This window comes from Lontra canadensis, unplaced genomic scaffold (assembly GCF_010015895.1).
Source record: "Lontra canadensis isolate GAN:19392208 unplaced genomic scaffold, GSC_riverotter_1.0 scaffold8, whole genome shotgun sequence".
NCBI lineage: Eukaryota > Metazoa > Chordata > Mammalia > Carnivora > Mustelidae > Lontra > Lontra canadensis.
The window spans coordinates 27,692,301-27,835,492 of record NW_022631002.1 but is presented as its reverse complement, the minus strand read 5'-3'; the positions used below and the strand labels follow the sequence as shown (position 1 = coordinate 27,835,492).

At 46.5% G+C, this 143,192-nt stretch overlaps 3 protein-coding genes across 3 annotated transcripts; all 3 read left to right on the top strand.

The window, feature by feature from the left end:
- The first annotated feature begins 31,800 nt into the window (after positions 1-31,800).
- MMP2 (matrix metallopeptidase 2) lies at positions 31,801-56,587 on the top strand. Its single transcript, XM_032854451.1, has 13 exons — positions 31,801-32,250; positions 34,772-34,998; positions 35,945-36,093; positions 37,151-37,279; positions 37,517-37,690; positions 40,395-40,568; positions 41,467-41,640; positions 43,330-43,485; positions 44,884-45,019; positions 48,537-48,673; positions 49,724-49,883; positions 54,099-54,208; positions 55,685-56,587. The coding sequence occupies exons 1-13, from the start codon at positions 32,095-32,097 to the stop codon at positions 55,786-55,788; spliced, it is 1,986 nt and encodes a 661-aa protein (XP_032710342.1). The 5' UTR covers positions 31,801-32,094; the 3' UTR covers positions 55,789-56,587.
- A 1,980-nt stretch (positions 56,588-58,567) lies between these two features.
- LPCAT2 (lysophosphatidylcholine acyltransferase 2) lies at positions 58,568-124,552 on the top strand. The gene is made up of 14 exons (XM_032854448.1): positions 58,568-58,788; positions 69,463-69,602; positions 72,386-72,603; positions 74,180-74,292; positions 76,480-76,540; positions 77,584-77,642; positions 78,903-78,937; positions 83,455-83,509; positions 92,916-92,998; positions 95,391-95,516; positions 97,340-97,493; positions 116,447-116,545; positions 120,825-120,960; positions 124,220-124,552. The coding sequence occupies exons 1-14, from the start codon at positions 58,618-58,620 to the stop codon at positions 124,402-124,404; spliced, it is 1,635 nt and encodes a 544-aa protein (XP_032710339.1). The 5' UTR covers positions 58,568-58,617; the 3' UTR covers positions 124,405-124,552.
- Positions 107,455-109,249, top strand: CAPNS2 (calpain small subunit 2). Its single transcript, XM_032854449.1, has one exon. The coding sequence runs from the start codon at positions 108,236-108,238 to the stop codon at positions 109,067-109,069; it is 834 nt and encodes a 277-aa protein (XP_032710340.1). The 5' UTR covers positions 107,455-108,235; the 3' UTR covers positions 109,070-109,249.
- Positions 124,553-143,192: the final 18,640 nt, after the last annotated feature.

Below are 143,192 nucleotides of genomic sequence, written 5' to 3'. Positions count from 1 at the left end.
GCTTCGCCAGCTCCCGAAAGACCGCTGCTCACCATTGGAACTCGCTAGTATGGACGAGCCAGTCATTCCCAGGACTGACAGTCTCCACCAGCTCATTACCTGGAACCGGGGACCCAATCCCTTGCAGAAGGTATAAATCATCATGGAAGCAATGAAATGCTCACCTCCATAGCCAAATGCCAACATGGAAGCCTTTGTGCATGGATATCTTAACTCTTTCAGCAGGGGAAAAAATATCTTTAGTCTTATTTTCTCCCAAGCCCAGGGGTTACTCAGGAAGCCAGCTTCCATGACTTGTACACAGAGGCTAATTTGTACAGCTGTTGCCTAAGAGTGGGGAACAAGGCAGGGTGGGGAGGACAATGGCAGGCAAAGCACATTGCTGGAGACAGTCCGCCATTGAACTCGACCTTAATATTCTAGTCCATGAGCCAGCACTTGCACTAGAGCCTGGTTTAAAAAAAAAAAAAAAAGACAGGAAAAACCCACACACATTCTTTCAATTTCTAAAGGGAAATTTGACTCGCGTTGCAGAACAAAGGATGAAGAAATAGAAGTAAAAGAAAATCAAAGAAAAAGTGATTTGGATTCAAGGGGATCAGATGTTTCATTTACTGCAGGTTGGAGACCTTCAATCAGTCAAATGAAAGGAACATTTGTATTAAAATACCTACGAGGCAGAGAGAAAAGCCTTGATCGGGCGCGGGAGAGTAAAGTTACAGCAATCTTGCTGAGAGATATGAACCCACCTTTGAGGCTATCTGTTCCCAATATTGGAGGTTTTCGGTATTACGAACCTGAGATGAAAGGTAGTTGTTTTAACGTCTGGGTCTGGAAGCCAGACGCTGAAATTAGCAGCATTCTCGAAGTGCATGCTGGAGGGCCAGGGAACCCAGAAGGGGGTGAAAATGTAGTTGCTTGATGAAGATGAAAAAATGTTAATGTAACACTGAGGGTTTGTCACCTCTGCAAGCAGGTGGCGGACAGGAAGTATGAAAACACCTTCTACCAGATGAGAAAGGGGAGGGAAGGAACACTAGACTGGGAGTCAGGGGACCTGGGATATAGCCACTAAGATGGTAGCTCCATGATGATGGGACTTGGCGGATCTGGTTCACAGTGTCAAGCATATAGGGGGTGTCCCATGGATAGACATCAAATGAATGTACGAACAATTAAGTGAATGTGACCTTTGGGGCATAAGTCTTGCAAATGAGAGAGGGTTTGACTAGCTGTGGGTTTTCCCAGTGGGATGGGTACCATCTGGTTGGGATTGGGTGATAGACATGAATGTGACATTGAATCATATTGACAAACAGATAAGGGGATCTCTATTGAACTGTCCTCCGAGATTTCTGAGTTCCTGTAGGAGAAAGTCTCAGTCCAAAGGTACTATGATTTTAACACCGCTCTTCTGTTTCTAAACCCCTTTTCATCATTATAAGAGGGAGGCCTCAGGCAGGGCATCCAGCTAAGGTTAATAACACGATTTCTTTCCTTTGTATTTATTTTTATAGTTACTTATTTATGGCGAGCAATAATAGTTTTCCTTTTACAGGACTGATTTTTTTTTAAAGTTTCTTAGTCAGACAAAATTATAGTTCAATAATAAAAATAAATTGTTCAAGAGGGCTGTAGATAAGGTAAACATCTTTTTTTTTCCATTTTATTTTATTTTATTTTATTTCTTTTCAGTGTTCCAAAATTCATTGTCGATGCACCACACCCAGGGCTCCATGAAATACGTGCCCTCCTTAACACCCACCACCAGGCTCACCCATCCCCCCACCCCCACTCCTCTCCAAAACCCTCAGTTTGTTTCTCAGAGTCCATCGTGATGGGGACACTCGAATGCCTTGGGTTTGGGAAAAACTGTCTCAGCTGACCTCCAAGGTCCCTTCTTGACAACATCAACCATGGGACAAGTGGTTGTCCCATGGTTGGGGACACCTCTGGTTTGTGAAAACAGAACCAGCTGTCTCCAGCAGAGGCACATGTAACATAAACTTTAGGAGGATAGGTCCATGCATTCAGTAAATATTTATATGGGAGCCTGGTTGACTCAGTCGGTTAAGCGACTGCCTTCAACTCTGGTCATGATTCCAGGGTCCTGGGACCTTCTCCCTCTCCCTGCTTGTTCTCTCTCTCCCTCTCTCTCTCCCTGCCAAATAAATAAATAAAACCTTTAAAAATATATTTATCAAGGGCATTCTATGTACCTAGGACAGCATTCTATGCTGTCCTAGGTACTGGAGATACAGCAGGGGGAGAAAATAAACCAAAGAATCCTTGTCTTTGTGAAATATCTATTCTAGAGTTTTGAGACAGGATGGGGTCAAGCACATGAAGCACACCAGGGTGCAAAATTTAAGAAGGCAGCCACTATCAAGGTCATGCACACCCAGACTGAGCTTGAGCACGGTGTTCAACTTGACATAGTTGATCATTATGAGGGCTGTGGACTCTGCCCCTGGAGGTTCTGCTGTTTGATCTTGGGTGGGCCCCCAAATCAGTATTTTGCCGTGGTTTTCCAGATCATTCCATGAGTGGTTCATGAGAACCACTGAGTTATAGCTCATTTTTATAGTCTGGCATTTTTTCAAAGGCATCTACCTCCTAAAGTCAATCAATATTTATCAAACAATTTAACCAAGAATTGAAAAAGTCAGTGAGTTGCCACTCACCACGATGACAAAAATAGCTCCTTTCCTTTATGTGTTTATCAGGTGTCAGAGCTGTTCTGAGCTCATTACACTTGTTGCCTTACAGAGTCTGGCAATCCCCTACGGGATAAGTATGATTCCCATCATGGCCCCATTTTGCAGATGATGAAACAGAGGCAGAGAGAGTTTAAAGAACTTGCCCAAGGTCACCAGAAGAGCCACGCTCCTAACCACGGTGCCCTACCACCTCTGTGGAATGACCTTGGTGTCTGAGCCCTTGGGCACAGGGGTAACAGTGAAAGTGAGTGAAGGAGGGGGTCATTTGTACCTTAAAGCTAGCACAGAGAAGTAGTCTTTACTTCTACCAAAATATGTCCTCTCTCTTCCTCCCAACATCAGGCACATTCCAGCTTCATTTTGCTTAAAGTCACATGTGAAAGCCATGACTATGTAATAATGTTTCTCTCTGAGGGAAAAAAATAACAATGCACGCCCAAGAATCTCTAACAACGGTCCTCCCACCCTAGTGCTGGGGTCATTTTGGGGAATGGTAGGGTGTGCGGTAAACTGAGATTTAGATCTGATTTAGCAAAAGAAACAAGAAATTCAAACTTAGCATGAAGGCCCTCAATTTCTATGTGGGCTCTCACTTGCATATACCTGTGAGGGGCAGATATATGCTTTGTAAAATGTGCAAGGCAAAGCTGGAGGGAAAAAAAGGTTCCTCAGGGTCTGGCCTAAGATCTTTGTGTGATCTAGGACAAGTGCTTGGGTTTCTCTGGGCCTTAAATCTAAAGCCTAAGAACATAAAAAGCATCATTTATTCTTGCTTCAACTTTCAGTGACCATTTCTACATATTAATTCTAGTCAATACATTGCTATTTCCAAAACCCAGATCTGACAGCATCCTCTGCTGTTTTAAACCTGCAATGGCCTCAGGCCAAAATGGAGCAGGGTGTCCTGGGTCCTTGGCACTCTGGCCCTGCCTACCTTTCATTCCTCACCATCCCTAAAACAGATGCTCCCCAACACCTTTTTCTCCTGCTGCCCCCCCAACCGTCCCCCAACATTCCTAGCACTGCCCTACGCTGGGGCGGGGCGGGGGTGTGGGCTGCCACAGGCTCTTCTAGCTTCCTTGTGTGATCTACCTGTATCCTTTAGCTATGGACCCATGGCCAGGCTCAAGCTTTCCCCCCTGGGGAGGGCTTCTCCTGCTGTCTTGCAGCTTGGGGCCCAGCAAACGGGGGAGTCAGAGCTAACAGATAACCCCATGAGGTAGGCGGGGGTGTCTTGAAAGTCAGAGAAAAGCCTTTCTGAAAAGTCACTTTTGCAAAAGCCTCCAACTGGAGGACTCTTTCGCCAAACATGGAACCCACCCGCAGAAAGAACGAGAAAGCAATTTCACATGTTGGAAAAAGGCCCAGGGCAGAAGAAATGAAAAGCCCAGTTGGCAGGAGGTGTGACAGAGGTTGAGCAGAAAACCCAGAGCGAATGGGAGGCTGAACGTTTCTGGGCCGCATATGGGCCCCAGCCCTCAGCAGGCTGACACTCGCTTCTAAAGGGCTCAGACAGCCCCCCCACACACACAAACACACACAGGGCCTCCTTCTTGGCCAACAGGCAGGGAGAGGGGCACACGCACAAGGCCGGCTCTGGGCTCTAGGCTGCGGGAGACAGGCTGATCCTTTCAAGGCAGAGCAAGGTCCTGGCTGTGTCTCCATCAGTCACCAGGGAGGAGACCAACACCCCCACCAGGAGCATCCCCCCTTTTCTGCCTTGAATATCCAGACCTTCTCCCTGGAAAGCAGAGTCTCAGACACCAAAATGTCACCCAGCAGGGACGGGACGAGAACACCATGCCCAGCGCAGCCTGGCACTCTCCTGCTCAGCCCCAGCTGGCTTCAGCCAGATCCGGATTGTCCCTGACATATCAGACACTGGCACTTTCACGGGAAATCTTTGGTTGGTTATGAAGATAATGCTTGGTTTTTCGAAAACACTGTACGGCACAAAATAAAGAAGGCCTCCCGTGTCTGAGCTCTGATGCACGGGCTCAGATTAGTCTCATTGAATTCAGACCAAATAAATATGGCCCTTAAGTCTGCATCACTCTCTCTCTTTGGCTGAGAATTAAAACTCTGTCATTGAATTAGATTTTTCTTAAGATCAAAATGTTTGGCTTCGTGGGAGATGGGCCTTCAGTAAGCAATATATTACTGTCTACTGAATGTGTTATCCGTAGACCTATTGCCTACTGTGTACTGATAACAGGCCTATCGGTAGTATATTAACTATCAGGCAATCAGTAGTATATAGGCAATAGTAATCAATAGTAGTAATTATCAATATATTATCATGATCGCTTTTCTGGGCTTTCTCGGCGCATCTGTATTTTTATCTGAGAGCAGTCTCCGTAGCATTACTTTCTGTTTTAATTTTAAGCACAAGAAACTTTCTGCACCCTCACAGGTTGGACTCCGTGCCACAATTTTACAGTTTGGGGAACTGAGGCCCAGAGGGGAGATAGGCTTCTGGGGCTCACGGAACGGGTTAGACGCCCCCGCTCCCGGGCTCCTCTTCTATCCATCCTGGCTTCGCATCCCGGGCTCCTCTTCTATCCATCCTGGCTTCGCACCCCTCGGCGTATTTGTCTAGCCCGCACACCCACACCCACTGTGTTTGTGTTTTCCCTGGTCCTGAAAGGGAAGCCCACCAGGTTGCCAGATGTCCCAGGCTCCAGGGAGCGCGCGGAAGTGGTCTGCCCTCAATGAGAAGCAGGCCCCGGCCGGGGTGTAATCTGGCCTTCTCATCAGGCCCAACTTTCCGCCCACAGCAGATAAGAAGCCGGCGTGGTGGGGACTGACGCACGGTCACGCACCCAGGGCCCCCTCTGCGTTCTTTCATCTGGGGTCTGTGGCGGGCCTGCCCTCCCCCTCTTAGGCACCAGCGAAGCCCCGGGACCCCTCAGCCCATGTGCGAGGGAGAGGCATCTTTACCTTTGCTGGGTCCTGTCCTTTCCCCCTTCCTTCCCTTTCTTGGGGCCCTCCTGTTTCTGGGGGATCTGTTGAACCAAAGCACCCGAAACCAGAATTTTCTGCTTTATAGTGGGCTCCTGCATCTCCCTAGGGAGCCTGCGGAAGCTGCACGAAGCCAAACTCAGGTTCTAAGTGGGGATCGCAGGCTGCTCGGCTGAGAGGGACTTTCTCGTTCATGTCAGAGGGTACCTCTTCAGGGAGCCCTTGCTCCAGTTTCTGGAAAGTGGCCTTGATGCCTGAGGGACTCTGGCTCACTGAGCCCAGCGAGGAGCCTGGCGCAGGGCCTGATCTCACAACCCTGAGCCGAAATCAAGAGTCGGATGCTTGGTTGCTTAACCGGACTGAGCCACCCAGGCGCACCCATTATGTCTTTGAACCTTCCTGGTTACATCACAAAAGTCTCTGTTTGAAGGTAGTGTGTCTTCAACACCCAACACAGGCTGAGTATTTTTGTTGTTTCCTTCGTGTTTTAGCAAAGAGAGAGTACGCTTCCGCCTCCAGTCTGTACCAGGCAGTCACACGAAGGTAGAATTTAAGAAACTGACTTTTGATTGAAGGGATTTGCATGGTTCCTAACTACAAGTCTATTTATAGCAGTGACATGGACTTTGCTCTGTAGATAAATAGACATAATTCTGAAAAGCACGTCCATTGAAAGGGGGAAAAAATCACTAAGTAGATAAGTTTTGATGACGTTCAGATATGGTCAAATTTATAAAGGGAGCCACAAGGGAAGGAAGTTCTGGAATCACCGAGATAATCCACATTGTGGGGAGGGGCGGGGCTTGGCTATCAGCGTGATTAAGATTGCTGTTTTTGGTGTCAGTTCAAGAGATGCCACGAATCCTGAGAAGCCGGACAGGTTCCAAGCCCAGACGCCCTCCCCCATCCCTCCATCACCAGGGCTCAGGCTGAAGAAGAAACCGGAAGATACTCAGGCTGGCGCCAGGACACTAAGACTCAGCCCAGTGGGTTCAGCGATCCTATAAACAGGTGGGACAAGCTGGATGGCCTTTCCCATTCTGAGGATCAGACAATCCTTGCTTCCTGGGTCCCTCATTTTTCTCTGCTGGGTTCAAAGCCAGGTTCGCCAATGAGACGTGATCTTTCTGTAACGCAGCCCTGGGCTTCCACCGAGAAACTCCACGGCAGAAAGATGTTCGATGCAGAGGATCTCTGGGGTCAGGCAGATTCACCTTTCTGAGCCTCGGTTCCTCATCACAAAATGCTGTTCCTGATGACACCAATGTCACAGGGATTATAGAATCACTAAGATTAGAGAGAGAGAGAGTCTCACCAAGTGTGGGAACAATACACTGAGATTAGGTGAGTGGTGCGTGGACAAAGCATTAAGTAATTAATATTCACACGAGTTTCTCCGTCGCACCAAGGGGAAGTCTCGGTGTGGTACTAACATGGCTTAACCACACTCCTCTGATGCTTGCCAAGTTAACCCTCCCCCGAGGCGGAGAGCAAGGCCCTGGGGGAGGTCCAGCTGGGATCCTAGGAGCTTGCCTGGAGGGATGTGAAGACTATGCTTTCAGGTGAGCCCTGGGAACAGAGCAGAAGCCACGGGGACAGCGCCAGTTTGAGCTGGACCCTGAAGAAAGAATATTCTTCAGACCAGTCAGGCTTGGAAGAGTGTACAGGCATGAGGAAGGACAACCCCTGCAGAATGGGGGGGGGGAGTCTCAGCCTAGTTTGTGACATGCAGCCCTCCAGTGAGGCTGAGGAACCCCCTTTAGAGGGTTTATCTTTTTAAAAATGTGACAGGAAAAAAATCTGTATTGTTCCCATGGATTTTAAAAAATTGTGATAAAATATACATAATGTAAAATGTACCATTCTAGCCATTTTTAAGCATAGGGTTAGTGGCACTAGGTACACAATGTGGTAAACCACGACCACCATCCATCTCCAGGACTTTTTTCATCTTCCCAAGCTGAAACTCTGTTCCCATTAGACAACACCTCCCTCGCCCCTTCTCCCCCAGCCCCAGCACCACCCTGCTGTCTGCCTCCATGAATTTGACTCTTGGTACCTCATCAGAGTGGAATCACACAGTACGTGCCTTTTTTTTTTTACATATGTTTCTTTCTAAGATTTTTGTATTTATTTTTTTGAGAAACAGACAGAGCAAGCAGGAGGAGCAGCAGACAGAGAGAGAGAAGGAAGCAGGCTCCCCACTGAGCAGGAAGCCAATGCGGAACTCCATCCCAGGACCCTGAGATCATGACCCAAGCTAAAGGCAAAGGCTTAACCCACTGAGCCACCCGGGCACCCAGTATTTGTTCTTTTGTGCCTGGCTTATGTCATTCAACATCATATTCTCACGTTTTATTACAGAGTAACAGCTTCACAAGAATACAAAAAAAAAAAAAAAGGACTACAAAGAAAATAAATTCAATGGAATGACCGTTGTGTGAATAATCTTAAAAGATACAGTAATTCCTGTGCGTTTATCAACTTTTACATAACGTGATATAGAAGTGGGTCTCATAGTTATTTCAGGATAGTAATGAGTCTCTTTCAAGATATCCTATAAGAACTATCACGTGGCATGAAATATCTGTGATATCGACGAGTGACAAAGACATACGAGTCGGAAGTGATAGTGCTGATACACTTGTGGTTTGTTATCCGAAGGAACTTTCCTTTGAGACTGAAGGAAATGCTAACTTTCAGACAGAAATTCACACCCCCCAAAATGTGTGTGTGCAGGTGTGTGTGTGTGCATAAATTTCTCCCATGTAACCTCATCCACTTCCTGAATTCTCATGGGCCTTCCAGGGGTTTTCTGCTCCATGAAAGCCAAGTTAATGAGCCCCACCCAACAATGGGCATTTTTTGTTCTCCACTGGCTATTTATTTTTTAAAGATTTATTTGTTCACTTTAAAGATTTTATTTATTTATGTATTTGACAGACAGAGATCACAAGTAGGCAGAGGCCGGCAGAGAGAGAGAGGGGGAAGCAGGCTCCCCGTTGAGCAGAGAGCCCAATGTGGGGCTCGATCCCAGGACCCTGGGATCATGACCCGAGTAGAAGGCAGAGGCCCAACCCACTGAGCCACCCAGGTGCCCCTATTTGTTCATTTTAGAGAGAACGTCCAGGAGCAGAGGGAGAGGGAGAAGCAGACTCCATCCACACTGAGCGGGGCGCCCCATGCAGGGCTCGATCCCAGGACGCTGACGGAGGGCATGACCTGAGCAGAAATCAACAGTTCAAATCTCAACCCACTGAGCTCCTCTCCGAAAGCTTATTTCAGTCTTGGCTCTAAGGTGGGGCCAAGCCAGAGTCACCCCACTTCCACCTGATCCCAGAAACTGGCATGGACAGTGGGCTGGTCTCTGAACCCCAAACAACCTTTCTTAAGCCCCCACCCGCCCTCCGGGTGGCCTAAGAAAGGAAGTGATTCAGATCCAGGACAAGCCCGTCATCCTTGCTCTGAAAACCCTTCCTCTTAAGCCTCGTGGCTCATTTCTATTCTTCCCCCCGAGATGCACTCTGCACTCGGATGAAGCTGGGGGTGGCTGAAACGGAGGAGACCCTCCCCCGAGTGTAGACGGCGGTGTTCCCACCAACAGAGGAGGTGCACTGCCTGTTTCATAGCGTCGTTTCATTTTTCTCATCTGCAAACAGGCTTTGGATGGCCAACCTTTAATTAAGATGCCGTTTTCTTGTCAAAAGCAATGTGTTCTAATAAATACCATCTGAGCTGGGGCGGGGGTACCACAGAAATTATAGCTGTAGCTGAAAAACCATGAAGGCCTTCTGGAAGGGAATAGTTTCCATGTGCTTCGGAGAGGAGGACACGCCCCATGGACCATGTTCCCCGGCTTCAGAGCCAAGCCACGGGGCTGGGGTCCTGCCTTCTCCGGTGGAGAGAGGGCAGAGAGGCAGGGCTTTGCCTAAATGATTCCCTACTCCAGGGCTTTGACTTTAGAATCAAGAAGGTACAGGGCATGCGATGACTATGGACGAGACCCCTGGGCTTTGGAGGAGGGAGTTTCTAGAAAAGAAAATGTTTCTGCAGCCTGACATATCTCAGCATCCGTGTGGCCGCCCCTCACCCCTAGCACCTAGAGCTACCAGATAAAATCCAAGATGTCCAGTGACATCTGAATTTCAGGTGAATAATGAATAGGTTTCTTTCTTTCTTTTTTTTTTTTTTAAGATTTTATTAATTTGACAGAGACACAGTGAGAGAGGAAACACAAGCAGGGGGAGTGGGAGAGGGAAAAGCAGGCTTCCCGCAGAGCAGAGAGACCAATGTGGGACTCAAACCCAGGACCCTGGGATCATGACCTGAGCCAAAGGCAGATGTTCAACCACTGAGCCACCCAGGCACCCCAGTGAATAGGTTTCTTTAGTGTAAGTGTGTCCTTTGCAATGTGCTAAAAATATACAAAAACATGATCATTGTTTTCCTGAAATTCAGAGTTAATGGAGTGTCCTGTATTTGCTAAATCAGGCAGCTCTACCCCCCTCTAACAGGATTCGGGAGCCTCTCCTTATAAAGAAACGCTGGGCCAGCCTGGGACATATTGAGGTCAGCTTAGAGAGATCTTCACAGTCAGCACAGTGGTTAAGAATGTGAACCTGGGAGTCTTAAAGGCTCAAAGTGGCTCCCAATCCAGGGCAGTCGCTGTCTAGGGGGTTGACCTTGAGAAGGTTCCTTGGCCCCCAGATCCTCACGTTTGTCCTCTGCAACATGGGGAGACTGAAATTCAGGGCTGATATTCGCCAATATCCAGTGCGACCGCCTTGTACTGGTTGTTTAAAAATGAGACACTTCCCAGGCCACTGGTTAAGCAGCCTCCCATCCCTACCTCCTCCGAACTCCACCCCTTCTCCTAGTCAGTGAGCATCTGGCACAGACAGAGCATCCGAGGCTCGGCCAGCCGTCTCTTCTGATGGACAGGTGTCATGATTTAGGGACCGTTATGCAGGATGATTATCACTCCTGTGAGGAAAACCCCTCTTAGAAGTGTAAGGGTTAAATGAAATGATGTGGGAAAACTATGTGTTTCAGGACCTGGCCCATCTCTCTCTCTCTCTCTCTCTCTCTCACACACACACACACACACACACATGTGGTGGAAGAATGAATCCATATTCTACTTAAAAGGAAGAGCCTTGGGGCGCCTGGGTGGCTCATTGGGTTAAAGCCTCTGCCTTTGGCTCAAGTCATGATCCCAGCATCCTGGGATCGAGCCCCGCATCGGACTCTCTGCTCAGCGGGGAGCCTGCTTCCTCCTCTCTCTCTCTCTCTCTGCCTGCCTCTCTGCCTACTTGCGATCTCTGTCAAATAAATAAATAAAATCTTAAAAAAAAAAAAGGAAGAGCTTGTTTTTCTTGTTTCCTTTGCACATAACAAAGCTTTCTCTCTCTGTGTATATGTATGTACATAGACACACATATATACATATATAGACACATATATGTGATGTGTGTGCTAGAATCGCAAATCACATCAATTTTAACAAATCGTAAAGATCATTCTAGTTCTAGTTCCATTCCTTCCCTTTAACACAGTAGAAAACTGAGATCTGGCTTCATTTACTGACTTACCTAAGCATGGCCGACTCCATACATTGGAGGAGAATAGTTTTAAGGAATCGTCGGAAAGATGTTTTGCTCAAAAACGTCCCTTTCATCCAATCGCCACAAAACTTGAAATTCCACCATTAGTATTTTATGCATCTTTTAAAATCAAACAGGTGTATCAAGGTGTTTCTCAAAGCTCCCTCTGTTCAAGCCTGCAATGACCCAGGGTTATCCTGAGACACTTGAGTGCTCGGCAGATGGGGAGAGGGGGTGGTAGGAAGGAGATTCTAAAGAAGCTGAAAGACACATGTGGCCAACTTGAAAACTTTGTGACAGGCTGGCTATGCACGAAATTGTCCCACTGTGACAGTTGTCTGTTTCGGCCGTTGCATGATACAGAAGACAAAATGCATAAATACTAACTGATCATTTCATTCAAAAGAACTGCGACTAGAAAGCTGGACCCCTTGATGCTGTCTTAGGCTAAACAGAGCTAAAAGCCTCTCTTATTTTGTTGGCCAAAGATTTTTTGACTGGGTGGACGGGAATGTTTTTCACAGATCTATAAAGCATCGATGGTAAAACAAAGCCTCGAAATGTCCAGGGGCAAAAGTGTAGCCAGGACCGTATCTGTTCCTATACACAAACTGGTTCTCCCACTTGGGTGAGAGCTCTAACTGTTGGAGATCAATGTCCCTTGCATTTGGATGTGTCCTTCTCTGTCAGTGAAAGTCAGCCCACCTGTGAGTTATTTGGGGGACAGTTGTCGAGACCTAACCAGTTGCTGGGATCAACTGGTTGATATTTTCCCTACAACAAAGGAAACACAACCCCTTCCAATAACTTGGTTGGTTTGGAAGATCGGCATCTAAGGAAAGGAAGGAAACTTCTAGAAAACTGGGGGGATTAAAATTCTGGCGATTTCTTCTAATACGAATATTTGTGACTTATTAATTACCAATGGGTGATCACTAAATGCAGAGAGGTTTTCCCATCAGAGTCTAATTAGTTTCATTGTCTTCTCTCTGAGTTCTATTGTATTGCGCTCTACCCATCGGCTGCCTGTTTTAATTAATTTTGCACTGCATTCAAAGCTTTTGCTTTTGTGCCTCTCCATTTGATTTAAATTCCTTTTTGCAGATAAATAAATAAATAAATATCAAAGCTAATGAGACTCTGAAGATTCGAGATGTAAATATCATATGCAAATGCCTTTTTGGGTCCCAGCTCGGCGGAAGACCAAAAATAACACTTGGAAGTTTGATTAAGAAATCTCAGGCTCCCCTTTCCAGACCTCCCTCCAGACAGTCTTTCTGCTGGCAAATTCGGTTATTTGACCAAAAAAACGTGCCCCACACGAGCAAAACCCCAGAAGCGAGTTCCTTTCAAGAAGAGCTCAAACGGGCCTCAGATTGTGCTGAGCTACGGAAGAGCCGTCTCCAACGGACTGATTCGGGTCTGTCCTGAGAGGTTTCCGTGTCTGTCTGTGTGTGTGTGTGTTTGTGTGTGTAGGCACATGTTCACATGCTCACACATCTTTCACAGACATGCGGACTCACGAACACCCAAGACCACAGACATGTGCATACACAAGTTCATGCAGACACACAGATTCCATATATACACTCACACATACCTACACCAAATGCACACACGCACACACACACACACACACTCATGCAACTTCACACACATGCACAAAATCACACACACCAACACACAAACGCACACACATTCGCGACACACATTTTCACACTCACACGCACACAACCTCGCACTCCTATCCATGCACACACACACGTGCATCATCCCCTCACACACGCACCCTCATTCACCTACAAATTCACACACGTGCACGCGCACACGTGCCCACGTTCTACCACACAGTGGGACACGTGTATCATGCCTTGGCTGGTCCAGCTTTCCTGTTTCAAACCTCTGTCTCCAGCGTCCTCCCAAGAGACACCTCTGTCAGATAGACCAGGACCCCCTCAACCCCCCCACCTCCCCGCCTCCCCACTTCCCCACCCCCTTATCCCCCCCCCACCCCGTGAGGTGCAGGGCGGGCTACACAGTTATTAAACTGTATCCAAAGCGCTCTGACATTGTGCAATCTGCTTTTACCCAGGCTATTTGTATCCTTTCCCTAGAAAGTCTGATTCATTTCCCAGAAAGGTTCATCTGCTATTAATCTTTCAGGATATAGTTAGTGTTGTGATATTTTCAGATATTGTTTTCGGGTGGCAGGGGGAGGGGAGGGCGGATTTCACATGGCTGTCCCCTGGCAGATTCCAAGCTTACACAGCGCCTGTAAGCAGCTCAGAACTGTGTGACAACATTTCCATGCAAGGGACTTACAATCATGTTTCATTAATTCGACGTGAATGAAGCCTCATTTCTGGCCTTGAGGAGCTTAAGACTTATGTGAAATTAATAACAGAACAGATGTCTTCACAATTTGGTTCCTCTGGAAAAAAAAAAAAAAAAGAACCTGATTACTTTGAAAACTTCAATGCTTTAAAATGCAGACCCAGGGAGTTTTTACTCTGGGGTAAAGAGTGATGCCTTGATATCGTCCACATTGCAGAACTAAGTGGAATTTAAATGTCAGATTTATATTAAATCGTCATATTCCCCATTATGACATATAATAAACAACAGCTTATTACTTTCATTAATAAGATGTGTTGGACATTTAAACTAAAGCTTCCAAGATAGAGCTGGCACCTCGTAAGCAGGAGACACTGGGGAGGTGTGGGAAATATGCAAGCAGCCTGGTTTTTAGCTTGGTTTCTGATAATTTAATCACTGATTCCTCCCAGGAAAACAAAATGCATCTGTGCTCACACAAAACTCACCACTTTATAAAGGACTTGAGTCATCTCCTGCAGACATGTGTGCCGAGGGCCAAACGCTCTCCACTTCACAGGACATTTTAAGTCTTGCCTCTTTATTTTATTTTTCCCTCTTGCCTGAAATCCTTTCCCTTCATCTAGGCTTCTGTAGCACTAGGTGCCTCTCCAGCTGAATTTTAACACTCCTCCGGGTTCCAGTGTGTCTACACAGCAGTGGAGGCTGGGTTTTTAATTCCCGAAGTCCAAAGAGGGCAAGAGCGATGGAGAGCTCCCTCCATGGGGATGGGTTGTTCTGGAAGTGGGAGAGAGCTGAGACAGCTCCCCACCCCCACTCCCCACCCCACCAAGGCATCAGGCAATTCCCTTTCCTCTGGCAACACAAGTTAATGAGGGTTTCAGAGGGTGGGAACTGTCAAATGGCAAAGCCCAGAGTTAACTACTAGCTCCCAGAATCTGTTCCCTACAACCACTGTGATTGATGGTTCTCTCTTCCAATCCAACCATGGGGGCTGGACTTGGAACCTTCCCCACTTTCCCCATGAGAAAGCAAGAACATGGAGCCAAGTAATCTGAAAGCCCCTCACTTTAACAGGCTCCGTGTCCTCTAGTTGTTGCCTTCCCTGTCCTTTGTTCTCTTATTTCTCTCCTTTCCCTCCCTTCTTCCTCACCAGGACCGGGCTGAGGGTCCCAAGGTCCAGTCATCTCTGCTGACTGACCCACAGACGGTGGTCTGGAGAAGCTCCAAGGGGAAGTGACCAGTCCCAGCACTTCCTAAGGGAGTGTGGCCTTGGGCAAGACACACAGTAGTTGGAGCCCGTGTCCCCCTCGTTTGAAAGGGGACAGAAGCACCCCATCCAGGGCTCTTGTGATGATGCTAAGACCCTGGAAAGTGCTTGGCAGGAGGTTCTCCACCAGTTGGAGGGGTGATAAGCTCTTCAGAAATGTGCAGATTTGAAAAGATGATACAACGCACCTGCCATCTATTCCCGGACATCCCTGAGTGGGGCTCTGAAGCAACGGGACACAGTCAAACTCTTTGATATCTCTGTATCACAGGACCGGTCACCACTTCCTTCTCCCCATGGGGCACCACGCTGGCAGGTCGGGAATGGCTTCTGGCAGAGCTGGGCATCCGCGGTGGATGTCTTGTGACCCAGTTTCCTACAGCTGGCCCCGCTCACTTTAGAGAGGCTTGCAGGAGCCGTGAACCTTTGGGATTTCTGAGCTGAGAGATGCCTGATGATTGTGGCACGAGTCACTCGGCTCTAAGTGTGGAAACCCAAGTCAGATAGGGTTCAGCAAATAATAGTGGTAACAATCTGTTTACTAGTTTATGCAACGGAAGAGTACAGGGGTGGATCAAGGTACTCTGACAAGGTCCCTAGGACTCAGTTTCTCCTAATGCTCTCCTTCACTTTCACTTTGTGTTGGCCCCAACCTCAGGCAGATGCTTCCCTCATGGTGACAAAATGGCTGCGAACAGTGCCAGCTACATGTTTCTGAGGTTGGGCCCCATGAAAAACAGCAGATACTTCTGCCCCGAAATCTAAACAACAGCCATTGGGCATCTCCATGGCTCTGATGGAGTCACTTGTCCATCATGAAGCCAATCAATGCCCAAGGTCACATGTTCACCTGGACCTGGGGATGGATTCCTCTTGGCCCAACCTGCCCAAACTTGAGAGTAGGGAATTCTAAATGGAGGCCAGGGCTGGGGACAAAACCACAGATGCCTGTTACCATGGTGACCTCTTTTTTCATGCTGAAGTGATGACAGGCCTCCCATTTCAGCAGAAAGGGTATCAAAACTAAGGGAGGAGACACCTGGCCAATCAGCCATCAAGGCGCTGGCAAAGCCAAGACTCTGACCCAGATGTCTCAGTTCAGGACTCCCTTGGCCACACCAGGGCTCCAATCCCAGGCTGCTCGACAGAGCCTGCTCCAAAGCCTTGTAGGAGATTGTTTTTAAAGTTCCCCCATATTTCCTTCCAATCCATTTATGCATTATAGAATGTATACAAACATGGATTCATCTGGAATTTATTTGGATATAAGTTGTGAGGTAGGGGTCTAATTTTATATATATATTTTTTTTTTCGAGATGACTGCTTAGTTATTCCAAAGACATTTATTCAGTAAGTCATATCCCTCTTCCCACTTCTCTGAAATTCCCAAACCTTGGAATATTTCAGCATTCTACATTTAACTCATTGTCTGGAGGCTACGCAATTATTCCACAAGGCCAAGATCACTCCCGGGCTCATGGGAGCCATCTTGCACACAAGGTAGGCGATACAGGTGTAATAATTCTGATAAGGAACCAGGGCTGTGAGCAGACACCCACCGGAGAACTACACCGACCCATGCCATCAATAAAAGTACGGTGGGAATACTTCTCACCGTGAACCTCTGCTTATGTGCAGGTTTCAGCCACGAAGTGGAAAAATTTGAACATCAAAACAAGACATAAAAGTACACATCTCTGTAAACAAAAACTTGTAGCGCAAGTTTCTCCTGTAAGCTTCAGTTCCCAGGACACATGGATTCACCCCCAGCTAGGACAGCTTCTGGAACATGCTGTTAAGTTTGTTACTCTGTAGACATAACCAGACAATTACCTTCTCACCAGCAGAAGTGTTAACTTCTGGAAATTTCCTTGAGCTCGAGGTGATCCTGGGACCTCCCTCCCACAGGGGAAGGCCTAGGCACCCTTTAATCTTCTTAGAGCAAAATCCACTGGGTAAAATTATAATTTGATATGGCTGCATTCAACCAATAGAAACTCATAAACCGTCTTAACATCATAATGCATTGTGAAAAAGAATCACTAAGTACCAGGAAACATATGAGAACTCCAGGCTTTCATTCATCTCATCTCTAGCTTTATGCGAGGGCAGCATATTAAAGTGATTTCAGCTTCAGAGCAGAGCTCCCCAAAGAGTGCTCCAGTCTTAATTAAAATGTCAATGAAATACAAAAGTGCATAAGGGACATTCTCAGAAATCATTCCCTTTTAACTTCCGGCTGGCTGGCCACTCCTTCCTTCAAGCCTGCTAGCTTGACCACTCAGTACAGGTACTCAACCCACCCTTGTACTCTGCCATGGGGGAGCCGTGGTCCAGGCGTTCCCATCCCCCGGGGAGACCAGAGGGAGGTGGCCCGTAGATTCTGCTTGAGGCTTCCCTGGATCTTGAGCTGTCCTGAGTTGAAAGCATGGAGTAGCCTTACTTGGGTGCAGAGCCCAGAGCTGCAGAATAAGGGTGGGCTGGAAAGGTGGGGGGAAATAAGAGAAAGCATCAGCCTCAGACCAGCGGGGTTCAGCGTCAGTGAACTGAGGGAAACAAGAGGGACGTGGGGATTTTTTTGAACTCAGGAATTGAAAATGCAGATACCTATGGTGACATAAGGGAGGCTGTAGAGAAGGGGTAGGGGAGGAGGGAGTGGTAGAGATGGCCACAAACTAGAAATCACTGTCCTCTCAAAAGGGGTCCCTCCTCAGCTTCCAGACAGTTTACGTGTGGGAGTGCTAACCTGATATCACTATACTTTGAGTTTTTTTAAGGAAAAATCCAGAAGTCTACATTTTGCGAACGTGAAATCTCATGATTTTGTATTGGCTGCTTATTAAATATTTAAATAATATTTATATTTGTTAATATTATTCAGAATTTAAAATCTTTGCATGGATCAATGTATGATCAAAAGAAAAAATGTGTGGATGAGTTTCTGTCCTGGGAGGGAACTATAACATCCCAGGGATGTCCCTTCCTTAATCTCTATACCCACCCATCCATCCATGCACCCGTCCTCCAGTGAACAGTCACCAATGCCTCCAAGTGCAAGTGTATACGATAAAACAGAAATGAGTCTAACCACAAACTGAGTCTTCTCTCCAGTCCCATTCTGATCCCATCTTGGCTTGAGAAAGGGAGGTAGCCAGATATAGTATTTAAATAATATAGTGTGTGTTTTAAGCACACACCAGGAATTAAAAGGCAAACTTTTTTGACATACCTGTCTTGACTTCAAAGTCGCCTATGACCTTGGATTCATGCCTTCCCTTCTTTCTCACAGCACAAGCTGAAGAATCTTTTATAAGACTTTTCCATTGTCAGAGCGACGGTTCCTGGTCTGGTTCACGACCTCACTTCAGGCTCCAAGCTGATGGTCACTTTTCTGTTGACATCCCCTCTGGCAAGCTGGCCTTCAGAGGCTTACAAGTCTGAATCATGACTTCCATGTCCCCAGGGGTCCTTGTACCTGGTGGGGGAGGGATGGGGAGGGGTGGGGCTCTTAATAGCAGGAGTAAGACAAGCCCTTCTCTGTAGGTGGTGGCCTTCCTTTTGGTTGAGGTGAGGGCTTTGGGAAGAGGCCTGTCCTAATTATCCCCCACCTGATGTCACTGATACCTTTCGAGGGCAGGGACCTCCACTTGTCGCTTCTACAACCCCAGTGCCCAGCACAGAGACTGCACAGAGCAGGTGTGTCATTGGCAGGGGAACTGGCCCACTGGAGGCGGGGGGATACCATTTTGCTGAAGGGGAATTAAAGATCAGAGAAGACAAGGGACTTGCCTGAAGCCTGTTCCTCTCTTGTCCCTCACACCTCTGTCAAAGGAACCCAGTTCATGCTAAATACTTAACTGTCACTCGACTGCCCCTTCGGGAAAAGTGTCCCTGTTTAGCACGATCTCTACTTGGAAAGACGGTTGTACCGACGGGGTGGGGGGGGTGGGATTCCAGTCATTCCTGAAGTCCCACCTTTAAGGAAGCATTTAACTTCCCTTGAGGCACAAGGAGGGAGCCCAACCAGACTTGACCTTGGGCGGGCTAGTAATGCATCAGCTCAAATATGTCTGGGCTTGCAAAACTGCAACACCGCTTCTGGGCTATTCTATAGGAAGAGCTCAGAAAGCTGCTGCTAGATCATGGATGCCTGCTTTCTCTGTGCCTGGTTTGCTGAGTCCGAAGTTCATGTTCTCCTTATCTGCTTGTCTTTTCCTGTGTAGCAGGGACTGGGGGCCCACATAGTCTCCTGTGCGTATTCAGGGGGCTGGAGCCTTTCAGGCTGTTTTCTGATCACCCAGCCTGGGATCTTTATTCAAGTGTTTTTCCAAATGTGTGGGTCTGCCTCTTCTTAGCAGATAACTTGGCCGTAATTGAACATGTATGTTCTTTCCACTGTGTCAAACACTCTCCTTTTATGGGGCCAGCCGTGCTTTTGGAAAGGCAGGGATGGGGACAGAGGCTTGGGTTCGCTCTCCTTCATATGTTCCTGTTGCTGAGAACTAACGTATATTTTCTTCATCTTATCTGTCTTTCCAGCTTTTGATTGATAGGAGTGGGTATGTTTCTTCTATAAGAACGAACCACATTTATTCAACAGATTACACATTAATTTCACTGCTAGGACATCGTATGAACAGATAATCTCCCCCCCCACAAAAAGTTCTGGATTTCTTAAGAAGTGAATTTAATTATAAGTAGTTACATGTGCTGGAGAATTATAATTATGAGAAGTCATGTTCTGTAAGTCTGAAATGACAGATTGTGTTTCAACGACTTATTGGGGAGGAATTAAAGGACCCATTTATTAGTTGTAAATGTATGATTATTACAGCTTTGCTTGAACACGCACGCGCGTGCACACACACACACACACACACACACCGCTCACAGCATATTCTAGCTGGATTTAGCACACCTAATCCTTTCGACAAGAATCATATTTTGCACCAAAAGCTGCCACTCCGTTAATTTGTTTGTGAGACAGAAGCAGACAAGTAATCTTTGTCTTCTGATCCCTGAACGGCAATAATTTCAAGTCCTCTGTGGGCATGTTTTTTGGTGTCCCTCCCTCCCTCCTTGCAAAGTGATTATAAAGTTGACATGGGTCAGAGAACAGAAATGCTGTTGTTATGGAGGAAACGAAGAGAGTTTTGTGGGTATTGGTGGGGAGGGTGGGGTGGGGTATTGGTGGGGGAGGAGGCGGGTGGCGGAGGCTGCAAAGGGCCTGGGATGGAGCTGTACTTATTCCCAACCACAAAATATTTACTGAGCATCTACTACATTCCAGGCAGAGTACCAGGCACATTTGAGGGGTTATCTCAATTAAGCCTCTCAGAACAACCCCCCAAGGTAGATATCTGGTGAATTTACTTTACAGATGGGGGAAAACTGAGGTTCAGAGAGATCATCGAGCAACTAGCCCAAGGTAACTGAGTTTAGGGAGCAGGTATTAGAAGGGCCAAATCCTACATGGTCGGCACAGCTCCCCATTCCTGGCCCCGGGTGAGACACACAGGCTCACTGGGGAGGGAAGGAGAGCTGTGGGCAGTGGCATGAGCTGAGAGGTCTGTGTGTATAGTGCTCTCGGAGACAGGAAGAGAAGGAGGGATTTGTGGTGCTAGGTCAGGACGGGGAGAGTGGTGGGGGCGCTGGGGAGATCCAAGATAATCAGGCAGGACTCTGGAGACCATGACATCCAGCCAACCCCTGAAAGATGAGAAGGCTTCTCTGGGCAGAGGAGAAGCATTCCCTGCAGAAGGAACAGCCCATGCAGTAGACAAATTCTTCTTCTTCTTTTTTTTTAAGATTTTATTTATTTATTTGAAAGAGAGAGAGAGCACAAGCAGAAGGAGAAGCAGGCTCCCCGCTGAGCAAGGAGCCCAATGCGGGACTCGATCCCAGGACCCTGGGATCATGACCTGAGCCAAAGGCAGACACTCCACCGACTGAGCCACCCAGGCGTCCTGAAATAGACAAATTCTGAAGTGTGCAAAGAAAGGGCTTGTGTTTGCAAACGTGTGAGGAGGGCTTATGGTACAAGGAAAAGCAGGGGAGGAGGAAGGGCAGGCAGAGACAGGACGTAAGCCTGGAAGAGTCACAAAGCAGGGTCTCTAGCACCAAGCTAAGGGGCTTAGACCTTCTCCTATAGACGGTGGGAAACCATCGGTGGTTCACGAACACGAGCTGGTCTTGGGGAAAGACATAGGCAACTCTTTCGCCTACAGGCGGGTAACATAGGCCTGGGAAGGCTGTAGAAGCCAGAGAAAGGCCACGCCATCCAAAGGGGCAGCCACTACTTGGCTCCGATCCACTGTGCACAGAGAACCCGGAGCTCCCAGCTTGTTACCAGAAGCTAGAGACGCGGTAGCTGGATTGCAGAAATAGTCCCTCCTTTTTCTGGGTTCGTGCCCCGCACAGTGTGACTTGGTCCCTCTTCCCACCGCGTGTCGGAAACTTCCTCCCCAACCCTGGAGCTGCTCACCGACATCTCCTCGGCCATAACAGAGCCTGGCTTTCGGGCGTCCTTGCACACCTCCACTGTCTCCCTCAGGAGCCTGTCCCCACGCTGAGCACCAGCCCAGACCCCGCCAGCCCGCCAGCCCACGGGCTAATGACAAATAACAAAGGTTTCTTGTTTCACGCCCGGAGCTGTGGAGTCTTCTGTTCTGTGGAGAGAGCTAACTGATACAACAACTAATTCGTGTTTTAAGAAACAACTGTGGAGACATCCTTCCCCTCCCTTGCTCTCCCCACCACCCTGCCACCCACACACACACAGAGGGACCAGAGACTCAGTAAACGTTTCTGGCTCACCAAACACCCGAAAGGGTTCTGTTCTAAGTTGCTGGGGTCTGGGAAAGGCGAGGAAGCCCAAGAACAGGTCACACCCGGCCACCCTCTCTGTCCTTGCTGCAGGAGGCATGGCCCATCCCCGGGGCCACTGTGGCCTCAGCCCTCAGTGCCCCCAACTCATGCACAACCATAGGCCCCAATCCCACCATGTCTCCCTCAGCCCCAGCCCCCAGGGCCATATCTGGGGCTGTGACACCCATGGGCTCTGAGCCCCAAGCATTTGAATCTGAAATCTCTCCCTTCTGGGTACCACCTGGTTTGAACACTCTGTGGACTGAACAAGCCCTCGGGCGGGCCGCAGTCCACCCTCCAGCCTCCAGTGGGCCTACGAAGTTCTTACTCCAGGGCCTGCATCCCTGGGTGAGAGGTCAGTGAGGCCCAGGGGCTCAGGGCAGGCTCTCAAGCCAGATCCTACAGCTAGATCTTCCTCTGTCCCCAGGGTCTTGCTGTTGCGTGAATTGGAAATACTCTCTCTGGGCAGAGGTCCCTCCAGCAGCCGCGGACAGACATAGCAGGTCAGGGCTGGTCTTAGCTGGAGGTAAGCCCCACTCAACCCCCAGCCAGGGCCTATGGTTTAAGGCACCACATGACATACATCAGAACTTGAATCAGCCCAAGGTTCTTTCCCCCTCCTCAGCCTTCAAGACCCCACTCCAGTGACGCCTCCTCAGGGAAGTCCTCCCTGATGCCCTTCCTTGACTGAGATTGCTCCTTCTGAAACTCTTAAAGCCCTAGGAGCCCCCTTCTTCAGCTTCTGCCTTGTCCTGGGGGTCCCTCGTCACCTCCCAGTCACCCCCAGCACCACATGACCAAGGAGGGCTGCCCAGCTGCCACCCACATGGGTGTCCACAGGCTCTAGGGCAGGAGTGGGGTGGGGGGAGTGGTACCTCTGAAGGAAATGGGGGATGCATGGAGGGGTCCTCTGGGAATCTGAATCAAGGGGAACCTAAAGGCGTCGAAGGAGGCTGGCCTCCCTCTCTCCCACTCTGCTTTGCTGTGGGTGGCGTGCCTCGCGAAGGTTCCCCAGGGAGACGGGCATCGCCTACAAGGTGCACGGTGGACACCCCCCCACCCCATCCCTTTCCTAGGTCTCCCTCGTAGCTGCTCATCTGCATTCCCACCATAAATCCCCCTCAGAGTCTGGCCCAGAGGCACGTACTCCAACGGACCTCCACCAGGTGAAGGAAGGGGCTTGTCAACCCCTTCCTGCTGGTCACCGAGCGGGGAGGCAAGGACTAGCGAGTTTGATGAGCTAGAACAGCACCTGGAGAAAGTTCCAGACTTGGAGACTGACTTGGGCATCCCAGTTGGGGCTCCAGGAGCCTGGATGGGTCTGTGGGTCTCTGGGCTGTGGCAGGGAGGACAGGGGACTGAAGTCAAGCTAAGGGGAGGGAGGGAGCTGAAGCCCTGGGAGCAGAGGGGAGCTAGGTGGCATCTGTGGCCAACCTGGGGGAGGGGGAGGTCGGGGTGGTACTTACAGCAGAGGGATTTTCTGGATTCTTAGAAAAACAATAGCCAGGGCTTGTTGCTGGGGCGGAAGGATTGGGGTCACCAGCTGGCTGTTAGGTACCGTGATTGGTTCCTGATGCTTTGGAATTCAAGGACGAGAGGCCCTCGGGAACTCTTGCTGACTCTCAGCCTCCCTAGCCTTCTCCCCAGCCCCACCCTGGGCCCCACAGTATGTAGGATGTTCTGATTGTCCATTCCCCTCTCCTTCTCACTTTGCTCTTCTTGCCCTGGGGCGTGTGGTGGGGATGAAGTCTTAGAGGTGTTTCTCTGAGCCATGTAGAGACCACACAGGCACAGGAAATAGACAAATCGTCTCAAAGCCATGGGCTTCTTGTCCTTTGCCTGGGCACCTGCTGAAGGCAATTGCTTACTAGGCATAGAGTGGGGTACAGGCCTGGGCTTGGGTGAGGAAGGGGGACATTCTGGGTGGGGGCTGGTGGAATAAGGCCATCTCTGAAGGTAAGGGGCCAACAACCCCCAGTCCTAGGATCTCAGAAAGGTGTGACAGAGGCATCCCCGTATCCCCATTGTCCTCAGGGCACAATCCAACTCCTTAGCTCAGCCAAACAGCATCATCTGGCCCCACGACCCCTCCCCCAACTTCATCTTCCTTTATTGCCACAATGAACCCTTCTGGCCATTGGGGTGCAAGCAACGGAAATATACCCTAACTAACTTAAGGGCAATGGGGGTCATTGGGTTGACACCAAGCAAGAGCCTCACGACCGAAGCAGGGGTCAAGATGGGGATACGAGTCCATGATGCCCCACAGCCAGCATGCTTGGGCTGCCAGAATTCTCTATGTGTTTCTGTCACTCAAGATTTCATGGGCATCTCATTGGCTGAGCCTAGATCACAGCCCAGCTGTAGGGTAGCCAGAGGAAGGATCTGGCCCAAGAAGGCTTCAAGGACTCTCTTAGCTGCTGAAGAGCGAAGGCAAGTGCCCCAGTTTACCGTCCCAGCAACAGTCCTCAGTGGGAAGGACAGAACTCCCCCAGAGGAAGAGGGGACACGTGTTTGGTGATCAAACCCACAAATGTCTGTTGTGTCTTTCATTCGCTTTGTAGCAGCCACAGTGCCCTGCTTTTTGTTCCTCAAATACAAGAAGCTTGCTCCTACCACAGGGCCTTTGCACTTGGCATGCTCTCTACCTAGAACACTCTTCCATCTGTTCTGTACATGTCTGATTCTGTTTCTTTCTTTCTTTCCTGGAACTCAGATCTAAAGTCTGTTCCCCTCAAAGTCTCCCACCCCACCACCCCTTCTCAAGATTTCCCCATCAGATCATCTCGAGACCATCGTCCAAATGTCTTCCGACCAGCCCAAATCACTTTATCTATGGCCATGTCTGCTTTGTGTTGCCTGTCTCCTTCCACTAGAATGCAGGCACCATGAAAGCAGTGACTGTAGTTAGTCATTAAGCCTTTACCATGTACATAAGCAAATAGGAACAAGGAGACCCAGACAAGGGATGGGCAGCCTGGCCAAGGAGGCCCAGAGAGGAGTTCGTGATGGCATTCAGGGTGCAGAAGCCAAACTTCGCCCATGCTGGGACACTGGGTATAGGCTGGCTAGGAGGATGGGCTCCACAGCAGATTGCCTGGGTAGGTGCTCACTGATTGTGCCTCAGTTTCCTCATCTTGGAAATGAGAATCCCAGACGTGAACTGGGTGACTATTTTATTGCTGAACAAGGCGGGAGAGGCTACAAATACATCCACAGAAGTCCCTTTAAAGGCATGCTTCTCAAACTTCACCTTTCCCAGAATTATAATAACCTGGAATGTCGTCAAAAGGTCCTCAGGAAGCATCCCTCCTACCCCAAAATTCTGATTCAGTAGCTCTCAAGTGGAATCCTGGAACATTTCCAGGAACAGCCTCCCGTGATTTTCAAGTTGAAACCAAGAGGCTGTAATTGCGCCTTAGTGACACTAGATGGAGCGACGAGCCCAGAGAAATGGTCCGACGAAGCCGCGCAGAGCTCCGGGCTGCTTCCCCAAGAGTGGCCACCAGATGGCGCAGGCTGCCTACAGAAGGAGCCGCACTGTGTGCCACGGGGAGAAAAGGCTACCCCTACCTTATAGAATGAGAGGCAGGAGGGGGACACACACACACCCTTCCCTGCTAAGGTGGGTTTTAGCCGCAGGGAGGAGCCCTGAGACCAGGAGAGTCGGAGTTTATTTCAGGGTGATGGATTTCACCCCTGTCCCGATCAGATCAGTGTCCCATAGGCCAATAATCTCAGCAGTTCTTCCCAGGGCAAAGGCTTTGCATTCAGTAGGCGCTCAACAAAGACCTGATCACTTGAACAGATGCGCACACATACACACAGGCCTGCTTGGTGAGCCCTGTGATAAACAATTAGGTAGTGATCATTTCATTATTAAGTGCCTACTGCGTGCATGCCAGGCACTGTGCTAAGTGTTTAATACACACTAACAGATCCTCCCCCATAGCCCTGAGAGGCGGTTCTTATGATTACTGGACACAGAAGGGGAATGAGGCTCCACGGGGTTAATCACAGTCAGAAAGCCGTAGGCAACCCTCAAGCGTCGTTGCAGAGAAGGGCTCTGATCCAAGGAGGGTTTCCTAGGGGTGAGTTCGGAGCAGGCTCCAAAGTAGGAGAGAGTCATAGACTAGCAAAGGGAGGGCATTGAGAGAACACCCCTGAGCAAAGGGAAAACCATTGGGCCGAGAGTGGTGGAGAGGCAGGTGTTTGGCTGCAGAGGTGCTGGAAAGGGGTGGAAGCCAGTGGGGTGGGGAGCTGGCGGATAGAGGACCCAGGGCCTATGGAGGTAGCAGTTGCTGCAGGGGAAAGAGTCAATAGACTCAGGTTCCAGTGCTACACGTACATGCTGTGTGTCCTTGGTCAAGTTTCCTAACTTCTCTGGGCTCCCTTTCCCTCCTATTCACAGCCCAGTCACAGGTTCATGGGGAGGACTGAGTGTAGCAACCTATGAGAAGGTACCTGCCACAGTTCCCCGTTCAAACTGAGCCCCCCGGGGTTGCCGCTTTTCTTTCCCTTATCATGTGACCTAAGCAAATCTTTCTCTGTGCCCCAGTTTCCCCCATCTCTCCAGGGTGGCTGGGTAGAGTCGTGGTTGGGTGCAAGGGCTCTGGTGTCAGAGAGCCCCAGGGGTCTCCTGGTGGTGATGTTGTGTGTATGACCTCAGAGGCATCCAGCCGGGGGCATGGGGATGGAGGCTATATGCTCCAGTACCAACCAGTCGTGAATGCTGTTCCAGGGGGAGGACATGGCCTTGGGAGGGCAAAGATGGGGTAATGAACTTCTGCTAAGCCAGTTCCCAAAGTGTTGACCGCTGGCTCCCAGCATATCAGCAGCTGGCGGCACAGGTCCTCTGGTCCAAGGGGGATGCAAGCAGCACATCAGCCTACCCACTGCAGAGGACATATTACAGGAGTCCTCTCTGCAGCCACCCTGACACCAGGACCCCCGGCCTTCTTGAATGCCTCCAAGCACGGGGAGCTCACTACCTCCTGGTATTCTGTGCTTCTCTTTGCCTGCTCAAGCAATGGCAGGAATGGGGCCCCTTCCTTGCTGATGCCCTGGTGAGGTGTAAATAAAGAATCAGGCGGACAGGCTGGCACCATCAAGTCCATAATCCTCACAGTCTCATCCACTGAGGACGTGTACCCCCCCCCCCCAGCCCCCGGTAGGATCCTGCCTGCGTTAGCAGCCTGGTGGCAGACCCTTCCCAGGTACCACATGCATCACCCAGGACGATTTAAGGTACAAATAACAGAAATGCTACTCAAACTGGACTAAGTCTAAAAGGACTCATCAAATGGAAAAATCCAAGGCAAGATTGGTTTCAGGTAAAGCTAGATCTGGGGGTCTCAACGAGTGTCCCCAAGTCTGTGTCTCCTGCTTCCCTCTCCACTCTCAGGCAGCCACTACCCCCTCAGATAGAAACCGCCAAGTGGCTCCCGCGCCTCGAGGGGACTCGAAGCTCCTCAGGCCGGGCCTGCACCACAGGGGAGGGAGGAGCCGTATCCCGAGCCAAGCTCAGCACGCTGTGAACTAAAGAAGAGAGTGGAGTGCTGAGCAGGCACAAAGAATACCACGTTCCATCCTGACCATCCCAGCTAGAGACCACACATCTGGACAAAGACAAAGGCCGAGGCTAGAGCTAATGGCACGGGGGAGAGCCAGGGGGGTGGGCAGGGAGGGAGCCTCAGAGGAGGCAATGACTCAGGGACTCAGAGACCTCAAAGTTGGTGTGGTAGGGAGAGAACGAAGGGACAACGGGCAAGGTGGGGGCAGCAAGGAAGGAAGCCAACGGCCCACTTGTCTGTCCCTGCCCAGACAGGATCTTTAAGCTGTCTGAAGGCCTTTGTGTCCACCTGACTAGTCCACAAAAGGTCAAACACGTCTTGCCTGTCTTCTGCCTCTGCCTGTTAAGGAGGCCACTGTCTTAGCCTACCTCGTGGACACTTAAGGTCTCATTCCATTTTTTTCCTACTGTTGGGAAGTTCTACCTGACGTCTACCCTAACTTTCTCCTGCTGTTGGTCACAAATGAACAACTCTGCCCTCAGACTCCCTAAAGTCTAAAGTGGTCTGTCCTCACCTCACTCCACATGGCAGGAAAAGAAAACATAGGACGCAGTCCTGGCCTTTCTAAGACAAGAGAAGCCACAGAGGTTTGAGTTATCCAAAATGACTTCGAGACAACCCAGTTCAGAGTCCTCATGTGCTCCTTCTGGCCTCTCCTTTTATTCCAGGGACACCCCATCACTGTCTCCCATGGTTACCGAACCTTTTTTCCCATGTCGCCACATCTAGGGGAAAATCATGAATTAATTCAGCCATTTATTTGACACACATAGTACCTTCTTTGTGAAAAACCCTATTCCAGTGCAGGAGTCAAGAGACAAATGAGAAACTGAAGTAACAACTTTGCTTCAAGGTTACTGTAACTTCCAGGAAGGAAATAACATGGGTGGGGGGGTAGTATCCTTCTGGGGGATGGTCAGTCCAGGAAGGCTTCATAGAGGAGGCAGCATTTGAGCTGAGACCTGATAGAAAAGAAGCGTGCAGGCCAAGAGGGATGGGTGTGTCAGTTGGGTAGTCCAGGAAGTACATTCTAAGATGGAGTTGGGAGTTCTGTTTGCCCCTGCAGAAGGCGCTCCAACTGCCCACCCCTACGTGCCACCCCCTCCCAGAATGCATGGCCCAGCTCTGTGCCCTTGGCTTTGGGCTGCGGGAGCCCAGCTAAGGGCTGGAGGGAAGAGAACAAGATCAGGGAATTCGTTCCTGGGTCCCTCCTCTCCCCAACACGAGAGGTTTTGGGGCACCTGTTCTGTGCAGTTCTCTCTCCTGTTGGTCTCCTGTGACCCCCTGTCCTGTGACCCCTCTGGGCCTGCAGTGGTCACAGGCCTGGAGCTTCTGGCCCAGGTTGCTGTACCTCGGGCTGGCTTCCCCAGCACCCCGCCCACAGGCTTTGGATTTAATCCCTTCATCAATAAGCTTTCCTAGAATTATCCTCCTTCAGGAGGGCCATCTGCCCCCATCCCGGGTCCCTAACTCCAGGGGAGAGGCCATGGCAGGTCAGGGAGGGTTCCCCAGGCCGTGGCAAGGAAGTGGGTTTTTTTTCCTAAGAGTGGGTTTCAGTCGGCAAAGGGTTTTAAACAGAGCGTAGCCAAACCTTCCGAGCCTGGCAACCACAGGCCTGGGTGTGTTGACCCGAAGGCTTACTGATAACATAAACAGCAAGTGAACGCTCTTTTGATGGTGTATGTATGTATGATATGCTATACTCTTACAACAAAAGAAGCTAGAGACAAGAAAATGCTATTAAGAAAATCATAAAGGAGGGGCACCTGGGTGGCTCAGTGGGTTAAAGCCTCTGCCTTCGGCTCCGGTCATGATCCCACGGTCTTGGGATAGAGCCCCGCATCGGGCTCTCTGCTCAGTAGGGAGCCTGCTTCCTCCCCTCTCTCTCTGCCTGCCTCTCTGCCTACTTGTGATCTCTGCCTGTCAAATAAATAAATAAAATCTTAAAAAAAAAAAAAGAAAGAAAATCATAAAGGAGAGAAAATACATTTATAGTCTTGAATTGTATTTATGGAAAAAAAAGTCTGCATACAAGTGGACCCACACAGTTCAAGCAAGGGTCATGCTATTCATGGGCCAACCGGATTTCCCAAGGAGGACACACTGACTAGAGATCCTGGGGGTTAGGGTTTGATCGTATCCTGTCGGTGGGGGGGGGGGGTCACAGTTCTCCCCACTATACAACCCCTTTACGCTAACCTGTATTAGGATTGCCTAAAAAGATGCTGTGGTCCCAAACATAGCTCCAAATCTTGGCGGCTCTCATGCAAAAGTTTGTCTGGTTGCTTTCGTTTTGTGGTTCCACTGCACCAGCATGGGGCTACCAGGATTAGCACGGTGAAAGGGGCAGACAGGGAGCTCATGTGGTCACCAACAAGTTCATTACCACCAGACCCAGCCTGTGCTCTCCAGGCGCCTTAGGCCAGAGTCGCTGCGGGGCACGGCCACTCCTCCCTCAGTTCTGCAGCTGATGGCATCTCTAAATGGGCACCAGGCACCTAAGCTGAACACCTTGGAATGCCAAAGCCACAGAGGGGTCAAAGTCACATTCACGGCACCTGGGTGGCTCAGTCGGTTAAGCGACTTTTAGATCAGGCCACGATCCCAGGGTCCTGGGATTGAGCCCTGCATCGGGCTCCCTGCTCCGTGGGGAGCCTGCTTCTCCCTCTGCCCCTCCCCATTCTCTATCTTACTCAAATTAATTTTTTTTTTAAGAGTCACAGTCAAAGCTACTCTCCGCAGAGGAGCCCCAAAGCTATGTTGTTTAGGCCCCCGTGTCATACAAAGCCTTCTGAGAAACGATCAAACCCTGAATGGGGCCTGCAATGTAAATGAGCACAGCTGAGCATGCGGAGCCCCACTCGAGGCAACAGAGAATGGTGGGGACTGTGGCAAACCAGAGGCCACGCCTCATCTAAACCGGGCAGCTGTGATTGAGCTCCGGCTACTGGCTGCCATACGAAAGTTGGCACCCAGGACTGCCAGATCTTGGGGCATTTTTAAAAGAAAGCCAGAAAGTCAGATTTCTACATGGAGTTGCCCAAGTTTCAAAATGCTGTTCAGGCTGGATTCAGCCCACAGGCCACGAGCTTGCAAGCCGGCTTTAGTGAGACAAGTTTTTCCATCTCCCCAGCTCTCTGCTCTACAGCCTGGCTCTCTGACTATCCACAGGACATGGACCTGTGTCAAATAGGGGCAGAGCCAGAAAAAATCCCCTCCCCTGCTGACCTCAGACCTCCCTCAAATAGCCAGGGCTTCTCCCCGTGGGTCAGGCGGATGGGTCCGACTCCCCTCCCCCAACCCCCGTGGGGCTAAGTCCCTCCCCAAGGCCTCCTTTCAAAATGAGAACTGGCAGGCCCGCAGCACAGGGCCTCCAGGCAAGCCTGTGCATGTCCAAAGCCCACTGAGACCTTCGGAGGCTTTTCTGGTTCTCAAGAGAAAGTCCAGACTCATCACCATGACCCCAGAAGGCTCTCACTGGCAGATGGTTCCTGACCCTTGCAGCCTGTGACTTTGTCCCTCAAACGGGTCCCTGATGACCCCAGTGCCATTTCTTCACCCTGCCCCCCAACCCCAACCCCAACCATACCCATTTCGGATAGAGGGAACTTCTTGCTGTCTGTCTTCCCTCTGGACCTCTGCAGGACTGTGTCTGAAACATCCCTCCCACCTCAACCCCACCCAACACTCCTGTGTTTCTGTAGGTAGTAGTTCAGAAGCCACGTGTCCCTTCTTCCAGGACGCTTCTCCGACCATGTGTACCAGTTTAGGGGCAGAGGACAGATGTTCCCACAGCCTGCTGGAGTTTCCCCTTAGCACTTAATTCTCTTCCCTGAGAGAGGGAGGGGACAGGGACGGTAACTGCTGTGTTTCCAAGTGTCTCCCAGCATCATGCCCGAGGCCAAGCAAATGCTTCAGTATTTGCAGTAGGAAGAAAGGAAGGAAGGAAAGAGGGAAGGAAAGGGGGGAGAGAAGAGGGGAGGGACGGAGAGGGAGAGACTTTCCCTGTTTCCATCTCTCTCTTTCCTTTACTGTCCATCTCTCACCCTGCTCTCTGTCCTCATCTCTGAAATTCTGAAATCTCCCTTGACAATGCAGCGGATCATCTGTTTCTGAGTGGGCCTCCCCATCTTGGACCAGCAGGCCATCTTGCCCTCGCCACCCCCACCCCGTCCCCTCCGGGAACGCTGCTCTAAGGCCTCAGGACGTGGAGCATCTAGGGGGGTCGCTCCAGATGTTTCCCCGCAGGAGGTCCTGAGGCTGGACCGCAGGGGTGCCGAGGTCGCGCACGGGACGGGGCACGCCGAGGCCCGGAGCGGCGGGGCTGGCGGCGGGCGGTGGGGCTCAGAGGCGGGGAGAGGAGAGAGGGGAGGGAGGGCGGGGCGGCGCGGGGCGGGCCTGAGCGCGCCCCCCTCCCTGCGCAGCCCGCGCCCTCCCAGCCCAGCAGGCCACATCTGGCGGCTGCCCCCTCCTTGTTTCCGCTGCATCCAGACTTCCTCCGGCGGTGGCTGGAGGCTGCGCATCTGGGGCTTGAAACATACAAAGGGGCTGCCAGGACCGGCGGGAACGGGCTGCGGCGGCGGCGCGGGCTGGGGGCGCGGGGGCCGGACCATGCGCCGCTGAGCCGGGCCAACCCCAGGCCACCGAGTCGAGCGGCCCCTCGGAGCGCAGCGCCGCGCGGCGGAGCAGGCGCCAGCCAGGCGGCGACGCGGCCACACGCACCGAGCCAGCGACCCCCCGGGCGACGCTCGGGGCCCGGGAGCGCAATGACCGAGGCGCGAGGGGCCCGGGGCGCGCTCGCCGGCCCGCTGCGGGTGCTCTGCGTGCTGGGCTGCCTGTGGGGCCGCGCCGCCGCCGCGCCGTCGCCCATCATCAAGTTCCCTGGCGATGTCGCCCCCAAAACGGACAAAGAGCTGGCCGTGGTGAGTCGCAGCGCCCGCAGGCGGGAGTCAAGTTCGGAGAAACTTCGGAGGACTGGGGTCTCCCGAGCGGCCGTCCCCGCGGTGGGCACGCGGCGTGGGGAGGAGCTTCGGGAAATGGCTTGGGGAGGGGGGGGCCTTTCTTCGGGCTGGCTGAGGGAGGGATCTCTGGCAAACTGTAGGGAGCCTTAGTAACTGGAGAAGGCCTTTGATAGACAACTTGGCAACTTCGGAGACCGGCAGGGTGGGCTTCTCGCCGGTGGTGGTAGGCAGGGGACGCTTTGGCAAACAGCTGGAAGGGAGCTCCTCGGTAAATAACGGCGGCATTGTCTAGTATCTGGGGGATCTGGCACGGGAGCCGCTCCGTAAACAACTTTTGGACACATCTGGGAGGTTGGCTAACAGGCCCTTGGCAAGCGTCTTCCTAGGCCTTTGGCCAAAGGCCTGAAAGGGGTCTCTTTTGAAAACGGAGGATCCTTTGAACCCCTGTGAGATTTTGGGAAGAGGGTCCTTTGGCACACAATTTGGGTTAACTTTGGCACGCGTGTGGCTGGCAACTCAGGGCAGAGCAGAGCTTGGCCAACGTCAAGGGACCTTTGGCATACAACTGGAGAGAGGCCCTGCAGCGGACCTTTTGGCAAGTTTGGGAGGCAGGAGGGAAGCAGAGAGCGCATCTTTTTCACCTGGCTCAATGGACCAGTTGGCCAGGAGGGTCAAGGGTTGCACCTCGGAAAGTTTCCTCGAACTTCTGCAGCGGGGTTGGAGAAACAGAGGACTGAACTTGGCCACTGGCCGGCCAGGCGCCCGGAGGGGCGGGTGCTCGAGGGCCCTGGCGCGTGGGGCGGGGGCGGATGGAGCCCCGAGCTCTGGTCGGAGCGCTGCCAGCCCGCCCTCCCTCCTGGCAGGGCTCCGAGCTGTGGCTCAGAGGTTGTTTTGCCGCAAGCTGGGCCGGCTGGAGGAGCTCCCCGGTGCCCTGCCACAGACCGCAGCGTTACACAAGGGGGCTGGGGGCATCAGAGGTGCACTTCCTCTCACCCTGTGAGCGCCTCGGGGCCAGGGACCCCTCCAGATGTGCCTTCCAGCCTGCAAGACGTCTGCTTCCTTATTCCTTCAGCCACCAGAGAAATCTATTCTCCTGCATCCTTGTCCCCAACCAGCCCAGGACAGGACTTTCATACCCTCTGGTCACCCAAGGAACCCCTTCTTGAGATGTGACACCATCACTCCTCTTCCCTGCATACAGGGCTCTGTCCCTGCTGGGCAAATGGGTGGGGAGACCTTACATTTATAGGGGGCTCCTTATTTCAGGGGCCTGAAGCCGGCCTGCACAATGAGATGGCTGTTGGTAGAGGGTGAGCTCCGGAGCCTTGAAAAATCTTGGTGGGTCCCCACACCTCCTACAGCACGGGGAAGTTGGTGTAGCCTGGAGGCCATGCAGGAGGAGGCTTGAGGAGCCTTTTCTGGACTTACATTGCCTGGCTTCACGTCGGGGAGTCACGAGCAACTGGCCTCCTTGGGGAATGGACTTCACTTCTCATTCTCAGCTGCTTCTGCAAACAGCATGATGGTGGGGTCTCAGGGTTAAGGGGAAGGTCATCTGGGACACCTTGAAGCGTACCCGGGTCATGGTAATCACTCAGCAAGAGATATATTTGTCATCATTCTCATTGTCACTATTATTATGGTCTCTATTCCCCTTTCCTAACTACCCCCCCCCCAAAAAAGACTTTATTAGGGGCCCTGTAATAAAGTCTCTGGGTTCTTTTCATTATTCCGACATGGCACACATCACACATCCCATTTTCCACTGACTGTGGTCCATCTGCCTCCCCACACCGGGGTCTGAACCCTGGAGACTAGAAACTTCTGCCATGTTCACCAGTTTCTCCCCAGTACTGGCACAGGGCTTGACACACGGTAGGAGTCAAAAACATTTGTTGAACAGATAAATGAGCTCGTTCTTCCCTGAAACTCCCTAGAGGCCTGCTTGCTTTAGATCTCAGTGAGCACAGAGGATGGGATGATTTTCTTTTTAGAAAGGACCTCTCCGGGATTTGAACCCGGGTCTGTCTGCTCCTGGAGTCCAGACACATAAGCCTTGAATCTCTTTATAAGGAAAGTGAGGGAATCAGTCCCGCCGTCATCAGCAGTGGGGTGAATTAAAAGAGTGGGCAGAGTTAAAGAAGAGAGGCAGAGAGTTAGGAGTTCCGAGCATGGGCTCCGGAACCGGATGGCTTGGGTCCGAATCCCCTTCTGCCATATGTGAGCTGTGGGTTCTTAGGCAAGTTTCTTAACCTCTCTGTGCTTTAATGTCTTTCTCTGTATGAGGGAGGTAGTACGAGTAACGCATTATGGAGTTGCTATATGGGGCATACAGTAAGCGCCCACTCCGTGCCATGTGTTACAGCTTTCCTGTCACTCAGCTGGTGGGTGACAGAGCGGGTTTGGGATCCCGGGAGGTTACCCAGGACCGTTGGGTCCCAGACTGCTTGGGTCAGTAGGGTGCCGTGTTCATTTCTTCTAGCAATATCTGAACACCTTCTACGGCTGCCCCAAGGAGAGTTGCAACCTGTTTGTGCTGAAGGACACACTAAAGAAGATGCAGAAGTTCTTCGGGCTGCCGCAGACGGGGGAGCTCGACCAGAGCACCATCGAGACCATGCGGAAGCCACGCTGTGGCAACCCCGACGTGGCCAACTACAACTTCTTCCCCCGCAAGCCCAAGTGGGACAAGAACCAGATCACATACAGGTGCCAAGGCTGGGCGGCTGGAAACAGGGCCCCGGGGCTGCGGGACACTGGGTCTCTTTGTGCCTTGACTTCTCCCTTCTTGGGGTCCCGGGGAGTAGCCGGTGAGGGCCTGGCCCCTTAAGTTCTGTCAATAAATTTCTTAGGAAGTAGAGTCAGACCAGAGCTTGAATCTCAAGCTCTTACTGGCTTTGGGGCAGCGGGCTCCTTAGGTTCTGGTGCGTTGAGCCTTGACTTTCCAGTCAACAGAATGGGGCTAAAACATAACCTTCTTTGTAGGTTCTCTGGGAACTAAGCTTGGTCCCATATATAACGGGATATCAAGACAGACATCAGCGTCCAGCATACAGTGAGAGCATAAGGAATGCTAGTCACTCTTGTTCTTAGACAGGCTCGCTAGGGCAGGGTGGAGGGAGTTGATGACTGGCTGCTGATTGAATTTTATATTCTATCATTGAGTTGTTACCATGGGTCGTTGGTTGGGCTGAGAGCTCTGTTCTGTATGGCTCATGCTGGATTCCAAGGGTAAACTCTCTGTCTCATAGCCTCCCTGCCCACCAGCCAGAGGTGAGAAAGGAGACTCTTGAGCTGGGGGCATGGGGATGCGGGCTGGTCTAGGGCTCCACGAAAGCTTAAGGCATTCTGGGTGGGCAGTTCTCCCAATGAGTTCTGCTCCACACGCACACATACACCTGCCCACGTGTACACACTCATGCACTCAGACGTGCACACAGCAACCTGCGCACTCCTCACGTGCTCAGGTACACACTCAGGAACGGCACGCGGGCATGCACACTCACACCCCTTCCTGCACGGTCACACAGCGGCACACACAAGTTTGGGCACGTACGTGCACACTTACGTGCATGTGCACACTCCCATTCCCCCGTGCACACTCCCATTCCCCCGTGCACACAGACACACTCGCATGCATTTCTACCCCCTGCAGGATCATTGGCTACACACCGGACCTGGACCCTGAGACGGTGGATGACGCCTTTGCCCGTGCCTTCCAAGTCTGGAGCGACGTAACTCCGCTACGGTTTTCTCGTATCCACGATGGGGAGGCGGACATCATGATCAACTTCGGCCGCTGGGGTAGGCAGAAGAGGGGTGCAGAGACAGAGGGGCAGTCTGGCCATCAGGGGGGCCCGGGATACTGAGCAGAGCTTAGACAGGAGGGTAGAAGGCGTAGACACTGGGCGGCCACACTGATATGGGGTCAGGTGACGTGACAGTGGGATCCTGAAGGCCGGTGGTCTGTCTGCCCCGCCCAGCATGGTGGCCACTAGGGCATAGGGCCATTCACATTTAAATTAATTAGAATTAAACTGAACTGGAAACTCCATTTCTCCATCACACTAGCCACGTTTTGGCTTCTCGGTGGCTACATGAGATCAGTGGCTCTTGCACTGAACGGCACAATGAATACCCCATCATCACAGAAAGTTCTCTTGGCTAATGCTGGCAGACATGGAGGCATTCTAGATGTGAGAGTGAGTAAGGAAGAGTGGAGCAGTGTAGACTTGGGAGGAAGTGGGCTAGATCCAGGGACCAAGGACGCCGTGTGGGTTGGTCCTGTGAACGCTGGCGGCAGTGTGGACCTGAAGGTGGGTGGTGTGGACATAGTGAGTGGTAGCGTGATGTGGGTAAATGACACGGGCACAGGCAACAGTGTTGATAGGCGGGTAGGCGGCGTGCTTCTGGGTGGCAACGCAGAGCTGAAGGTTAACATTGTGGATTTTGGCGATGGGATGACTTGAGGGTCAGCGACAGGGCTGGACTGGCAGTGTGGGTGTGGGGTAGATGATACAGACAACGGTACAGATGAGGGACAGTAGAGAGTTGCGAGGACATGGGTGGGCGTATTAGTCTGTGGGTAGGTATGATGTCGCCGGCCGTCATATGGACAGTGAAGGTCAGCGGTAGAGATAACGGGGAGCCAATATAGACTTGAGGGGACAGCGCAGACCATCAGATGATAACAGTCAAGTCAGGAACTCTCTGCTGAGATGCTCTGTTCCCAGGATTGAATAACCACACCGGACAGGGAAGGGGATGGACGTCAGGGCAGCTAAGGGCCCACGGACGGGAGTGTGGCCGGGTTTCGGGGCCCAGCTGGGGCAGTTGGAAGCCGACACCCTGTGTGTTGCAGAACATGGAGACGGATACCCTTTCGATGGCAAGGACGGGCTCCTGGCTCATGCCTTTGCTCCCGGTCCCGGCGTTGGGGGAGACTCCCACTTTGACGATGATGAGCTGTGGACCCTGGGAGAAGGGCAAGGTAAGAGAGTGAATATTCGGGTCACGCCTGGGTCTCCTCTCTGGTCCCCCTCATGCCTCGCTGTCCCTTGGCCACAAGGACTGTGGCTTCCCTGGCCACCTCGGGCCCCTCCATCTGCTCTGATCGGACCAGAGAGCCAGCCAGTGGGAGGGAGGTCCCATAACCCGGCTGAGTCAGAATCCCGGTCTCCAAAGAAGCGCCCGGAGGGGCTGACCGCCCACCCTGTGCTGCCCACAGTGGTCCGAGTGAAGTATGGGAACGCCGATGGCGAGTACTGCAAGTTCCCCTTCCTGTTCAACGGCCGGGAGTACACCAGCTGCACAGACACGGGCCGCTCCGACGGCTTCCTCTGGTGCTCCACCACTTACAATTTCGAAAAGGATGGCAAGTACGGCTTCTGCCCCCACGAAGGTGAGCGACCGCCTGGCCCCAGGCTTTCCTCCTCAGCCTCCACCTCCCTGGGTCGCCCCCACTCCATGACCACTCCTCCACAGGCCTGATGCTGCCCATCAGCCAGCATCCCCCCACTGCCTCATTCGCGCAGGCCACCCCCCCAACTGAGCCACAGCTGCGTCCTTTTTGTCCACGCATTTACGTGATACTGTCATTAAACCAGTTGGTTCGTTGGTTTGTTTTGCTGTTAGCAATAATAGTTGTGAAATCACAGGTTTGATGTGCTAATTATGTTTTTTCTAGTATGTGTGAGAAATGAACTTGGAACTACTCAAAGCCCGGTGGTTCTCTCTAGAATCACTCTCTACCCCCAGACCAGGATTTGGCAGGGGTGGGGGGCGTGCCTCAAAGACATGAGGAGAGGCTGGGGGATGGATTGAAAGCCCAGCAGCGGGAGTGGGAGGCAAGACGCAGACACTGAGGCTGGTATCCAACCCAGCTTGGGGACTCTGGCCCTGAGAATGTCAGTGATTGTTCCTGGTCCTGATGCTAACTCTTCCAGTGTGTGTGTGCATGTGTGTGTGTGTGACACACACACACACATCTGGATGTGGGGGCAGTTTCATATCTGTCCGAGTCTTTGTCTTTGCTTGTGTCTCCATCTCTGTGTCTTGGCAAAGGAAGTAGGCCTGACTCAGTATTCTCGTACGTGTTTTTGCCAATGCTTGGGACACGACATCTTCAGATATTTTGAAACCATATAGAGGGAGAAGTTTTTTAAGGGGGTAAGGTACTGACCTACACACTCAATCCTTTTTTAATATGTTCTTCACAGTGAGACACACTCCTTAACCAGAAATCCTAAAAAGACAGCGTGCACATCTTCGTACGTGGTCACGTCATTAGATTGGATGATTCTAGAGGTCAAAAGCCCAGAAAACTGGGGGGGGACACGGGAAAAAAAAACAAAAATTAACTTTGTGGATACGTGTTTCTTCTCCATCCCGTAAAGACTCTTTGATCTAGCTATGCCTCTGTCTTTTCAGCTGTAATTTGACGAGTTTGTGACTCTCTCTGACCCCGCTGCAACTGAACGCTGAGCACCAGCCATCTTAACAGAAGGGAGGGAACAAAGAGCTAGTTAATCATGTTCCTGTTTACACTTTTAATACCAAATCTCGCACAATACTTTGTATTAAGTAAGAGTTCAAGCCATTGACCATTCATGAGTCAGAAACTTTTAAACAAAAGTAGTTTATGTATGTGGCTTTTCCCAGGAGGGATTCAAGCAGCCTTAACCATGCCATGTGTCAGTCCCTGTGATTAGAACAGAATGCCTTGATCGTGGAAGTGGAAACAGCTGTAATTCATAAGTCTGGTTTTTCCCTGCACTGGGCATTAGCCATTTACTTGGTCTTTAGCCAGATGCAAATACGTAGAACACGCACGGGTTTGGGTCTTGGGATAGATGTTCTGGTTACTCAGGCCCTCCTGACTGCTGAGTCAGTGGCTGTTTTTCTTTATCCTTGTTGGGGGCTGGATCTGAAAGGAGATGGGGGGCTTCCTGGGGGGTAGACCTGCAGCTGTCGGGAGGCCAAAGGCAGAGGCTGGCCTCTGTGGAGGTTAACACTTTGCCTTTCCTTCTCTGAGGCCACCAAGGCATCTCTGGCTTCAGTCTGGGCTCTCCCCGGTGTCTCATTGTTTCCAGCCTTGCGGGGGAAGGTCTCCTGGTTGGGGAGAGGGGAGTAGTGAGGATATGGGGCCCTGATCCTGTGATCCCTGGCCCCCATTTTGGTCATGGTGGAGTTAACGGGGGGCTGATGAGGTCACTTCTGGCGCCTTTGCACACAGACTGTCCTTGTTACGCACTTGTGGTTTTGCTCATTGGCAATTCCGGAGACACATCATTTTGTAGCTTTGGGGTGGATGAAGGCACGGGGGAGTGGGGGGAAAACCCACGCAGATGAGCCCAGACTCTGAACCCCACTCTCCCCCCAATTCTCCAGTCCTAGCCTCTGTCCTGGGGAGATTGGAGAGGGAATTCAGAGGGCGTGTTAAAAGGTTTCTGAAGACACCACCTCCCTTCCGTTCCCTCTGTCCTCCTCTGCTCCTCCTCTCTGTCTAGCAGGGACCACAGCAGGCCATCCAGGAAAGCCCCTGGAGTTGAAAGGTGAAGCTTCCTGTGTGTGTGTTTGTGTGTGTGTGTGTGCGTGCAAGCGTGCACGCGTGCCCACGTGTGCTAAAGACTGTGAGCAAGAGAGAGAGGAGGACCAGGAGGCTTCTCAGAACTGTTTTCCTATCTCTCCAATGGAAAGACTCTTATGGTCCTGCCAACCACAATCTGCATGGCGTGGGCACGGCCACGCAGCTTGGATCGTGACCTTGAGGTGTGGGCCGGGCTCTGCAGATCCTGTGCTATGTGCCAGGTTTTAACCGTTTCATTGTTGGGAGGAGGGGGTTTGGGTGCGTTCAGGCAGGCATCCTTAAGGTCTCTGGGAAGGGATGGAGCTGGCCAGGGAGGCAGGATGCTCTCCAGGAGCCCGGAGAAGCACCAAGTCCCCCACCACTGGAGACGGTTTTGAATATTCTCACGATGCTATAACCTCGCAGGTGTGACCTGGCCGCCAGCGCCATCCCCATGCAGGCACCCAGCTGATCCCCAGCCAGGCAGGCGGGTGGCCTCTCACATTTGCACTCTTCCCCTCTCTCCCCGCCTCCCCAGCCCTGTTCACCATGGGTGGCAACGCTGATGGACAGCCCTGCAAGTTCCCGTTCCGCTTCCAGGGTACATCTTACGACAGCTGCACCACAGAGGGCCGCACAGACGGCTACCGCTGGTGCGGCACCACTGAGGACTATGACCGTGACAAGAAGTATGGCTTCTGCCCCGAGACCGGTGGGTGTCGCTGCCTCTCCCTGCCCCTCGGGGCCGGCAGCCTAACCTGTGAGAGAAAACCTACCAGAGCCCCTTCCCCACCCCGACCTCCTTTCCCCAGAACTGGGGTGCCAGCCAGAGTGCTTAGCGGCTGGGACAGCGTGGGCACCCACATCAGGACAGACAGTGCATGGGCACCAGTAGCCCGTTGAGCTGAGTTGGGGATGCCTAACATCTGGCCAGCTCAGAACCCTGTCTGAATGGTCCACATTCCCTCAGCTTCCCGGGTAATCCTCTCTCTCTCTCTTTCTCTCTCTTTCCCCGTCTCATCTTCAAGTTTTTCTTCCCTGCCTTTCTTTGCTCTCATCCGCATCTCTAGCCTTCAGTTGCTGTTTTACAGTAAGGACTCCCTGCTTTCTTTCTTCCTCCCTCTTTTCCTTGCTTCTTTCTGCTTCTCCCAGCAGATCTTTACCGAACACCTGCTTTCTGCAGGAGACCCAGGTAGGTCCTCCCCAGGACCCTGCGTGAGGGCGCTCACGGTCTAAGGAAGTATGGTGGGCACCGTTAGCTCTGCCCAGCCCCTTCTGCCTCGGGTCCCTCTGGCCCCATCCATGGGAGGCTGAATACAGCTCTGGAATCTGCCTGTGTGGGTTGAGTCTTAGCCCTCACACTTCTGGCAATAACTGCTCAGGCAAGTTTCTTTACTTCTCCGAGCTCCATTTTCCCATCCATGAAACGGGGGGTAATGAATGGTCCCTACTGCCCAGGGTTGTCGAGACATGTATAAAGTGCTTGCTTCAGGGCCCGGGGCTGAGCGAGTACCCCGGACGTGTGGCTCATTAAAGTCCGCATTGTGTCATTCCCTGGTGGTGGCCTCAGATGCCTTACTGCCCCCTGACCCATGTCCCTCCCTCCACAGCCATGTCCACCGTTGGCGGGAACTCAGAAGGCGCCCCCTGTGTCTTCCCCTTCACCTTCTTGGGCAACAAGCATGAGAGCTGTACCAGTGCGGGCCGCAGTGACGGCAAAATGTGGTGTGCGACTACGGCCAACTATGACGATGACCGCAAATGGGGCTTCTGCCCCGACCAAGGTACAAGGCTCTGACCACTGGGCAGAAACACCAGACACCGCCCCGCCCCTGCACCAGAAACCTTCCAGAGCACCCCCACCACTTATGGCATAGACTCCAACCCCCCAGACCCCCGTTTGTGTTGGTTGAGACACGGTGGTGGCGGAGGTCCTGCCCAACCACGGAGATGCTGTCTTTCCCCTCCAGTCTTGACCACCCTTCCAGTGGGTTCTTACTACCCCAAACGTTCAGCACTGGGCACAGGGTACCCTATACCAGAGAATGATTCCTCTATGGGGCATCCCACCTTCAAGGGGCTGGGTGGGCAGGAGAAGGGAAGAAAACGGAATTAATCTCATTCTCCAATGCCACTGTCCACACAGCACAAGAGAGCCCCCGAGCCTTCCTTGCCCCCTCGACACCATCCTTGGCCAAGTTGTGAATGGGGGTTCTCTGACAGTGCTGAGTGCTAAGGACAGAGCCACCTGAGACAGCTCTCAGCCCTCCAGGGCACACAGGCTGGGGCAGGAGAGTGACCAGGAGGTAGGCCATGACCTTACCATGTGGTCAGCGCAGTGAGCAGGCTGCCTGGGGGTCCGATCTGATGGCCCCGATGGCCAGGTGAGAGGGTTGGTCCGTGGCCGGTCAGAATTCGATCAGCCTCTTTTTCTGTGACTTTTCTTCTTTTTTACTCACAGTGAGGTGGAGTTTGGATCATGCTAACTGAAAGAGGCTGGACAAAGGAGTTTTTTTTAACCCCTGTCAAACAGCATGCTGGGGCCTGACTCTGCCCCAGTTTCTCCTTAGAGGCCGGAGTCTCCCTCTGCTGGTAAATGGCGTGAGACTCTGGAGCTGGTGTGGCACCTTGGGGCGTACGTTAGGTTCCCAGGGCTGTCATAGCCCAATGCCACAACCTGGGTTTCTTAAAACGATAGGAATTTATTCTCGTGCATTTTAGAGGCTGCAAGTCCAAAGTCAAGGCATTGGTAGGGCCAAGTTCTCCCTGAGGGCTACATTGTTCCCGTCTCTGCCTCTCTTGTTACGTGGCCTCCTATGTATCTTCTCTTCGTAGAACAACACAGTCACATTGGATTAAGGGCCCACTGTACCCCAGGATGACCTCATTTTCACTGAATTTATCTGCAAAGAAGCTATTTCCAAATAAGTTCCCATTCCGCGGTGCTCGGGGTTAGGCACCCCACTTATCTTTTTGGGGAGACTCAATGCATCCCACAGCAGGATATGAAATGGGGTTTGCTCTCTGTGGCCGAGCCTGGGCAGCCACTCCAAGGGAGAGTGGTTTTTACTGCTTCCTGGGGGAGATATGGCAGACCCACTCTCTTACCTCCTTGGAGACCGGGCATGCAAGGTTTGCCCCTACTCTTTGTAAAGAAACACATAGAGCCAGAGAACGGGATTTTTAACAAACGGGACTTGAAGTAGAGGATTTGCAGCCGCTTCCTGCTCTCCTTTATAGCTCCCAGGAAGCCCACCCTGGAAGGGGACAAAGGGACTTTGGCTAGCCCTACTTGAAGGCAATGGGCATAGTCTCTTGGTCCCGGAACTCTTAGGAGAAAGAAGAATGGATATGAGCCAACCGCAGAGCTCTCAGCCCCGCTAAGGTCCCCACTGCTGGGGCCAGAGCCTCGCTGCTCTCTCAGCTCTCTCCCTGTCTCTCTGCCCCCACCCCTTCCCTCCTGCGGCCCTCAGGGTACAGCTTGTTCCTGGTGGCAGCCCATGAGTTTGGCCACGCAATGGGGCTGGAGCACTCGGAGGACCCTGGAGCCCTGATGGCGCCTATTTACACATTCACCAAGAACTTCCGCCTGTCCCATGACGACGTCAAGGGCATTCAAGAGCTCTACGGTAACCCTCAGCTTGGGGGCCTCCAGATGGGGGTCTGGGGCAGCCTGCAGCCTGGGATGGAGGCCCAGGGTTCTCCAGGACTGCAGGAGACAAAGGCAGGTGGCAGGAGCGTTGATCTGGTCTGGGGGTAGCAGACAACCCCCCCCAAGGGTTAGCCCCTTTCCTTTGGATGGTCCTTTTCCTTTTCAAATAACACCAGCATTCACGCCCCTCTTGGATTCCCAGAGCCACTGCGCGAGGTCGGCAGGGGAGAAACTGGTCCCCCATTTTCTAGATGTGTAAACTGAGGCCCAAGTTAAACGACCCTTCTGGCTCAGGGTCACCAGGTTTAGAATCCAGGTTTAACGAGCTAAACACAGGGCAGAATTGCCCAGTGTATAGAAAGACCCTGATGTTACGGGGAATGAAAGTGTCTGGTTTTCATGCCAATTTTTTTCTTCTCTTTTAAGATTTTATTTATGTGTGAGAGAGAGACAGAGATAGCAAGAGAGAGCATGAGCCAGGAGGAAAGGGGGAAGAAGGCTCTCCACTGAGCAGGAAGCCTGAAGAGGGATTTGATCCCAGGACCCTGAGATCATGACCTGAGCTGAAGGCAGATGCTTAACCGACTGAGCCACTCAGGAGCCCCTGATTGCTTTTTTACTTTAATGTGCAGTAGGCACAGTCCCACCAGAGCTTGAAACCAGTGCCAAATTTATTAACACTTACAATGAGGTTAGAGTGGGCCCATTAAAAAAAAAAAAAAAGAAGGTAGCTATAAAATGGTCCTGGACCAAGTCACAGCAGCGGGAGTGGTGCTGGATGACAGGGCTAGGGGCACATGGATTTGGGAATGAACACCAGATCCAGGGATAGACGCTGGGTTCGCATGCGTCCACCACTCACCAGCAGCAAGAGAGGGAGCAGGTCTTTACCTCCCTAGACTTGGTTTCCTCATCTCTAAACAGTGGCCATTGGCCATGAGGGGCAAAGGGATGAATCCTGGAGAAAGTTCCACACACCCAGTGCTGGACACAGAGATGGCTGCAGATGTCCCTGACTGTCCTGCAGGCTTGAGAACCTGAGCTTTGGGTTTGAATGGTTGGGCGAGTCACTCAACCTCTGTGGGCCTCAGTTTTCCCATCTGTAAAACAGAAGTAATAATGATAGTAATAATGGTGGTGGGGACTGGTCAGGGTGACATCAGCCAACAGCCTCTGTCAAGACTCAGGTTTCTCTTTACTTCCTCCCCGCACCACGTCCAGGCGTCCTCTCTGTGTCTTCCCCACGCTCACTCCAAGGCCAGAATACTATTTTTTCTGACCTTTCGCCAGCAGGGGTAGGTGGTCTTGGGAGCTCAGCCTGGTGGGGATAGTCGCTGGACCTGGGAGGGTCTGAGGTCACATCCTCCTTCTCCAGGGGCCTCCCCTGACACCGGCACAGGCACCGGCCCCACTCCAACTCTGGGACCCGTCACTCCTGAGATCTGCAAGCAGGACATCGTCTTCGATGGCATCTCTCAGATCCGTGGGGAGATCTTCTTCTTTAAGGACCGGTGAGTGTGGGAGCTTGCTCCTTGTTTTTGCCCTCTGCCCATTCCCTGTGATTCTTGCCTCGCCAACCCTCGGTCAGGGAGCCTACTGGGGACTTCATAGAATGGCCTGTAGAGGCACTTTGTTCCGGGTATCAGACAGCCCCCAGATGTCAGTGGCTTATGGCAACAGACATCTCTTTAGCTCTCTCCTAGTCTCTGGGTCTGCTCTCTTTGCTTTGGTTGTCTGGGTTCAAGTCTGCGGTTTGGGTTCGAGGATGTTCAGCACGTCCCTCATTCTCCCGGGGTTAGCAGCTGCTCGATGCAGATGACAAGCACAAGAGGACGAATCAAACCACATGAGCACATTTAAAGCCTCCACTCACATCATGTCTGAGAATTTTCCATTGACTGAAGCAGATCGCACGGCCAGCCCCAACCCCTGCTGTCAAGGGTGGTGCCGTGAGGTCACATGGCAAACGCACATGGATGTAGAATTTTGAAATAGGGGTGGAGGGAAGAATTGGGAACAACAATCCAGGCTCCCAAAGGCTTTCTCCTGGAATGGCCTTGACCCCAGACAGCCAGATCGTTCCTTGGAGGGGGAGCAAGTAACCACAGGGGAGATGTGGTCGCCTTTGTGCTAGAGATAAAGGCCCCAGCTCAATCAGCCAAGAGCTGAGACTCACCCAGCCACCCTAGCCCTCCCAGAGAATGGCAGACATAATGTGGGACTGCATTAAGGTGTCTGTCTGCCCATCATCCATCTGTACATAAATACATGCATACATACACCCATCGTTCATCTATTTGCCCATCATCTATCCATCCATCATCTTTTTATCTATTACCCATTGGTCTGTCATCATCCATCCATCGTCCATCCACCCATCCATTCATCCATCCATCCTTCCATCCATCCAGTGTGGTAATTGACAGAATGGGCTCTGGACCCAGATTGCCTAGCTGGGTTGGAATCCAGGATCTGCGGCTTACTGGTTGCGTGAATATAGGCAAGTTAATTATGAGTCTTCTGTGTACCTCTATTTCTTCATCTATAAAGCGGGACTAGTATTCTTACCTATTTCATGGGGCTGTTTTTGGGATTCGAGGCTGTAAGATTAGATGCTTAGAATAATGCCTGACACGGGGTAAGTGTATGCGATCACACTAGCTAGGATTGTCAGCAACGAGCCATTTGGGACCTACGGTGGCAGCTACTTTGCTTTAAGAACTGGGGTGGAGGTGGTGTGCTGGGAGCGGAGGGTACGCTTAATGCCTAGAGAAGCGTTCTCAAAGAGAGGTCCGAGGGCCTCCTACGCCAGAGCTCCCTAGGGAGTGAATGTTAGGAGTGTGGGTTGCTGCACCTGCCCGCACGCCCTCTGGCTGAAATCTCTGGGAGTGGGCTCCTGGCATCTCCATTTTTGCAAATTTCCCATGAGTCTTAGGCACATTGAAGTGTGAGTAGCAGCGGTCAAGTATGGGAAACAAAGGCAGGGAGAGCTGACAGCAGTCCACAGCTGAGAGAAAGGATGGAATTGCAGAAGGATTTGGAAAATGCTTGCCTGGACAACCTCGAGTCAGGAAAGGCTCTGAGTAGGAAGCAGCACTTCAGAGGGCCTTTAAACTAGAAGCGGATCCGGAGGGAGTGATGAACTGACAGGTTGGGAGGGTGTTTGGGTCGGGGACCCTGCAGGACCAGAGCCACAGAGATGTGAGAATTCCTGGCTTGAGGGAGGGAGAGAGAGAGCCTGATGAGGCTAGAAGGTGTTCTGCGAACTTTCGTGAAGGACCTCCTCCTCTGGTCCAGGCCCTGGGCTAGGTGCTGGGGGACAAGGGCCCTGCTTTTTCCAGTCTTCTGGCCCACAGGGAGATGGCCAGGATGCAGAGAGAGAGGGGAGACTCAAAATGCAGTGAGAAGTCAGGTACCATCGGGCCCCCCTCCCCAATAGAGTCCTTAACCTGGAGCTCTTCCCACTTGGGAGGCCCTGACCATGTTCAGAGCTGAGACATGCAGACCTGGGAAAGGGCGCAGAGCACAGGCCTGGGTTTGGAGCCATCTGTGGCTTGACACAGCGTCATTTCAAAAGGAAGTTGATGCATGTTTGATGGGTTCATTGAATTAGCCAGTAAATACTTAAGCACCGCCCATGTGCAGAACGGGTGGTGGTAGGCACTGAGCTGGGGGCGGGGCCAGGGGAGGGAAGAGAAGGGTAATAGGCAAGAAAATTAAACTCAAATCTTGGAGTCAGGCCTGGGTTTGAATCCTGGCAATACCATAATCTCTCTGAGTTTCATTTGTCGGATAAAGATGGTGATACCTTCTTACAGTATCGGGGTGCCAGGAAGAGGGAACCCCAACTCAAACCAACTTACACAGCAGAGAGAAACTGCTCTCACGTGGTATGAAGTCCAGAGGTAGGGCTGCCTCGTGGGATGGAAAACGTTTCAGTGATTCAGTGATGCCTTTGTCCACTGCTATCCTCTGCATTGATTTTTCCTGAAGGCTGGGTCCCTCGTGGTCACGCAGTGACTGCCAGAGGCCGGGGTGGGGGTGCGTGGAGGGGGCCGCAGGCTTCCTTGGCCACATCCAGCAGGAAAGAGTGAGAGGTTCCCCAGCTGTGAATTCCAAGTCTGTTCAATCTCGTGGGCCCACATGAATCATGCCGTCACGGCTGAATCAATGCCAGTTACCAAGAAATGCTGATAGGCTTAGACCAGCGGTTCTCAAACAACGGCATGTGTTAGGATCATCTGGAAGGCGTGTTAAGACAGATTGCTGGGCCCCAAGCCTAGAGAGTCTGGTGCATAGGTCCCGAGTGGGACCCAACAAAGTTGTGTTCCCCAGTTCCCGGATGATGCCCATGCTGCTGGTCTGGGGATCATACTTGGAGACCAGCGGCTTAAGCTCATCAGAATGGGGATGGGGTCTGAAGGTGGGCAAGCTTGGATCATAAACACAGGAGTAGGGTGAGGAAGGATGCTAGGGAAATAAACGTATCACAGATGCTGGTAGACCACCAAGAGTGCATAGTATCTTGTCGTACTGTGAAGATTGCATTTTACAAGACACACAAAGTGCTTGGCACTTAGTAGGCCCTCCATAAATAATAATAGTTCTCACCCTTGCCAAAGTGCACATGTCCATTCCATTGCAATTCAGGAAATATTTGGAGTACCATCTGCCCCTGCCTCAGTGGACTTCTGGTTCAGTAAGAGACATTTTAACAAACAATCAAACTACTATTCCAAGGCACTCAGTGTTAAAAGCCTCAGAGGAGGAAGACTATGGTAGAGACAGAGGTAGTTAGGGAAGGCTTCCTGGAGGAGGGAGCAAGACAGGGAGCTTCTCAGCCCTGGCATCTTGCAGAAGGGGCTCTGTCCATTCTCCAGTCCCTTTCCAATGTGCCTTTGACCTCGCCTCCCCCTCTGGAGATACCACCACTGGGAAGTTTTTGAGCGGGTTTGGGGAGGCGTATGTGGGAACAGCTGCAGAGTGATGGAAGGTGTGGTTTCCTTTGTCCCCTGCCCCCTACCCCAGGTTCATCTGGCGGACGGTGATGCCACAGAACAAGCCCATGGGGCCCTTGCTGGTAGCCACTTTCTGGCCTGAGCTCCCAGAGAAGATCGATGCGGTGTACGAGGCCCCACAGGAGGAGAAAGCTGTGTTCTTTGCAGGTGTGTGGGAAGGGCTCTGCCTCGCCCTCAGCTCCCCAGGGCTCTGCACCAGGGTTCCTGTGCACCTGTGCGCGCTCCCTTTCCTTTCTGGATCTGTTCTCTCAGTCATTAGCTCCGGAAGCATGGGCTTCAGGTAGAAGGGCTCAGACACCCAGCATCAAACAGCACTAGCCCACGGAGTGAATGTTCCATTACATTTTCATTTTCAGTCCTTCCGACTCCTCTTCTAGAAGCAAAATCACTGCTCAGTGAGGTGTCTCTAACACTTTTCCAGTACTAGAGCCTTCGGCAGACAGCAATTTTAGCTGGAACTTTTTAAAAGGTCGTGTCATTTTTAACATTTAAAGTGAATTTATTTCCAAAAAATAAATGTCTTTCTATGGATTATAAGATAAATTCCTCGAAAGCAAAGAAGGAAGTAAATAATAGTACGGGAAATCTCTGTAAGTGGTAAAAACAACCGAGGTAGGGTCCCATGGCCGACATTTAGGAAACCTTGCTCGCCCTGGTTTCATCGGAACCTACCGTGTGACGGGGGACCAGGCACTGACTTCATGGAGCTCACAAGCTAGCAGGGGAGATGGAAAAGCAGGTTTTTAAAAAGAAATGCAGTAAGGCTGTGGCTGGGGAGGGAGGACCCACAGGAGCCTGCCCAGGTCTGAGACGTGGGCCCAAAGGCTCGGCAGTGTGATGGGTTATGTGTTCCCCCAGCCAGCTCCCTACCTCCTCCATCCCAGAGGGGTCCTGGGCTGTGGTGCCAGTTAGGAGAAGGTCTCATGGCAGGTGTGACATTTAGGGTACGTGGCTTGGTGCGTGAGCGAGGGCTGGAGGCACCCCACCGCCCCCACTCACCTCCTCGGCCAGATAAGCAGTTTGTAAAACCGTATACAGGAGACCGGATTCTGGGCACTGAACCGGAAGTGAGCAGGACCCCGTGTCCCCATTGAGAATGGCCACAGCGGGGCCCCCGGCAGTCAGACGACGGAAGGAACAGGCCAGGCTGAGGGATTCCAGCACGAGGAACCAACACAAACTTTGCTTCCGCCCCAGGGAATGAATACTGGATCTACTCAGCCAGCACCCTGGAGCGAGGGTACCCCAAGCCGCTGACCAGCCTGGGGCTGCCCCCTGATGTTCAGCGTGTGGACGCGGCCTTTAACTGGAGCAAGAACAAGAAGACCTACATCTTCGCCGGAGACAAGTTCTGGAGGTGAGGGGTGGGCGGGGAGGGCGCGGAGGCGGGGGGGGGGGGGGGGGGGGGCAGTAGAAAGGAGGTCAGTGGGGCCAGCGTGTGGACGTGGAGAAGATGCTCTATGGTTTCAGGCTTCCTGCCTTAGGGTAGGCGGTTTGGGGCCTCAGATACCCCCTCTCTGACCTCTAACTTGATAGAGCTGCAGGCCCTCTGAGAGGTCCCCGAAGGATGAACAGCACACTGCTGGTACAGGGCTGGTCGGAACCTCCTTTCCTTTTCCAAAGGCTTTTGATAGGGCCCATGTCTGCCTGGTCTGGAGCTTTCCATTTGGGGGTGACTTGCTGCAGAAGGGGTTAATAAAAATAACGCTAACAGCTGCTACTTCTGACTCTATATGCCAGACGCTATGTCAAGGGCTTTATGAGATCAGTATTGTTACTATTATTCCCATTTTGCAGGTGAGCCAACTGGAGTTCAGAGAAGTTAGGTGTCTAGCTTAAAGTCACCCAGCCACATCGTGGCGGGCTGGGATTTGAACCTTGGAATTCTGGCTCCCAGAGCACATGCTATTTATTCTTTACTGTTCAGTACTGTGCCTAAGATAGCAGGGTCCTCTGAAATAGCGGTGGTGAAGGCAGGGGGAGGGCAGAGGACGAAATATGATGAAGACAGAGATGGGTGCCCCAGCTGCCTGCAGGAACATCTAAGTTGGGCTCCCCTGGGAAGCAGCAGGTGTGTCTGGTGTGTCTGCCACGGGCGCAGTGTCTGTGGGCACAGACTGGCAGGGGGCCAGTTCAGAAGCAGGTAGCTCCCTGCTCTAGGTCATCAATTCCAAGAGGCCACGGTCAGGGCTACGGGTCAGGGAGCCCGATATCCAAGAAGGGTCAGTGAAAGGCCGCCCAGACTTCCGGGGTTTCATTATAATTTCTTCATATTTCCCAGACAAGGGAACGGTGGCCCAAAGAAATTAAATAACGTGGTCTATGTTACTTAAATGCAAGTGTGTTGACCACAGAGCCAGGACGATGACCACATCTCCTGTGCCCTAACCCCACGCTCCTCCCCGGTACCCTCAGGGTCATTCAGTTAGCGGGAAGGGGTGGGGGGAGCAGGGGTTGGTTCCTCCATCCCTCCTGTGGCTGCCTCTGGTGGGCTCTTTGTCTGCCATTCCTGGAACAGTCCAGCTACCCTCCCAGGCCTCTCTCTTCTCCCCCTTCCCTGCGCCCCTCCACCCCCGCCCCCAGCTGCCCTGCATTCAGAAGCTGTTTGCCGGTGTCAGGGAGGAATTCCAGACATATTGCTAAGACACTTAGCAACTCAAGCTGATGGATATCTCAAGCCTCAAGAAAGAACACAGTCAGCCAGGAAACCTCGGAGCGGGCTTTCCGCCCACAGGCTCCGGAACAATCCTCAGCACAAGCACATACTACAAATGGCCTTTCTGCATGGTAGGCGCCCTGAATCCCCTCTCCAAATCTTAGAATGAGGACAGTAGGACACACAGAAACGTGAATCTCAGAATTCGATCATAAAGACAGGTGTCTACGGCTCATGGTGTTGGAAGGACTTCTCTAATCTCCCTCCAGTGCCTCCTGGGGGATTGGTAAACACACAGGACAGATGTGGTCATGTGTGAACGCAAGGGTGTGCGCGTACGCGGGCACCCGGACTGTGCTGGTGCTTTGCTGGGTTTCGGGGAGAGTTACCTGCTTCCCGGTCCCTTTCTGCAACAAGCCCACCTTCCCAAGTTGGGGTCCACGAGGCCCTGCTCTAGGTCAGTGACACTTACTTAAAAGCAGCCGAGCTGAAGGCCTTACTAGATGTTCTGGACTGGGTTTCCAGAAGAGACAGATGTGTCTCCCAGAAGAGGTGGTTGATGAACTTGACACTGTTACTGGAGCTGAGTCTGCAGAGGGCCCAGAGGAGAAGGACAGAGAGCCTCCGATGACAGAAGACAAGCATCTGCCTCCAGCCTGGCATCTCCCTTATGTCAGGGAGTACTCTGCTTCTGCTTCTGGAAGCTTCCACTAAACCCACCAATATACACTCAGCATCCCCTATGTCCCAGGCACTTAGCTGGGTGCTGGAAGGCAGTGGTCAAGACATAGTCACACCTTAACTTGTGGAGCTTAAGCGAGAATGCGGGAAATAGGCATATGTGCATTTCACCTTTATTTCTTATTTAAGGTAGATATTATTCTTAGTCCCATTTTCCAGGTTTAGAAACTGAGGCTGAAGTGTCTCAAGGATACACACCTGTGGAAAAGTTGGAATGCAGGTGTCTGTGTTCTTAACATCTGCTCTACGCTGCCAATTCCTACAGCTGCAGGGAAATACAGGGTGTCACAGAGAAAGAAACTTTTTTTTTTTAAAGATTTTATTTATTTATTTGAAAGAGAGAGCATGAGAGGGGGGAGAAGGAGAAGGAGAAGTAGGCTCCCTGTTGAGCAAGGAGCCCAATGCGGGGCTCAATCCCAGGACCCTGAGGTCATGACCTGAGCCAAAGGCAGACCCTTAACCGACTGAGCCATCCAGGCACCCCGAAAGAAACCCTTTAAAAGACAGCCAGCAGGAAACACTGTAGGAGCCTGGGGACAGAGCTAAACGAAGAGCTCCAGGCCCCTGCAAAGGCAGCACCTTCTGATGCCATGATGCCGTGTTCTTCCCCAAGAAGCAGAACTTGGAACCAAATCAGTTCACTTCTCTAAGCCTTCGTTTCCGCATCTCTAAAATGGGATTGCTTCCTGCCCTGCCTGCCCTCTGTGGGCAGACTGGACACTAGCAGAAGACACATAGCTCCGAGCGGGGGCGTCAGGGAAGGTGATGTTGGTGGAGTGCTGGGACTCTGAGCTACACACTTGAGTTTGGGACGCCCGGTCACGAGGAAGCATGTTAGGTTTTGCAAGCAGCCTTATGATGCAGCTGGGATCGAGGAATGCTTTTCTGGCCGTTCTCAGGGTGACGAGGAGAGGGGGAAGCAAAGCTCCCCTGTAGAAGGGAACTTACAGGGGACGTTGTTGTTGGTGTCTTGGGTCGGGGTGATCAGGCTGGCCGTGGGGACGGGGACCCACTCTGAGGCACGGCCGAGGAAAGCCTGGCTGTCACCCGAGTGGCATTCAAACACAGGTCTGTCTAGACAATGAGCTCCGCAAGGCCGGGCCTTTATCTTGACTAATGCAGTAACCACAGGCAGACAGAGGGGGAGTTCATTAAGTATTTAGGGAACAATGGATAGGTTGAGTGTAAGTGGAGAAGCAAAGGAACCAAAGTGACCCCAGCATTTAAAAAATTCTCTCCGAAATGAAAAAGGCGGCGGCATGGCCAGGAAGAAGACTTTGCCATCTAATACTCAAGGTATTTAGCTGTGTAACAGGCACAGCCCAGCATAACTACTCACCCTGGTAGCTGCAACAGGGATGGGGGTTGTAGGAGGCCCGCCCTGTGACTAACAGGGCTTAGGTTCCCAAACCATCTTGCCCTGTAACCTGGCCATCCCGGATGAGATCATCTCTTGGGATGGGGACTGTCACCTCCACCTGATGGATAAAGCAGCAGCAGTTTGTCCAAGCCTCTCAGCCTCTCAGTGAAAGAATAATGAGGCTGGAACCCGTCCTTGGGCTCCTAGTCCAGTGCTCCTCATACCGCAGCAGGGATCAGAGTTTGGAAAGGGACTAACATTTCCCAAATACCTACAAAGTACCAGATATGGAGACAGACACTTTGCCTATGTTCTCTCATTTGCTCTCTATGTTAATTAAAAACATTAACTACAGCCCCATTTTACAGTTGGTAAAGTAGAGGTTCAGAGAGCAGCTCGCAGCCCTGGAGTCAGACAGGCCTGGTTGGATTACCTCTTGGAAGTTGGGTGTCCTTTCAAAGTCTCTGGTCTGTGAAATGGATATTACGGTAATAACCGTGTCCTGGGATTGTCACAAGGATTGACTGAGAAAGTATATGGAAAGCGGTTAGCACATTGCTTTACACATTAGCAATAATCACAAGACTGCTTTTATGGGACTGTTGAAGGTCATGTAATTAGTGAGTAGTGGAGTCGGGATCCAGACCCCAGTCTGACTCTCTGGCCTTCCACTCCAGCCGGCTGCCTCCCTGCAGGGCTAGGTCTGATTTCCCAGGCTCAGCCAGGAACTGGCTGCTGGGCCCTCCCAGCCAGGTTTGGAGAAGGGCTGGCCTTTAGGGAGGTCCCATGGGTTCCTCATATCCGTTTCCTTGCAGATACAATGAAGTCAAGAAGAAAATGGATCCCGGCTTCCCCAAACTCATCGCCGATGCCTGGAACGCCATCCCGGATAACCTGGACGCCGTGGTGGACCTGCAGGGCGGTGGTGAGCTGCCCAAGCCCCCATCCGCTTTCTAGGACGTGCCTCCCTGCCCCGAACCAGGGCCCAGCTCCTCCCAAGCACACACTCCCTCATTGTGCAGAGAGGCAGGCAGTGCTCAGGGGGGGAAAACAAACCAGCCCCTTCAGTCCAGTGCTGGGAAGGCATCCAGACCCCTGACCTCCGCTCACTCAGCCGGCTCTAGGCAGTAAGACCCAGAAAGGCCCATCACAGCTGCAGGGCCTGGAGCCAGGAAAGGGAAAGGCAGGAGGCCTGCTGGAACAGGAAACATGGGCTCTGTGCCCTGGATTCATTCTGGGGTTTGGTCCAGGCCCTTTCAGGTTCCATAGGAGGCCTTGTGACTGCTTCTCATTAGCAGAATGATGGCTCCATTTGAGACAGGACAGACTTTGTCGTGCCCTGCTGCTGATGTGGCAAAGATCTCCCACTCACCTCCATGCGCCCCTGGTCCCACACTGAGTAAAACACAACCAGTATCAGCAAGGGATAGCATTTGGAGTTTGCAAAACATCTTCCTGGGGAGGCTTCTGTGAGGTCTGCAGGGGCCTGGAAAGGGGTCCCAGTTTGGCCTTTTTAGAAGAGGTTGCATTTAAATTCCTCAAGGATTTCTTCCGAGCCCCTCTGCTACGCGAAGCCCATGGCCCTAACTTCCGGTGGTGGAAGGTCTCACACGTCCAAGAAAGACCTGTGTATTATCTAGAGGGGGCTAGGTTAAGGATTATCTTCAAGAATAGACATCTAGGGAGCACCTACTAGGTGCAGGGATTTTCAAGGAAGTAAATGGGGTCATGTATGTCAGGGGTCCCACATTTTCAAGTCCGTGGGGGCCAGGCCAATAGCTCCAATGAGCGAGGCAGGCAGGCAGGCAGACAGGGGTCTGCGGCAAACCAGGAGGCACATGGGTTATTTCCAATCACCTGCTTCTCCTGGTTGCTGCAGGAAAGGAGGGGTGGGGCGTGCCGTTAAGATATTCTAGCTGTTTTAAAAGGAGGTGAGAAATGTATATTTTCGTGTGGAATTTCCAGATGTTTACGGGTTGGCAGCTTACTCAGAATTCAGAACAAAACAAAACAAAAACCTTTTGGTGTGAGCCAAATACAACCCATCTGTAGGCCGGACAGAGCTAGAAGCCTCCTGGTGTTCCACATCTGGTCTCCGGGAAGTGCTTCATCTGTGCCCGTGCTCGGTGGAGTGTTGTTGTTTATATTTATAATAGCACATATTATCTCATTTAATCCTTGCCACAAGCTCGAAGAGGTTGGTATCTTTAGTCCCATCTTCAAGATGAAGAAACAGGGATTCCGAGCACTTACTCCAACAGCCATTCCCCTTCTACCGCTCTCCAAGGGATCTTCTCTGGTTGAAAAGCTTGTTCCCTATGGCAGGTGACTCTCAAAGCTCCCGGGAACCTTCCACGTCTCAGGACACGGTGGTGACAGCCTCCCCTCTTTCTCCTCCCAGGTCACAGCTACTTCTTCAAGGGTGCCTATTACCTGAAGTTGGAGAACCAAAGTCTGAAGAGTGTGAAATTCGGAAGCATCAAATCTGACTGGCTGGGCTGCTGAGCAGGCTGTGTCTCACAGGCCCTGCCCCTCCGACATCTACTGCCGACCGAGCCCTGAAGCCAGGGAAGGACCCGGATGGCCTGGCAGCCTTCAGCTCTGTACTTAACCAGCGTGCTCACCCCTCCCTGGTAATTTAAGGTTCTGGAGAGTGACTCTGCCCTGTGCCCAAGGAACGGTGCTGATTGTCCCCCTCCCAGCTGCCTTCACCTCCCCACTCCGTACCCCACCAGCCCTCCAAAGCCACCCCCCAAAGAGATGCTTTGATGTTCTCAATGCAGCCCTGACCTGGGCTGCCCTGGTGCTCCCACACTTCAGGCTCTACCCCCGGCCTCGACTTTCTATGGCTGACAGCACCCTCAGAGCCAACAGACAGAGACTGTCTCAAGAGGGCACTGGTGGCCCGACAGCCTGGCCTGGCAGTGGGGCAGTGGGATGGGGACATGGTCCCGCAGCCACCCCACACACCTGGCTTCTCACTGCTGGCTGCCTTAGGAAACTCTCCTACCTTAGCAGATCGCTTTGTACGCACTTTGTTCTTTTCTTTCAGTTTTTATTTTTCCACTTGGACGTTGAATTTCTTGACAGAGGGACTCAGGTTTTCTGAAGTCACTCCACGAGGCATCTCAGCCCACTGTCGGGATGGTTCTCTCATTCGCTCTATTTAGTATGTCCCTAACCCATCACTTCCTCCACTGGCTGGAGGAAACCCCGCTCAGCCCCGTCCCCCCCTTCCCTTCAACAGTTCCCCATGGGAAATGTCAACGAGTACGAATAAAGACACCAACTGCGTGGCAGTGTTTGTGGGCTGTTTTGTTTTGTTTTGTTTTTGCGGAATCTAGAGAGGATGGAGGATAACAATGTAAAAAGTTTACATCTCTGCTCCCTCTGGAGCTCAGGTGATCTTTGCTGCAAAGGTCAGAGCTGCCAAAATAAATAGCAAGAGGCCCTCCGAGTGGGGGAGCTGGAGTCCCTCTGTCCCGTGGAAAGAGCCTTGACATAGGGGTTCTGTCACTTTGCTGGCAGGGTCTCGTTCAAGGCTCCCTGCCTTTTTGAGTCTCCGTTTCTTCGCTGACAAGAACACCAGTTCTAACACTGCTACTACTAACAGTGAACAATAGTAACATCCCCTCCATCAATAGAACGCTTTCTCTGTGCCAGGCCCTTGACGTGCCTCACTTGGTTTAACCTTTACGACAACCTAAAGAGGGGGAAGCTATGATCCCCTTCTCTGGAAATCCCAGAGCTGCTGGGATAACAAGTTGAAGGCCCAGGATTATTTCAGAGCCCCCTCTGGCTTTAATTAGACTTATTGCTTCAGGCCTCTCATGGTGGGGCTGGTGGGGAAAGGGATGAGGAGTAGACACGACTCTCTGCGGGTGAACTTAGTGGGCCGAGAGTTGTCTTTTCTCCTCCCTGTGGCTTGTCCCATGGCTCAAGACTAAAGAAATAGTCTTCGGGGACGCCTGGGTGGCTCAGTTGGTTAAGCAGCTGCCTTCGGCTCAGGTCGTGATCCCAGTGTCCTGGGATCGAGTTCCGCGTCGGGCTCCTTGCTCCGCAGGGAGCCTGCTTCTCCCTCTACCACTCTGTCTGCTTGTGCTCACTCTCTCTCTCTCCCTCTCTGACAAATAAATAAATAAAATCTTAAAAAAAAAAAAAAAGAAAAGAAATAGTCTTCGGTGCAAGTTTCTGGCTAAAGCGCCACATGGGACTGCCAGCCCCTACTTGAAGACTCCCAAGGTTTATATTGTGACTATAATGCGCTATTATTAATCTATTAATACACTATTATTAACAATTAAAAAAATTGTTTCTGCAACCCTGTGGCGTAGACATTAATCTTTCCCCATGCTTTGATGAGAGTACAGCCTCGGAGAGGTTAATCAAGGAGCTGCAAGCCACACATTTCTCTGGTGGGGTTGGAAGATTTTGAGATTCTGCAGTAGCTGAGTATGAAGCATCGCTGAGCCAGGGCCCAGATTCAGATTCTCACCATGCCCTTCAGCCTGATGTGAGCAGTTGACCCGTAACTGTAAATCATTCCCCATCTTCAGCCTCTGCTTCTCAGCACTCAGGGCTTGACCTGCTGACCTCGGGCTTATCTTACCCAGCCCCCCCCCATCCATCTACGTCCAGATAGGCCCCTGAACTTCCTCAGGGTGAAATGGAGTCACAACCCAAATCGTTTCCCTTTTCGGGGCCAGGTTCCTCATCAAATGTGGAAGGCAAGAGTTGTTTCTGCCTTTTTCTAGTAACAGCATTGGGAAAGCTCAGTTTTTCTTTGGACAGCCATCTCCCAGGGTCAGTCCATGTTTTGAGGGGAAGATTCCACCCCAGGTACCAATCTCTCCGTTGTCAAGTCTCTTTCAACTGTAAATCTGAGTTCCGTATATCCCCATTTTACAGAAGGGGCCAACTGAGGCTCATGGAGACATCGATTTAGCCAAGGTCAGCCACAGAGCCCGGAAAAGAGATTGGTACTCCAGGTGGGCATGACCCTCAAGCAGAGAACTCTGCCTAAACTGTCATTGGGGGTGCCCTGCTCTGAGGGAGAAAGTCACCTCCAGGGGGCGGAGCTATATGACCAAAGAGGAAGAGCCCATACCTTAAGGGGTGTGGCTAGCGCTCAGAGGGTGGAGCCAGGGCCGGAGCGTAAGGAGTCAGAAGGGTGGAGCGAGACCGGACTGTGTCTAGGTGACTCGCGCTTGCGCGGAGCGCCCGCAGCAGCGCCGCGGGCAGGGACTACGGAGAAGCTTCCCCTGGGTCTCCCGGGGAACTTACTCCCGTGTTTCGCATCCGTTGCTGGGTCCGGTCCGACGGCCCGACTGGGCCATGAGCCAGTGTGCGGAGGCGGCGGCGGTGGCAGCCACCGTGCCGGGCGCGGGCATGGGGAAAGCCGGGCTGCGGCCGCCTATGGTGCCCCGCCAGGCGTCCTTCTTCCCGCCGCCTGTGCCCAACCCTTTCGTGCAGCAGACGCGGATGGGAGCCGCGAGGTGTCTCCAGGTGAGAGCGTGGGCCAGGGGAGGGGCGTGGGTCTGACGGTGGAGGCAGACGCAGGTGAGAGATGTGGGACCGAAAGAGGAGGCCGATCCGAAGAGGGATGTGGGTCTGAAAGAGGAGGCAGATCCAGGGGAGGGGTGCGGATCTGAGAGGGGAGGCGGAGCCAGGTGAGAGAGGTGAGGGATGTGGGTCTGAGAGAGGAGGCAGATCCCGGGGAGGGGCCTGGATCGGAGGGGAGCTGTTGTCTGAGGGGAGTGTGGATATGGTGGGGAAGTATCAGGGGTGGGGGGCGCAAGTCTGGGAAGCAAAGGCCCTGCGGGATAAAGAGATGTGGTTCTGCAAGGTGAAGGCTTTTGAAGAGACCATAAGTCTGGAAGGGGCAGAGATGTGCGTATGAGAATTGAGGGCACTTGGAGGATGGTCCGAGGGTGTGTGAGAGGAGAAAATGCAAAGAATATGTGGGTCTGAGAGGCAGGACCTAAACAGGAGAAAGCTGAGCCAGTGGCAGAGGAGACATTCCATGCCGAGAAGGGAGATCAGTCTGTGACAAGAGCTTCAACTTGCGTTTGTTAGAGTGGAGGGCTGGGCAATCTACAGGAGAGTGGGCTTGGGAAAGTATTTTCTTTCTTTCCTTTTTTTTTTTTTTTTCCCTTCTACCTTAGGAAAGGAGTGGAGTCAGTCTAGGAGGTGAAGAGTGAAGGAGAAGGCAGAGAACCCAGGTCTGGAATTAGAACAAGTAAGGCTGGGATGATCTAGCTGAGAAGGAGCAGCAAAGATAGGAAATCAGAGTCTAGGAAAAGGGATAATGTGGGTCAACTTAAGGTGTTCAGAAGTCTTCACACTGATTCGGTCCTGAATCAGTCTTCACTCAAACGCTTCTAGATTCAACACTTCTCCAAACTTTCTTCCACTGTTAAAAACTGCTGAATACAAAAAGGAAGTTTCCTTTTCTTTCCTTTTTCTTGTAAAACGCTCTTTTACCATTAGCAGTTACAATTCGGTCTGTGGACTTCCTCTTTGGTGCAGTTAGCGATCAAAGAACAAGATAGAGCGTGCAAGCTACGTTTGTCCTGTGTGCTCTGCATGAAAAAAGAGGTTTTGATGTTTTCCTGTCCATCTCACGTATTTCTTTACTTCAGATTGGAAATCGTGTTATTTTTGCATAGCCCACTTATATGCACTGAGACTTGTCCCCTGCAGTGGGTAAGAGTAATGGCAAATGGGTGTCTGTTGCAGAAGGGTGTGAGAGGAAGAGGAAGATAATGTAGTAATACCTCTTTGTAAAGAAACTAAATGTTTAAAAATTTAATCTTCATGTCTTTAAATGGACAGATGCCCCCCTTTGTATCTTAAAACTTCTGAAACATTTCTAAATACATGGACTATCACTCAAGATTAATTTTAGTCTGATTTGGTCAAAGTAGTCATTCTTAAATGTAAATATGTCTATTTGGCTTCATATTTTGGAGAGAGGACCAAAGTGGTATATTTATAAAGAGACTAATTGTTGGTGTTGGTTTTCTTTTATTTTTCTTTTCTTTTTTTTTTTTTTTTTAATAGCATGGCCTATTACTATTCGGAGAGCACTTTGGCATAGCTCTACGAGAGCTGTAGTATAATGGAAAGATCACTAGTCTTAAGTCAGGAAACCTGCTCAGGCTGTGCCGTTTATCAGTTCGTTATATGACTTTGGCCAAGTCACTTAACTTCTTTGAACTTCACTTTTCTTATTTATTAAATTGAAATAGTCTTACACCAAAGAAGGGTTAAAATTAAGTGAGAAAATGTGTGAAAGAATCTGGACTGTTTGGTGATTTTAATATTGATAGTTATGCTATACTATGTTGCCTACAAATCTTAATACTGTATTTAAAATTTACAATTTGTATTAAATGGAATTGAATAGGTCTAGGTTTTTTTGTTTTGTGTTGTTTTGTTTTTAATTAAAAATGTAGACCAGAGATGGCTACAACAATGGCTTGAACAGTCTAGGCAAAGGGAAGATTTAATCAGACATGATTGAAAAACAGTATTGTCTGTATTATCAAGTTTAAAAGATCGATGTGCTTTCACTTAAGTATGACTTACTATGATCAATTCAGACTAAATTTAATCTTGAATAATGATCAATATCTTGCTTAAGGGCTGTTGTCACTTTTGTATCTCATTGTAGGACTTAGCTTTGCCCTTCCCCTTCTCTTTTTTACAATTTAAGGTCCTGCTGCTTAGTGGCATGGAAACAAGTAGCCTAGCTTTCATTTCCTTAGAATATGGAATTGAAATAAGTGTTTCGTAGTAGTTGTGTGTCATTTATCATACCAAAAGTATTTGTTAAATATCATTGTGTACCAGGCATAATGCTAATTTCTGGAGATATAGCAGTGGACAAGAGAAACAAGAACTCTGCCTATGAAGAAAATCCAGAGAAGAAGATTACATTAATAGAGTGTTGAAAGAAGGCCTCCCTCCAAAGATGATGCATTACCAAATGGGAATATGATGGGGAATCCTCTTGTTTTGTCAAAGAGTTAATCAAAGTTGGTTTATTTACTGTTAAATACTATTATTTGTTGCAGATCTGGAAATGGCACACAAAAAAATTAGCCCAATATTTGACAACTTAATTAAGGTGCTCATTCACATTTTGAATGTGAGTTAGCTTATGTGAATATACTATAACCTCATTCTAACTCTATCTTCAGGATCTATGCTATGGTCCTTTCTTGCAGTAAAGATTATTTCTAGGTCTTTTGCAAGGCTATTTGCAAGGCTTATTTGACCTGCCTTGGAGGTCACCCGCTGCAGTCTTTTCTCTGGGGGTGTTTGCCAAAACAATCAGAGGCAATTGCTTAACGTGACAGCTACCTGAGGCAGTGACTAATGATTGGAGCAAACAATAGGCCTAACCAAACAGCTTGCAAGAAGAAGCAAGGGAATGAGATGCCCATAGGGGTTTGACATATTCATGGGAATCTAGAAGGGTATCTGCCTGTATAGGTCTGTGTGTATTCCCAGGGCTATGCACGTGACCTGATAACAACAACAACAGAGACTATCCTAAGCTCTCATCTCTAGCTAACCATCAAGCTTTGTACAAAGAGGAGGTAAAAGCTAAGGCAGAGCTGTGGACTTCCACTTGGCTGTGTGTTGAAGGTGTGTTCCAACATGTGCACAGAGACTCTTCACAAACATTGAGGAACTTACTGATTCCAGGCACTGAAGGAAATCTTATCTAATATTGGCTGACTCCCAAACTAATTGGCCAGAGACTTCAGTAACCACACAGGACACATGACAAAGAATACATCCTTTATAGAATTACATCATAACAGTTACTGAACAAGCAAATAACAACAACAGATAGCAATAACAACGCACCTTGGTGATGGAAGAGAATCTGATTTTCAGAGTTGTTACATTATTTAAAATGTTTGGTTTTCAACAAAAAAATTTACAAAATATGCAACAAACAATAAAGTATGTCCCACAATAGCAGTCAATAAAACTATCTCCAAGGGATCCCAGATGTTGGACCTACTATCCAAAAACTTTTAAGTCAGCTATTTTAAATATGTTCAAATAACTAAAGGAAAAAAATGTGAAAAGAACCAAAGGAAAATATGAGACAGTGAATCACCAAATAGAGATGATCAGTAGAGATAGAAATTATTTAAATTATTTTTAAAAGAACCGAAAAGAAGTACAATAACTGAAATGAAAAATTCACTAGAGGGACTCAACAGCAGACTTGAGCAAACAGAAGAATCAGCAAATTTAAAGATAGTTCAATTGAGATTAATTGATCTGAGGAACAAAAAGAAAAAAGGTTGAAGAAAAGTGAACAGAACCTCAGAGACCTGTAAGATATTATCAAGTGTATCAACATAAGCAGAATGGGAGCCACAGAAGGAGGCAAAGAATTTTTGAAGAAAAAATGGCTGAAAACTTGCCAAATTTAGTGAAAAATATTAACACATTCAAAAAGTTCAATGACTTCTAAGTATAATAAACTCAAAGATATCCGTATCTATACATATCATAATCAAACTGTTAAAAGGCAAAGAAAGAAAGAGACTCTTGAAAGCAGAAAGAGAGAAGTAATTCATCATACAGAAAGGGATCCTGAATAAGAGTGATGTCTGATTGTTCATCAGGAACCATGGAGGCTAGAAGGCAATAGGATGATATACTCAAAGTGCTGAAAGTAGAATATTGTCACCCAGAATTTATATAGTCAGAAAAACTATCCTTCAAAAATAGAGGAGAAATGAACAAAAACAGAATTTGTCACTGGTACACACGCTCTGAAAGAGATACTGCAGGGAGACCTTTGGTTGAAATGACACTAGAGAGTAACTCCAATCCACATGAAGAAATTAAAATACTGGTAAAGATAACTACATGTATAAATAAAAAAAACACCATAAATATAATTTTTATTTGTAAATGTTTTGTCTTCTATGTGATCTTTTTTAAAATTAATTAATTTATTTATTTGACAGACAGAGATCACAAGTAGGCAGAAAGAGAGGGGGAATAAGGCTCCCCACTGAGCAGAGAGCCCGATGCGGGGCTCGATCCCAGGAACCTGGGATCATGACCCAAGCTGAAGGCAGAGGCTTTAACCCACTGAACCACCCAGGCACCCCTGTCTTCCATGATTTAAAGGACAACTACATAGGGCACCTAGGTGGCTCAGTCAGTTAAGCGTCCAACTCTTGATTTCAGCTCAGGCCATGATCTCAGGATTCTGGGATCAAGTACTGTATTAGGCTCCACACTCAGTGGGGAATCTGCTTCTCTCCTCTCCCTCTGCCCCTCCCCTGACTCATGTGCACACATATGCTCTCTCTCTAAAATAAATAAATCTTTTTTAAAAAGACAATTACACAAAGCAATGTTTAGAAATCCATGTTGATAGATATACAATGTATAAGATGTAATTTATATGACAAAATTAGCAAACAGGAGGAAGGAGGAAATAGAGTTGAGCTATTAGAGCACAATTTTTATATCCTATTATAATTAAGTTGGTATTAATCCAAGCTAGGTTACTGTAAATGAAGTTGGGAACACTTAGGGCAACCACTAAGAAAATTAATTTTAAAAGAAGTGACAAGGGAATTAAGATGGTACACTAGAAAATATTACTTAACATAAAAGAAGGTAATAATGGAGAAATAGAGAAATGAAAAAGACATAGATATGTAGAAAGCAAGTAGCAAAAGAGCAGATGTAAATCTTACCAGTAATTACATTAAATATAAATGGAACTAAGAGATGGAAGAATTGATAAAAATATACAATCCAACTCTATACTATATAAAAAGACACACTTCAGATTCAAAGACCCAAATAGGTTGAAAGTAAAAGAATAGAAAAGATACACCATGCAAACAATAACCAAGAGAGAACTGGAGGGGCCATATTAATATTAAATAAAAAAGACCTTAAGACAGACATTGTTACTAGAGATAAAGGAAGACACGTTATAATGATAAAAGGGTTACATCATCAAGAAAACAATTAGAACCATATATGCACCTAACAACAGAGCACCAAATGCACAAAGCAAAACAAATTGAAGCAGAAAATACACAATTCAACAATAGTAGAGACTTCAGTTCCCCACTGTGAGTAGTGGTAGAATAATGAAACAAAATATAAACAAGAAAAAGTCTTGAACAACACTCAACTAAGAAATATATAAAGAGAGCAGTCCATCCAGCAATAGCAGAAAACACATTTTCTCAAGTGCCCAAGGAATATTCTCTAAGACAATTATAGTAGGCTATAAAACAGGTTTCAATAAATGTAGGAGGATTACAATAATATAATGTATGTCATCCAACCACAATGGATTGCAATTAGGAAAAAATAAGAAATTGGGACACCTGGGTGGCTCAGTGGGTTAAAGCCTCTGCCTTCGGCTCAGGTCATGAGCCCGGGGTCCTGGGATCAGGCCCCACATGGGGCTCTCTGCTTGGCAGGGGGCCTGCTTCCTCCTCTCTCTCTGCCTGCCTCTCTGCCTACCTGTGATCTCTGTCTATCAAATAAATAAATAAAATCTTTAAAAAAATAAAAAATTTAGGAAATTCACAAATAATTGGAAATTAAAGTACTGCTAAATAATCAGTGATTCAAAGAAGAAATCATAAGAAATATTTGTAAATACTTTGAGATGAATGAAAATGAAGACAGTGTGTAAAAAATATGTGGCTAGCATTACCTTGATAACAGCATCTGAAAAAATATAAGAAAGGGCTACACTTCTGTTCAACATTAAACTGGGGGTCCTAGCCAGTGCAATGAAATAAGAGAAGAATTACAAGACGGAGAGATGAGAAAAGAAAGTGAATTTTCTCACTCAGAGAAAATCAAATACCTTATGATTTCTCTCATATGTGGAATTTAAGAAACAGACAAATAACAAAATAAGCAAAGGGGAAAAGAGAGAGACAAACTGAGAAACAGACTCAGAACCATAGAGAACAAACTGATAGTTGTTACCAAAGGTGAAGTGGGTGGGGGGATTGGTAAGATAGGTGATGGGGAGTAAGGAAGGCACTCTTCCTGATGAGCACTGGGTGATGTATGGAATTGTTGAATCACTATATTGCACATCTGAAACTAGGAGGACACTGTAATGTTCCCCTAACTAGAATTTAAAATAAAATTTTAAAAAATTAAAAATACAAAAAGAAAGGAAAAATTCTATTTATTTCACAGATATCATGTTTGTGTATGTAGAACATTCTAAAGAACCTACAAAGTGGCTAACAGCTAGAACTAGTGACTGAACTTGGCTAGGTTGTAGGACATAAGATTAAAACTTAAAATCAGTTACATGTCTATATACTAGTAGCAAACAATTGCCATGTAAAATTAAATTATCTTGTTTATAATAGCAATAAAATAACATTAAACAATTGGGAATATATTTAACCAAAACCATTGAAAACAACAAAACACTGTTGCGAGGAATTAATGAAACTTTATATAACTTGAGAGATGTGTTATGTTTGTAAATTGGAAGAGTCAATATTATCATGGTGATAATTCCTCCCAAATTGACCTATAGGTTCACTGAAACCCTAACAAAAGTCCCAATAGACTTTTTTGTTTGGGTAGAAACTGACAAATTAATTCTGAAATATATGTGAAAATGCAAAGGAACTAGAGTAGCCCAAAAAAAGTTTGAAGAAGAAAACACTGCAGAACACAGTACCTGATTTCAAGACTTATTAAAAAAAAATTAAAAAACTGCAGAGTTGAGAGAATGGGGTATAGACAGAAGAGTAGATGAACCAAGCAATGAAACATAATGGAGAGCCCACACATATGTGTTTGATTGATTTTTGATAAAGTTGTCAGGAAAATTCGTTATCAAGTCTTTTCAACAAATGGTGTTGGGACAACCAGATAGAGGCTATGGATGAAAACTAACCTCGATCCCTAGCGCATACCACACACAGAAAGTAATTTAACATGGATCATAGACTGAAAAAAGCTAACACCATACAGCTTCTAGAAGAAGAGAATATAAAATATCATGACCTGGAGGTAAGTAAAGATTTCTTAGAAATGACACAGAAAACTAAAAATTGATAAATTAGTCTACGTCAGAATTAAAATTCTTCTCATCAAAAGATACCATTAAGAAAATGAAAAGGCGGGGCACCTGGGTGGCTCAGTGGGTTAAGCCTCTGCCTTCGGCTCAGGTCATGATCCTAGGGTCCTGGGATCGATCCCCGCATCAGGCTCTCTGCTCAGTGGGGAGCCTCCCCTCCCCCCCGCACCTGCCTGCTGCTCTGCCTACTTGTGAACTCTCTTTGTCAAATTAATAAATAAAATCTTAAAAAAAAAAAGAAAATGAAAAGGCAAGGCATGGACTGGGAGAAAATATTTCAGTACATATATGACAAAGGTCTTGTATGTGGAACATATAAAGAACTCCTACAAATTGATAAGGGAACAATGAACAAACCTGTAAAAATGGGCCAAAGACTTGAACAGACACTTATAAAGAGTTAAGGGAGTGACCAATAAGCACACGAAGAATGTGTGCAACCCCATTGTTCATCAAGGAAATGTGCATGAAGGCCACATGAGATATTATTTTATACCCACATGAATGGCTACAAAGACTGACAACACCAAATGTTGATGAGGACGTGGAGCAACAAAAACTTTTCATACTTTGTTGGTGAGGTAAGATGATACAACCATTGGAAAAACAATGGGGCAGTTTCTTATAAAGTTAATCATACCCTGGGGTGCCCGGGTGGCTCAGTTGATCACGCATCTGCCTTCGGCTCAGGTCATGATCCCAGGGTGCTGGGATTGAGCCCCACATAGGATTCCCTGCTCAGCGGAGAGTCTGCTCTCTCCATCTGCCTCTCCCCCTGCTCATGCTCTCTCTCTCTCTCTCAAATAAATAAAATCTTAAAAAAAAAAAAAAAGTTAACCATACCCTGACCCAACAGTTTCACTCCTGATGAAGTCAAAATCTATGTCCACACAGAGACTTGAACATTAACGTTCATGAGAGCTATATTCATAACAGCTTAATGTCCATACAAAGAAGAATGGATAAATGAATCCTGGTATATTCATACGGTGGAATAGTAACTCTGCTGTTGAAAAGGCTTCGCTACTGGTACATAATGAGGACATGGGAGAATCTCAATGATTTGAAAGGAAAGAAGCCAGACATAAAAGAATACCTACTGGGTGATTTCTATATGGCAATCTAGAACAGGCAAAACTAGGGTGAAAAGGAGCCTGTCACCAGCTGCCAAGGGCCAGGGAGGGTGTTCCGACTGCTGAGGGGCACAAAGAACCTTTTTTGGGTGATCAGACTGTTCTGTATCTTGACTGCCGTGATGTTTGCTTAGGGATATATATTTGAAGAACTCATAATCTGGGGCGCTTGGGTGGCTCAGAGGGTTAAGCTTCTGCGTTCAGCTCCGGTCACGGTCTCAAGGTCCTGGGATCGAGCCCTGCATCGGGCTCTCTGCTCAGCGGGGAGCCTGCTTCTCCCTCTCTCTCTGCCTGCCTCTCTGCCTACTTGTGATCTCTCTTTCTCTGTGTCAAATAAATAAATAAATAAAATCTTTAAAAAAAAAACCCTCATAATCTGCACCCTTAGAGGTTTAATTTTAATTTGAGATAAATTGTGCCTTGATAAAGTTGATTTTTTAAAAAAGAATACTAAGACCAAATGTTGGCAAGTGACCAAAATTCTCATATGTTACCAGTAACACTTGGAACTATTACAACCACTGTGGAGAGCACTTTGGCAGTTTCTTATCAAGTTGAACTGTCTGTAACCCAGCAATTCCCCTCCCAGGATGAGAAAGGAAAACACATATCCATGAAAAGGTTTGTACAGGAATGTTCGTAGGGGCTTCAGTCATAAGAGCCCACGACTGGAAACAAGCCAAAGATGGATCAACAGAAGACTAAATAAATTGTCCCATACGCAATCAAAAATTCTTCAATCAAAAATAATGAATTATTCATTTACAAAATCACATAGTTGAATTGCAGAAACATTATGTTAAGCGAGAGAAGCTTAGACACGTAAGAATGGATAATGTATGATTCATTTGTATGATGTTCAAGAACAGACAAATGGATAATGTATGATTCATTTGTGTGATGTTCAAGAACAGACAAAACTAATCTCTGGTGATAGAAATCTCATATCGGTTGCCTAAGAGGGTAGGAAGAAGCCCAAGATGACTGGAGGGCAGACATCGTCTGTGTCTTGATTGCAGTGGTGGTAGGTACAAGAGTACACATTTATCAAAACTCACTAAACTATCTACTGAAGAGCTGTGCATTTCCTTGTATGTAATTTTGACTTCAAACACGCACACATGCACACACATAATTTGACAGAGATCAAATTAGATGGTAAATCATCTGACAGAAAAGTAGGATCATTTTGGTGTTCATAAATTATCTGGTGATGTCCAGATTCACATTAAGGGCCAGGAAAAGCAGAAGGACAGCGCTGTTTGAATAGTGTGGTTGGCTAATAGAAGGATGATTTAGCATGCATGAAAAAAGTCAATATGGTGGGACGCCTGGGTGGCTCAGTCAATTAAGCATCTGTCTTTGGCTCAGGTCATGATCCCAGGGTCCTGGGATTGAGTCCCGCATTGGGCCCTTGCTCAGCAGGGAGCCTGCTTTTCCTTCTGCCTCTGCCGCTCCCCCTGCGTGTGTGTGCTCTCTCTCTCTCCCTCTCTCTGACAAATAAATTTTTTAAATCTTTTAGAAAAAAAAAGTCAATATGGTATAGGATTAAGAGCAAAGGCTTTGTAACCAAGCTGGGTTCAAACCCTGGTGTTGCTTCTTAGTAAGTATGATCTGCGTAGTGAGATACTGCGTTTCCCCAACATCCTCTAGTCACTTTCCTTAATAAACAGATCAGGTGTTCTTATAGTACCTGGTTTTCTTCACTGTTGCTTTTGCTATATTGTATGTGGTGTACAGCAGGATATAGTACATTATTTTTCTTTGAGCTGAGATTCATGTCTGGTGTGGGGTAATATTCAATTCATCCTTCAATGAACACATGAATGACACAAAACTTTGCTCTTCTGTGTTTCTGGTTGATAGCCTTCTGTCCCTTCATCTACTTTTTTTTTTTTAACTTTGTGCTTTCAGATTTTCTTTCTTGGAATTATCCTGCTTCCAATCCGTGCCTTGTTGGTCGCATTAATTGTATTACTCGCCTGGCCATTTGCCGCCATTTCAACTGCATGCTGTCCCGAAAAGCTGACCCATCCAATAACTGGTTGGAGGAGGTAAGAAAGAATAATATCTAAATGTTAGGTAAATCAAATAAAGAAGAGTTTACCATAGTTCAGTCATTGATCGATAGCTTTAGCTGCTGATGCCAACACAATAGTCACCATTTATTTCCCATTTCTCAGATGAAACGGTTATTAATTCATCGTTTGGAGAAATTGCTTCCTGAGCACCTCAGGATAATCTGGTGAAGCTCTAATTTCCTAGTATTAAAATATTGTTTTCTGAGTTATTGCCGAAAAGTGATAGATCCCTTGTTCTGGAAGACCCAGGTAGTAGGCTTGAAACTACTACAGCTGAAAAGTACCTTTCTTCTGCTCTCCCTCAGTCTTGACATTTGCTTTTGTCCCTCCATAGTAACTACGTATTTTCTGCAGTGGCATAATTAGGCAGGTCAGTTACAGTGTATTGAATACTTCAGTGATTATTATTAATCACAGTTTAATTCTTAATCAGTAGAGCCTAGCTTTTTAAAACAGCGTAGAAGCAGAATGGAACTGCTTCTCGAGCATTATCTCATTAGGGGGGTGTTAGAGAATAGATTTATCACAAATTGACAAAGTTACTGGTCAAAGTTCACTCCCCTGGGGCAGAGTCAACTTGTTGCCTTAGGTTTATCCTGAGAGTGAAGCCTTTTAAAATGTGCATTTCCTCGGGGCACCTGGGTGGCTCAGTGGGTTAAAGCCTCTGCCTTTGGCTCAGCTCATGATCCCGTGTTCTGGGATCGAGTCCCGCATCTGGCTCTCTGCTCAGCAGGGAGCCTGCTTCCTCGGAACTCTCTCTGCCTGCCTCTCTGCCTACTTGTGATCTCTGTCAAATAAATAAAATTTTTAAAAAAAATGTGCATTTCCTTGGAATGGGAAGCGCTCCCTCCTCTCTCTGCCTGCCTCTCTGCCTACTTGTGATCTCTGTCAAATAAATAAAATTTAAAAAAAATGTGCATTTCCTTGGAATGGGAAGCCATCCCTGAGTTTTAGGGCACAGTTGAACTTTCTAAAATTGTGCACATTTTTTTCTTTGCACGCAGGGTCCATTCCTTCCATCCAAATCTCAAAGGAGAATGTCCTCCAAAAATTTTTGAAAACCACTGTCTAGAAACTTTTAAAAATATGCAATTCACCGTCCAGTTCATGTTCTAGTAAATAAATGTCAACATTCAGCCCAAGGCTGGTTTGAAGCAGAAGTGAATCCAAGGCTGGCAGTGTCCCCAGAGAACTAATACCACCTCAATCCTTGAAAATTTCACTGCTTTGTTTTAGAGCTCAAGGTTGTATGTCACTAAAAAAAAAAAAAAAAAAATTACTTTATGAGAGGTTCGTTTTTTGGGTTTTGTTTTTTGTTTTTTGTTTTTTCCATGATGTGCTCATCCCTTTCAATTACCCCTTTGGTTTCTATCATTGATGGCTTATGGAGCCCTATAATGACAGAGGGAATAGTCCAAGAATACAGAAAACAGATTTAATAAATGTTAGGGGGAAAAAAAGTTCTATTTTTGCCAATTAAGCAAGTATCTCTACTTATTCTCAAACGGGTAACATTGACGTTAATTATGCAGCACCCAACTTGTAGCCTTTTTGAAATCATTTGATTGGAAGTGTCCAATAGCTTTGAACATGGGATATTTTAGAATGCAATTGTCAGAATTTACACCGCTGTAAATCAAAACTAGGAGGTGTGGAGATTCGGTTAATGGGGCGAGCTTTTTTTCTTAGGTAAATGGACATCTGAACTGGAAAGGCTGAGAAGGAGAGATACAGTCATTTCCCCATGCCCTCTGGAAAAGTGCTTTGGTTCTCTGTGTCTTACTTTCTCCTTATAGAGAAACTTCCTCAGTGACCTTCCTAGCCCCTCACTGCATTTGACAAGACTGTTGAGAGTTAGACAGGAAGCCTATTTTTTAAGGCTCCCATATGATGTCTTATGGGAAATACACACAATTTGCTTTCCCTGAAAAGCTGTATGCTTATTCACAACCTCAGATGCCTATTCTGTGTTTGCATTTCTAGAAGTGGGTTTTTGTCTCCCTGCTCAGTTGAGCTTCTCAAGGACCGGGACTGGGTCTTATTTGTCTCCTGTGTCCAGCGCAGGTCACCTGGGCAAGTTCGATGAATTATTTTCTAACGACAGAAATTCTTTTTAAAAAGGAAGCAGTTCGATATCTGAAATTAAGTGCATCTATGTTCCAAGGAATTGAGATGGCGAATTTACCTTTTAAAATATTTGATGATGTCTAAGAATTATAATGGTCTAGGTAATAAGGCTTTAAAAATAAAATTACTCCGAGGACAGATTCAGCATGAGAGTTCCAAAAGTCTTTGGGGGAGATAGTGGCATCTTTATTACCCAAATGTACGTTCCCAAGGTGTCTGCTCTGAAGGACTGTACTCACGTGGGTTTCTCACTGGGGGATGTGTGTTGTCAGTGGAGTCACTTATTAGCCATACATCCTTGGGAAATTTCGCTTCTCTCTGCCTCAGTTTCCCAGCTGCAAAATAAGGGTGCTAATAAATAATACCCATTTCATAAAATTGGGCTGAGGATTAAAGAAATCTAAAGTCCTTCGAATAGTGCCTGGCAGAAAGAATGTTTCATATAACTGCGAGCTATTCTTAGCTCATATTTTTAAATGAAGTATTCTGACACGTTTGGGTTTTTGTGTTGTGTTTTAGAGCAAAGCCCTGCTGTTAGCTGAGATTAGCAAGACTAATTGTGTCTTGTCTTTTCTTTCTTTCTTTCTTTCTTTCTTTCTTTCTTTCTTTTTTTGTATTTCTTTCCAAAGGAAAATCAGTCAACCAGTTTTGAAGATTCTGGGTCATGCCATGTTCTTTTCAATGGGGTTCATAGTTACTGTGAAGGGAAAGGTGGCGAGACCCACAGAGGCCCCGATTTTTGTCGCTGCCCCCCATTCCACATTCTTTGATGGGATCGCCTGTGTCGTAGCCGGGTTGCCCTCGATGGTCTCTCGAAACGAGAATGCACAGGTTCCTCTGATCGGCAGTAAGTACTTGTAAGACAACATAGATATTTTCATGCTCATGGTTCGCCTTAAAAAAAAAAAAAAACAACAAACTATCGTTTATCAGTGGGCTTTTTAAAAACTCTCAAATAATGAAATACTTCAAAACTATTTCCTTACTTCTAGTGAGGAACTATATGGAAGGAAGGAATTTATGGTAAAGGTTAGAGACCTCCCTGTCTGTACCCTTAGAATTCTTTCAAATTCTTATTTTTGTCACCATACTATCACTGCTTAGTGTTTGTATACCTAGCTAGAAAGACCAGCTTTCAAGTCCCAAACATGCTTGATTTTTCAAGAGAGAGAATGTAACTGAAGAATTTGTGAAAACACTGGTTACTTGCTATTTCACGAATTTCTCTTTGGGGTATTAGGCTGATAGACACATGAAGTCTTTCCTCCTAACTCTGTTTTCTTATTATTGCCCCAGAGTCTCCATGAGGGACCAACGTGAAACTCTTTGAAAATTATGATGTGGAACGATAAGTGCCTCCTGCCATAAAAAATAATGAAGTCAGTGAGATGTGTATCCCACCAGATGCTTTGGTCCCTCCCTAGGGTGCAGGTCTCTAAGCAACCGCTCCCAGTTGTCCCAAGGTTATTGCAAGCATCCAGTGGTGAGAGAGTGGATGTGGAATTTGCCTGATGTTACCTTGGCACCCTGGAGAAATAGCATAGTTCCTGCTACTTTGTCACTCAGCTAAGAAAAACACACATACACACTCTTTCTCTCTCTTCTCTCCCCCTCTCTCTCTCTCTCTCTCTCTTTTTTTTCCAGTGTAACCACCTTGCTTTGTATAATATGGCATTTTCATGAAAAACTATTTAACAGTAGATTTTCAATAAATTGGGGCACTTGAGTGGCTCAGTCTTTAAGCATCTGGCTTCAGCTCATGCTGTGATCCTGGGGTCCTGGGTCCTGGAATCAAGCCCCGCATTGGATGCCCTGCTCATTGGGAAGCCTACTTCTCTCTCTCCCACTCCCCCTGCTTGTGTCCCCTCTCTCACTGTCTCTCTCTCTGTGTCAAATAAATAAATAAATAAACACGTTAAAAAAAAAAAGATTTTCAGTAAACTGAGGTTTATTATGCATGTATGAGAAAGCTCCCCACTTAGAAGACTGGCGTGCTGAAAATGTTAATAAAATTAATAATTGCTCCTTATCCGTGTGTACTCTGAATTCACAAAATCAGTTGTCAGGCTATTCCTAAAATAAAACAAGATAATCTTGTAGTATATATTCCAAAGGTTGATTGTCAGTTGAGGAAGAAGACCTTCAGGGAGAAAACTGCATTTGTTTCCTTTCATATTCTTGCTGCTAACTTCTGTTATATCAATGAAATCCTGTACGTATAAAAACAAACAAACAAAAAAAAACCAACCCTTCTTATAAGCTGTGAATTAAAGCAGATTTTTTTTAAGTTCTCTTTGATTTGCTATATTTTAACTTTACATAAAAATTGTTTTATGATTTATCCAGTATCATTGCTGTGGTAGCTTTAGCCAAAAAAAAAAAAAAAAAAATGACTTGGCTCTGACCTTTTGTTTGTCTTAAAGGACTGTTACGAGCTCTGCAGCCAGTGCTGGTGTCCCGGGTGGATCCAGACTCTCGAAAAAACACAATAAATGAAATAGTAAGGCGAGCAACATCAGGAGGGCAGTGGCCACAGGTAAAAACACAGGAAATGTCCGTTTAGATATATTGCGAGTTTACTTACTGCATATGTGTAAATCATTTGGACCCACAGATGGCAGCGTCTGGGGACACCCGTGCTGGGTGTCTTCAGCATAATAGAAACAGAACAAATGAGTGAGTATTAAAAAGTCCTCTTTCCTGTGAGAAACTCCATGGGATTAAATATATCATTCTCTCTTACCTTCCAAACTCTTCAAAACAATTTTTACTTTATGTCATAAAAAGTAATTCTCTACCTCTGAATTTATTTATTATCTTAAAAACAAAATATCAAAGCTCAATTCTACTCAAAAATATGGTAGGTTTATTTATTTATTTTTTTAAAGCGATTATCATCTTAATCTTGTCCAAAGTTTATTTAGGCAGGGCTTTTCACTTCAGGGGGTACATCAGAATCACTTATAGAACTTTTTCAGACTTTCAGACTATCTTACTAACCCTATCACCTAGAATGCCTTTTAAAGTTGGTGGGGGGCGGGCAATATTTTCTGGATAAAGGAAGCCTCCTGGGTAATTCTGGTCAGTATCGCTCTACCTTGTCCTGGGTATAAGCAGGGGACTCTAGCAGGACTCATGATCTGCAGTGATCTGGCCACCCATGATGATGAGTAGATGTTAAAACACCAAGAGGAATATGTGGGTTGCTAAACCCACCAGGAGGTTTAGAAACCAGGGCATGTGAGGAATGATTTTTAAAAAGTGACCAGGAATGGGCGCCTGGGTGGCTCAGTGGGTTAAAGCCTCTGCCTTCGGCTCAGGTTATGATCCCAGGATCCTGGGATGAGTCCCGCATCGGGCTCTCTGCTCAGCAGGGAGCCTGCTTCTTCCTCTCTCTCTGCCTGCCTCTCTGCCTACTTGTGATCTCTGTCTATCAACTAAATAAATAAAATCTTAAAAAAAAAAAAAAAAGTGACCAGGAAGAAACAGCACTCGGAATAAGGGTTTGGTTTTTCTCTTTGGATCCAGGGACTCTATCTGGGACTGGTAGGCCAAAGTTAACAAATTGGTAAGATTTCAGCCCTTCTCGCTCATCTTAAGGAACTTTCTGTCCAGATGTACGGTGATCTGATCTGAAATCCTTTTCCAGAATTTTCAGGCACTGACTAAGCAACCACTTGGGGGGGATATTGTAGAAAGAATTCAAGCATTGGTATACTGGATGGCTTTTAATGCCCCCTTCCAGGTCCGAGATGTTATGATTTATACTATATCCGCTCATTAATAGAGTAGCTATAGAGTTTCCATTGAGGGAACCATATTTGATATTGTAACCAGTTACAATAGGAAATAGGAAAACAATAGGAAACTTGTTTTTGTTTTTAAATTGGGGGGTGAAATTGCATACACTTATCATTTTTATTTTATAAATAACCCATCATGGTAGCACTTTTGCCTGATGATGTTTTCCCTTTCTAACTATCGTTTTAAAAAATACCAAATAATTACACATACTAACTACTGTGGGTACAGGAACTTTCTGTTTTATTTTATGTACTTAGCGATTCATTCATTGCCAAATTCTAAAATCTTCGGAAAATCCAGCTTGTTCACTTAATGGGGAAACTAACTGCACTGTGTGACTTTCACATGAAGACCAGAAAAGACTATGTTAAAAGCTAAAAATACTTTCTCAAAAAAAGATACTGAATTGTATTCCATATGTCTACTAACCCAAGTAAGCATAAAGCATGTTGTAAGTATTTTCTCCTTTTTCCCTCCTCCAAATATCCCTGAACAGTATGTTGTAGGAGTGAAGATCCTTGAATGGGAAAACAGAAACAAGGAAGTAGTAATGATTCGGTTAAGGATGGATAGCAGGAGAGGAAAGAGTTTAATGTCCTCTTTGGCCGTGACGTAGGGCCTGCATCTTCTTTTAAGTTTATCCAAATCATTAGCATCGTCATTAAGAAACATTTATTAAATGTATTTTCTATTCAGAGCTTTAATCCATTTACTAATTATCCCAATGGTCAGACAATAGTGCTTTTAGAGGAAAACTGGATAATCCGATTCTAACTTTCGATCGTATCAAATATTAGCCTTTTATTTCACTTTTGTTTTATAAGAATTAGCAGCTCTTTGTGAATTCATAAGAATGAGTAAGGAGGTAATCTATTAATTAGACTGAAATATTAAATCTACGTATTCCTTTTCTCCCAAGATACTAGTTTTCCCAGAAGGTACTTGTACTAATCGTTCCTGTTTGATTACTTTTAAACCAGGTGAGATCAATTAAATTATGTACTATAACAAAGTATGGACGATTTCTCAAATGATTTGATACTAATACACAGAACAGCTTGTTTGTGCTGGCGTTTCCCAGTAGAAAGTTTTTAACATTGCAAATCCTCAAAACTCACTCCTTTACTTTCTGTTTTGGTTTCATAACCCCTTCTTCCTTGGATTGTTGTGCGTGTGTGTGTGTGTGTGTGTGTACGTGTGAACCATATTTGATATTGTATCCTGTTGTGTATGTGCACACACGTGTACACACACAGAAACCACTGACAGATTTTTCTTTTCCTCCAAGGATACTCTTATAGGCACTCCAGTTCCTGCATTATCCAATAGAAAACTATTTTGGTGATCATTATAAAGCCTTCAGATGCATTCTTTGCTTTGCTCCTTTTTTTATAAAATATTATAAAGTCACTAATTTCATAGTAATGTGTAATTTCATACATAATTTCCTAGTAACTGGTAATGCTTTAACATGTTTTTGTATTAGCTGCTAGAATGCCCAGAGCCAAAGGTAGAACTCACTTCTAGTAAGTGGGATAGTCTTTGCTCCCAGGTATTTGCTTTTATTTATTTTTTATTTTATTTGTATTTTATTTGTTTATTTATTTGTTCTCCTCAGTTTCTCTTGGTCTTGTCTTTGTCATTACTTTTTTTTAAAATAATGAGTATTATTTTTTTGAATAATGATTTTTTTATAAAAAATAAAAAATGTTTATATGTTTATTATAAAAAACAATTTAATAATTATTTTTTGAATAATGAGTATTTGGAAAATGAGAACACATGGAGATGTAAATAAATATTTTCAGCAACTTGGGCATAACATAAATATTTTGGTTTCATAACTCTGAATTTTAGAATGCTCTCATTTTGGTAAACACCAGGGATTTACCAACCTTTAGCAAATAGTTTATGTGTACTCTTAAACCAGTAAGGAAAGGTATATCGCTTATTATTAATTTTCTTCACTGTAAACTGTATAGTCCTATAAGGAAGATGCTATAATATTTCACTGTGGTTATAGGAGCCTTCATTCCCGGAGTTCCGGTGCAGCCGATCCTCCTCAGATACCCAAACAAGATGGTAAGCACAGTGTTTTACAGTGGCAAAAATCTCAGACGTTCCCAACAGCACAAATTCTCTAGCACCCCTTTTAATCTTTGAGTAAAGTCCTGAATAGACATACCATGGATGAACATGGGCAGACCCCATTCCCCTTGCCATGTGAAGGATTTAGAAGTTTGCAAGATAGGCACGTACTTGGGGACACCAATATTATATCCTGTCTCTGTTGTTACTAAGCTCCAGGAGAGCATTTCCTTAGCTTCTACTCTGTTGTCAAGGTAATGGTACCAGTAGGTCTCAGATTCAAGGTCTTCTTAGATGGGGTAGCAGAAGACTTGCATATAGTTTGTGATTTTCACTAAGCCCAAAAGGAGAATTTTCCTGATTCAGTGGTTATTGCTGAAAGGATAACTGGTGTAGCAGGATAAATTTGGGGTTGGCTTGGTGTTTCATTTCTCCCTCAATACTAGCCATGTGACTCTTAGCAAGTAACTTAAATACGAAGATAGATAGGGAAAGGAGCTGTCATCCTACAGAAAGTGCATAGTTGGCTTAGAAGACAGTCTCTCTGCTCTAGCCAGGTACACTGTTGTCCTCTGGATATGGACGGTGCCACCATTTCCCTAAAGAAAGATTTTCTGGAATCTGTTTTGGTTTTTAAAGGAACTTTCCCTACTAGAGACTTTACATAAAAAGGCAGGCTGTAATTAACTACCTGTGTTATTTAAGGTCAAGAGTTCTTGCTCAAGTCAGCTTTTCTTTCAGTGGCTTCTCAAACTGTTGATATCCATGGTTAAAAAAAATTAGAATCCATCAAAATTTACTTATACTTCTGCCTATTTGACACCTACTGAAATTCTTTCACTATGTATTACTTGAATCTGTTCTCCCAAATACCTGCCCCCCCCCACCGCCTTTGGTTGAGAACGGTTATATTCTGGGTTTTGTTAGCAAATTAATTACCTAGCTATGTTCATATTAGGAGAAAGATAGCTAACATGCACATAGTTTTATTAAAAATTAAGAGCAACTTAATTCCGTAAAAAGATAGGTGGTTACATATGGAAAACGAATTTTGCTATGTCGATATATAATCCAAGAATTCACAGAGTAATGCCCTGCTGATAATAGTCTCGTTTTACGTTTCAACATACTGCTTTTAATTCAGAAGGAAAGTATGTGAATACCAATATTAAAATAAGATTTTTTTTTAAAGATTTGGCTTTTATTTGGCATTTTTTCACTGAACTAACAGTCTAAATACTTCTGTTATTGTAGGATACCGTGACTTGGACGTGGCAAGGATATACATTGTAAGTCACTTCTCTTTATTATTGGTTTATTTAAATTTAATTCAAGTGAAGGAAAAAAAAGATCATTTATTCCTTTTTTTAAAATAAGCCTTGTTTTTTTTGTAAAAGGAAAGATTTCTCTTTTTTTAAGCTTTTATTTGTTTATGTATTTATTTGAGAGAGAGAGTGTGTGTGGAACCGAGGGATAAGGAGAGGGACAAGTAGACTCCACCCACTGAGCTAGAGCCGGAGCCTGACGCAGGGCTCTATCTCACAACCCTGAGAACAGGACTTGAGCTGAAATCAAGAGTCAGACTCCCAACCGACTGAGCCACCCAGGTGCCCCTAAAAGTAAAGATTTCTAATCAACTCCTAAAATCTTGTCACCGAGAAGTCTCTGTAGAGAGCATCACTCTCTTGCCCGTTAAACCGCCAGTCCCTCCCATGTGCAGAATTCTGTCTGCCATGTCTTATGGGTCTCAAGCGCGTATCTACCAATTCTTAAGAACCAGTCCAGTGACCTGGTTTGCATCCTACTTAGCTTTAATCTTGTAGTTTTATTTCCGTTGCTGGCTTGACATGTTAGCTGGTGTCTCCATTGTTGTTTTACTCTATCAGTTTAAGCAGTCCAGAGCCATTGCGTCATAGGGCCTGAAATAGCCGTGATGTGTCTGATCTAAGCTGAGAAAATAGCTAAGCTTTCAGTTCCGTTCTTGGATTCTAAAAGCATGGGGATCAGCAGTTTCTATAAACATTTAAGAGAGGAGAGAAACAGCTCACCAGTAAGCCAGCTGAAGTGAAACAGGCCTTTAGAAAGAACAGAACATGTAGAATCTTCCTTTCCCTCAAGACCTTTGATCGAGTTCCCCCTGGATTAAGTCCGAGCCCGTCCACACTGTGGTGAGAACCTTGGATAAAATGCCCGGATTGGAGGGCTTTGCCTTGGGCCTTCCCCAGCAATGCCTTTTGATACTGAACACAGAGTTTACATAACATTGTTGATGCACAGACAACCACTTGGACATATTTAAAGGGAATCCTCATTTGCCTTCAAGTACCTTGTGACTTCCTTAGATCATCCCAACAACATATGAAAGTCTGATTTTTTTTTTTTTTTTTTACTGCATACCAATTTTCTCCATGTGCGAATTGCACTGAAATAATAAGTTTAAATCAGAGTAGGTAACTGACAGGCCAGTTACATGCATTAGTGGTTATTAACATGTGAGGCACATATGTTCCTATTACGGTTGGGTCCTTCATAGTCAAAGTAAGTGACACTCAAAATAAAGACCATCGATTGTGAAGGACATCTAGGTATTATGTGATCTTTAACTCCTCTGGAAATCGGTTTATTCCTTTGGCCAGAATATATGTTTCGTGTCGCTGTTGGTCTTGAGTTCCTGGTTTTCAGCTTTTTAGACAAGGGCCAGTGAGGAGGAGCAAATTGTACGAGAGCATTATAGAAAAGGGAGCACCTAAAATCTGGGTGTCCTGAGGTATGTGCCCTGAGGTGTGTCATCTTCGTGGCCTTTACAGTTTAAGCTCCTTATAGCGACAGTGACCTGCGTGGTCAGTGTGCCTCGTGTAACTTGTGTGGCAACACAAATACAGGAAGGCCTTCCTGGAAGGGGAATCAGGCTAGAAAACGGAGTGGCTGGGTTAATCCAGGCTTCTAACCTGGGACGTGTGTGATAAAGGGAAAAAGAAAATAGAAGAGGGCAATCAAAAAAGAGAAGGAAAACATTTTCCCAGAGGTGAAGATTTCTTAGGACCGATAAACACAAAATCCTCAAAAGGCACGATTTTCTTTTGTCCAGATGCCACATTGCACCTGCCCGGGGTGACTCTCATTTCCACTTCTATCTTCCAGTGGTCTTCATGGCGTATTTAACACTGTGCTGTTACTGTCAAGTCCGTTTCCTCAGTTGCCTTCGCTCTAAGGGCAAGTCTAGACTGAGATTCTAAGGAAGAGAGTCTATACTAAGGCAAATAGCCTAAGGGAGAGGGATAGTAAACTTAGGGAGTACACTTAGAGAAGGGGAAGCTATGGAAAAGCTTTTTTGTGTGGGTCCAAGAGGTGTTTGGTTTGTGTGTAGTGTAGACAACACAGGTTTAATGAGGTCTTATGCCTGACTCCTTCCTTTCTTCCTCCGTCCCTGCCCCCCATCTCTCCCACCCACCTTTCCTTCCTTCCTTCCTTCCTTCCTATCTTTGTCTTTCTTTCTTTCTTACAGCAGTCAGAATTTTCCAAACAGATTTATCTGTTTGAATCGCTAAATTCCAAATCTCAATTTAGATAATTCAAGAATAATTTACTTCATGGTAAATAATGTGGATTGATTTTGTTTGCTTGTGGTTGATAGTAAAAGATCTTTTTCCTCTCAGATGGAAAATTTGAGAACTGATACTTACATTCACAATTTAGAATTATATATGGAATTGGTACATCTACCTAAATTCCTTCTTTTAACTAAATTCCTTGTTTAAATTTCTAAATTTCTTGTCTGAAGTAAGTCCTTTAAGTAATTTTTTATAGAGAAATCATATTTTAGTTTCTTTCTTTCTTTTTTTTTTTTTTAAAGGGAGAGATGATAGAGCACAGGAGTGGGGAGAGGCAGAGGGAGAGAGAGAATCTCAAACAGACTCCCCACTGAGTGGAGAGCCTAACATAGGGCTCTGTCTCAGGAACCTGAGATCGTGATCTGAGCCAAAATCAAGAGTTAGATTCCTTCAGGGAAATACAAATCAAAACCACAATGAGATGCCACCTCACACAAGTCAGAATGGCTAAAATTAACAAGTCAGGAAATGACAGATGCTGGCGAGGATGCAGAGAAAGGGGAACCCTCCTACACTGTTGGTGGGGATGCAAGCTGATGCAACCACTCTGGAAAACAGCATGGAGCTTCCTCAAAAAATTGAAAATAGAGCTACCCTATGACCCAGCAATTGCACTACTGGGTATTTACCCTAAAGATACAAACGTAGTGATCCAAAGGGGCACGTGTACCTGAATGTTTATAGCAGCAATGTCCACAATAGCCAAACCATGGAAAGAACCTAGATGTCCATCAACAGATGAATGGATAAAGAAGATGTGGTATATATACACAATGGAATACTATGCAGCCATCAAAAGAAATGAAATCTTGCCATTTGGGACAACGTGAATGGAACTAGAGGGTATTATGCTTTGCGAAATAAGTCAATCAGAGAAAGACAACTCTGATATGATCTCCCTGATATGAGGAAGTAGCGATGCAATGTGGGGGGTTTGGGGGTAGGAAAAGAATAAATGAAACAAGATGGGATCAGGAGGGAGACAAATCATAAGAGACTCTTAATCTCACAAAACAAACTGAGAATTGCTGGGGGTAGGAGGGTAGGGAGAGGGGGGTGGGGTTATGGACACTGGGGAGGGTATGTGCTATGGTGAGTGCTGTGAAGTGTGTAAACCTGGTGATTCACCTGTACCCCTGGGGCTAATACTACATTATATGTTTATAAAAAAATTTAAAAATTAAAAAAAAAAGTAAGATGCTTCACCAACTGAGCCACCCAGGTGCCCCAATTTTAGTTTCTTTTTTTCTTTTTTTTTTTTTAAAGATTTTATTTATTTATTTGACAGACAGAGATCACAAGTAGACAGAGGCAGGCAGAGAGAGAGAGGAGGAAGCAGGCTCCCTGCTGAGCAGAGAGCCCGATGCGGGGCTCGATCCCAAGACCCTGGGACCATGACCTGAGCCGAAGGCAGAGGCTTTAACCCACTGAGCCACCCAGGCGCCCCCAATTTTAGTTTCTTAAGAGCAAAAACAGGTTAGCTGTTTTCTTAAACATGTAGATGAAGCCATTTAGCCACTTCATCTGTCTAAATGAGGTAAAATAAAAATCCCATTGATGTCCCATCCCAATAGTTTAAACATGTATTAGGAAGCCACACATAGAAACAGCTGTCCCAGAAATGTTCCTTGAGAGGGTTGGTTATAATCACTTTAAAGCCTTTGTCTTTTGTCTAGCTTTTCAGTGAAAGAAAATTTCTCCATAACTAAAACATTGACTATTAATTGGGAAATTATGATAAAGTTTCTGCTGTTAGGGAAAGGCCCTCTGATTTCTTTTTTCTTTTTCTTTTTCTTTTCCATATCAGAAAAGAGTTTAGAAATGTAATGTTCTACTCAGGAGTTGTCCTGTAAACACATTCACGTACCTTAAAATGTGGCCTCGTAGTTCCTCTAGGGTCTTAGGCCTATGAGCCCGAGTTGTCAAGGAGACCTCAAATTTGGGGGTTAGCGTGCTGAGCCGCAGCTCTGACTCACAAGGACGTATTTGGTATTGCATTTAGTGACTTGACTTTTGAACATCACGAACACTTGTTCAAGCCCGTGCTACAGCAGCCCGGTGACACGCATAAGTGCGGAATATATATGAAGTGTGACATGATGGTGCTCGTGTACAAAGAAAGGATCGTTGAGTAATAATATTAGTTGATACTTGTCTTACCACATAAAGATGGCCTGCTCTTTTTTTCTCTTCAGCATTCAGCTTTGTATGCTTACTTTCTGCCAGCCCTTCACAAAGGTGGAAGTTGAGGTAAGTCTTTCAACACGCAGCCTTGGAACCGGACATTTGGCCTTCCCTTTTCTCTCGAATGTCTAGTCTAGGGACCCCAGCTGTACAGAGGTTGGAAGTTAAACCCACCCCCTAAAATGAGCGCTGGTCTTTTACATATTGTCCACCTGGCTCTCAGATCTAGCCCTGAATACCAGGAAGTACTGCTATCTTCTGGGAACTTCCGCCCTTAGCTGCCCTTGGCTGACTAGATTTGCATATTGTTCTCTCTCTTATTCCTTTCAATGCTGACCTCTGCCCAGGCGGTTGGTAGGCTTCCCTTCCTCACAGAAGGAGCTCCTGCAGTTGATGGAGTCCTAGCTCTAGCTCCTGGAAGACTATGTTCTGTCAAAGCAGAAGCCCTCACTTTGCGAATCCTTGCGCACGCGGAAGGCCTGGGGAAATCCTATCTGGGAGGCCACTCATATCATCATGAACAAGGCAGTCTTTTGGTTGGAGTTGCAGCAGCAGGCAGGGGGTGGGGGAGTAATTCGATCTTCCCTAAAATTCTGACCAGATTTTTAAGACTCTGAAGGTTGATTCCAGAACCATTCTCAGATTCTAGGAATGACGCAGAGTGGACACCTCAACACAGAATTGAGTTGGTTTTGGTGATGCTCTCAGGTCGCCTTTGAAGAGAGACGGTCAGAGGGTGGGGCAGACTCTTAATTTCATTTTCCAGTTGCATCCATAGATTGTGTAATGAGAACGTGAAGTTTGCTATATAATTCAGAATCCTGAGTGGGGGTCCACGTTCCGAGTGATGAGACATGGAATTTAAGTCATGAGGATATTGTCTTTTTACTTTGTTTTATAACTTAGGCATTTAGCCATGTAGAGGTCGTCAGTAATACCAAATGGCACAGGAGGGCAAATTATATCTCAAAATGAGTCTCACCATGGTTGAAATTTTTCTTGAGACTTGCAGGTTGCCTGCCTGCCAGGAAAAGATGTTTCTTAATTATATGCCACACTTCCCCACATTTAAAACCAACTCAGTATCTATCAGGGTGACCAAAAAACACTCGTTCTTGAAATGTGCATAGATGTTTCTAGAGAAAAACACTAATCTGTACCCTAATAATTAGTTTAAGAAGTACCAGTGTAAACACAATGAATCAGATTTCTTTTCTCAAGAGCTGTCATTGCCTTTGAGGTGGTTTGACTACAGTACCCCTTTTTCTCTGGATACCTCCCGAAACTGGTATTCCAGAGGAAACATTCTGGGGAACCCTATCAGGATGTAATATTGTATTATTTCTAAGTACTCCAAGCAGGCTTTTCCATCTTTAACAGCTATTCAGATCAACTAGCCCTGTGTTCTTTCTCTAAAAAAAAAAAAGAAAAGAAAAGAAAACTCATACTTGAAACAGCCACGCTGTCTTCTGTGCAAATTTGGAAGATACTGTGTGTATAGTATAAATGCTCCCCCTAACCACGTACCCCTCCCCAGCTTAAAGAAGATCTAGCAACAGATGTGGAAATACACATATGTACTTCTTTTTTTTTTTTTTTTTAAGATTTTCTTTATCCGTCTCACAGAGAGATCACAAGTAGGCAGAGAGGCAGGCAGAGAGAGGGGGAAGCAGGTTCCCTGCCAAGCAGAGAGCCCGATGCGGGGCTCAATCCCAGGACCCCGAGATCACGACCTGAGCTGAAGGCAGAGGCTTAACCCACTGAGCCACCCAGGTGCCGCAGAACTGTACTTCTTTTGTCTACATGTGTCAGTGGTCAAATTGTTACAACAGAGGTAGGCAAAGTGCTCTTCTCTTTTTGCCCTGAACATTATTATCACATTTCCTTTCTGTGTCATGGCCGGCCTGCCTACCTTCCTACCTTTCCTTCCTTCTTTCTTTTTCTTTCTTTCTTCTTTTCTCTTTCTTCCTTCCTTAGACCTTCCTTCCTTCCTTTCTTTCTTATTACAATATTTCCTTTTTCCACCCAGTTCTTAGACCAGTCTGTGTAATATTGCCTGGCAAAGACTATATCCCTTGATAACATCACAAACAAAATGGCTACCAGCCTGTGTAAAATAGAAGAATTGGTGAGATTCAATGTATTAGAATTGTGGCACAGCAAGAGGATGGGAATGGGTGGCCTTTCAAGTTCCGTCTTCTTAGTTTAATTATATTTATTTTAGATTTACGGTGCAACCTTTCACTCTGGGCACTCCTCGCTACTTTATGACTTTTGAATATTTTAATTCCTCCCAGGTTGGGTTCAACTGAAAAATGCATCCCACAGCCTGTCAGGGGCTGGGTGTATCCACACCTAGCTCAGAACTCTCGAGATCTGGGCATGGCCTCCAGGCTTTTTGTACTATGTCCGAGGAGGCCTGGCCTGAGCTGCCGCACATGGAGCTTACATGGAAGGCTCAGTGCATTTAGTTGCACCAATGTCAGGTGACTTCGTTACTCAGAAGCCCCCTCCCCTGCCCACCACCACCTCCATGTTCTTTAAAACTGTTGGAATTCGGGGCACCTGGGGGACTCAGTTGGTTAAGTGTCTGACTCTTGATCTCAGCTCAGGTCTTGTACTCCGGATCATGAGCTCAAGCCCCACACTGGGGCTCCACACTTGGTGTGGAGCCCACTTAAAAAACAAACAAACAAACAACAACAACAACAACTTGGTGGAAATCCTAGTTATTGCTTTTTCACATAATTTTTAGAACTTTGTGAATATTCATTAGGTAAGTCTAGTTGAAGATGTGTCGTTCAAGAATATGGTCTTAGTTATGTGTTTTTTGTTTTTTGTTTTTAAGATTTTATTTATTTATTTGACAGACAGAGGCAGAGACACAGGCAGAGAGAGAGAGGAGGAAGCAGACTCCCCGCTGAGCAGAGAGCCCCATGCGGGGCTCGATTCCAGGACCCTGGGATCATGACCCCAGCCGAAGGCAGAGGCTATAACCCACTGAGCCACCCAGGCACCCCAGTTTTGTGGTTTTTAAATGAACTTTGAGTGGATCATTTGGTGTCCTTTTAGACACTGTCCTGGTGAGTCACAGGATGTAGAAGGCCTTATTCTTTGATCTTTTACAAGTCGTCCCTCACTGATGACCATTTCCAACTCTGTAGTCCCCAGAATCACTGGATCACTAAAATCTAGGGAGTGTAATATTGAGGGGTGTTTTCTCATCTCCTCTCCCCACTCCCTCTCTGCTTCCTCGACAGAGACTTATTTTCAAAAAGACCATCATTTTCCTGACTCTTGAATGTTAAAAGTATAATCACTTCCAAACTGCGTGCCCTCTGTAATTGATCTTCCGGCATCCTTGAACAATGGGGCCATGTGTGTCCACAGAAGGTTCTACTGAAAGTTATCCTCTGGGTCATAGTGGCCTAGTGGGTGTGTTTAAAGTGTCTTTTAGTGGTTTCTTTTATTGGCCAGCTACTTCACAAGCGTGCCTTTATAAGCAGATGGCTTGGGGCATAAGGAAGAAAGGAGATAGCTAGTAGGAAGCATTCCAAAATGTGACATAGATCAACAGCCTGCTAGTTGTATCTCATGAGAGAGGATCCACACAAAGCTGGACTATCGGGCATTATGTGAGCAGCAACTGGTTTAATGAATGGAAACAGGGCGTTCACGGCGACCATCAGTCTATTTCCTCCTTCTTAGGCTGTGTCTCCATTGTACTCAGAGCCACCACAGGAAAATGATTTGTCTGGAGGAATACTTTGTTTTCATAAAATTCCTTTGCAAAGCTTAGAAGGAGCTTCTGGTGGCTAGTGTTAGACCTGCAATACCTTATGGTGGGCAATCCATTGCTATAAGTAGTAGAAAAAGATTGATTTTCATGAAAAAACAATTCTGATTTAGGAAACGATCCTGACAATGAGTGTTATGATCAATACCTGTATTGATAACGACTTTTTAAATCTCTAAAGAGTTCATTACTCAAGGAAGGTTCAGATATATTTATATGGATTACTTAAATATCCAAACACACTCAAATGACTTATAGTTTTGAATTTAAAATGAATGGACATTTTAGAAAAACTTTATTACATGAATACACACATACACACAAAACCCATATATGCCCGTTTATGTACTTGTTCTAACAAAACTAATTTCTTCTGGAACTTGGTAGAATTCTGAAATTTCTAAGTAGTACCAGAGAAATGGAGCGTTATATCTATATTTTTATTTTCTTTGATAGACTACATGATTGGGGTGGGGGAAGAGGGGCAGAGGGAGAGGGAGAGAGAGAATCTCAAGCAGACTCCGCACTGAGCATGGAGCCCATCCTGGAGCTCAGTCCCACAACCCTGAGATCATGACCTGAGCCGAAATCAAGAGTTGGATGCTTAACCCACTGAACCACACAGGCACCCTGAGAAATGGAGTGTTGTAAAAAAAGAGTACTAGCTAGGGTTTTGTTCCAATTCTGCTGCTACCGATCTGTATATGCTTGAGTAAATGAGCCTTTGTTCTCACTGGGAAAATCGGGATGTAACACGTCTTTTCTAGGGTAGTTAGCATTTAATAAGGCGACATAAGTGGGAGCACGGGGTAGGTGTTCAATAAGCATGCACTTCTGTTTCCCTCACCATCTCAATTTTTCTGTCCTTTTGGGAAGAAAGCAGCAAATGTTAGTTCCCAAATACCTTCCTTCATTTGCATTTGCTGTTTTGAAGCCTTCACAGAAGAATCATGGGAAGAACCAGCAAGGCACATCTGTGGAGACCGACTCATGAAATCCTTTTCTGTTACTTGGAGAAAGGAAAGGCTGTTGGTAGTAGCATCATTCATCAGTCCTTCTCCTTTTTTACAAGCATTTATTTAATAGAAAGGAATGTGCTCAGTGTGGTCAGGAAACAATGAATAAAGCAGCTTTTCTGGTCCCGAGTATTCATGTGAAGGGTTGGCTCTGGATATCTGAGCGCCTTCAAAACAGGCTGAAGAATTCTGACTTTCTCTTATGCATAGCTTATGGCCCGAGAGATAGTGGGGCACTGTGGGACCATAAGGGCAGAAGGGGGTGTTCTATGGGCAACTCGTCTGTTAGCCGCCTCCTTATATGGGACACGATGGTGCGGAGTCGGCAGGCAGAGGACCAGAGCACCCTCGAGTGAGGAGGGCACTGGGAGCCAGTCTCAGGAGAGATGGAAAAGAATTGGACATTCACGTGGGCCTTTGTGGGGAAGGCGAGCCTTCCCTCTACCCACCTAGGTTCCATAGCTGGATCTGTAAAAGGATCTCACCACAGGCAGATTTGTAGGAGAAAAGTATACAGATTTATTCATTTTTAATATGTACACAAAGGCATCCAAGGGGATAAAAAGTGAATGCCCCAGAAAGTGGTGAGGAAGGGGAAGGAGATGTTGGCCACTCAGGGGAGAGTCCGTGACCATCAGGAAGGACAGATGGACCCTGGGAAGAATAGCTTGGGAGCTATGATAGTGCGCGGTAAAACTTGTCTTGGTGTGATGTCGCCTTCCAGTCCCATCTCCTGGGATAAGAGTCCATCCTCCTTGTTTGATGAAAGTCCCCTAGGAAGGAGTTTATGGCAACCGAGTTCCTTTTGGAGGAGCTGACTTGAGGCAGGTAAGGGAAGTTCAGAGAAAACCTGTCCCTGCATTTGCCATTTTTCAAGTGCCTTTACCTCAAAATAATCAGTGCACCAAAGTGGTACGTTATGAGATAGCATGTCCTGAACTCCTTCACAATTTTTTTTCTAAAGTTGAGCGTGAAGTGCCATTGAAGGGAAAGGAGAATCAAGCCCCTAGAAGCATGGACTGTGTCCGAAACATTAAACTATGATGGCAGCAGGTCCAAAAGGCACACCCCAAGCAGCCGTGAGGGTCAGGTCAAGTCACGTGATCCTCGCATGTCACAGAGACATAAAGGAAACAGACTCAGGATTAAGATCCCATCTGGGGGCACACTGGCATGAGTGAGAGGATAAAGGAAGACCTTCCGCAAAACAAACAGAACCACTTTTGTATCTGGAGGCAGTATGGTCGTCCTGGGAAAATAACGTAATTTTTAAGCAGCCATGAGGACCCTGTGGAACATAACATGAATTTGTGGTAGACTCAACCCATGAGACCACGGCCCTTCGTTTTAGCACCCCTCAGTGGTCTCTCACTGTGTGGGAAAGAAGGAGCAGGAGAGGTGATCACCCGCTTGTGATTGGCGCCATGAATGTGGCAGAAGGGGGAGATCCTAGGTGACAGAAAGTTGACAGGGAAATCCAGTGAAGACAGGCAGCCAACTGTTTGTTGCCAGGAGGGAGTGGAGGAAGAGGGACGGGCCTGGTCCTGAGAGTGACCAGCAGGTTCTCACAGCTGTGTGGGACCGGGTTAGAGAAGTGAACAAGAACTCGTCAGAGGAGATGGCCATCATTGTCAGAAGAGATGGCCGCCATTGTCATTGTTATTGTCTCTGTATCCCAGGCACAGCTGAAAACCCATGTGGCCAGGTGAAGGGGCTTCGAGAGCAACAGGTCAGATGAACCATCTGTGTGGATACTCGGGATAATGAGAGAAGAGGAAGGTGGAAAGGAAAATTGCGGGTCCTGAAGTGACTAGGGTATCGAGCTGTATGTTAGGGGACAGTAGTAGACAATGGCAATCATGTTTCCCTGCCTTCGGCCAATCTTCCTTCCCAAATAAAAGATGTGGTTTTGCTGTGAGCCTTGAATGACCACATACGAAATAGAAATGTGAAAAAGAGGGCAAGGTCTGAGAAGTGACTTTTTATGAGAATTTCCATTGTATTGCTTCTCAGGAGGCATAGGGGGGCCTCCAAGGCCCATGAGGGTCAAATCCAGGTTTTTAATTATTTTATACTCTCTGTGGAATTTTCTTGGAGAACAAAATGCCATATAATATGAGGGTTATTAAAAACCATTTTATGGAAAATATTACCCGCACTAAAAGGAATTGAACCCACAGCTCATTGTATTGGTTAACAGTTGTAGCAGCAATTTATTTCCCAGGGTTTTCTGGGTGTGCGTTTATAACCGACAAATTAAGCGTGTTACAAACGATCATATGGCTTTTTTTTTTTAATGAAGAATTATATGGTTGCTTAAAACTTTATCGTTTTATGTTGTTAGAGACTTTATGAATATTGATTTTAACATGCCATTTTCTTCCTTGGATTTCATATAAAGCAAATACAAGAGATGAAAATCTAGAGCAGGATGGAGGGAATTTTGAGAAATACTGATTTGCAAAGATCCGTTGTTGCTCTGGATAGAGAAGTATTGTGGGGACCTCTGGTGGCTAAGTTTATTTTTCCGTCTTGAAGAGTAGATCCTGAGTAGAAAGCTAGATGCAGAATTCCAGCTGGAGAGGGACTTTGAAATCATCGAGCCAAACTTTTTGATCCAGCAAGAGAGGGCACTGAGTGACCTCGGTGATTCAGACCGGATTCAGACCTGACCCCGTCAGGGCTGAATGACTTTTCCAGGATCTTATGGCAGAGCCAAGGCCACAGCCAGGCCGAGTGCTTTTTCTGCAGCATCCCTCCAATCCACTGGGAGAGAATGTTCATCGTGGTACGTGTCACACAGCGTGCTGTCCCGTGATTCAGATCCATGTCATCCTAAAATGCCACTTGCCTCCTTGCTGTCCTCTGCGTCCGCATTCCCTCTCTTCTCTCACAGAGTGGTTGCGGTAGCTTCCCCGGCTACTCCCTGCTCTTAGCCTTTTCCTCTTTGGCTCAACCATTCCCTACCGCGGAGATTTCCGCTCAAAAGCTTGGCCTTGATCACCACACTCCCTTGCTCAAACTTCATCTCCAAATCGCCCTTGCCCAGAGGCATCTTAACGTGACTAACGAGATTTGAAAACAGGTCCACGTGAGTCCAGAAGTGGTGTTATTTATACAGATCTTTCTTTTTCTTTCAAATCACAGTCCTGCCCCTGGGGTGTGGCTTTGGCTACATGGTGTAGCCTCTTCAAGCCCTTCTCTACCCAATTGATGAAAGTGGTAAAGCTGGCCTCCAGGAATTGCGGAGAGTTAACCTTATAAATAACCCAGCACACAGTAGGTGCCTAATGAATGATAGCTTTTACTGGTGGACTTGACTCATCTGTCATAACTTTTTACCCCACCTCCCAGAGGGCTTCTTGATGGTAGGGGCTTCCTTGTCCTGCCTTTGGGGCTTAGTGCAGCATCTGGTATACAGTAGGTGCCAAAGCAATATTTGTTGAACGTAAGTGGGCCATGAAAACTTGAGCAAATCATTTGATCTTTGTGAACCCCAATCCTAAGGACAAAAATTGGGAGGACTGGTGAAATGAAATAAGGCATGTAAAGCGCCTAGCACAGTGCCTGGTTCATGGTTAGAATTCAATGAACAGTAGCTATTGGCAAGATCACGTTTATCCTCAAAAAGCCAAGATCAAGTATTAGCTCTTCTGTAAAGCTTCTTTGGCTGTTTTTCCCTGCCCCCCAGCCAAATTAATCATTTCTTATCCCTCGCTTTCATATTCCAGGAAGGATGGGTTAGTGGGGAAAACAAGGGTTTTAGAATCTGACCGAACTTGGGCTGAGCTCCGGCCATGTGACCTGTATAACACTAAGCTCACTTAATGAAACTTCTGAGCCCTGTCATTGAGGGTAATGATACTTAGCACACGCTGTGTTGGTCTGTCTTTTAAAGTATGGGTCTTTTTTGGGAGCAGGAATACAGTCCTGTTAATCTTGCCTGGGTTAATGGTAGGTGCTCAAAAATGATGTTGGACCTTAAATATAGCACCACAATCTCATTAATGTTCAAAAACTATAAATAAAACAAGGACGGCACCAATGAGGCACCACCAAATATCAAGTAGAGAGAAAAAAAAAAAGTAAAATTTAAACTGATAAAGCAAAACACAGTGTTGGACCAAAGCTAGACAGCCCATACTACGGGTTAAAAGAAAGCCGAAGAAATGACAAAACATGACATTTGAACAAACAATAAACTGCGGCCAACACAGGAGTAGGTAGGGAAGATATACCATAAGTGACAAGCTACTACCTGTACTGACGTTCTCACAGAGGGCTAGGAAATGCAGCGTGAAGAAGAAGGTCTTCCTACCTACAGCTTTACAACTTCCAGAATTCCGGGCCGTGGCTCAGTTCGTCCTCAACGCAACCTGGGCAAGTGGGTGATCATCGCCCTCTTGTCAGAGTCCAGGCGACAGTGAAGAAGCCTTCAGGGACAGCCTCGTGAACACACAGAAAGACTCAGGGCTTGGCTGCAGACCCCCTGAATCCAAGCACAGTGTTCTTTCCACTATAGCATATTACCTGTGTGCCGGAAGGGCGGTGGGGGGGTGGGCGGAGTTACTATAATGATAGCTCGCTTGTAAATTAATATATGTAGCATGTAGCATCTTAGCCCTCACTGTTGTAATGGAAAGGTATGCTTGTCTTTCAGTTTCTGCCTGTTCAGGTACCAAACGATGAAGAAAAAAGTAATCCCATCCTTTTTGCTGGTAGAGTCCGGAATTTAATGGCTGAGTAAGTGTCTGTATGTGATCGCCATCAGTAAATTGTTTTTAAATGATTGGTCAACAGCATTTCATGTAGTTTTAGGATTTGGGTGTTTTGTTTTGTTTCATCCTGACAGCCTCATTCCCTACCTCATTCTGGTAAGTAAAATAATGTGCCTGGGATATGTGGTCAGAAAGACAATCTACAAACATTTTCCCCAGATGCAGCCCCAAACTCAAAGCCCCAGTCTTTGCCGGAAGGGGAGCAGGGAGTCTTCAATAAGCAGGAGAGAGCAGCCAGTGACTTCTTCGGGGTGGGTTCTTCTAAGCTGGCCTGTCACCGTCACACATTCGTGGCTCGCCTTCTGGGCCCCAGTCTCCACAGAGGGGCCAAGGCCGGGTGTTTCAAAGGCATTAATGATTATAGCCACACAAAGGAGAAAGTTTGCAAGGGAAGGCAATAGATGCACAGAAAAGGGAGGAAAGTCACCCTCATTAAGGGACGCCTATAAATTTAGGATTTATAAATCATAAGCATCAAGCAAATATTTTCCGGCACTTAAAGGAGTTTTAGCTGGCCATGATTCTGATTAGATAAATCACCTTTCATCTTGTAATGAAAGAATGAGTGTTGTACTATCCTACCACCCAGACAGCCCTAAGAGCCTTCCCAGTGTGCACCCCACACCAGGCAGCAGTCCCTGCCTCATTGCAGTTAGTGGTCTTGGCATGGATAGGCCAGTAGTACGTATTCCTAGTAAAAATTCAAATGAGATATCTGAATCTAGCTTCCAAGCTGAATTCGGTTTTATAAGCAAGATAGTATATACATAAATTCATATTTCACAGCAGAATAACTATATGTTCACAATAGTCTAAGCGTTCAAATGCTCAAAACCTTTTTTTTTACTATGCATACCTACATGTACTTGATTTTCCCAGCTTCTAGACTGGCTACAAAATTTGTTTTGAGTTGTTTTTCTTCCCTTTCTTCTTCTCTTTCCATACCAGCTTATGTCCAAAAGTTAAGAACTAAGATCGATCTTAGGAATTGAGAGAATTCATACCAGATAGTTGGACTTCCCAAAAGATGTCTATAAAACAGAGCGGCGGGTTGGTTAGTCAGACTTTTTCTGAATTTGGAGGCATGGAGGCAGAAGGGCCTTGAATAAAGAGTAAGAAAGACCTCGATTAGCTACACAACCATGGATAAGGCCTTCTGTGGCTCCTTTATCCTAGTATTTAAAGTCGGAGTTAAAGTCTTTGCCTTGCCTTTCTCCTGGTTTTGGTGATCATGAGTCACACGGAGGAAAAGTGTATGACAGAAGCATTTGAAAATAGAAAGATGCAAATTAGCGGTGTTATGTGACTCATCATGAATATTTACCCAGTAGTGTGCCGGGCCATTTACTCAGGTTATCTAACATAATCTTCACAGCAACTCTTGGAGCCAAGCAAGGAAAGTGAGACTCAGAGGGAGATACTGTTTGCCCAAGATCATAGCAGGTAGTGAGGGTCTGGGCTGGGACTCAAATCCACGTTCCCTATTACCCAAGCCCCAGGCTCTTAAAGGGCATCTCTACTGTCTAGGATTATAAATTATAAATTCCTGAAATATTTAAAATGTTTATTTTCCCAAATAAAAATATTCATATACCAAAATATTTATTAATCAAAAACAGCCTGTAGTTGTAGATAGAAAAAAAAAAAAAAACTTTTCTTATTGCATCTGTTGAAAATGTAACATTCTTAGCAGTGATTCAACAAAATCAACAAAAATAGTGGAAGACAGAACTTTAGGATTCACACTGAATATCTGTGAATAAAAGTTCTGTGAAAAGGAACCTTCAGGAAATTATTTTGGGTACTGCACAGGCTTTTTTCTCAGGACTTAGTGTTTTTTCAAGTTGTTGTTAATATCTGTTTGTTGTTTTTTTTTTCAAATCAAGTTCATTATTAGACCTCTGAGCAGGAGGGAGCCAGTAGGGGTCATGCCCTCCTTTGAGGATGGATGATGTTTAGGTTTGGAAGAACTAATGAGCTTATTCTCAGTTCTCTTTCATATTTTCAGAAGACTGTTATGTAGCAAGTAATGATCTCCAGGTTTGAGAGATGAAAAAGCTAGCGATTGAAGCTAGCTTCAAGCTGAAGTTGGCTAGTATCACGGTCCCAGTTAAAACACAAAACCAAATGACCAGCCGACCAAGGCTTGCAGACAGAAGGGGATTAACTCAGCCACAGGAAGTCTGTGCAGAAGAGAAGTATGTCTCTTTGGCAATAAGTAGCCAAAGCTACTGCCTTGAAAAGTAGTAACTACTTTCCCATTTACTGTTGTTTGTTGACCAGTTCAGGCCTGATGAAAAAATCAATGCCTTTTAAAAAAAAAAAATTGAATTTGTTTGCTTTTAAATGCCTCTTAGAGCTTTGGGAATTCCAGTAACAGACCATACCTACGAAGACTGCAGATTAATGATCTCAGCAGGACAGCTGACATTGCCTATGGAAGCTGGGTTGGTGGAATTTACCAAAATAAGCCAGAAATTGAAGTAAGTATGTTTTTAAATTGCTACACTTTCATAAAGGCGCCCCCCAGAGATCTGACGTCTTGTTTCTTTTCTCTGTTTTCATTCATGCTCAGCTCTAGAGCATTTATTCTAGACCCTGTGGCTCTAGAACCCACGGGTTTTTTATTAAGGAAACCAGGACTGTGATTTCATCTCCCATGTAGTTCACCTAGTTGTGTTTTTTTTCAAGAACAGTTAATTCAGGGGGCGCCTGGGTGGCTCAGTGGGTTAAGCCTCTGCCTTCGTCTCAGATGATGATCCCAGGGTCCTGGGATCAAGCCCTGCATCGGGCTCTCTGCTCAGTGGGGAGTCTGCTTCTCCCTCTCTCTCTGCCTGCCTCTCTGCCTACTTGTGATCTTTCTCTCTCTCTCTGTGTCAAATAAATAAGTAAAAATCTTAAAAAAAAAAAAAAAAGAATGGTTAAATCAGAAGTATGGGTACTGGTCATAGGAGGAGCCCGAGAGATAGTCGGTGTGGACAAGCACAGATCTGCCCTTCTCAGAAGTGTCTCAGAGCAGTCAGTCTGTCTTGCTGCCCCCTTGCAAAAAGGATGACTTAGTTAGATGGTCCTGCCAGGTGGCGGTCAGACCTCATGTGAAGTCTGAATTGATTTGTAGGGAAGCAATTCTGACCATCACTGAGTTTTAAATACTTATCCTCGATCTCCTTTCTCTTCAGGATGCATAATTTTTTTAAGGGAAAAACCCTTCTTTTTACCTTTATAAACAACCCCTTTGAACCATCTGCTATTAAAAGGTATCACCCCCAATTCCCTTATTACTGTTCATTCCGTTTTCAGAATATATCGATTTGCAGAATATATGGATTCAGTAGGCTTTGGCATCCTCCCAAGGAGAGAGCTGCAGAACTGGTTATTATATTAAAGGTCAATATTGGGAGATAATATTTTGATAACTGATAGAGCAAATAGGATTCATATCTTCTAAGTAACAAGCATGGTTGATATTATATTCACAACATTCATGTAATTTGATTCATTTGAAAAGTTTAGGTAGTTACTGAAATCAGATACAGAAGACAGCAGCATGTGTTAGGTCACCTGTTTAATTGGACAAGACAAAGACAGGATGTGATGTGAGCTATGGTACGTTTTCTGGCATTATGGTGTTTCAGTGTTCTAGAACTTCGCTTGGAGGAAATGTGTGTCAGCTAATGAATCTCCCTATCCCAACATTTTGTTCAATGCGAATTCATCATCAGCCTGGAAACTTTTAAAAGCAAGATATGCGTATTTTTTTTAAGATTTTATTTATTTACTTGACAGACAGAGACCTCAAGTAGGCAGAGAGGCAGGCAGAGAGAGAGAAGGGGAAGCAGGCTCCCTGCTGAGCAGAGAGCTAGATGCAGGACTCGATCCCAAGACCCTGGGATCATGACCTGAGCCAAAGGCAGAGGCTTAACCCACTGAGCCACCCAGGCGCCCCTAGAATTGCATATTTTTTTTAAACAACCCAATAAGTACTAAGTAATATTTAGATTCAAATACGATTTCTTATTTTCTTTTCACAAATCATTTCTTATTTCCTCACACTGCTCCTGTTCTCAGTTACTTTCCTCTTCCTTAGGTCTTTGAGAAAACTACAGTCTCACTAATATCCTTCAAAAAAATCAGAAGCCTGTGTACACATTCCATAAGTACTCTGAAATACCCATTTTATTCTCATTTCCAGATGTAGCACTTAAGATATCGTTCCTTCGGACGGTGACTCAAACACCATTCATAAAATGTCCATGTGGGTGGTAAAGGGCTGACCACACGTGTTCATGAGTCTTTGTTTGTTTAGGTTAGACTGGGATGGTGTTCGTAAGCAGTTGGACGAGTACGCAGTAATCGCAAGTTCTTCAAAAGGAGGACGAATCGGAATTGAAGAATTTGCGGAGTATTTGAAGCTGCCTGTTTCAGATGTCCTGAGACAACTCTTTGCACTCTTTGACAGGGTACGTTACAACGTGGTCTCTAGTGCCCAAACATCTTTACTCTGCCGGTCTCCAGGGAGCATAAATCAGTAGGTCATTAGAAAAACTCGGCAGGTGACTGTTAGAGGAAGCAAGACGGAGCCCAAGTTTAATTTCACGATCTGGTTTTCCCCCTTAAGTTGTAACAGTAGTAGTAATATAATTGTGTGTGTGTGTGTGTGTTGCAACAATTATGATGGTATCTAGTTATTTTAAACACCAGGTCAGAAATAAATAGTGTGACCATAAAACCACATTTGTAATATAGAATTGGAAAGGCTTCTATAACTAGCAAGAACCTAAATCTTTTTTTTTGAAGATTTCATTTATTTATTTGACAGACAGAGATCACAAGTAGGCAGAGAGGCAGGTAGAGGGAGAGGGGGAAGCAGGCTCCCTGCTGAGCAGAGAGCCCGATGTGGGGCTCGATCCCAGGACCCCAGGATCATGACCTGAACCGAAGGCAGAGGCTTTAACCCACTGAACCACCCAGGCGCCCCAAGAACCTAAGTCTTTATGTCAAAATTCATTCATGGATGACAGAGGTGGTATTAGTCTATCCTGAAGGCTTCTGGACTGCCCCCAAGACATGTGAGGACCAAATGGATTTTGTTTTCAAGTAACGTTTTATGACAAAGGTTGCAAGTAAAGCTGGACCGTTCGCCATTCTATTAGAGGTATGATTTTCTGCTTATGAGGATGTAAGTACGAGCAGTTAGATAACTGAATTGTCAGAAAGTTTCCCTTAGAAAACTGTATCAAGATGTCAAGCTCTCAATTTTTTTTTTAAGATTTTATTTATTTATTTGATAGAGAGAGATCACAGGCAGGCAGAGAGGCAGGCAGAGAGAGAGGAGGAAGCAGTCTCCCTGCTGAGCAGAGAGCCCGATGCGGGGCTCGATCCCAGGACCCCGGGATCATGACCTGAGCTGAAGGCAGCAGCTTAACCCACTGAGCCACCCAGGCGCCCCAAAGCTCTCAATTTTTAATGTGTTTTTTTAACGTACAAAGTTGACAATGAAGTTTACCTTTTTGGTGACAGTATTACGACGAGTGTTCGTAAATGAACTGAGGCAGGTAACTCCACTCAAGATACACCTGCAAGGAACAGCTGTAGCCACCCCCTTTGTAGTGAGATCCTTGCCCTCCCCTTTACCCCCAGCAATCACTCCCCCTCTGTAGCTTTGCCTTTTGTAGATGCCATGTAAATGGAATCAGATAGTATAGATCTCTCTGAGTCCGGCTTCTTTCACTTGGCATAATGCATCTGAAATTCAGCCATGCGGTCCCACGTATCAACAATGTGTCCCCTTTCCTTGCTGAGTGGCCTTCTGTTGTATGGACGCCCCATTCTCGGAGTCCCCCGTCCCCAGCGGAGGAGCATTTCAGTTTGTTTCCAGTTTGGGGCAATGGTGAATACAAACTATGAATATTCTTCTGTAGGTTTTTGTGTAAATCTAGGCTTTCGTTTCCCTGGGGGTACGACTTAGGATTGTGATCTTGTTACTGTCTTATCTGAGAGTGACTTTACTTTGCATGCATTCCTAAAGGATATTTCTTTTTTTTTTTTTTTTTATTTGACACAGAGAGAAAGATCACAAGTAGGCAGAGAGGCAGGCAGAGAGAGAGGGGGAAGCAGGCTCCCTGCTGAGCAGAGAGCCCGATGCGGGGCTCGATCCCTGGACCTTGAGATCATGGCCTGAGCCGAAGGCAGAGACTTAATCCACTGAGCCACCCAGGTGCCCTCTTAAAGGATATTTCTGTTGTGAATAGCACTGAGTCGAGAGTCCTTCCCTTTCAACACGTTAGCGATGAGGTCCTGCTGCCTTCAGTCCTCCATGGTTATCCTGCCTTACTGATTTTTCTTTAGTTTTGGCTCTCCTCACCAATCCTCCTTCCACAGCATTTTGTCCAGAGGTGGTTGCCTTTTGTATTTTGACTAGAGTTTCTAATAGTAATCGAAAGGAGAGATGGGCTCACCCGGGCTTTTTCCATCCTGGCTGGCTCCAGAAGTCTTGGTTCTCTATGGACCACTGGGAAAAGATCTTGCAAAGAAATCATAGCTTGATGACAGAAACCAGGACACTTTTGTTTTTTTTTTCTCTCTTTACCCAGAGCACTGGGTACTCATGATCCTAATGACTCATTCTCTGACCTCTGAGATGAACCATCCTTCAACCTGATGCAGGGGAGGAATCTTCTTCTCTCTGGAGTGCCCGGTCCCCTGTTCTTGGCTTGCTTGCAGCACACAGACCATCTTCCCTTGTCCCGGAAACAGTCGTGTGCCACTGCAGTTGAACTCCTAGAAGGTGTAATGAAGGTTTAGAAGAAAGGAGAAGTAAGTTATTGGCTATAACCGCGCAAGTTGGGAAAATAGAAGCACTTCTTACTGGTACTATTACCAGTCTCTCTGAGAGCTTCATGTTGTCTCGTCTTCCTTTTTGGCTCCAGAAACCAGGCAAATAATTTTGTACGAAGCTTCTATAAATACGAACTTGGTGACAGGAAGGGATATGGCAGGGATCGACAAACAAGGACAGGAGATGGGGGAATGGGACATGAAACGAGGGCTAAGGAGGAAACTCAGAGCATATCTCAGACGTTGGGTTCATCAGGATTTTCCATCAAAATTGGAAATTATATCTGTGGAGGTTGCCGTCCCTTTTCAGATGTCAAAGTGTCATGCTGGCAATTCCATGAGCGTTAGGACACCTGTTCTGTCTTTTGGTGGCTGATGACCCCTGTCGTTTCTCTGGTAATCTTAAGGATGGGAAGATTTGGGAGTAGGGAAGGGAGGAGACAAGGATTAAAATAACCCCCAGTTAGCCGGGTTGACTCACTCAGAACTAGAGGATACAGCGAGCCTTGGCAGTGAAGTTGGCCAATCACATTTCTGCATAGACAGCTTCCACTAGCGCACACGCCACTTACAACCATGAGTGTGACTTTGTATAGTGTGACTTGGCTCTCACCGGAGACCGCGAGATGGTCTTTCCAGCAACTTTTCTTTTTATCTCCAACATACTGGAACGTTGAGAAAATCGCCTGGAGAATGAGGGATTCATGCATGGGACCTTCCTTTCTCTTCTTTCCTTTTCTCCTTTCTTTTTTCCTCTTTCCCCTTTCTGTCTTTGTCTGTCTGTCTTTCTTTCCTTTTCCGTCTCTAATCTTTCTGCATGTCTGTGCCTGTGAAGATGTGCTTTGTTTTGAGAAGGCGAATTATGCAATTGTTGCCACACCCTGGGCACATACCCACTTAACTCCCAGGCTAGGCTTGTTTTCTCAGTCTCTTGAAGTCATCTAGCTGGGGAATGTTCCACGGGAAAGATGAGAAGTTCAGTAATGCCAGTTGGTTTCTCTCCGAGTAGCTTATCTTGCTAAACGCTATGCTTAATGAGGGGTGGGGGTTCAGGGGAGGAAAGGCCGGAACGAGAAAGGGTGGGGTGTTCCTGTGGGTCTTCCAACAGCTGTAAATGTTTGCAGTGCCGACAGCTGCCCTCAGCCTCTCTGTCTTCCCCCAAGACTAATGAGGTTGTGTTGGGATTTGGGGGATGGGACAAAGACCTGAAAATCTCTCCACATTCCCTAACTCTTTCTTCCCATGTACAGTCTTGGCTGGTCTAGAAAGACTTCATAATGGTCTTGTCTCTGTCGCTAAAAAGTACACTGTCTCTTCAGCTCCTGCTGACATCCTGACATGTCCTTTCAGGTTATTGGGGGAATCTGATGACAAGTAAGGTCTGACAAAAACATGACATTCGCCATCCCAAGCATGGCGTAGTTTCCTAGTTTTTAGGATCATTGCCTTTGGAGAGATCCTATCTCTCTGAAAAAGATGAACGAACATTTTTATCTTTGCGTTGAATTTTGCTTCTTTATTTTTTATGGACGTATCCTGAACTCTCCGCATTGGATGGGTCAGATGTCCAGATGAGTCAGAGCTAAAGGCTAAGACAATGGTTTAAAACAGCGGTGTCTTGACATTTTTTTATATTCATTAATTCAGTTTTAAATACAAGACTTTTTGCCAGCACTCCGGAAGGGATTGAAGCTTCTTTAATGGGATTAAGAAACATCGCTAACTAACCCGAAGTCATTATAACACAGTCATTTTTCCAGTTCTAACCATGTCTCAGGATGTCTGTGATAGCAAGCCTGTCCCCTGAGCCCTCCTTCAGAGCTGTGTTCCTGAGTCAGCAGTCTCCGATGTACCTGTAAGACAGAGTCCTCAAATGCTTCGGGATGTAGCTCGCCTCTGGTGCTGGCTTGACTAGGCACCGTGTTATCTGCCTCTCAGCTCTTACCAGCGGCAAGTTCCACCTCCTCTAACTGTACCACCTGATAGACTCAGTTTAACGTTTCATCAACACCCATATGCCCACGCGCTGATGACCAAGCCACATTTAGGGGTCAGCACACTCTTCCTGTAAAGAGCCAGATAGTAAATATTTTTTTTACTTTATAGCACTTATGGTCCAAAACTTTTAGGGAAGCTTGTACAATCGAAGAGAAAAGTTCATCGTAGCCCACTCAGAAAGATCTCTCCGTTTACCCACAGTCACCTAAGCCACGAAAGTACCGTTCCAACTCTCAGCACGAGCAGAAAATCTGCACGCTATAGCACCCTGCCCTCTCCAACAGGAAGGGGCAAGCAAAGATGCTTGTTATTCTTGGCACTCAGGATTTCATGCTGGAACTAATACCAAGAACTAGGCAGGCAGGAAAGAACTTAGGATAAAGAGAAGCATTCATTCCACATAATGTGAAACGGTAGTAAAAGATTTACAGAAGTTTACGATAGCCGAAAATGCTGGATTATCAAAGTGCTAAGGCACACACACTTTTCCTGCCTAACAGTTAAACAAAGGATGTAGTAAATGCCAGAAGAACTAAGTACACGTTAGAAGGCCGAGAGAGGGAAAATCGTGATGGTTTTCAAAATTATTTTACAGAATGGAAAGAACAACCACTTATCTAAATTTTATCAGGTGATGGTCTGTTTTGCAATGTTATTGGTAAAAAAGGCATGAGCTCGTGCTAGACTATATGTAGTTGAGGAGTTAGAAAGGATTCTGTCTAGTCTGTGAAGACAAATAGTATGAGACCAGTAGAAACGAGGGAGGGTATCAGCCAGAGGCAGAGAGAGAAGACAAGAAGAAAAATTTAGAGGATCACTTTTAAATCAGATGGGAGGTTCCCTACCAATTAAACGGTGGTCACTCTAAGGACTGACTACAGTCCATCTATCAGTCCTTAAACTTTACCAACCTGCTTTGTTTTCATCAGCTTCGGAAACAGAGCAGCAGTCAGCAAACTACAGCGGACTGGGCCAGATCCAGCCTAATGCCTGTTTTGCTAATAAAGTTTTATTGAGACACACCCATGCCCATTTGTCTATGTATTGCCTGTGGCTTCTTTCTGTCTTCAGTGGCAGAGGTGAACAGTAACCAACAGTTAAGTCTTCTATCCTTTAAGTTTCCAGTTCAGGTTTGATTTGTAATATAGTATTTCATAGTTCATGTGAAAAGAACTATTGATTGCAGTCTCAGTTCATCAGCATTTATTATGTGAAATCTACCCATAACTTACATGAAGCAATTGACAGAAAAAGGCTATACTCTTCTTTCTATGTTGTTGTACGCGTTGTCCTAAATGTTCGGTGGTCCTATGTGTCTGACCATTTCCCTGTCCATGTCCCAGGTTGACTTAGCTCCTCCATTCTGCCCATTACAGTATTTTCTCTCACCGAGTGTTGTTACATGAGAAATCTCCATCTAGAGGTAAAAATTGGGAGATGCTTAGAAGGAATAGGAAGGAGGCTGCAGGAGTTAAAGCTTAACTTTTTCTTCATAAGCACAAGTGAGCAATGTCTGTCCTCCTCCATGAGCACAAGGGAGGAAAGAACAGAGCTTTGTAAAGACCAAATTGTGTCAGACCAATTTAATTTCCTCCTATGATAGAGTGACGGTCGAAGATGATAAAGAAGGAGAAATAGATAATATCTGTATGGGCTCTAGAAAGGCTTTTGATTTCATCCAACATGACATCCTCATCAATAAACTAGAAAGGTCTGGTCCAGATCATGCTGCAGTTGGGCGAAAGCCCCTCTTGACAGAAAGGCTTTGCAGCAAGTGGGAGCTGTATGTCCTTCTGGATTCAGCGCTGCCCCCGCCTTGGCATTCTGTTTGGAGGGGTACCATACTTGATAGGATGCCACCCAGAATACTTGTGAAAACCAGACGATAAGTCAAAGTGGGGATAAGGGTATATCCTTAAAAGGGTTGGAACCATACCCAAGAAAAAGGAAGGTTAAATTCGTTCAACATACAGCATGAGAACACTTGGGCTGGAGAAGGAAAAGAAATGCCATCGCCACCCTTTCAGGACACGTGAGGATCTAGACTCCCCGAATTCTAGAGCTAAAGGGACCTTTCACGTCCAACTGCCCACCTTCCTCATTTTGCAGAAGGCAGCCAACCTGAGAGAGGAAGTGAGTGCTAGAGGCTACACAGCTGGTTAGCTGTAGGACTGAGACTAGAATGGCTGATCCGTGTCCTTTTTACTTCAACCTGCACTGTTGGCTGATACACACACACACACACACACACACACACACACACGTGGGTTCTTAGGGCATTTTTTATACTTCCTATCGCTCACCCATTTCAAACCTACAGTTCTATGATTTTTTGAGTAAATGTGCAAAAGTTGTGCAACCATCCCCATAAATCAGCTTGAGAACATTTCCAGCACCCCACGGAATGCCCTGGTGGCATTAAGGCTTAGATTCTGCCTCCAGCTTTCTCCCAGCCCTCGGCAACCACAGCAGGGTTGTAAGTCCTTTAGTGTGATTCGAGACCTGGTTTAGAAGAGACACTTTTGGTCTCTGTGGATTTGCCTTTTCCAGACGTTTCATGTAACGGAATCGTACAGTAGATGGTCTCTTGTGTCTGGATTCGGACTACTTTGCCTAAAGTTTTTGCCATTCACCCATGCTGTAGCATGTATAGGTGATCTGTCCTCTTTGCTTGCCAAAAAGTACTCTGTTATATGGACACGTTGTATTTTTTTTTAAGATTTTATTTATTTATTTGACAGAGGAAGAGATCACAAGGAGGCAGAGAAGCAGAGCAGAGAGAAAGGGGGGGGAAGCAGGCTCCCTGCTGAGCAGAGAGCCCAATGCGGGGCTCGATCCCAGGATGCTGGGATCATGACCTGAGCCGAAGGCAGAGGCTTTAACCCACTGAGCCACTCAGGTGCCCCGACATGTTGTGTTTTATTTATGCACCAGTTGGTGGACATTCAGGTTGTTTCTACCTTGAGGCCATTATGAGGAATGTGGCTACTAGAGTTCATATTTCTCTCTTTACTTTTTTATATTCAGTAACTTTCCCCCTTCACATCCATCAGATGCGTCCTCCTCCCCTACTCTTTTTCCATCCCGATCTGGACAGTAGAGTTCCCCCAGATGGCAACCCAAGATGTTATTAATGTTTTAATAAATAGCCTCGGGGGATTCAATGGTCCAGAGAAGAAAAGGTTTGTTAATCTAATAAGAGTCTTTTATTCCAAGATGGCTTATGAGAAACTATTAGCCAAATGCCCTCCATCGTCATAGGAAATAAGTGAGAGGAATCGGATTTAAACCTCAGGGAAAACCACTTCAGCTGGGCACGAGGAGGCTTGTTTTATGTGGCAGTGGTTGCTATCAAGTTAATTTGCAATATTATAAAAACAAAGCCCATGTAATGTCCTCCGAGAGAAGCTCCTGTGAATGGGTTTACATCTCTCTGAGGCCAGATGGCCCTGTGATCCCCTAAAAGGAGGACAGTCCTCTTGGGGCGCTTTCTTCCGTGTGGTAAAGGAAGACATTTGGCCTTTGGTGTTCACAGAGGCCATTTCATTGTGCCCAGGAGACCAGTTATTGGAGTCATTGTGGTATAAAACCAGTGGTTGGAGAGTTTTACACAAACCACAGGGTGTGGTGGAAGGAGACATTGCTCCCGTGCCCTGAACAGAGCAAGGTCTCCCAGCTGCTGCTCTCTCCCTAACGATAGCTACTACAAGGGTGGTTGTTCAGTTCTAGAAATTGTAGAGCTTACAGTGTAATTTCCCATCTTCTCTCCTTTTGACTTCACATTCAAGCCTGGAGAGTTCCCACTGAGAGACCGTCCATCACGCGGCCGTTAGTTCAAAGCCCTTTCCAGCCCAAGTCCATTCTGCGGATCTGCCTCTCTCTGCTGTTGAGCCCAGAATGGACCATCATCACGTTTCACTGTTTCTTAAAGACCACACATCCTTTAGCTCCTCTGCATTTTTGCGGTGCTCTCCCTTCACATCCCTTGTCTGTTCAGAGAGCTCTGGCTTGGCCGTAGTCAGGCCTGCGCGTTATCTCTTGTGTAGGTCAGTGTTCTCCTTGGCAGAGTTCATCACTCCCTTTTTGGGTACCCACAGTCCTGGATAATAGAGCGCACCACTTTTCCTCAGTAGCTCACCTTCCCTGAGTCTTTCTTTCCTTATCACAAATTCTTTGTCTTTCAGAGGAATTCTGTGAAACTTGAATACCAAAAAATACTATATACAAATGTAATAGTTTGGTATTAATAATAGAAATGTGGGAGACTCCTGGGTCGCTCAGTCAGTTAAGTGTCTGCCTTTGGCTTAGGTCGTGATCCCAGAGTCCTGGGATCGAGTCCCATATCAGGCTCCTTGCTCAGTGGGGAGCCTGCTTCTCCCTCTGCCCACTGCTCCCCCTGCTTATGTGCTCTCTTTTTTCCCTCTCTCTCTGACAAGTGGGTGGATAAAATCTTTTTAAAAAACAGTAGAAATGTGAATATAGATATCAGGTTATAATTACAACTAGTTTTTGGTGGGTGTTCCCAATCCTTGAGCACAGCAACCCTAATGTATTTGCCTTCATCTCCTAAACACTGAATCCAAGTCCTCATTCTTAACAAATGAGATTGAATTATTGTGAAGTAGGCATAATGAGATATTACCACCTCATACCCATTAGGATGGCCAGTCAGGAAGGGAGGAAGGAAGGGAGGGAGGGGTGAGAGGAAGGAAGGAAGGATGGAAGGAAGGAAGGGCTGTTGACTGGGCTGTAGAGAAATTGGAACCCCTGTGCACTATTCGGAGGAATATAAAATAGTGTATCTACTATTGAAAACAGTATGGTGGTTCTTCAAAAACTTAAAAAACCAAATCACTCTATATGATCTGAGAGTTCTGGGAGAAGCAACCCAAGCATCCACCAATAGACAAGTGGATAAACCAAATGTTTCTTATACACACAGTGGAATATTATTTAGCTCTGAAAAAGGAAATAAATCCCAACACCTGCTATAACATGGATGGACCCAGAACACATTACGTTAGGTGAAAGAAGCCCGTCATGAAGGGACAAATCCTATGTGGTTCCACTGATGTGAGGTCCCTAGAGCAGTCAGACTCATAGAGTCAGAAAGTAGGACGGGGGCTGCCAGGGCCTAGCGGGAGGAGGGAAGGGGGAGTTCCTGTTTAATGGGGACAGAGCTTCAGTTTGGGAAGATGAAAAAGTTTCTGGGATGAACAGTGGTGATGGTTGCACAATGATATGATGTACCTAATGCCACTCAACTGACCTCTTAGAGTTATGACGGTAAATTCCATGTTACATGTACTTCACCACAGTTTCTAGACATTTTATTTATTTATTTATTTATAAAATTTATTTATTTATTTATTTGACAGACAGAGATCACAAGCAGGCAGAGAGGCAGGCAGAGAGAGAGAGAGGAGGAAGCAGGCTCCCCGCTGAGCAGAGAGCCCAATGCGGGGCTCGATCCCAAGACCCTGGGATCATGACCTGAGCCGAAGGCAGAGGCTTGAACCCACTGAGCCACCCAGGCGCCCCTGTTTCTAGACATTTAAATTCAAAACATTTAAATTTTTAAAAACAAGACGCAAAGAAGTCTCTCCTGGTTGGTTCTGTTTGTTCAGGGCACGGCAATCAGTTGATGGTGTTCGATGTTGAGATAATGGTTACCCTGGGGAGGGAAGAGTAACTAGAAAGCAGGAGGTGGTTCTAGGGCATGGCCTTATTCTATCTTTTGATCTGGCCGTTATCACATAGGTGTATATGGTGTGTGAACTTCTCCGAGCTCTCCAGTTGTGACTTGTAAGGTTTTCTATGTGTCTGTTATACTCCAAAAATAATTCCAGAAATGGAGATCCTTAGGGCCACAGCAGACTATAGAGTCAGACTCTGTGAGGATGGGATCAGGGGACCCTGCATCTTAAAACCTTCCCTTCCAGGTTTTTCTTAAGAGCATTGGATTTGGGGAATCTTCACTAAAAGAAAGGGGTCGAAGAAACAGCCTCCAATGCCCAAGAATCCCATTCTGCACTAACAATAAATATTCCTTAGAAAAGAAATTCTTGATATCTTGGAGTCACTTAGCTTCCCCGGTTAGGAAAACACCTATCATCTTTCAGGTGCTGAGAAATCAGTGATGTAGAGAAAGGTGTGAATGTGTATTTTAATATATTACATTTAAAAATAGTATTTCTTATAATTCGTCATAAGCACAATGACTCATGAATATTTTGAGGCCCTCTAAAAACAGGCAGGTGCTAGGACCTAATGGAAGTCAGGCTTTCAGTAGGAGGGGAGACAGCACTATGGGGCGTGGTCCCCTGGAAGCAGGTACAGAAAAGCCAGTTCTTCCACCTGGAAACTAATGAGACTCCATTTCTACTCTCTCCACACCACCTCCGAGACACTAGCAGCTTTCACACTTGCTTGTCAAACCAAAAGCATGTTTCTTGCAAAGGCTTTATTGGAAGGGGCCGATCGAGGTCTTGGAGAAGCTCTTGGAGGCCTTCTTAGAGGAGGCGGTCAGAGAAGAGGAGGAGGAGGAGGAGGAGGAGGAAATCTCGGAGGGATAGTTGGAGGAATCGTGAATTTCATCAGCGAGGCCGCGGCAGCTCAGTACACCCCAGAACCGCCTCCCACTCAGCAGCATTTCACGACCGTGGAGGCCAATGAAAGTGAGGAAGTTCGTCGGTTTCGACGGCAGTTTGCCCAGCTGGCGGGACCGGACATGGAGGTGGGTGCCACCGACCTAATGAATATTCTCAACAAAGTCCTTTCCAAGCACAAGGACCTGAAGACCGACGGCTTTAGCCTTGACACCTGCCGGAGCATCGTGTCCGTGATGGACAGTGACACGACCGGCAAGCTGGGCTTCGAAGAATTTAAGTACCTCTGGAACAACATCAAGAAGTGGCAGTGTGTTTATAGGCAGTATGACAGGGACCACTCTGGGTTCCTGAGAAGTTCCCAGCTGCGCGAGGCCCTGCAGGCAGCGGGTTTCCAGCTAAACGAGCAGCTTTACCAAATGATCATCCGCCGCTATGCTGATGAGGACGGCAGCATGGATTTCAACAACTTCATCAGCTGTCTGGTCCGCCTGGATGCCATGTTCCGCGCCTTCAGATCCCTGGATAGGGATGCAGACGGTCTGATTCAGGTGTCCCTCCAAGACTGGCTGCAACTGACCATGTATTCCTGAAGCCAGCCCCTCCCCGAGGACGGGACTCCTGACAGCCTCGCCTTCCCGTCCCCATGGCGGCTGATACCCTGTCCCAGAGCTGTCATTTTCTGCGAGCTCATATATCTCCCTGCATGCTTCTGAACTGGGACTGCCCTTTGGTGCTCAATTAAAACAGATTTTTTTTTTTTTAATGAGAAATGTTCTGAGTGGTTTGTATGTCAGCTCTTTGAGATACTGGATGTGTAGGGATGTATGTATGGGATCGGGGGGCGTGGGGCAGAGCCCCCTTGGAATAGATTTTAATAGGGCATTGCTTATTTGGTGAGTGAATTTCAAGGAGCAGGAAACTTGTTGTCATTGAGAATGAAGTCTTGAAAAAAGAAAACCCTGGAGTAAATCAAGAAAGCCCTCAAGAGATCTATTTTTCCCTTTAAAAAAGGTGAGGAGGAGGGAAGTTCAGAATCTGTTTTTCTCTTAATTTCACATCTGGTCTTTCCATTACGAAAAAAAGAGAGAGAAAAAAAGAGAAAGAAAAAGTATTTTCCTGGAAGCCTATTTAACTGTATAGAAACAGGTTCAGAAAGGAGAAAAGAAGCAATTTCACGTAAGGGAAGTATATATAAGTTTTTAACAATGGAGTGACTGTCTGAAATTCCAGAATTCTTTAGTCCTGTTTCTCTAGTAAAATAAGCATGCAGCAAATTTGTTTTGTTTTGATGTATTTGTAAAGAGGGTCAGGGCATTGGGGAATGAAGGATGGACCCGTAGCCCAATACGTCAGTCTCAATCATTCTTCACATGCTTCATACAAAATCAGGCTTGCCCAACGCATGTTGGCTGGCTCTTGTCGTGTCTTGCCCTGCCTCAGAGCTAGGAATGTTTTGTTGTGTTGTTCCTCTTGCGAAACTGTGGACAGAAGAAACATAAGCAAAGGAGCAAAAAAAGTGTTGGGGGGGAGCATAGAGTGATCAGTTATTTGTTATATAAAGGAATATAGAGATATATAAAGATGTTTAAGTACTGCTGAGTGTCACAGGGGTTCTCAGTCCGGACCGTGATTCAGAGGGAGAGCTCTTTAGGAATACTGACGGCTGACTCCCACTCCGGATGCGTTGAAGAACAATCTTTCGAGGTGGGGCCTGGAGACGAGTATTTTTAAAGCTCCCCGGGTGATTCCAGTAAGCAGCCAAGGTCACCAGCCTGGGCAGTCGTCCCTTGCTTGTGTATGTATGGCCCTTGGTTTGGCTCTGTCATTTTGATTCAGGCAGTGATGATGGGGTGGGCAGAATCCAGAATGTCCAGCTAGGCCAGTAGACTGAAAGACTGAACCACGGGGGCTGTGTATGCAAGGACTCAGTAACCCTCCCTCCCCCCAGCCCCACCCCTGCCCTGCTATTTAATTTGTTCCCACCACTCAGGCTTCTCTGGCTCTCAGTGCCCTCCCTCTCTCTCCAAAGGCTAGCTTAGAGGATTCCTCCTTAGTTTGAAGATCAATTCTTCCTTCCTCTTTTGACCCATTTCGAGGAAAGTTTAACTCTGGAACTGATGTCACTCTTCTGTTAACAGTCTGCAGCGGCAGGAGAAATCCCCAGGGTCAGTTAGGAGAGGTTGGCTTTCGGCCTCTGCACTCACCATCGTCACCATCGTCACTATCATGGGACATTTATACAACACTACGTGCGTATACTTCTGTGCGGAGTCAGGCCCAGAGACCACACCTGCCTTCCGCAAGAGACCTGTATGTGTAAGCTCACTCCGCTGGGCTGCCTGGCCACCTATGCTCATATCAGAAGGAGGCTGCTACCAACAACCACACACGTTAATTTCAGGATCCCCATGTTAGAATCAACCCATTTATATGTCAGGTGCTAGCGTAGGCATCTAGCCAAGAAAGGGGAGAGCTGCCAAGGTGCCTTTTAAGGCCTCAGAATATTGGGTTTATTATTTAACCTTTCCACATGATGGCTGCAGAAAGGGCAACCGAGCCTTACCCTGGTGGTCCTCAGTTATTTCTAAATATTTTATGAAAGTTAAGGCGGTTGCGTCGTGCTAGGGGTGGTGGTAAGTATTTTTCTTGCTCCTCGGGTCAAGGGATTATCTGCTCTTACGATTCCCTTCTTGCCCGCCCAGGGCAAAACATACTGAAGTCACCTCCATGTCCCTTCTGTTCTCTTCTGGATTTGTATAACGTTTGTACGGATCACCCCAGACATTAGAGAAAATGCTAGAAAATCCAGTCAAACTCCGGACTTTGTCAAGTACTCAAAACTTTGGCATTGCGTAGAACCAAGAGCCTGACGAGTGATTGAACTTCTTAGTTTTTATCCAGTAGTTGACATTTTCAAGGCACATTTTCAGTTTAAGGGGGAAGAGTATTTACCTGATGATTTTTTTTTTAATTTTGCCATTTCTACATGGAAGCCTCCTTATAGGCTGAGACAAGGGTCTTTGATTCATATCATTCCATCCCATGATCTTTCAATTTCTAACATGAAGCAATACCATCGATGTAGTAAGTTGAAAATAATACTCAGCAATTTTAAAAAGCATGTGAAGGGGAGCCTAGGTGGGCTCAGTGGGTTAAAGCCTCTGCCTTCGGCTCAGGTCATGATCCCAGGGTCCTGGGATCAAGCCCCACATCAGGCTCTCTGCTCAGCAGGGAGCCTGCTTCCTCCTTTCTCTCTCTCTGCCTGCCTCTCTGCCTACTTGTGATCTCTGTCTGCCAAATAAATAAAATCTTTAAAAAAAAAAAAGCATGTGAAGTTGCACAGTCTCCATCTTTTAAATTTCAAAATACCCCATATGATTTCGAAAAACACCTTAATCTTAATGTGATCCACAGGACTCTGTAACCTGTAACAGCAGGAAAAAGAACGTAGGTCTGTACTTAACGCATGTATGCTGTGTACCTAAGAAAAGCAGACCTCCGAGAATATTCGAAATGTATACATCATCTTAAAGGTCACATTTTAAATGTCTTGAGTAGTGGTGCATGTGTTTTTAAGAACTGTTTTTTTTTTGTTTTTTTTTTTTAAACCAGAGATTTCATCAGTAATATTGCACAGCTAACCCATGCTGGGTCCTTGAAAAAATATTCACGGATACACCTGCAGGGCCCTGGTATTTAACACGTCTCTTGATCTTGAGGTGCTTTCAGAATTACTTCTTAAAAGTGTCTGTGTTTAATGCTAAGTGGATTAAAGCAATTTAATTCTGAGAAAATTGGTAATGCAATTATGTATGTGGGTGGAAATACGCTCTTAATAAGCGTATTTGAGTAAACAGAATACCTCTTCCCAGACTCCTCTGGAAGACTGAGAATTTACTGGATTTTGATAATAGTACTCTTTTGGATTTGTAGTCATCTTCAAAGACTCAAAGTCTTTTTCTGTTGGCTGCTGCATAATAGCTTCTGTTTTTAGGCGAACATCCCTGAATTGTTTTGATGGCATTGATTTTCTCTCCTTTGCAGGGATGATATCAATTATAACACACCAAAGACAATATAGATCTTATCCTTGGGAGTTTACCATCTCTCAGTACGTTCAAAACTGCATCCTTACATGTTGCTGGACTTGGAAGGTTGTAAAATATATCCAGTTCAGTAAGATTGAAAATGTTGACTAAATCCAAATAGGAAAGGCCTCAAGGAATGGTTACCTGAGAATCAAACACAGGAACACCACTATTTGTTCCTTCTGGACTTTTAAATGGATCATGTCTGGACACGTGGTCTGCCTTCCCACTGGTCCGAGAAGCCAGCGTCGTGTGGTTATGGGGATAGCATGGTGCGGGGGCACTGGGAGATCACGGTGACCCCCAACTTTCACGTCCGTGCTTTTCTGATCTGCTGACCACCAGGGAAGGGGTGGGCCCCACCATCTAGAGTTCCAGCCAGGCTCAGTCATCCTTTCTCTTCGCAGTGACCCAAAACAAATCCGTAGTTGCTACTCAGGGCTGTCCTGGCTTCCAGATTAGGACAGATAATGGAGGGATTAGAGTCTCCTTCCAGAAAGCTGGGCTCCTCCTTTGAAATGTGGCCCTGCAATATTTTCAAGTCTAGATTTTTTTTTTAAGTTTATGACTCTTCCTGAAAAGTTTAGTAGGTTTTTAAAGAAAAGAACCACAGATCTGAAGGATAATTTTTATCATGGAACGGATTTGAAATAAAAAAATTAAAGGAGTGTGTTTTGTTGTCTACTTTTAAATTATCTGTTTTTGAATGGATTTTATTAAGCTACTTGCTTTAATTTGAATGATTTAGAGTCCAATTATCTAAATTTTCATTGGCGTTCATGGTAATAGCAAGTTTCGTGACCTCAAATAAAGCTTATGACTCATTCTTTTTATTTAAAGTCAATTAATTAACATATAGTGTACTATTAGTTTCAGGGGGAAAGTTTAGTCATCAGTAACATATAAGACCCAGTGCTCATTCTATCACGTGCCCTCCTTAATGCTCATCACCCAGTTACCCCCTCGCCCTCCCACCCAACCCCCATCAACCCTCAGTTTATTGTCTATAGTTGAGTCTTTTATGGTTTGTCCCCCTCTCTCATTTCATCTTACTTTATTTTTCCTTCCCTTCCTGTATGTTCATCTGTTTTGTTTCTTAAAGTCCATATACGAGTAAAATCACACAGTATTTGTCTTTCTCTGGCTGACATATTTCGTTTAGCATAGTACCCTCTAGTTCCATCCACATCGTTGCAAATGGTAAGATTTCGTTTTTTGGATGGCTGAGTAATATTCCATTGTGTATGTGTATGTATGTATATATCCAGTAATATTCCATTGTGTGGTACATATATAAATGTATACACACACACAACATCTTCTTTACCCATTAATCTGTTGATGGACATCTGGGCTCTTCCCATAGTTTGTGGACATCGCTGCTATAAACATTGGGGCGCAGGTGCCCCTTCAGATCACTACGTTTGTATCCTTTGGATTAATACCTAGCAGTGCAATTGCTGGACCATAGGGCTCTCATTTTTTTTTTATTAGTTAAAATGAATTAGTTGAATGGATTATTTCTAAGATTCCTTCCAGTTCAAAGTTTTATTATTCTGAACTGGGGAACTTAACAGTAAATTATTGTATTGATCTGATAATAAAATACCTGAGAATAATTTCCATGCTGCTTTTTCCCCTTCCCATTACTAAGATGAAAACTTACCTATAAGTTCCCATGGGATTGTCAAGGGTCTGCTTTTTGTCAGTCAAAACCATTCAGAGATTAAGACCATTAATGAGTATTAGAGGTCCAGAATATTACCTTGTTTTGTGAATAGTGGTGCTATGAAGGGTTCTTTACACTTCTCCATCTGCAAAATGAGTTATGGTGCTTGACCTCTGTTATACAGAGGGGTCAGTGGTATAGATGAAAATTGGACGCCTCACCATAGACAACATAAATTCAGAAGAGTATTTACAATCATACAATTATGATTGCATCCTCCTTGTCCATTGACCATTCTTCTACTCCTTCTTCAGACCTTCCATTCAAGACTTCTGTGTTGCCTCATAGAGGAAGCCAATTGAAGAACTAGTGCATCTATCGTGAGCAGTAGGTCTGTGGTTCAGTGAGCTGCTGGGGCATCTCAGCCCTCGATGGTGTGTAAGGAAATGAATGACGGTGGCCCAAGAAAGAAACGATGTCTCTTAAAATTCCACCGCCTCTCAAATTTCTGGGGTCATGAAAATGTAGCTATTGACTGTGCTGGTGATCACTCTGTGAATACATTTGTCGAAACACATTAACTGTACCCTGCAGATGGGTGCCTTTCATTGGATGTGAATGATACTTTTTCTTTTTTTTAAATCATCCCCCCCCCAAAAAAAAAGTGGTTCAAGAAAAGGAAGAGAGGCACCTGGGTGGTTCAATGAGTTAAGCATATGACTCTTGATTTCGGCTCAAGTCATGATCTCAGGGTTGTGAGATCGATCCCTGCATTGGGCTCCATGCTTAGTGGGGAGCCTGCTTGAGATCTCTCCCTCTCCCTCTGTCCCCCATTTGTGTGCTCTCTCTCTCTCATATAAATAAATATTTTTTTTAAGGGGAAAGGGGGGGCACCTGGGTGGCTCAGTGGATTAAGGCCTCTGCCTTCAGCTTGGGTCATGATCCCAGAGTCCTGGGATTGAGCCCTGCATCGGGCTCTCTGCTCAGCAGGAAGCCTGCCTCCCCCTCTCTCTCTGCCTGCCTCTCTGCCTACTTGTGGTTTCTCTCTCTCTCTGTCAAACAAATAAATAAAACTTTAAAAAAAAAAAAAGTGGGGGGGTGGAGAAAAGGAAGAAAACAGCTCCTTTGTAGATAACCAGACAAAAATGGAAGTCAGTTGACCTGAGTTGTTGTTTCAGGAAAACCCTGTTCCTTAAGGGAAATCTTTAAAATATCTTTGTTTCTAAGGTCTCCGGTAGGAAAGGGAAGTTAAATTGTTCCTCCTTTTAGTTCCCACCCTGCAGTAAGATAAAGGAATAATATAAAAGCGACTCTTAATCTTTTGAGTCTTGGTTGCTTTGAGGAGCAGGCCAGAGCTTCAATTTTTCTTCCCTAAAAACATGTACACACCAAAACTACACACCTTGTCAGGGGCTTCATGGCCTCCCCTTTCCCCAGGCTCATCTGTGAAACCGCAGCGAAGTTTGCCTTAGTTTTAAAGTGAACTAAGTGAACCCAACGTCATAGGTAAGGGTCAAGGAGAAAAAGGTAGTCTTTGTTTTCAGCGCCTGAGTGTGCTAAGCAGTGGAAACACACCGCCACACAAAGAAACCAGCCCTTGCCCTGAAGGAACTCCTGATGGTGAAGATGCCGATCCTTAGTCACAGTTAAAGATTACGCTCTTATTGACGCCAAACATCATTTGTTCATCTGTCAAGTACTGCTCTAGCTTTGTTGTTCCTAGTTCACACTTTATCTGGGAATTCATCACTTGAAGATTTGGCTGCCAAAAGGCTTCTGACACCTGGGATTATCATCATAGAGCTTGTGTGCAGTTCTCTTTCCTTCTCCCCTCTTCGTCCTCAGGGTTCCTGTCTAGGTGAGTGGTTCATGCGTAGGAAACCCTAAGTCAGTCAGCCTGACTTAGAATCATCAATGCCTTCTTCATTGCCATCATGAAATACCTCCTGCAGTGTATAGATAAGTTCAGGGTCTCCTGGGTCTAAATGCTTCTGCTCATTACTAAGAAGAAATATATCTTTCTTCCTTCTGAACTGGGAACAGGTGGACCCTTGGCTTGCTGTTTGCTCTCAGTGCAGAGTTTTTTTCCAAGCAGGCTCAGTGCATGATGACACTGAGCTGTGTGACATGCCCGGGTTTCACTTTGGGGCTGTGATTAGTAGTAATTCAACTAGTGGGCCCGCTAATTGATTTCTCCTCTCCTTCCACAGAACCACGACGGCAGTATTGACTTCCGCGAGTACGTGATCGGCCTGGCTGTCTTGTGCCACCCTGCCAACACGGAGGACATCATTCAGGTGGCATTTAAGGTATTGTCAGCCCCCCTGAAAGCCTCTAGGTCTGCCTTGTGAACAACCGTTGACGCGAAGCGTATTATTTGAAAATCAGTGAAATCTGATAGTCGAGTTTATAGATCTGCTGTGCCGTGTACACGGGGGTAACGTGATGACGACCGTTGCTCCCGAGAATAAAGAAAACACGACATCGAGTTAAGCACAAGGGAAGGCATCGAGACTGGAGAGCAGGTGATTTCACAAATTAGCTTTAAAAATGATTTCTGTCCAGCCTCTCCATTTTGAAGCCCCAAAGTACAGTTTATAAATAAATACCACCTGTCACCAGCCAGCCTAATTCACCATCTGGAAAGTTCCCATCTATCCTGATTTTCTCCCTCTGTGTGCCAGAGATATTTTAAGTGCTCTTTTACAGGTGGAGTTGATGGTGTGGTGATGGGGTCCGATGAGCTTCCTGATACACATCCCAGGTCCCTACCCTGTGTGTTTTCCCGTAGTATCACGTGTATTTCCACAGTGGCATCAGGGAAGGGGGTGGCCGATGAATAAGACCCCGTCCCCAGCAGGACTGGGTGGAGGGCTGAACTTTGAGGACTCAGACTCCCTTTATCCTGCCCACGCCCAAGAGATAGGGGGAAGAGACACTCCCAAAATGTGTTTTTCGTTTTTCTGTGATAAACGGGGCTTCTAATTAGTCTTAGAACTAATTAGAATTAATTAGGTGTCTAATTAATATTTAGGGAGGATGTTCCTAAGGTTGTGTAGTTTGATCTCAAGTGAAACAAGACTTGATTTCCCTGCTTGTCTCTGTACCCAGCTGTAGATACTGACCCATCCTCACTTGGCTGTCTCTCCGCTTCCGTCCACCATGACACCCGAGGACCTTCCCTCTTCCTGTTTCCTACTCTCCTCTCTTCCTGGTTTCTGAGAAGAATATCCCACTGTGATTCTGACAGGTTTTCTTTCCCCTCTGTCATCTAGAAAGACACTCTTTCTCCAAGAGTCCTTTGTCACGTTTTAGAGGCCGCCGGGGCCAGCCTCAGGAATGTTCCCGCATTCTGCCATTGACAGAGGAGTCCCCAGGCTTTCTTTTTATTTCAGATTGGTTTAAACTGAGTTAACTGCAAGGCCCGTGAAGAACTAAGTGGTTGATGCTTAGCAGATGGTCATAAGGCAAGGGCCAGAACTTTTTCCAAGTTTAAAACGTTTGGCTTTTACAGACTTATTCATCATAAAACCTAAAATTATACACATAGCTAACTTATTCCAATCCAGATATTTCTGTCTGTGTTTTGGGATTGTATTCGTAATTATAAGTTGAGCTGAGCAAACGGTCAGTTTGGGTTTACCGATGAAAGATCCGATAGAAAATTTGGCCCTCGAGCCCAGTAATTATTGTTTTTAAAGACGTCGTGAGATTTTTCTCTAGCCTAGACCTTGGTCTGGTGTGGAGGAGGGAAGCAAGGAGGACTTAAAACTATAATTAGTTCTTTTTCCAGTAAGACAAGGATCATGCTCTACGTTGCTTTTTTTTTTTTTTTTTTTTTGCCACGTTCTCTTTCAGGGGTGTTGGATGTTTTTGAAAATATTTTGGCACGCTTGTATTTTTCAGTGGAGTGTTGTCCTTTTCTATGCACAGGACCCTGTCACTTCCTTTAATCTGGGAAGGCCTTCATAATGAACTTCCCATCCCTGAGCCCATTTCGTCCTCACAGAGACCTGCAGAGCTAGAGGATTAGCTAGAGTTCTTCAGCCGTGAGCAACAGGCATGTGCTATGGCCAAGACATCTGTCCTAAGGCCGGGGAGGGGGCTCCAGAGTCAGCTCGGGGGCAGCAAGTCCGCAGGCCCCGTGTGTGAGTGTGAGCACCTCCGCCTCTGCCCTCAGTCACACTCCAGGGAGTGTCCAGAGGGCCTGCAGCCACGTGCTTGCTGGAAAGACAGGATGTCTGGGCTGAGGGTCCCGCTGTATTCCAAGCAACAGACAGATCTCATTACCCAAAGGAAACTGGGTTCTTGAGCTTCCTACCAGGGCCCAGAGCGTGGGATTTACCTTAGATCTGGGAACCCTATAGCCAAGAGACTATCGGGAGTGATACGTAACAGAGGGAAAGTGGGCATTTCTCTGAGGGGCCCAGTCTGGGGCAGTCATGACGAGGCCAGAGGGAGAGAGAGGAAAAGCACCTAGTGTGGACACGCGAAGGGACTTTCCACAGAAAGGAGAGCCACCAGAGCACCAGACGTGACAGATGGAGTGCAGAGGATCCTGTCAGAATGGAAGGCCTCTCAGGAAAGCTTAGCGCCCGTGAGGAATGGGCTGGGCTGGCACGGGGAGCGGGGGGATCTCCTGGCAGTTACTGCTGGAAGTCCAAGCCCATAGAGAGCCCTGGGCTGCACTTCATGCAAACAAATGTTAAGCCACTTTTCACTCTGTGGCTGTCTTGTCCCTCACATGGGGGCTGGGGGACAGAAAATGAGCAAGCCCCTGCTTTCTCAGCTGGGGCAGCAAATCAACAACATCAAGTGCTAGTGTTTTCTCCCACCCTGGTAGACAGTTAAAAGACTAGTCAGTTTGTGCTTGTGGTTCTTTTTGTGATGATCACACCTTATCTAATGCCTCTGGTCTTGTGTTTGGTCAGAAGCAGAGGCTTTAATGGCCAGCGCTCTAGATGTTGCCTGCCTGGTTTTGGATGCCAGCTCCACCACCGACCGACCAGTTGGTGACCTTGGGAAAGGGACCCAACTGTCTCGGGCTTCAGCTTTCTTGTTGGGAAGCCAGGGCTAATGACGGCATCTGCCCAGCATAAGACTATGGTGAGGGTGTCATCGGGTAATACAAGGACAGTGACTTGAACACTTCCGGTTGGGGCCTGCTGGGAATCAGAGCTGGCATCATTTAAAACCATGAATGCCCAGGAGAAGATTTTGAATATGGGGTAGTAGTGATCTAACAATGATCACAGCTTTGCTGCTTGACTTTCAATCCTTCCCACCTACTGCCTTTTCCTTTCGGCCTATAAACATGTTCAGACTCTCCCTTCCTACAGATAGCCTCCTTTTGTGCTTGGCCAATGCCCCCCTTCCCTCCTTCCTGTTATTGCAGGAGCCCATGCTGGTTGTCTCCACCGCTCACCTCTCTCCGTTCCCGGCCTCCCATGACCACCTGGCCTCCCGTTCCCTGCAAGGCACCCAGACCTCCTAACTGCCAACCCGGCAACTCTCTGCTTCTCGCCCGGCCTCGCTGTGGTGTTTTGCTCAGTGGGCCTCCACCGCCCTCAGAGCATCTCCCTCTTTCCAGAAAGCCCTCCTTAGTCCCAGTGGCACGATCCTCCTTTCCGGTTCTCTCCGAGGACTTCTTCTGAATCTTTTTTTTTTTTTTTTTGCCAGCTCCTCTTCCCTACACACACTTGAACCCTTGCTGCTCCCGGGCTTCCTGTCACTTTGTGCATTCTCTGCAGATAAGCTTCAGTCCCCCCAGAGTTGGCAGTACTTACCGGAAGTCATGGCTCGAGCCTCAACTGCTCTCCTGGGCTTAGGTGCTCCCTCTCGTACCTCCCCCGGGCACCTCTGACTCAAGTCTAACCTCTCCAGGTGCAGCTTTCGATCTCCCGCTCTGGGGAGCAGACCCCACTTTCCCCCAGGGGCCCAAGCCAGAGCACCACAGGCTACTCTCGCTCCTTCTTGCCGTCCCCACAGGGCCCCGACTGCTAGCCAAGCCCCGCCTTTGCATCCTCGTAAATATTGCCCCTTCCCATCCTTCCTGCTTCTCCACCCCCGCACTCTTCATTGCTTTCCCCGCCTCTAGACTTTCCAAACTTCTGACTCTAATCCATCCTCCACACTCTCAATGCCACACCGTCATAATCCCACAGGGTGAGGTGGGGCATCCTGCCACCATCATGGCCTGATTCCTGCTTGTCCATCCGCCCCCCCGGTCTGAGCCCCCGGCAGTCACTGCCAGCCCCCGCCGGTTCCAGGAGTATCTCTTGGTGTTCTAAGACCCAACTCAACCTGTCAAATGGGTAAAGCTTTCCCTGACCTCTCTCATGGGATTCATCTTCTCCCCAGGACTCCCATGCCCTTGGGTCTCACTGTTGTTGTACCCCGTGCTTTCCTTCTGTCTCTTCCCATGACCAAGCCAGGTGTCTTGAGGGCAGCAAAGACCCCTCTTCCTTTAGATACTTCTCCCTCACCCCTGGCACAACAGATCTGCGAATTACTAGACTTTATTTTCCGAGATGATTCTGTACCATATTGCTCTGCTCACCCTTATGTGTTATTTTCTCTTTCCTTCAGCTCTTTGATGTTGATGAGGACGGCTACATAACAGAGGAAGAGTTTACCACCATTTTGCAGGCTGCCCTCGGGGTGCCCGACCTGGATGTTTCTGGTCTCTTCAAGGAGATAGCCCAGGGGGATTCTGTGTCCTACGGTGAGTAGGCAGTCTGGTTTCTGCATTAGTTCACTAGGAGGGGAACCAGACTATGGATGGACCCTCACGCAGGAGTGTGGTTTACCTCCCTTAATTGAATCAACCATAGACATAGCAGGAATGATGATGACGACAGCAACAGTAGCAGTAGTGGGGTAAGAGAAGCTAATTACTGAGAACTTACATGCTGAGTACTCTTCTAAACATTTTTAAATAAATCTTTACAGCAAGTTTATTTAATCAGCACATTTAATATTATTTTACTGAATTTATGGAATTTGACTTATCATCAGCTAGAGAATGTCAGAGCCAGGATCCAAAAACCAAGAGTCTGGTTTTAGAGCCGCTGCCCTTCCCACCTTCCCTCTCATCAGCTGCCCCTCCTGGAAGGGTCTTTTCCTTTCTGCTCTCACTGTGGTCAAGCAAAACTGAGCAAGTTAACTAGAGTGGTTGTAACTCCACTAGAGGGGGACAGACTGGGGCACCAACGGTAACTACAGCGGCAAACCCGTCTGTCACCACGTTTGTCATTAGCAGCTTTAGTAAGCCTTCATGTAGGCTCGTTTTCTCCTGCCCCTTGGATGGCACCCCTGTGAGGTCAGGACCATCATGGTGGAAGAAGACCCCGTGGCCAAATGGCAGGTCCATGCGTCAGGGATCAAGCTTTCTCCAGATGGCTTGGTCCACATGTCTGTTTCCATGTATTTCCTGGTACAGTCGTTGAGAAAACCACACCTGAGTGGAGACGCCTAGCTGACTTGTTTCCCTGTCTTAGCTTTGATGTGGTCATTCATGTCAGGTTGACTTCTCTTCCCCCAGCCTTTGCCCTCACCCCCTCCCATAGGCTGTCAGGGGATTCCTCTGGAATGCCTCTTTCCTCATGGTGTTCAGAGAGTTTTAGCTGTTAACTTTCATGGAATGGGAGAATTAGATCATATTCTCTTCTTACTCTCTGTTGTTGTTTTTTTTTTACTATCATTCTTCATGCCCTTTATTCTGTTTGAGGTAATTAAATGCCTAGGGCACTTACTCTATTGAGTTCATGGAAGGAAAGAAGGAAGGAAGGAAAGAAAGGGAAAGGAAGGATGGACAGGGAAGGGAGGGGAGGGGAGGGAAAATGGGAAGTACACACTGAGATAAAATGCAAGAGTCATAAACCCCATGTGTACTAATTCTCTGTCCATTTTCCTTTCACGAGTAAGACTCTTTATTGATCTGAGCTGCCAAATATGGAACACTTATTTGAAATGACTATTTCAGTGGAAGTTACACCACAAATGATTTGTTAGGTAGTCATAACTTTACCTGTTGATTATAACAAATTTTTAGGGAAATCTGCTTTGTTTTTTGGAATTCAATCTTTTAGTTTTAGAATACACACGATATCTCCCTCTCCCCGATATTATGCCAGTTTCCTTTCTGGCGGCAATGCTTAAAGGTATTTAAGTAAGATTTTATGAAAGAATAACTATTGAAGTGTGTTGGAATATGACCATCTAAACTATTTTCCTTCTCAATTTTCCATTTAGATAAATTAATTGATTTCTACAGTTCCACAGATTAGCCAATTCACAGCACTTCTTCTAGAAATGAGTTACCTTTTTTTTTGGAAATGAATTACTTCTTAATGCCACTGACATCCCAAAAAAGACAGAGACCTTGATCTTTTGAACAGATCCCAAGTCTTGAAAGACAGACTTTGGTTTCAGCAGATCAACTCTCATGTGTCATTTCCACAAAAGTCCTCTGTGCCTCCATCACTGAGACAGACTCATGCAGATGAACCTTTATTTTGGATGTTAAGAAAAAATTATCTAAAGACCATGGTCGTAGCTTGCCTGATTTGGAAACATAAAATGGTCTATGAATGCAAAATTACTTTGCAGTTGCAAAGAATGATTCGGACTCAGTCCAATGGCTTCCTTATTACTGAGACCTACTTCTGTCTTGAAGAGTTGTTAGTCTAACGTGCTGTGAAGTAGACTCTGGGTTATCAGAGGATTTAAAAAAAATAAATAGAAATAGATCATGGGGTTAAAAATCCTTTTATTAGAGAGCCAAATAGGTTGCGGATTCAAAGTCTAGGCTCCTTTTGCTGTATAAGCTCAGTAAAGTTTTTTCCATCCAAACAAAAGAGGAGAGAGGGATTTCAGAGTGGAGGGGAGGAGCACGTTTCAGAAACTCCAGGGTATTGGAGGCTCGATATTCAAACTCTGCTGGTTAACTTAATTAGCCTTCTATAGCTCTACCGTAGTTCCTAAACTTAAAACACCCAAGACAGAAAGGGGCCCACCACTCCGAGGTCTTGTGATATGACCATTATATATTGTATGTTCTACTTGCCTTTATTGCTCAGAAGTTAGGGCTCAGCTTTTCAAGACTGTGTATTTGTATACCAGAATGAAAGGTGAAAATAGTTTTAAAAACCAGTAAGAAAGTCACGGGCAATAGCATTTTTAAACATTTTGTATTATAAAAAAATGGTAGCCATTCAGAAAACTAAATGAAACATAAACACAGAGGGTAACAGGGTTTCATAAAGCAAGCAGTTGTGTTACTACTGCTCAGGTCAAGAAATAGAGCTTTTCAGGAACTCTGGAAACCCCCGTGCTCCCTTTCCCAGCGACAGCCCCTTCCTCTCTCCTACAGTGGGGCATGGCTGACCTGACTTTAAAAAGAATACTCTCCCTTGCTTTACTTTTCAGCACATCACCGCAAAGTCTTTAAGTATTATGTGTTCGTTTTGCCTGAGTTTTTGAACTTCATAGAAGGGGCTCCCATAGTATATGTTGTTTGGTATTTGGCTGTTTTCACTCAACATTATGGCTTTAAGGTGTATCCATAGTGTTACAACACAGCTGTTCCTTCCTCTTCATTGCTGTAAAGCCCTTATGTCCCATGAAAATGCTACAAGTCTCCATTTCTGCTGTTGACAAACACCTGAGTGGTTTCCATTTCTCACCTGTCATAAGTAACTGTGGCTGTGAGCTTTCTTGGGCATGTCCCCCAATCACGGCGGGCACACATTTCTCTAGGTTATACACTTTGGAATAGAATGAACAGGTCATGGAGTATGTGAGTCCTCAGCTTTTCTAGACAATGGAAAAATCATCTTGCAAAGTGGCTGCACAGTTTCTAAGAGTAGAGTGAGAAGATTTGGCGATAATTGTATTCTTAAGGTCATATATGAATCTGTCTCACGCCAAAAGAAGATTCGCCTCTGTTTATTGGATTTTGTTTGTTTTTCCCTCCCTTTCAGAGGAATTTAAAAGTTTTGCCCTGAAGCATCCAGAATACGCTAAAATATTTACAACCTACCTAGACCTCCAGACGTGCCACGTGTTCTCATTACCGAAGGAAGTCCTGCCAACTCCCTTGTTCGCCAGCAATAAAGTCAGCCCCGAAAATCATGACGAGAGCCCCTCAGACAAAAAAGATGACTGAAAGCAAATATTCACAATAAGGGAAGGATTTTCCTTGAAATTGCGAAGGCATTTGTTGATAGTGTTTTCAAAGTGATTTCTGAGTAATGATGTTTAAAATGAAGAGCTTTTTTAAAAAAAATAAAAATGGTAGCTTTTCTTATTAAAATGCTTTTATCCACATATGTGTACTATTAAGTAATATTCCCTATCTTTTATGTTATATTGTGTTGTACCGAGGGGTTTCCTGGTGACAAAGATGTTTTTATGGATTTTCCAGTTTAATTTGCAAATGCAAATGAATGAAATGATCTCATTTATTTACTGATGAACATTAATCAATGCTGCAGAGAGTTTTAAAAAGTACAAACACTCTTTAATCTACTTCCCTCTAAGGACATGAAATGGCAGTGTTATTCGAATCCCTTCTCATTCCAGAAATAGGAACGCTGCGGGATCTTATGCCTCTAACTTCCCAGATGCATTCTTTCATTTCTAGTTCAGTTTCTTGGATCACTGAATATGATGGATTGGAAGGGAGAGCTCCCGTTAATTCGATGAAACTTCTTAGAACTCATAACCTCTTAATTGCAGATTTCCTTACCCACCTGCTAAGGAAATCATATCGTTCTACAGTTTAGATCTTTGTGTTAAAGAGCAAGGCTATGGCCAAAGGCTAAGTGGGAATTGCCTTATTGCAGGTAACCATGACTGCCTGCCTGGTGAGAACATGAATCACTTGCCACGGAGCCTAGTTTGAGTTGGGGTAGTTCAGAATGTAGAGCTTCCCGAAGAAGGTGAGGCAACAGCTTAACCCCCTGGCAAGAAGCTAGGCAGTGACACCTTTCCCTCAGGTGACACAGTAATCTCCCCCAAGTGCCATTTTTATTGGATGTCACGCATCATACCTATTGTTAATGTCGCCCGCATTTGAAATTTTGAACAGAGTATCAATTTATATAATGCGATGTACAAAAAAGAATAGTTGGTTCATTTCCGAAATCTGTCTTTGAATTCGGTCTCCTTGTATTGGTGGTGTTTCTGAATATATTGCCGATTTACCCCCAAACTCATTTTTTAAAGCCATTTGTGAAGTGGGGTGGGGATTCATCACAAGAGGTGAGTCATCATTTCAAACTAGTTTTACACATTAAGCTATGAGTGTTCTAATTTAATAAATTAATTTGGATGTTAAATGTGTTATCCTTCCGTGTATAGATAGGGTTGTTTGCTTTTTCTGTGTCTTAAAGCTGTGTAGACAGAATATTTAATGAGCTGAAAACAGTTGCTTAAGTAATTAGAAAAATACCTCTTTATAGTAGTGTCTGCATATGCAGTGAGAAGGATGTACTACTCAGGTACCCTGATTGCTTTTTATCATAGAAAAGCCACACATACTCCTATGACTTATGAAAAAGTAGCATTGTAAACCAAAAGTTTTCTATGAGGCTCTTGAAAATGATCCCTTTGTTTTACTGTCTTAAAATAATATCTTATGCTCTTGAAGTCCACTTCTGCCAATGTAATATTCCTTTTTTATTATGTTACTTGAATAAACAAACTTTCTACATAAAATTCTTGGCAATTAAAAAATTCTGGTTTTGCCATTTTGTCTCAAAGGTAATATTACCTTTTTAATATCGTGGTTTGAACATGTTTGCATATTTATGACTGTGATTCATCATTCTTGTTTGCATTTAAGCTTTATGAAATGTCAGGCGTGATATTACTGTAATGAAAAACTCAAATTTTAGCCAAAGTTGTAATAGTTAGTATCCTTAAGGCGGCTGACTTTCAGCTGGTGGGGCGTGTGTGATAACACAGTCACAATCATCAAGGTCCCTGTAGCCCAGGCCTCCTTCAGATTTCCTTCCAAGAGGCTTTTTTCTCCTTTAATTAGGAATCAAATTTCATTAAATCAGGTTAGTACACTATGGTTTCCTATAATTGCTTAAAAAAAATAGGTTACTCTTTGAAATGAGAAATACTAGATCCTAAGTCCTATACACCATAAAAATTTCAATCAGAACAGTCCTGTTGCAGGGTAATGATGTGCTACATGCTTATGGACCCAACGGCTAGCAATATGTGTATTTCATACTCCTCGGCCACTGTTTCTAGAGTTTTGGAAGGCTGGCTATGACCGCTAGCAGTGGTCCCTATCACGGATACAGAAAAGAGACGCCTCCCTTTTAGAATTCAGGTGGGCTGCCGTCTGCGGGAGGCACAGCAGTGCAAATACTGGATTCCCAGACTGGGAAGCTCTCCCCTTCACACTACTGCACATGTAAGGTGGGAAGTTGGCACTCCATGCAGGGTGCACAGGCGGGCTCCCTACCAGAAAAATCCTTGTGTAGGGGTGCCTGGGTGGCTCAGTGGGTTAAACTTCCGCCTCTTGATCTTGGCTCGGGTCATGATCTCAAGGTCGTGAGTTCAAGCCCCTGGTCGGATTCCGTATTCAGCACAGTTTGCTTGAGATTTTCCCCCCTCTCTCTCCCCCTCTCCCCTCATGTGCTCTCTCTCTCTCTCTCTCTCTCTCTCTAAAATAAAATAAAATAATAAAATTTGTTTTCAATCCTTGTGTGTTTGTTTATACTCAGCAATCGCCAAAGAGGATTAAAAAAAAATCACGAGTCAGAAACCACTCCCTAGGAAAGGAGACATAGTTAGAGTCTCCCCCGGCGCCATTTGTGTTCTCTTAGATAAACTTCCATTTTTTTGCTGTTGAAGTGTTATACCAGGGGGGTTAAATCGGCGCTGCTTGTGATCTGCTAGAGGTGAAAGCCCACAGAGTTCTTGATCCAGTATATAGCTCACAGACTTGAGCAAATACGGTAATACCCCCCAGACCTCGTGTCCCTTCCGGCCCTTTTTATGTAGCGCTTGTTTCCAGGTGATCCAAAAACCTCTTGAGTGTGTGTGTGAGGGGGAGTGTGCTCTAACAAGCGTCTCCCCTACACTGGGACGCCAGCTTGCTATTTTTTCTAACATGGGAACCTTAGCACGTTCTTCTCATGCTGATGAAAGAGTCTGTGTGCATTAGAAAAGATAACAAAGAAAAGAACAAACAGAAGAATCAATCATGGTTAAGTCTACTGCCCCAAATCTACAATTACTAATTTTTTGCAATGTTTCATTGCACCCTTTTTTCTAGACACTCCTACATTCTCAAGATAACGATATGCCTGTTACTTTAACGCTCTGCTTGTTCACCTTTTATGAGGTCATTAAAATGTCCCATAAAGGTACATTTTTCACTGTCCCTAATATTCCGTCAGACAGCTAGAAGACAATACATGTGTGATATTCTTCTCAGACTGAACAGGAGAGTTTGGTTTTCATTTGGGGATATTACAAAGATCCGACTCAGTACTCCATAACGGTTCATAATGAGAAATAGTTTGTCGATGGACTTATTTATGATTTCCAAATTCTAAAATGAAGATTTCACTAAAGATATTATAATTATTAAATTTCACCTTAAGCTAATTTTATCGCAGGAAAACAATTGATATTGTTATCCCAGATTACATAGAGTGTGGTCATTTTGACGTCATGTAGGGGTTCACAAGTTCATGTCTTTCAAAGGTAAGTACCGGGGTGCCTGGGTGGCTCAGTGGGTTGAGCAGCCTACTCTTGATCTCAACTCAGGTCGTAATCTCAGGGTCATGGGATCAAGCCCCACTTGGGCTCTGTGCTGGGTGTGGAGGCCGCTTAAGGGTCTCTCTTTTGCTGTCCTTTTGCCCCCACCCCCCAAAAGGTAAGTACATTTCATCTTTTTTTTTTTTAAGATTTTATTTATTTATTTGACAGACAGAGATCACAAGTAGACAGAGAGGCAGGCAGAGAGAGAGAAGGAAGCAGGCTCCCTGATGAGCAGAGAGCCCGATGCGGGACTCGATCCCAGGACCCTGAGATCATGACCTGAGCCGAAGGCAGCGGCTTAACCCACTGAGCCACCCAGGCGCCCAGTACATTTCATCTTTTAAAAATTATTTATTTTTCCTTTTGTAAAAGTAACAGACTTACTAATTATTGTACTAAGTAATAACAACAATGGCCACCAGTCTGGAGTACTCACCACGTATTAGGCATTGTGCTAAATGATTTACAAGTATAATTCATTGAAAGACTTAATGAAATATCAGTACTGAACAAAATTTAGAGCAATCTTTAAGTCACTCATTTAATGGCAGAGCTTGGAATTAAAACTGATTTTGTCTGACTACGAAGGCCATGATTCTAATCATTTACATATAGCATCACCGTTGCCATATCTATAGAATTTATAGATTAGTATCTGCTATATATATTTTCCTACTTGTGGGTCCTGGATACCAAATTTTGACTGAGCTCTTAAATGGAAGAGCGACAGAGGTGGTTCCCAATGGCTCTGGGCAATGGTTGATATTGGAAAACATGGGTGAACTGAGGCCCAGGATAGGGCAGCTGAAAATCCAGAAACCTTCCCATATGAATAATCCAAGTTGCCGTAAATCAATGGAGAGGTCAACTTCAGGATCCTATGGTCATCTTTTCCTTTGTGGATAGTGAAGGAGCATGGGTTCTTTCCTTCTTATGGGTCCCTCTGTTGTGGGTCACTTTTTTAGTCACGTCTCTGCTCTCGGAATAATGTTACATGATCAATAAGGTCACGTTGGAGGGAACCGAAGACCAAGTCAAAAGAAGAATACCTTCATTCTCGTTGTTCTGAAGGCTCCCCTTTGCTGTTCTCCTCACTTATACCTTTGCCTTCCTATAAATTCCCTTGCCAGACAGAGAGCACCATGATTGTCCCAAAGCATCAACCAGTTACCATTTCTCCAGTAAACGTTTTCAAAAGCCGCCCATTGCAATTTGGACACAATCCCAAATATTCAACATGGCCCACAAGGCCCTACATGGTCTGGCCTCCCTTCTCTGGAGGTCTAGATCTTGACCGTCTTCTCTCTCTCCCTCACTGAACTCCTACTACCCGCTCTTTCCTTTCCTCAAACTGACTAAAATCCCTTCCAGCCTTAGGGGTCTGTGTACCTGGTTTTCTTTCCAGTTACAAGGCTGCTCACCTGCCTCTCTCTTCTTCACCCAGATTAAAACAAAACAAAACAAAAAAAAGCTTCATTGAGATGATTCACACATACAATTCACCCACTTAAAGTGTGCGATGCCGTGCTTTTTTTCTATGTTCCCAGACTCGTGCTGTCATCACATCTGATTTTTAAAAGGTTTGTTTATTCAGATTCCAAATCAAATGTCATGTCCTCAAACAGGAATCCCCCACTGCCCGATCAAAACAGCCCATCCCGTCTCAGACATTCTCAGTCCCATTACTCTTGTGGTTGGACTTTACACCCCTGGGAAATTATTTGTTTATATATTTATTGTCTGTTGCCCCTACCACTTCGGAGGTGCGCCCAACATGGAGCAAACACTATTTGGTGAATGAACAATGATAACATTAGGTTTTCTTGACTGTGCCTCGCATCGCATGAGAGCAAAGATCACCTTTACAACAAAGTTGAAAACCTGGCATTATGACATCCCTAACATTCATGGAGAAATGGGCTGGGAGAGGTTCTGTCACTTAGGCCAGAGTTATATAACGGTAGAGTACCAGGGCTGGAATTCAAACCCAAGGCTGTCTGGCTTTGAATGAGGGGACTTCTGATTAGGCTGAAGTAACTTGAACCCATAAAATAACTAAAGGATATTATATGACAGGTTTCAGTTTCCAGAAACATGGATACTAGATATGGCCACAAAACCCATAGAATGCTGAACAAAATGTCACAAACATTTGAAATGTTAGCTAGCATGCAAAACACCAAGGGAAGCCGTCCCTGGGCAAAAATGAAAAGAGAGTTGGAACTGAACGAAGGGATAAAAGTTCTAAGGGACGGGGCGCCTGGGTGGCTCAGTGGTTTAAAGCCTCTGCCTTCAGCTCAGGTCATGATCTCAGGGTCCTGGGATCGAGCCCCACGTCGGGCTCCCTGCTTGGTGGAGAGCCTGCTTCCCTTCCTCTCTCTCTGCCTGCTTCTCTGCCTGCGTGTGATCTCTGTCTGTCAAATAAATAGATAAAATATTTTTTAAAAAAGTTCTAAGGGACACGTGGATTATTTGTTTGTCTCAGTAACAAAGGGGCTCAGTATTTTGCAGCTCTACAAGGCAAAGCACAAGGTTTTTGTGTGAGGTGAGGATCTGGGACCAAGATCTCCAGGGAGAAAAACAGACATAGGAGGGGCTATGCTCTCAGGAAAAGAGTAAACCAGAAACATTCAACTTCTGGCAAAGGACGACGGAGGAAATGTTTCTGTCTTGGCCTGGATTCTAGGCTGGGGTTGAAAAACCTTCCCTCTGATCTTTTAAAAAAATTTTTTTCATATCTGTTCTTTTCAATGTTTTAAGACTCATGTTATAGCCCAGCCGATGGTGGGTCTTGGTGAAGAGTTTCATGGGTTCTTGTAAAGAGAACAAGTGTTCAGCAATTGCTGGGTGTAATGTTCCGTGAATATAAGTCAGACCCGGTTTGTTGATCGCTCGAGAAGTCCTCTTCTACCTTACTAACTTTGTATCCCTTTCTTCTAGCAGTTATTGGAAGAAGGATGTGGAAATCTCCAATGATGTAGTTTTATCAACAGTTATTTGTCCGCAGCTCTGCCATTTGGCTCATAATAGTTTTTGATTGTTACGTCGTTTTGATTAACTGAACCTTTTGTCGTGATGAGTATTTATTTCTTCCAGTAATACGACTTGTCCTGTTATTAAGCAACTGCTCAGCCTTGCCAGCTTTCTTACACTAGTGTTTGCCTGCTTTATCTCTTCCCTTCCTTCCTCCTTTTAACCCATCTGTGTCTTTATACTCACGATGCATCTCTTAAATGACTATTTTGTGATCCATTCGGCTCTTCCTTTTTATCTTGTCTGGCAATTCCTGCCTTTTCACTGGAGCATTTGGTCTACTTCTAGTTAATGTAGTTATTGATATGATTGGATGTGAGTCTACATCTTGCTTTTTGTTTTCTATGTTCCATCTGTTCTTTAATCTTTTCTCCTTTCTGACTTCTTCTGAACTTTTTTTTTTAGTATTTGTCACTTGTTTTCTTTTGGCTTATTAGTTATATTTATTTTACTTACTTTTAGTGGTTCTTCCAGGGCTTACAATATAAACCTTTCCTTTAATATCATCTACTTTCAAATACTAATATGTTTTTTTACTTATAACGTAGGAAGCTTACAATATGCTTCTGTTTTCTCCTATTCTATCATTTGTACTATTATCATGTATCTTCTATGTGTCTTCAACCACACAAGACACGCTTATCATTTTTGTTCTAAAGCGTCAAGTGAAATTTTGAGGAAAAAAGTTCTATTTATCAACATATTTACTATTTCCAACTCTCTCTGTTTCAATTTCTTCGTATAATTTCCCCTTTCCAACATTTTTCCTCAGCCTGAAGAATGTCCTGGAACAATTCTTAGAATACAAAACTCCTGACAATAAATTCTCTCTGCTTTCTTTTGTCTAAATATGTCTTCATTTTGCCTTCATCAAAGACGTATTTTTACCAGATACAGAATTCTGTGTTGACTTCCTTTTTCCTGTCAGCGTTGTCAAGATTCCATTGTTCTCTTGCTTTCATTGTGTCTGACGAGAAATTAGAAATTATCCTCTTCGTGGTTCTCTTGTATATAATGTATTTTTATCACTGGGCTATTTTGTTTTGTCTTACATTTTTTCTTTATTACTAGTGTTGAGAAATTTTATTATGATTTTCTCTCAACTCTAACCACGATAGAATATCACAGCCGGGATAATGACATTGATACAGTCAAGACACAGAACATTTCCACCACCACAAGAATTCCTCATTGGGCTCTTTATAGCCCCTGCCCCTGCCCTCTGATTCCCACCTACCCCCTTTAGTCTCCAACAACCACTCGTCTACCCACCATGTCTGTAGTTCTGTCATTTCAAGAATGTATCAGTGGAATCATAGAGTATATAATGTTGGAGAGACCTGTTCTTTTCACTCAGTGTATTTCTCTGGAGATTCATTCAGTTGCCTGTTCTATCAAGACTTTGTTCCTTTGTAGTCGATGACATGAGCGTACCATAATTTATTTCACCCTTCACCCACTGATGGACTTCTGGGCTGGAAAATGGGAACAGAAAGAAACTTCTTTAACCTGACTATCTGCCAGGAATCTCTAGCAAAAAACGCACTGAATTATGAAAGTATTCCTTCAAAATCAGAAAGAAGGCAAGAATGTCTCCTGTCGCTGCTTCTAGTTCCTGTTGTAGCAGAGGTCTTTGCAAGCACAGACAAGCGGGGAGAAGATCAAGGAACGAGAGAAGGACAATGTAAGGTATAAACAATGTGAGAAACTCTACAAATAAATTATTAGAATTAATAAGAGACACGGATACCATAAATTGCATTTCTACATACAAGTAATCATTAGAAAAGGAAATAGTGAAAAGGAAGATATCTGAAAATAAATTGGAAATACACTTGTAAGAACTTATGGATGAAATTATGAAATATGAGTAAAAATATGTTAAATGAGGGCCAGATAGAAAGCATAGGAAGATCTAATTAAATTTACAGGCTGACTTGACATGATAAACGTGTATTTTCCACCAATATTTCCATCACTTTGAGCAATTACATTCAAGAGCCTTTCTGTGGTAGGGTGTGTGTGTGTGTGTGTGTGTGTGTGTGTGTGTGTAAAAGACAAGGTGATTCTAAAAAGCTTATTGTAAAATGTAGACAGAAGTACAAAGAGTCACCTATAACAAGTTCCAAAGACAAAGAAACCAAATTACATGTGCTTGCTGTGGGGGCTTGCCACCTCTGATAAAAAAACAGGATTGTAAAGCTATGGTAATGAATGCAAAGTGAAATCGTGCCCTTGTAAAGTAGACCATGGACTGATAGCAAGCCTGGAGAAAGATCTCTCCTTTACTCATCTTACTTTCTCCATTCATTTACCTTCAGTAATAACTATGTATCGAGCAGGTAATTAGTGCCAGGGCCTGATATAGATTCCCGGCATACAATAGTGAACAAAACAGCAGTCCTTGTCCTCCTGGGATACAGTCTTGTGGAGACAGATCATTCAAAAGTGGAAACGAACCTGCAATGGGCTTATGAAATAGGAAAGTACAGTTGCTTTGTGAAGATATCAAAGGGTACCGGTACCCAACATTGACGGAGGAAGTCCTCCCTGTATCAGGAAAGAGGAGCAGAAGTTAGAGAGTGGAGGAGGGAGAGTTTCTTCCAGCAAGAGCAAAAGGTGCAGGGGAAAGCCAGGCTTATTCACGGAATTATCAGAAATCTAGTTTATTTGGGAGGGGAAAAGATCCCGGGGAGACCGACCTCTTCGGATTAATTGCCTTGCTTTCAAAGAGACCCCTTCCCCAGGTATATTCCCTATACTTGACAGGAAAAACAAGACATGCCTCTCACCTCGTCTGAATCTTAAAATCCCACCTTACTCCAGGGATGTGAAAATCCCCTGGACATGGAACAAGGCACCCACTGGAGTATGGATAGAGGTATTAAGAAAGTGAACGGGAGGGCGTCTGGGTGGCTCAGTCTGTTGAGCGACTGCCTTTGGCTCAGCTCCCGATCCCGGACTTCCAGGATGGAGTGACACATCGGGCTCCCAGCTCCTTGGGGAGTCTGCTTCTCCCTCTGACCTTCTCCTCTCCCATGCTCTCTCTCACTCATTCTCTCTCAAATAAATAAATAAAATCTTAAAAAAAAGTGAAAGGGAAACTAATCTGTTAAAAAATACTTGGTGGTGTTATTTAACTCATGTATGTGCGTATTTAACGCCAATGGTTTTCATTACTTGCTTTCAGTGAAACTGAAGGTGGACCAATCAACTTGTGAGTCTGTGGATCATTACATATAATCTTCGATAGTAGATATGTGACTTTTGGTAAATATCCTGAAAGTAATTTAAATAATGCTCTATAACAAATCCCTCCATTCCTACCGCTGACATATATGCAAATAAGCTTTTTCAGGGCTTTCATCCATAAAAAGGAAAATGGGGATAGTACTGATGGGGAATCATGAATGCTTGTAGCAGTAAGCAATACTCATGAACAGACACAAGATGTAGAGAGAAATCTTACCCATCTTATTAAAATGCATTTCCAATGCGTTTTGTATCTGATACTAATTTCCTCTGTATTTGATAGCAGGAAGAATGTATAATACATTCCATTCAATACATTCAAAACAGAAGATCTAAGACACACATAAAGATTAAGAGAATTGGGGGCCCCTGGGTGGCTCTGTGGGTTAAAGCCTCTGCCTTCAGCTCAGGTCATGATCCCAGAGTCCTGGGATCGAGCCCCACGTCAGGCTCTCTGCTCAGCAGGGAGCCTGCTTCCCTTCCTCTCTCTCTGCCTCTCTCTCTGCCTGTCTCTCTGCCTACTTGTGATCTCCATCTGTCAAATAAATAAATAAATAATCTTTTAAAAAATTAAGAGAATTATGGTAGGTGATCAATAAAAGGTTATTGAGCTTTAACTTGTAACACAGAAACACAAAGAGTAAAAGGAATATTATAAAACAACCAAATCTTTAGGGAAAACTTGCTCATGTATGTTATTGTTATTTTTGTAGTTATTTTATTTTATTTTTTTAAAGATTTCATTTATTTATTTGTCAGAGAGAGAGCAAGCATGAGCTGGGGGAAAGGCAGAGAGAGGGAGAAGGAGACTCCCAGCTGAGCAGTGAGCCCAACCTGGGGCTCAATCCCAGAACCCCAGGGTCATGGCCTGAGCCGAAGGCAGACGCTTAACCAACTGAGCCACTCAGGAGCCCCTTTGTAGTTATTTTAAATAAAATATACACACGCTGAAATGCATAGATCTAACTGGATACACTCATGTGAACCATCCCCTTATCTTGGAAAGTTCCCATAAATCTCTTTACATTCAGTCATCCCATCACCACAGAGATGACCACTATTTTAATTTCTATCACTACAGATTAGCCTGCCTGTTCTAAAAATCCTATAAATGAACTAATCAGATGCATACTTTAAGTACATAAATTATGTGTTCCTTTTGCAGAATGTAATTGAGATTCACCTGTATCGGTGAATACTATTACACAGTAGGATTCTGTTGTAAGAATTAGCTCAATTTCCTTATCCATTCTTCTGTTGACAGACACTTGAGGAGCCTGAAATTTCCCCTAAATATTTATCTCTCTCTCTCTCTCTCTCTCTCTCTCTCACACACACACACACATGCACACACATGCACACACACGGACACACACACACACACACACACACACACACAGAGTTTTCTTCAGTGAGAAAATACCCACAATATACACTTGCTCATTTTTCCACATTTCTGGGGTCGGTCCTCTCCTTGTCAGGGCTTTCAGTTAGAAGGTGCTCCAAATTCATTTGAGTTAATTGAAGCAAAATCTCTGTGCTCCACAGAGCAGGAAAGAGTCGGGAAAAGCCATTTCCCTTGAAGGGTAAACACAGGCCCTCGAGGGGCACTGAGGGGCCCGCCGAGGTCAATTTTCACTCCCTTCTGGGCTACATTCAGACAAGTGGGCTGACAAATGATTTGCCAGAGCTCAAATAAAATGGACCAGGAAAAGCCTGGAAGGCTAAGAGGGTTTTCTGATGGAGCTAATTTACCTGAACCCAGGCGTTTTCTCGGAGGATCGAGCCGACGTGCCATCAAATGCAATGCTTGTTCACTAAACTCTCAGCCTTTTTCTTTTAATGCTACGTTTCCTTCTGTCCAAATTCCACCACGGATGGAGGCCTAGCATTCCCTCCTCCACTCTGCCATATTTCTGGACACACCAGTAGCTTAGTACTCTCAGCCTGAGGGTTCCCGAGTAAAAACAAAAACAAAAACAAAACGTAGAAATCCCAATGTCACCTTTGCGGGTGACAGCTTGGCTCTTGGTTTAAACTGTACCCAAACAGAAACCCAACCTTCTAGAAGGCACCTTTAAAACCTGCCCAAACTGCCTCTTGCCCCATCATCACCCTGCCAGGCCTGCATCATGGACATTGCAAACAACTTTGGCAAATGGAGAAGAGTTGTGGGAACATGTAGACACAATCTGTACATGGCTGGGAAGAGAAGGAACCGGGTAATTGGTCCCGTGGACAGTTCTATGGCCCTCTAATCCTCAGAGGACATTTTTGGAGAATGACTGTGTTCTTAGCTTGAGCTCACACAGGACAGCCACAAATCGACCTCAGCTGTGTCTCTACTTAGCCAAGGATTCCGTAGGTCATTTCAGTAATGGGGCCAAAAAGTGATGTGTGATATGTTTTTTTAATCATTCTCAAAGTACTGTCAAAAAGAAGCTACCTCCTTGGACTCAAGCAGAGTCTCAAAAGAAGCAATAGCCCCCTTTGGCAAAAAAGGAAGCTGGGACCCTGAGAGATGAGGTCTCAGCTGGGTCTGCTCTGGGGGGCAGAGCTGACCTAGGCTTCCAAGTCCCCTAACCCCCAGGTCAGTTCCGAGTCCCCCACAACACCCCTGAACTGCTTCAGTCTGCCTCTCCAAGACTCAAGTCTCTGCATCTCTACAAAGAAACCCTTATCGGGGCTCTGTCTGCCACAGAGACCCCATGGAAAGGGACAATGAGACAATATGGCTCCAGCCAGGCCACAGGTGAAGGGTGGGAGTGGTAATCTGACCTCAGATGGAGACCCCCTTTGCTCGGATGGCCTACAGGGCAGCCCCTGAGCCACATGAAAGGCCCACACTTCCTCGGCCATTGTCTGAGTTTATGGATGAATTCCTGCTGCGGTCACCCAGCCCCGGCGTGTTGACAGCAATGACGCATGGCTCCCCAGGGTGGGGTCAGCACAAGAGAAGAGATTGAGTGTTCTGGGGTAGGAGGAAAAGCCTTGTTTGTTCCCAGAGAGCTTGATCGCCTGGCTTGGAGCCAGGGCTCCTGCACTCATTTGAGGGAGGGGGAGACCTGCTCATAGCAAGAGGCTGCAGAGGATGGTGGCCTGGGACAGAGCCCAGGAGACACCTGCATGGGTGCTCAGGCCTTCCCCGTCCCACCCTCCATGTCTGCCGCAGCTCACCGTTTTCAAAGTGGGCCCGTTATGCAGAGAAAGGAAAGCCAAGGTCAGGGTACTTAGGTTCTAGTCCCTGTGTTCATGCACTGACTTATTGCCACATCTCTTACCATCCTAGGACTCAGTGTCCTCATCCATAAAATGGGGATATTACTTCAACTACATATTGTTGTTGCTAAATTTTAGTCAGTTCAGACCAAATCCCTGTGTGTGTGTGCGTGTACATACATATGAGACCGAGACAGAGACAGGGACTGAAAGAATGAAAGAAAACCTTTCAAAGAAGAACATCCTAGATAGAGTATTTCCTTGAAAGCTGGCATTATTGTCTGAGCTTTGGAAAATCGGGGCACTCCGATGGATATAATCTGAGATTTTTCCAAGGACCTCCTAGCTCAGCAGAGATCTTGTCTAGGATGTCCTTCTAATACCCTGGGACACCCGTTTTACAGATATATGGAGAGAGGCAGAAGTAAGGCCAGGGAGGCTGGGAGAGAGAGGTAGTTCAGTCTTCTTGCCACTTCCAAACGGCAGCCAAGAAGACACCCAATGAAGGGCCACTTTGATCGAACCCAGGTGTCGGTCAAGCAATAGCTTGGGTGGAATGGGTGGCAGGGGGGAGGGGGGAGAGGGGGTTGCCCCCAGTACCAGGTGCTGAGTACTCCACGCCCTGTTGACAGTGTCAGACAAATATAAATCACCTTCCTCAGAACAAGCATGTTTTTCAGTCTTGTCAAACGGGATGTGACATGAACCACAACTCCAAACTGTAGCGGGAAAAAAAAAAAAAATCAAGCTCATTTTCTAAAGCTCGAGTCAAACCAATTATTTTTTTCCCCTTAATTTCAAAGGAAAGTTCAGTTATAGTTTCTTGCTTATCTCCAACATCTACTAATAAATCCATTCCAGGAGGAATCCATTTTTTTTTTTTTCTGTAACGAAAATACTAGGAAAAAAAAATCCAAAGGTCAATATATTATTTGAACGGAGTGGATTTAGTCTGAGACTGAGGTCATTTCACGTAAGAAAAAAAGACTACTCCTGGTCAGGGTACTCCTAGAGGCCCTCAGTTCTGGATCTGAGCTCAGTCGGGAAAAGCCACCGGAAAGCCCCCAGCCCACTCCCAGAACAACTCACAACACTGACTTCTTGAGGGAAGACAAAGTAAATGGCCACTGTCAGGGTCCTCAGTCTGGGGATGCAACCACTAAGTGGCCGGATAGGCTGGTCCGCTCCAGCAGCAGCATACAGGCTGAGTGGACCGAGGAAACACCAGCCAGCATCCACATCTGCCCCTTCGTGGACCTCTGGGTAGACCAGATCAGGCTGAGGAGCCCTGTTATTGGGTCATTATCCAAACTGATTTTGTCACTGAGGTCTCACCGACGTCATCTTTCAACCATCAGCTGGGAGACAGCAAAGCCTGGAAGTGAAGGAGGTTCTGGTATTTGCTGCCAGGTGGGGACGTCTTTGCTACTTAGCATCACAGCCCCTGAACCCACCTCTGATTTCAGCCTCAGGGGCAAAGGAGAACATTCTCGGTGGGCTCAGAGTCGCCTTCTGCAGGCAGTGCGTGACCTCAAGAGGGCGCAGGGCAACTTCTGCTTTCTGCTCAGGGGCTCCTGGGATGCCTGGCAGGAAACCCTCCTGACCTGTGTGCAGGGGGAGCTGATGCCCTTAGCCCCCACCCAAGAGGGGTGGATGGTGGGAGCTGCTGGGCACGCGTCCCACCTTCCATCCTTCTGGAGACAACGCTGGGGGCGGGGAGCTCTGTGCAAGGAGCTTCTGGGAGGAACTGGCAAAACCGAACCCCCGTTGCTCACAGCACAACCCGCTTAGGTTGGTCTTTCTTCCTTCCCTGGGTCGCTTGTCCTCTTCCTTCCCTCCTGCTGCCTGCGGTCATCTCCCAGATATAACTACCTGGGGCCAAATCTGCGTCACAGGCTGGGAAATCAATCTATGATGGTTTAAGCCTTGATCTTCGGCAACTATGAAAAACCCACGTTTCTTGGGAGGTTGGAGTCACAGTCTTTCTTTTTTCTTTCTTTTTTTTTTTTAAGATTTTATTTATTTATTTGACAGAGATCACAAGTAGGCAGAGAGGCAGGCAGAGAGAGAGGAGGAAGCAGGCTCCCTGCTGAACAGAGAGCCCGATGCGGGGTTCGAAACCTGGACCCCGGCATCATGAACTGAGCCGGAGGCAGAGTTTTTAACCCACTGAGCCACCCAGGCGCCCCAGCCACGGTCTTTCTGAGAAACCCCGAGAGGGGGTTACATATCCCACCCATCTATCCTTCCCGTCACCTGTCATCCCTCCCTCCTGGCCACCACCCTGCTCCTTCATTCCCCAGAGCTACTGCCCTGTCTCTAGGCTCTTTGCCCAGGAGTAGACACCACCATTCCCTGGTTCCTCAAAGCATGCTTCACACCAAGATGCAATGTTTGACCAGACACGGTGAGATCTCAAGGCTCTGAGGAGGGAATCCGAGTGCAGAAAACCAACACTCCAAACTGGCGTCCAGGCTTCTTCTCTCAGGAGGTCCTTCTGCACTTACGGAACTTTCTGGGCACAGGTGCCGCAGTGGGCTGGTTCTCTCCCTGGCAGGGGGGCCTGCAACTCCCGGCATTCTCCTCGGGAGCCCGGAGGGAGGAGGAGCACTCCCCCACCCCGCTGAAAGTCACCGGGGCTGCCAATGGGAGCCGCTGGCTCATTTAGGGGTTCATCCCTCGCAGCCTGGGGCAGACCACCCCACGAGTCCCCACAGTTCCCCCAAACCTGGCTCTTGTCCTTTAGAGAAGGTCGGGGAACTCTGCTCCCAGCTGAGTGCCGTTCCTTCCAGAGGCCCTCCTCCAGCATGAGGGAGAGACAAGACGTGGCCAGCAGACTCTCGATGTGTGTGTTTGGAGAAGGGGCTGCCGGATGGGGAAGCCTTCTGCTTCTGTAATCTTGTGAGAAAATAACTGAAAGCAAGAGTCAGCAACTTCACTTCTTCCATATTTAGGGGGGAAACAGTCAGTCTACCAGGGTGAGATCTTGTCGGGCAACACCCATTTCTGTGGACCTCTCTCAACCGTGAGCCTCTGTGTTTATGTTTCCTCACTGGTTCATCCTAAGAACAACGGGGCTCACTTTGCATCGGTAAGATCAGGAATAGCCAAAATGGGGATGCCTGGGTGGCTCAGTCAGTTGAGCATCTGTCTTTGGCTCAAATCATGACCTCAGTGCCCTGGGATCGATCCCCGCAATGGGCTCCTTGCTCAGCAGGGGGTCTGCTTCTCCCTCTCCCTCTGCCCTCCCCCCATTCATGCCCTCACTCTCTCTTGCTCTCTCTCAAATAAATAAATAAAATCTTAAAAAAAAAAAGAATAGTTAATGTGCTCCCACTTAGAGCAAAGAGTGGGGTCAGGCCCAAGGAGAACGGCCACCCCCCTCCCAGCCTCAGCTCACAGAAACTGCTGTTTGCCCCCAAAATGGTAGAGGCCACACTTCCATGACACCCCTTTCTCCTCTGGCAGCATAAAGAGCCCGCTGGCAGATCTGGGTTTGTCCCCTGTCCCCAGCTTATAAATGTGGAGAATCTACCTGTTGCCAAGTACTCCCAAGGTTGGCCTGGGTGCCCCAGGGGTTACTCTGGGCATCCCCCTACCTGGGGCAGAGGCCCCAGCCTGGGCTGGGTGTCGCCACGCCTGCTAGGCCACTCTGGCCAGGCTTTTCAGGAATCAGGGTGTGCTGAGCTGGGTCAGCCCGGTCTGTCTTCACCACCCTGGAATAGTGGGCCAGGCCCTGTGATGGGCGGTCATCCTCCCGGAGGGACATCACACTGGGGTCTCACTCTGGTCTTGCTGTCTGCCTTACTTTTTCTCACTTGCTTCTCCACTTAACCCCCGCATGATACGAAACACACATTAAAACTCTCAAGTCCGGGTGCCTGGGTGGCTCAGTGGGTTAAGCTTCTGCCTTTGGCTAGGGTCATGATCTCAGGGTCCTGGGATCAAGCCCCGCATCGGGCTCTCTGCTCAGCGGGGAGCCTGCTTCCCCCTCTCTCTCTCTGCCTGCTGTTCTGCCTACTTGAGATCTCTGTCTGTCAAATAAATAAATAAAATCTTAAAAAAAAAACAAAACCTCTCAAGTCCTTTAAGGGTAACAATAACAATGATTTTATCAGATTCTATGTCCTCTCTTGCATGAGTTTGGAACTGAGATCCAAGTAGATGCTAAGTTCTGTGGCGTGCTCAGTCTGTGATTTTTTTCTCGCTTCCCACGTGGGAGAAGTGCAAACTCGAACCCACCTCTTGGCCAAGAATGGCTTGGAGAAGAGAGGGTCGGCATGGTGCCTGCACTCAGAGAAAGGGACCTCATTCAAAGCCGATCACACAAGGTGGATGCAGGTCTAGCAGACAAAGGCAGCGGGGCGGGGAGGGTCAGGCAGAGGGTATGACATGTGCGAAGACCAGGAGGGCCAAAGGCACTTGACCTGGTCAGAAAACACACGGCAACGCTCACGTGGCAGGAGTGCCGGTGGAGGGTTAGCGGTGGCTAGGGAGGTGGACATGCACGGACAGCCCTGGGTCCATTTGCAGAGGAAGGCACAACCACCACAGGGGCCGCACGGGGACCAGAGAGGCAGAAGTGCCAGGACAGGGGCTGCAGACTCGGCTGAAAGCTAAGTGAGCAGGGCCGACGAGAAGGAAGGGGTCTGGGGTCGACTGGAAAGCTCATGCCCTCTCCAGAACTGAGAACGGCCAGACAGAGCTCCCTGAAACAGGCAGCTCCTCCCACCATGGACCCTGACACCTGGCCGGTCGAGGCCACAGCTGCTTTAGTGACCCTCAGCACCTGTGTGAGTGATCACAACTGGTTAGAGCCTGTCCTCCGCTGGAGATGACAGGCGGTTCTCCCCGGGGCGGTAAAGCTGTGCGAATGTTTGTGTTTCACTGTGATGCAATCAATACAAAACAGATCAATGCGACCTGAGAAAGTCAATGACTGGGGAGGGGAAGAGCTGTGTCCCCATGGCCTCTTGGGCAATTAGCCTTGATGTCCCTGCCAGCCGCTGAATTCCAAAGGCGATTCTGGGAGTTGTGATTTGGAATCAAGTCTCTTAATACTTAAAGGCAGCCGGGCTGGATGCTTGGCCCCGAGAACAGAGAATCCAAGGTGGGGGTGGGGGGGAGGGTGGTGTTGGGGGTGGGAAGGGAGACTCATTATCCCCGTCCTCCAACATCTGCTGGGTTGTTATCTAGGAGGACGGAGTCACCTTCCTTTGTGTGGCTCCATGGGCTAAATCCAGGGCCTTAACCGAAGCTTAACCAAAGGACTCCTGAAGAAGCAGCGTGGTCTGAAGGGGGAGTTCATTGCCTTTGCAAGAAGTAAGCACTCCATCATGGGAGGCATGCAAGCACGCTAAACGGCCAGAGCTTAGGGGTGACACAGTGGAAAGGGAATGCTGCTTTTGGATGAACTCTGGAGTCCCGTCCCCCCTACTCCGCCCCATCCTAGAAATCTTGTGATTTATCTTATGACATTCAGCTGATCTGCTTTATTTGGAGGTCTTGGTGTTATTTTAGAAAATATGCAGCAACTTCAGAATTCTCTCTCTACTCTAGAAATGGGACTTGGAGCCATCGGCTCAGGAAGTGTGACAAGTGGAAGGCAACCTGCAGAACCATGGCACTTGGCAGAAGAAGGGAGCAGGGGGTCATCGACAG

Excerpts from the sequence above, each read along its gene's own strand:
- LPCAT2 (XM_032854448.1), top strand. The coding sequence starts at position 58,618 with ATGAGCCAGTGTGCGGAGGCGGCGGCGGTGGCAGCCACCGTGCCGGGC. Across the intron at positions 74,293-76,479 it reads CAGGAGGGCAGTGGCCACAG|ATACTAGTTTTCCCAGAAGG; the intron begins GTAAAAACACAG and ends TTTTCTCCCAAG. Across the intron at positions 92,999-95,390 it reads GTCCGGAATTTAATGGCTGA|AGCTTTGGGAATTCCAGTAA; the intron begins GTAAGTGTCTGT and ends AATGCCTCTTAG.
- CAPNS2 (XM_032854449.1), top strand. The coding sequence starts at position 108,236 with ATGAGACTCCATTTCTACTCTCTCCACACCACCTCCGAGACACTAGCA.
- MMP2 (XM_032854451.1), top strand. The coding sequence starts at position 32,095 with ATGACCGAGGCGCGAGGGGCCCGGGGCGCGCTCGCCGGCCCGCTGCGG. Across the intron at positions 36,094-37,150 it reads GATCAACTTCGGCCGCTGGG|AACATGGAGACGGATACCCT; the intron begins GTAGGCAGAAGA and ends TGTGTGTTGCAG. Across the intron at positions 37,280-37,516 it reads GACCCTGGGAGAAGGGCAAG|TGGTCCGAGTGAAGTATGGG; the intron begins GTAAGAGAGTGA and ends TGCTGCCCACAG.